Source organism: Canis aureus, chromosome 16 (assembly GCF_053574225.1).
Source record: "Canis aureus isolate CA01 chromosome 16, VMU_Caureus_v.1.0, whole genome shotgun sequence".
Lineage (NCBI taxonomy): Eukaryota > Metazoa > Chordata > Mammalia > Carnivora > Canidae > Canis > Canis aureus.
Window position 1 is genome coordinate 39,763,360 of NC_135626.1, and position 142,313 is coordinate 39,905,672.

The 142,313-nt window shown below is 42.8% G+C and overlaps 10 protein-coding genes across 10 annotated transcripts in view; all 10 read right to left on the reverse strand.

Moving 5' to 3' along the window:
- Window positions 1-13,214: 13,214 nt before the first annotated feature.
- Window positions 13,215-14,198, reverse strand: KRTAP29-1 (keratin associated like protein 29-1). The gene has a single exon (XM_077852382.1). It carries the CDS (start codon window positions 14,196-14,198, stop codon window positions 13,215-13,217), a length of 984 nt encoding a protein of 327 aa, XP_077708508.1.
- A 4,370-nt stretch (window positions 14,199-18,568) lies between these two features.
- KRTAP16-1 (keratin associated protein 16-1) lies at window positions 18,569-20,674 on the reverse strand. Its single transcript, XM_077850465.1, has one exon. The coding sequence runs from the start codon at window positions 20,636-20,638 to the stop codon at window positions 18,968-18,970; it is 1,671 nt and encodes a 556-aa protein (XP_077706591.1). The 5' UTR covers window positions 20,639-20,674; the 3' UTR covers window positions 18,569-18,967.
- A 5,589-nt stretch (window positions 20,675-26,263) lies between these two features.
- Window positions 26,264-27,588, reverse strand: KRTAP17-1 (keratin associated protein 17-1). Its single transcript, XM_077850466.1, has one exon. The coding sequence runs from the start codon at window positions 27,051-27,053 to the stop codon at window positions 26,715-26,717; it is 339 nt and encodes a 112-aa protein (XP_077706592.1). The 5' UTR covers window positions 27,054-27,588; the 3' UTR covers window positions 26,264-26,714.
- Window positions 27,589-49,586: 21,998 nt separating this feature from the next.
- LOC144285351 (keratin, type I cuticular Ha3-I) lies at window positions 49,587-54,611 on the reverse strand. Its single transcript, XM_077850467.1, has 7 exons — window positions 54,222-54,611; window positions 53,026-53,108; window positions 52,335-52,491; window positions 50,948-51,109; window positions 50,728-50,853; window positions 50,383-50,603; window positions 49,587-50,170 (listed from the first exon to the last, which is right to left on the reverse strand). Exons 1-7 carry the CDS (start codon window positions 54,567-54,569, stop codon window positions 50,053-50,055), a joined length of 1,215 nt encoding a protein of 404 aa, XP_077706593.1. The 5' UTR covers window positions 54,570-54,611; the 3' UTR covers window positions 49,587-50,052.
- A 13,111-nt stretch (window positions 54,612-67,722) lies between these two features.
- LOC144285352 (keratin, type I cuticular Ha3-II) lies at window positions 67,723-74,116 on the reverse strand. Its single transcript, XM_077850469.1, has 7 exons — window positions 73,717-74,116; window positions 72,217-72,299; window positions 70,622-70,778; window positions 69,544-69,705; window positions 69,324-69,449; window positions 68,979-69,199; window positions 67,723-68,194 (listed from the first exon to the last, which is right to left on the reverse strand). The coding sequence occupies exons 1-7, from the start codon at window positions 74,062-74,064 to the stop codon at window positions 68,068-68,070; spliced, it is 1,224 nt and encodes a 407-aa protein (XP_077706595.1). The 5' UTR covers window positions 74,065-74,116; the 3' UTR covers window positions 67,723-68,067.
- Window positions 74,117-86,754: 12,638 nt separating this feature from the next.
- Window positions 86,755-90,541, reverse strand: KRT34 (keratin 34). The gene is made up of 7 exons (XM_077850470.1): window positions 90,163-90,541; window positions 89,979-90,061; window positions 89,292-89,448; window positions 88,255-88,416; window positions 88,035-88,160; window positions 87,690-87,910; window positions 86,755-87,236 (listed from the first exon to the last, which is right to left on the reverse strand). Exons 1-7 carry the CDS (start codon window positions 90,508-90,510, stop codon window positions 87,152-87,154), a joined length of 1,182 nt encoding a protein of 393 aa, XP_077706596.1. The 5' UTR covers window positions 90,511-90,541; the 3' UTR covers window positions 86,755-87,151.
- An 8,487-nt stretch (window positions 90,542-99,028) lies between these two features.
- On the reverse strand, window positions 99,029-102,717 carry LOC144285354 (keratin, type I cuticular Ha3-I-like). Its single transcript, XM_077850471.1, has 7 exons — window positions 102,332-102,717; window positions 102,046-102,128; window positions 101,548-101,704; window positions 100,608-100,769; window positions 100,388-100,513; window positions 100,062-100,282; window positions 99,029-99,441 (listed from the first exon to the last, which is right to left on the reverse strand). Exons 1-7 carry the CDS (start codon window positions 102,677-102,679, stop codon window positions 99,309-99,311), a joined length of 1,230 nt encoding a protein of 409 aa, XP_077706597.1. The 5' UTR covers window positions 102,680-102,717; the 3' UTR covers window positions 99,029-99,308.
- A 7,297-nt stretch (window positions 102,718-110,014) lies between these two features.
- On the reverse strand, window positions 110,015-115,699 carry LOC144286209 (keratin, type I cuticular Ha7-like). The gene is made up of 7 exons (XM_077852383.1): window positions 115,271-115,699; window positions 114,130-114,212; window positions 112,942-113,098; window positions 112,453-112,614; window positions 112,241-112,366; window positions 111,644-111,864; window positions 110,015-110,150 (listed from the first exon to the last, which is right to left on the reverse strand). Exons 1-7 carry the CDS (start codon window positions 115,697-115,699, stop codon window positions 110,015-110,017), a joined length of 1,314 nt encoding a protein of 437 aa, XP_077708509.1.
- A 7,333-nt stretch (window positions 115,700-123,032) lies between these two features.
- Window positions 123,033-126,711, reverse strand: LOC144285355 (keratin, type I cuticular Ha8-like). The gene is made up of 7 exons (XM_077850472.1): window positions 126,220-126,711; window positions 125,946-126,028; window positions 124,931-125,087; window positions 124,400-124,561; window positions 124,188-124,313; window positions 123,590-123,810; window positions 123,033-123,202 (listed from the first exon to the last, which is right to left on the reverse strand). The coding sequence occupies exons 1-7, from the start codon at window positions 126,709-126,711 to the stop codon at window positions 123,121-123,123; spliced, it is 1,323 nt and encodes a 440-aa protein (XP_077706598.1). The 3' UTR covers window positions 123,033-123,120.
- Window positions 126,712-139,360: 12,649 nt separating this feature from the next.
- The window catches only part of LOC144285356 (keratin, type I cuticular Ha7-like), a 5,547-nt gene continuing 2,594 nt past the window's right edge, over window positions 139,361-142,313 (reverse strand). The window contains exons 6-7 of the mRNA XM_077850473.1: window positions 141,854-142,074; window positions 139,361-141,187 (exon numbers count right to left, since the gene is read on the reverse strand). Of these exons, the coding sequence (XP_077706599.1) occupies window positions 141,055-141,187; window positions 141,854-142,074 (354 nt within the window). The 3' untranslated portion in view covers window positions 139,361-141,054. The remainder of the gene's footprint in view (window positions 141,188-141,853; window positions 142,075-142,313) is intronic.

The following is a 142,313-nucleotide window of genomic DNA, read 5'->3' on the forward strand; positions in this document are numbered from 1 at the left end:
AGAAAGGGAGATGGGCGGCGGTGGGGGTGACTGGGTGACAGGCACTGAGGGGGGCACTTGATGGGATGAGCACTGGGTGTTATTCTGTATGTTGGCAAATTGAACATCAATAAAAAATAAGTTTATTATTAAAATAATAAAATAAAATAAAATAAAATATATATACACTTAATAAATAAATAAATAAATAATAAATAAAGCAGCTCAGCCAATGAAAAACTAACATATTTCAACCTCCCAGTTTGCTCCAATGGCCTCTTTGTTTACAGCAGCCCTCCCAGCTTCACCCTTTCCTCTTAGGACTTGGCTATGGTCTTGCCCTAGCTTGCTTATCTCAAAATGCAATTCTCTGCTATACCAGGATAGATTCATTTTTGTTTGTAAGAAATCTGACAGTTTTATATCTAAGGTTAACATGCCACACTCACTGTGTACTTATACTCCCTCACCACCAGGCTAGGGAAAGAACATGGCTTAGCAAACTTTGAACATAAAAACAAATTAACACTTTCACACATTGTCCTATACCTTTCCTATCCATAGTTGGGGCTTGCATGGGGGAGGGGAGAGAGAACTGAGAATTACATCTGGATATTAAAAGTGTCCTTTATTTCAACAAGAGTTACTGAGTACTTACTGTGTGTTAAGTACTGTGCCAGATGTTGGAACTACAGGAGTGAATGAGACATTCCAGCTCCCTACCCTTATTGTGCTTCTGGTAGAATACAAACAGGAGATGAAATTTATATGCCTTTATATGCCCTAAGTAGGGTTGATGAGCCTTTATCACCAAGGATATAGGAAGAGTGGGCTGAGATGTCTCTATCTATGCGGGATTGTAACTGGCCAACCCAACCAGGGAGGAACAGAGAAAAGTTCAATATGGAACTCACGAATCAACTTGTAATGTAGAACAAAAGGAGTGATGTTGAAAGAAGAATTTGGGTACAGAAGCTCCTCAGCAATGTATATGTAAAAAAAAAAAATGAAGAATGGTTGGAATATATTAAATAACTTCCCCAAAAGCCTGTAGTCTATAGCAGAACATGAATGATGTGAATTTTCATCTATCTGATTTCAATCCCCATGGCTTAGCCTCTCCTGTCTTCTTCTGCTGTTGAGAAAATGTAGATGAACATAGAAGGAGATATGCGTGGATAAGCTCTCATTATGTGGGCATATTATAGCCTTCTGGGCCAGACACAGAAAATTGATGATGCACTGAAAATGCAGCTCACTAAACGACACATATGCAACTGAAACCAGCATCACCTTAATTCCAAAACCAGACAAAGATCCCACCAAAAAGGAGAATTATAGACCAATATCCCTGATGAACCCAGATGCAAACATTCTCAACAAGGTACTAGCAAATAGGATCCAATAAGAAGATTATTCACCATGACCAAGTGGTGAAGATACATCCAAATCTCTAGGTGTTGCATTCAGGATCTCAGTGTAACTAAAACAGAGTAGAAAATTCTTAAGCATCCAGATAAACCACTCTGAACCTGTTTTTATCAGTGAAGAGTATCTGGTGAGCAAAGTTAATGATGGTAAACTTGCTACAGAAGGACTATCTTAAAATATGTGAAAACCAATCAGGGAAATGTATGCTTGATTGAAACTGCATTCGAATAGAGCAAAAAGATCCTACAGAGCAGAAAGATAATCGTGATGTTTGGAAGAAAAAGGATGAGATTTCCTGGCCCAGGGCACTGAAATAGAAAGTAGAGCTAGTTATGGTAGGGAAGTGCTCAGAAATGCTATTCTGGGGGCACCTGGGTGTCTCAGTGGTTAAGCGTCTTCTTTTGGCTCAGATCATGATTCCAGGGTCCTGGGATTGAGTCCCACATCACACTCCCTACAGGGAGCCTGTTTCTCCTATGTCTCTGCCTCTCTGTGTGTGTGTCTCTCATGAATAAATAAATAAAATCTTAAAAGAAAAGAAATGCTATTCTGATTATACAGTCACAGATGCTTCCAATGGAGGAAAAGTTCAGAGAACCAAAATGTGGAGACGCTCTTTATAAGAGCATCCTAAAGATGGGCCGGACCACCCCAGGTACACAAATGTTCTTTTACTAGACATTCCAGCATTAGAACTGACAACCACTTGGCAAGAAGTTTATCAGGATTCCTTCCATGCCTAAGATTCTTTGAGGTCCCTAAACACTCTCTGTCTCACCCTATCATTATCTGATTGATTGCTCACTTAACATGTCTCCATTTTCTGAAGTTCACAATGCTTTAAAGAAAACACATACATTATCATGATAATATGCATTTCCTTGGAGGCTGTTTTCCAAAGGCATTCAGGACAGAATTCATAGCCTTGACAAAGTTAGCTATCACATTAAGGCTTGCAGTCTCAAAGACTTAGTTTACATACTAAGTGGCGAAGCCACCTCTTGGAGCAGACTCATGTTAGCCAAGCCCATAAAACAAGGAGGCCTATGTATGTACTTACAGAGAATTAACTATAACAGGAGCTTCTCAACCACACCATGAGCAAGCAATCAGTTAAGGATTTTAAGTTAAAACCCTTTAAGAAGTTAAAGGAACTAAATGTCAGGTGGCATTTGATGCCCACATCAAATTTTTATAAAATTTTTACGATTTTTACAAAATTCATAGTTCTGTGACTAAACTCTCTGTCTCTCTTTGAGTGGTGCTTGGCTAGTCCCTGCCAACATTTGCTTCAGTGCTTGTCCTGAGTTTCCTTGATTCACCAATACTCTCAGTTAAGCTACATATTTCTTACATATTCAATCAGATCTGAATCAATTGCTCAGACTTTGAAGATATCCTTCTTTTTAAGGTGACTTCACATCATTTAGTTTGGGTCCTTCTTAATGTAGATTCTGAGGCTCAGCAGTATGGCTCTGTAGTCCTAACTTGTCATGAATCTTTGTTCACACCACTGCACTATGAACATTCATGATGACATTTATGTTTTCATTCACTTCTACCATAATATCTGTTGCTACTTATGACATTTCTAATTGTATTTCAGAATGACTTTGAATTTATTTACTTTTATTTTCTCTACCAATAAAAAAAAAAAAAGAATCTTCAGTGACGTAGTTATCATCAAAATGTTGCATTGACCCTATCTTTTTGTGTCTTTGTTCACCGGTTATAATCTAACATCAGCAGCTTGTTATCAATAACACACCCATCATAGTCCTTCCTTCCCTCCCATGAGTTGCACTAGAGCACATAACCTATGGATTGACTTTCATGTTCTATCCAAATCAGAAGAATAAATAAACTACAGTGTGAGCATAAATTTCCACATAACAAGGGTTTCCTCAATTGCTTTATTTTTGTTTCCTTTTTCCTTTCTTTTGTCATAACTTTGAGTGGTCTTCCTAGCTACAATAGCACTTTCCTGGTTAATTTCCTAATAATCTCTACTCATCTTAAAAACGCCAATTGATATGAGCCTTGAGTTCTTTTTTTTTTTATTTATTTGAATTTCAGTGTAGTTAACATACAGTGTTATATTAGTTTAAGGTGCACAATATAGTGATTCAACAGTTCCATATATTACTTAGTGCTCATCACAATAAATATACTCTTAATCCCCTCCACCTAGTTCACCCATCCGCCACCTACCTTCCCTCTGGCAACCATCAGCTTGTTCTCTAATCTCTTTATTCTGTAGACTATTTTTTGGTTTATCTCTTTTTAAGCCCTGAATCCTTTAAATAGTTCCCTCAAGAAAAAATTTTAAGTGTTTACAAAGCACTTCCAATATCTCCCCATACCTTGTAACTGGAGGCCACACTGACAATCTTATTCGGATAAATAGAGTTATCTGAGGGTATCTGAAAATAAGAGAAAATAACTGAGCTGATTTATGTGCTAATGTCTGATCAATAAGAGGTCTTAAAAACCATTTTTTTAATTGAGTATTTCCACCCACCCACACCCTTAAATTCAAAGCATCACTGAGGGCCTGAGGTTTGGAAGGCTAATCCGAGGTTCTTGCTTCCTTGGTTATAAAGCTGAGCTCTTAATAATTCATTCATATGGAGAGACTAAATTAAGTGCATTTAAAAAGGCTTAATTTAATAGTGATTTAAAGGGGCATATGCACCCCCAGTGTTTATAGCAGCAATACCCACAGTAGCCAAAATATGGAAAAAGTCCATATGTCCATTGACAGATAAATAGATAAAGATGTGATATACATACAATGAAATATTTCTCAACCATCAGTAAGGATGAATACTTCTCCCAGGAGGAGTGGTGCGGCAGCACGCATAACCCGATGACTGCTCTCCATGTGAGGATCCTCAAAGGACAGAAATGCAGTAACTCTCTGCCTTCTCCCAGGAGGATCAGTTCTGGTGTCCACCACAGGAGTCTGCAGGGTTTGGCACACACAAAAGTGAAGACCACTTAGTGTGGAGGCCGAGAAAAATCAAGGCCATTCCACCTCAAGTTTAGCATTAGCACAAGTACAGCCATCTTAGGCCCCTGTGAATAAGAGCTGAACTTTATAGGAAAAACTGCAGAATGTCCTCAATGTCCTTGCAGGGAATCCCGTATCAGAAAGACAACAGAGCTCAGAATTTCCCTGGGCAGAGAATCCCATATCGGAAAGACAACAGATCCCACGCCCATGGTAGAAAGTCTCATATTAGAATGAGAACAGAGCTCAATGCCCCTAAACCCCATATCAAAATGTAAACAGAACTTGAGAAATTCCTCCATGCCTTCTGAAAATCCCCTAGACCAGCCTATAAAAAACCCAGCTGTAACCCGCTTCGGGGTCCAAGTCCCTGCTCCGCTGTGTCGGGTATACTTGGACCCAAGCTCGAGCTTGCTAATAAACCCTCGGGCACTTGCATTGGTGTTGGCTCCTTGGTGGTTTCTCGGATTCGCAATCTTGGGCACAACACTTAGTTCTGAGAGTTTACTGAAGAAAGGAGTCCATGATCTTTCAGCTCTGAGGCTGGAGATTGGAGCACAGCCATTTTTGTTTTCTTTTTTTTTTTTTTTTTTTCCATTTTTGTTTTCATCCTCTAAACAGGCACAGAAAGCCTTCAGGGTACAAAAACCACATACAACAACCAGAAGCAGCTTACACTGATCCCAGCCCCCTGGCAGGGGCAGTACCCCCAGACAGAGACACCTGAGAATCTATGCACAGGCCCTTTCTCCAGAACACTACCTGGAAGAACAGGGAACACCAAGTTTATGGAGCACACAGGACTTCAAAACTCCAGCATTAAGGGAAAATAGTACATTGAATTAAAGGTTTTTTTCTCATGATTTGTTTATCTTTCAGTTTAAAATTTTCCTTTTTATTTTTTTCTCCTTTTCAACTAGTTTCTTATTTCATCAATTATTGTTTTTAAGTCCTTTTTTAACTTTCATTTTTTACATTTTCATTAAGTAGATATGTTCTTCATTTTTGGCTTCTTTTCACTACACTCAATTTTATTTTTTGAAAATATCTAGGTTTTCCTTTCTTTACATTTTTCAGATATGGTGATATAGTGTATTCTAACACAGAGACCAAAATACATTCAGGATCAAGTGGAACATCCTGTTTTGTCCACCTGGGAGATTATATTCTTGCTCCCTCCCTCTTTTTTAATTTTTATTATTTTTTTCTTTTTTAGATTCTGACCTTTTCAGATTTGTCTAGTGTTTATTTCTCTTAGGTCATGGTTGATATTATTGATTTTATCCTCTTGTTCATCCATTCTTCTCTGGGCAAAATGACCAACAGCAGGAATTCACAACAAAAGAAATAACCAGAGGTAATATTCTCTGCCACATCTAATCAATATGGATATAAGTAAAATGTTAGAGATGAAAATCCGAAAAACAATTATAAAGTTACTAGCTGAGCTTGAAAAAAAAACATACAAGACACTAGAGAATTTCTTAGAGCAAAATAAAATCTAATCAGGCTAAAATTAAAAAATTTTAACTGAGATGCAGTCTAAATTGGGTACTGTAAAAGTTAGGGTAAATGAGACAGAAGAAAGGGTAAGTGACATAGAAGACAAGTTGATGGAAAAGAAGGAAGCTGAGAAAAAGAGAAAAACAACTAATGGACCATGAGGGAAGGCTTTGAAAAATCAGCAATACCATAAAATGAAACAATATTAGAATTACTGGGGTCTCTGAGGAAGAAGAGACAGAAAGTATATTTGAGCAAAGTATAGCTGAGAATGTCCCTAATCTGGGGAAGGAAACAGGCATTCAAGTCCAAGAGGTAGAGAGGACACATCTCAAAAATCAATAAAAATATAACAGCACCCCCAACATATAATAGTGAAGCTTCCAAATCTCAGCAATAAAAAGAAAATTCTAAAAGCAGCTTGAGACAGGTTCTTAAACTACAGGGGTAGAAACACTAGGCTAGCAACAGACCTATCTATGGAAAGCTGACTGGCCAGAAAGGGTTGGCATGATATATTCAGGGTACTAAATGAGAAAAACATGCAGCCAAAAATACTTTATCCAGCAAGGCTGTCATTCAGAATGGAAGGAGAGATAAAGAGTTTCCATGACAAACAAGAACTAAAAGAATATGTAACCACTAAACCAGCCATGCAATAAATATTAAAGGGGATCCTTTAAATAAAGACAGAGCCCAAAAGTAACATGGACAAGAAAGAAAGAGAGAGAGACAATCTACAGAAACAGGAACTTTGTAGGTAATCCAGTGGCACTAAATTCATCTTTCAATACTCTTAATTTAAATGGACTAAATGCTCTAATCAAAAGATACAGGGTATCTTATTGGATAAAAAAGCAAGACCCATCCATACACTGTCTACAAGAGACTCATTTTAGATGGAAAGACACCTCCAGACTGAAAGTGAGGGGGGTGGAGAACCGTTTATCATACTAATGGACATCAAAAGAAAGCTAGGATACCAATCTTCATATCATAAAAATTAGATTTTAAACCAAAGATTGTAGTAAGAGAGGAAGAGGGACACTATACCATACCTAAAGAGTCTTTCCAACAAGATCTAACAATTATAAATATTTATGCTCCTAATTTGGGAGCATCCAATTATATCAACCAATTAATAACAAAATTAAAGAAACACATAGATAATAATACAATAATAGTAGGGGACTTCAACACCCTACTCATAGCAATAGACAGATAATCTAAATAGAAGATCAACAAAGAAACAAGGGCTTTGAATGAATGACACACTAGACCAGATGGACTCCACAGTTATATACAGAGCATTTCATCCTAAAGCAACAAAATACACATTCTTCCTGAGTTAAATGGAACATTCCTAGAGTAGAGCACATGCTGGGTCACAAATTCAGTCTCAATTGATACCAAAAGATTGGGATTTTAAAACTCTTCAAAACCTAGGGATAGAGGGTACATTCCTCAATATCATAAAAGCCATCTACAAAAAGCCCACAGCACATATCATTCTCAATGGGGAAAAACTGAGAGCTTTTCCCCTAAGGTCAGGAACATGACAGGGATATTCACGCTCACCACTGTTGCTCAACATAGTGCTAGAAATCCTAGCCTCAGCAATCAGGCAACAAATAGAAATAAGAGGTATTCAAATTCGCAAAGAAGTCAAACTCTCACTCTTTGCAGATGACATACTATATGTGGAAAACCCAAAAAGACTCCTCCTCAAAATTGATAGACCTCAAACAACAAAATAGCAAAGTGGCAGTATGTAAAATCCATGCACAGAAATCTGTTGCTTTTCTACATACTAACAATGAGACTGAAGACAGAGAAACTAAGGAATCAATCCCATTTACAATTGCACCAAACACTATAAGATGCCTAGTAATAAATCTAACCAAATAGGTAAAGGACCTATAGTCTAAAAACTAAGGAATTTACAAAATAAATTGAGGAAGACACAAAGAAATGGAAAAACATTCCATGCTCATGGGTGGGAAGAACAAATATTGTTAAAATGTCTATGCTACCTGAAATCTGGCATTGTGATGCCCCCAGATATGGTTTTCTTTTTTAAAATTCCCCTGGCTATTCGGGGTCTTTTCTGATTCCACACAAATCTTAAAATAATTTGTTCTAACTCTCTGAAGAAACTCCATGGTATTTTGATAAGGATTGCATTAAACATGTAAATTGCCCTGGGTAACATTGACATTTTCACAATATTAATTCTGCCAATCCATGAGCATGGAATATTTTTCCATCTCTTTGTGTCTTCCTCAATTTCTTTCAGAAGTGTTCCATAGTTTTTAGGGTATAGATCCTTTACCTCTTTGGTTAGGTTTATTCCTAGGTATCTTATGCTTTTGGGTGCAATTGTAAATGGGATTGACTCCTTAATTTCTCTTTCTTCAGTGTGGTACTGGCACAAAAACAGACACATAGATCAATGGAACAGAATAGAGAACCCAGAAGTGGACCCTGAACTTTATGGTCAACTAATATTCGATAAAGGAGGAAAGACTATCCATTGGAAGAAAGACAGTCTCTTCAATAAATGGTGCTGGGAAAATTGGACATCCACATGCAGAAGAATGAAACTAGGCCACTCTCTTTCACCATACACAAAGATAAACTCAAAATGGATGAAAGATCTAAATGTGAGACAAGATTCCATCAAAATCCTAGAGGAGCACACAGGCAACACCCTTTTTGAACTCGGCCACAGTAACTTCTTGCAAGATACATCCATGAAGGCAAAAGAAACAAAAGCAAAAATGAACTACTGGGACTTCATCTAGATAAGAAGCTTTTGCACAGCAAAGGATACAGTCAACAAAACTAAAAGACAACCTACAGAATGGGAGAAGATATTTGCAAATGATGTATCAGATAAAGGGCTAGTTTCCAAGATCTATAAAGAACTTATTAAACTCAACACCAAAGAAACAAACAATCCAATCATGAAATGGGCAAAAGACATGAAGAGAAATCTCACAGAGGAAGACATAGACATGGCCAACAAGCACATGAGAAAATGCTCTGCATCACTTGCCATCAGGGAAATACAAATCAAAACCACAATGAGATACCACCTCACACCAGTGAGAATGGGGAAAATTAACAAGGCAGGAAACAACAAATGTTGGAGAGGATGCGGAGAAAAGGGAACCCTCTTGCACTATTGGTGGGAATGTGAACTGGTGCAGCCACTCTGGAAAACTGTGTGGAGGTTCCTCAAAGAGTTAAAAATAGACCTGCCCTACGACCCAGCAATTGCACTGTTGGGGATTTACCCCAAAGATTCAGATGCAATGAAACGCCGGGACACCTGCACCCTGATGTTTCTAGCAGCAATGTCCACAACAGCCAAACTGTGGAAGGAGCCTCAGTGTCCATCGAAAGATGAATGGATATAGAAGATGTGGTTTATGTATACAATGGAATATTACTCAGCCATTAGAAACGACAAATACCCACCATTTGCTTCAACGTGGATGGAACTGGAGGGTATTATGCTGAGTGAAGTAAGTCAATTGGAGAAGGACAAACAGTGTATGTTCTCATTCATTTGGGGAATATAAATAACAGTGAAAGGGAATATAAGGGAAGGGAGAAGAAATGTGTGGGAAATATCAGAAAGGGAGACAGAACATAAAGACTCCTAACTCTGGGAAATGAACTAGGGGTGGTGGAAGGGGAGGGGGGCGGGGGGTGGGAGAGAGTGGGTGACGGGCACTGAGGGGGACACTTGACGGGATGAGCACTGGGTGTTATTCTGTATGTTGGTAAATTGAACACCAATAAAAAGTTATTTTATTAAAAAAAAGTCTATGCTACCCAGAACAATCTACATATTCAATGCAATCCCTATCAAAATACCATCAACATTTTTCACAGAGCTGGAACAAATAATCCTAACATTTGTATGGAACCAGAAAAGATCCTGAATAGCCAAAGGAATGTTGAAAAAAAAAAACCAGAGCTAGTGGCATCATAATGTCTGATTTGAAGCTATATTACAAAGCTGTAATCATCAAGACAATTTGCTCCCCTATTTGGGATGTAAGTGTAAATAAGAAATGTGTGGGAAATATCAGAAAGGGAGACAGAACGTAAAGACTGCTAACTCTGGGAAATGAACTAGGGGTGGTAGAAGGGGAGGAGGGCGGGGGGTGGGAGTGAATGGGTGACGGGCACTGGGGGTTATTCTGTATGTTAGTAAATTGAACACCAATAAAAAATAAATAAATAAATAAATAAATAAAGATTTAGTTATAAGCATGTTCAGGCTTGGCAGAACATTGTTTATAATAGGAGGTTCTGATGTTTTATGAACAAGTCCTAGCAAACCTAAAAGGAGCTAATAAATGCTCTGTTATTTAAGCTGTTGCCAAGTATGAAGAAATACAGTTTCCCAAAACACCTTTTACACTTGCCATGTTTAAAATATGCAGTTTGCATGTTAGCAGGTGGCCAGTGCAAAACATTTTCCAGTACAACAGAGAAATCTACAATTGGAAAGGAAATGATAGATAGATAGATAGATAGATAGATAGATAGATGATAGATAGATGATAGATAAATTACATATAAGTGGGTCAAAAACTATTGTAAAATGAAATTTGAAATTCCAGCTATATCAAGAATTCTGGTATTAGTAAGCAAATGATTTAAAGAGATATACTTAAATGTATAATATATGAAACATTGTTGACAATTCTGTCCAGGACTGAGGTCAAATGCATCACCGTTTCCAGAGCCTCACCCTTCCTCTGACATGACTCAAGTCTCCATGCAAATTGTGGGAGAGGGAATTTAAATGGGGTATCCATCAAAATGTCATTTCTAAAATATATTCCAACTATTGTCATTCTTTTGCAATATCAAGGTCCCTCTCTTCTTTTCCTCCTGTGTTTTGGATTTTTCTTTTTGGATTTTAGTTGCAAATAATTGAGTTAATTATATTCCTGATGGCACATTACCATGTTTTGTCCTTGCAAGAACTCTGTCGTATTTTTAACTTATGTACTTATATACCAATTAAATTAATTCCTGTTCTCCTTATGCCCCCTTATCTATAGGCAGCTATTTTATTCTGTTTACAGTATATTCTCCAGTAGACAGCCTTCAGACTTCATCTTCAGTGCTGGCTCTCCTTGATAACTGGCCTGTTGGCCTGCACTACAGATTTGGACATACCAGCCTCCAAAAATACATGAGAAAATTCCTTTTATTACACCTCTTTATATATATATATCCTATTGTTTCTCTCTGGAGAACCATACCAAGATAGTACCTCATGGAAAGAATAACCCCTTGCTGCCTACCCACTCTTCTAGTGGTGGACATAGATTTCCTTTAAAATCTATATCATCATAGAAATCTCACAGTGAGCATCCTCAAATGTGTCCCATTAGGACCTGTTGTAAGAATGTTCTGCGAAAGGAGAGAAAATTAGTGGGAAATATCAGAGAGGGTGACAGAACATGAGGGACTCCTAACTCTGAGAAACGAACAAGGGGTAGTGGAAGGGGAGGTGGGCGGGGGGATGGGGTGACTGGGTGACAGGCACTGAGGGGGCCAACTTGACAGGGATGAGCACTGGGTGTTATACTATATGTTGGCAAATCAAACCCCAATAAAAAAAATACAAAAAAAAAAAAAAAAGAGCGTTCTGAATTTCAGACCTAAATCATTTCACAGACTCAGAGCCTTTGATTAAAGGGAAGGCCAGAACCCCTTGAGGAAGGACTCTGCATATTTGCTACACGTGGATTCTGCAAACCTCCCTCTAATCTTTCTCCCCCAAAAAAACCACTCCAACTATTTCTTAAATGTTAGATTTGATAATTTCATAGTAGGAATACTAGTTCAGATTCAGAATACTAGTTTCCTAAGACTAATTATTTTTAAAGGGGAAAGGAGAAAAAAATGAGTGGGAAATATCAGAGAGGGAGACAGAACATGAGAGACTCCTAACTCTGGGAAACGAACAAGGGGTGGTGGAAAGGGAGGTGGGCAGGGGGTGGGGGTGACTGGGTGACGGGCACTGAGGGGGGCGCTTGATGGGATGAGCACTGGATGTTATGCTATATGTTGGCAAATTGAACTCCAATAAAATTAAATAAATAAATAAATAAATAAATAAATAAATAAATAAATAAAACTTCCTCTTAAAATGTCAAAAATGTAAACAATAGTTGAAATCTTCTAATTTTACATTTTATTTAAATCGTCCGTTAGATGAACTGATCATTAAAACCAGTGTTAAGGGGTGCCTAGATGGTGCAGTCGGTTGGGTATCCAGCTCTTGGTTTTGGCTCAAGTCGTGATATCAGGGTTGTGAGATCAGGCTCTGCACTCAGCGCAGAGTCTGTTTAGGATTCCTTCTCCCTCTACCCCAGCCACCTGCTCTCTCTCTCTCAATCTCTCTCTCATAAAATTAAAAATCTTTTAAAAAACAGTGTTAAGTTCATAAACCCTTAGCTATTATTGATGGTCAAACCTTTGTTTATTTTAGTCTGTGGCTTCCCTAGACCATTTCTGTCTTTGGCTTTCCAAGTCTGTTCACTGTGGGGAGATGGAATCCACCCAATTCAAAAAGCTTTTGATGGTATAAAGATTGGAAGCCAGGGGATTTTTTGTCCTTTCTTTCTCCCTTCCAACTTGAGAATCGATAAATGCAGATACCAACCACCCTTTCAGACCACGGCGGACCCACTAATTTAGAGAGGCCAAGGTCATCATGTTCAAATGTGATCTGAAGGAAATCTATGTGGGGGTATATTGAAAGGAATGAAAGCATTCTGAGAGTTTTATTCATGATGTTTAACCACTCACAGTTTTATTGGCAATTGACATCAGAGAAGTCTTTTTAAAGACTGGGCAACATCAAATGAAAGAAAAGCCGGAGAGGAGGTTTTGCGGAGGTGAAATGAAATGATAACATGAGCAAATGCAAGCTGTAGCGTGGACCGTGCTTGCTGAAACTTTCTCCTTGATAAAGAAAGATCTCTTTCTTAGTGCCTGGGCAAATTCCCTCGTCAGCCCCTGGATAGAATGTGGGGCTGGACTGAGAATGAAGTTAGCATGCAGATAGCATTTGCACTCAGTCGGAAAAGGACACCACAGGGTAGCAATGCATTTGCAGATAGTGGCAGACCTCAGAAATGTGGAGAGTGCTGCATCAGTGAAGCGTTGCCTTACAGCAGCTGGACTTATGCCTGAGTTGTCAGGAAGTTAGCGAGCAGGTGCTGGCTTTGCAGAGACTTGGGGCAGTTGGTCAAAAGCAATTGCAGCCACCGCTGGATGGTTTGCCTAAACCTGTCACACAGCAAGCTGGTTGACAGGAAGGGGATTTGCAGACATCTCGGTTGCAGGAAGTGGATCCATCACAAGTTGGTTGGCCAGAAAGCATGGTGCCACAGGAAACTAGTTTGCAAGCGTTCTTTACAAAACATGGGGGCTGGCAGTTAGCCACTGGCTGGCAGATGAAGGATATCGAAGGAGATGGTTGGCAGTAAAGTGGCTGGCAAAGGGAGGACACACAGCATGTAGGATTGCAAGAACTGAACACACAAGTTGACGGCTGGCAGGGAACAGGCATAAAGGGAACCAATTGGCAAGTCTTAAAAATGTAACAGATGGGTTGGTAATAAGTTGATTTGCAGAGCTGATCTTTGCCATTAGTGGGTTGACATGAACCTTGTTGGCAGCAAGTTGACTGGCATGGACTAGCTGCACAGATGGTTGGTGGGCAAGAATTTTCAGCACAGGAAGTTACTTCAGAGCAGGATGGCTGGCAGGACCTAGTGTCACAGCAGACCGATTGGCCACAAGCTGCCTGGCATGATCCAGACACAAAGACAGGTTCTTGGCAGGAGGTTTGCTGGTTGAGGCTGGCTTCACAGCAATTTACCTGACAACTGGTAGATTCTGAGCAGGAGGGTTGGCATGAGCTAACCAGACATGGAGACTGACCAGTGCCAGATTCATAGCAGGCCGTACAGGAGCAAATGGGTTGGCAGACAAAACCAACAGAAGAAGTTGTTGGAAGGCAGGTAGGTTGGCAAGAAGCAGGTTCACAGCCACTTGGGGCACTGCTGGATGGCTGACAGCTTTCTTGGCATGTGACCAGTTGCCACGTTCTGCTCCGGCAGGAACTAGGCAAACAGATACCATTTCGGAAGCTACCGCCATTTGAGCATATGAAAGTGGGCACAGCTGGAACGGTCATGGTGGTTCTGGGGCAACAGCTGTCCACCATGGTGCTGGCGTTAACCTTGCTAGGAAGTTGCAAACTCAGTATACCCGAGTGTGAAAGACATCTAATACATGGGGGCTTTTATAGTCCTTCACTAGGGGTGTTGGTACAGCTTAGAGCATCTTTCCGTGTTATTGTTTCCACCCATTTGCATACAAACATCTGATTAGCAGGCTTCAGGAGCCTGGAAGATATTATCCCCAGTTTAAAAACTTGTCTGTTGAGTTGAGAGTTATCTTTCCTGGGTTTAGATTCATCGATGCTATTCCTGCTCTGGGATGAGCTGTCTCTTTTACAGGTTGTTCTCCAGCCGCCTTGATGCAGGCTTTTCCCTAAACTAACCTCTCATCAGGAGGCCTCAGCTCAGCCAAAGCAGTCTGCTCTTTCTCCAGGAATGCAGTTCTGCACCATTTAGAGAATCAGGAAACGAAGCCTTGACCCAGTTGAAAGAGGGTGATGTGCGAGATGGCAAACAGAAAATCAGGCAGTGCATCCTAAGGGCACTCCAATGTCTCCACCTCTTTTAGAATCTTCCCATTTGGTTTTCCTGAAACTCAATTTTATTATTAACACTAAGAATAATAGTAATTGAAGTAGTAATGGCTTCCATTCCATTTATAGTAACTTACTATACATCAAGTCCTTGACTGCATTTTTCATTAAATCTTGCAACGACCTTAGGTAGCAGGTATAATTCTTGGTACTGTGTTAAAGGTAACAAAACCAAGTCAGAGAGTTTAAATCCTGTTCCCAGAATTATGCAAGTAATAAATGGTTGAAATAAGATCCAAACCTAGTTTGGGCTGACCCCAAAGCTTCTGGTCTTAATTATCTCTTAGACCTCCTGACTTAGGAGTGGAGGGAAAAAAAAACAGTAATATAGTGATAGAGGATTGACATTTATACAGCAGTGCACTGATTCATGGGCCTATGGTCCAGGCCTCATGATGGGGACCATTTGTCCACTCCCATAACTGGAATCATCAGCTAGATTAAACTGGAAACCTCCTCTACTTAGCCATATACACAAATACAATCTTTTAATTTGGAACTTTTAATAACTGCAAAATATTTTGCCAAGGATTAAATTCATGCTATGGAGTTCACAGTGTATGAGTTCTATAAATATAAAACTGCAACAACTGAAAGTGATATAAGGACATCACTGCAAAGTAATTTCAAGGTTAAATCACCCTCTTCCAAGAGGGATTTATGAGGCACTGGTTTTCCGAATTCTTCCCCCCTTTTCTGGGCTCATCCTGGCTCTGCATCACCGCCAACTTCAGCATCTCACACCCGACCCTGTCCTAACCTGGTTCACACCAAAGATTCACAGCAAAACAGAAAAATCTTGGCCTTGGGATCACAACAGGGCTGGTGTCATTTTCTGGCTCTGCTACTAACTCACTCTGTGGGACTTGTTAGCTCATTACCCAAGTATGCAAAGTACTGAGAGTTTACCAACTCACTGCATTGCTGTTGCTCAGGTTATTTTTATTTTTATTAGCTGCCTCAAAATTACTGAAAATGCTGGAAATTCTGGAAGGTACATTTCAAAGTACCAGCTAAAGAATACCTGCTCCTTGGCACCCTCCTCCTCACCCTCATTTTAAAAGGAAAAGAAGTGATCAGAATGATGCCTGGGAAATCCTAACCCTTGTCATTAAAGTACCTTTTTTTTTCTACCATTGCCGTTTGTGTTACAGCACCAATCACTCCTTTTGCCATCCAACTTATCACTAATAATTTCGCACCTTGCAAACAGCAGGGACCACTGCAGTCTGTTCTGTTCTTGACTGTCTATAACCCAAAGCTTTCATCTTTCAAAAGAAATACTTTTGGTCTTGCCATATAAGTCAATCATACTGGGAATATGGATATATTTGAGAAACCTTTTCAACTTCAACCTGAAAAGGGTGTCAATGTCCTGTATTCATACATACCACTTTTATTGTTTTAAAACAATCCATTTTTAGATCCATTTTTCTCTGATTCTGTTCTTGTCTTTCTTCCTCCTAAAGAAACTTCTCTTTAGGAAGTGGTTGGTACCAGCCAAGTGGTTGGTAGAGGGTACAAACTTTCAGCTATAAGTTGAGTATGGCCTAAGGATCTAATATATAACATAGTCACTCTAGTTAATAACATGATATTGCATAATTGAAATTTGCTAAAAGAACTTAAATGTTCTCACACTCCTCCCTCCCCAAAGTATGAGGCAATTGATGTGTTAATTAATTAGATAGGAGGAATCTTTTCATGGTACATATGTATATCAAATCATCACAGTGTATATTACAAATATATTACAATTTTGTCAATTATACCTCAATAAAGGTGAAAAACAGAAACCTCTAAATAGTGACACCTTTCATTTTGCTGTGGTTCACGGCACTAAACACATCTAGTGTATCACCAAGGGCTGTTGTGATCACATCAAAAAACATGATGATCATAAAAAAACACAAACTTTGGACAGAAACCACTATTCTATATGCCATTTGTATATTATATATATTTACATTGTATGTTATTTTTGTATGTTACTTACTCCCTGTGGCTATCTTAAATTCTGTGTTTAGCATTCCCTTGTGAACATACATAAGGTATATATTTGTATGTACATATATATTATGCATATATGTGTGTATCCTCATACATATGTGTATGCATGTATTATGGGTGTTGTTTTTGAGCTATAAACATGTGATCTTGAGGCTTGTTTATATCAACTCTACACTCGTTAGGTTCATCCCCATTTTGCATATGGCCATTGTCCAGTTATTTTCACTGTAGCATAGTATTTATTGTGTGAATATACCACAATTTTCTTGTCTCTATTTATTGGTCCTTGGATTATTTGTCACTCATACTCCTAAAGTAGAGGGAAAGAAATCTTACTTCACAGAATTGCTATGATTTACATTAAACACTGGGTCTGTGCTTGGGACAGAGATTTAAAACTCTGACCAGCTCCTCTTGACTCTGGAAGGAAATGGAGATAAATCTCAATGGCCTGATGAGATAGTAACCCTGACACCATGTACTGGTTAAGTTCCACCTTTGAATTTCTCCTTTGGCCACTATATAACCCAGTTATTCTCAAATAGGGGCAATTTTTGCCCCTCATCCCCAGGGATGTTTGCCAATGTCTGGAGACATTTTTTGATCATCACACTTAGGGTATGCTACCAGCATTTAGTTGGTAAAGGGCAGGGATTCTGCTTAATATACAACAATGTGAAAGATGGTCCCCACAGCAATGAATTTTTCAGCCCAAAATATCAACAACACTAAAGTTGAGAAGCTCTGGGTCACCTCCTCTTGTGCTCAGGATAGCCCAAGCTGCATCTTGAGGACAAGGAATAGTCCTTCATGCCATGCACTAAGCGACTACTTTGAAGACACTCTGTCCTTAGGATTGCAAGAGTATATAGCGTTTACACAAGGAGTGTTCATGGCAGATACTAGGAGAACATAAAGTACAAGGCTCTTTGCAAGGGCTGTAGAAAGTCTGAGAGCAAGTTGGTTGGCAGATGGCAGAGGCAGAAGACCCCAGGTGGCAGCAGAGAGGTTGGTAGGAGTTGGATGCGCAGGAAATGGGCTCATAGCACAAGAAATACAGTGTGACCCCCCGTTGTTTTCATCCCACTGTGAACCCCAAAGCCATGGGCTTGCTCCCCAGTCTCCCTATATCCAAGTTCATGCTCCTTCATTCAGTTCTCCACACCAAGGCCAGATGACCATTCCAAAACCCATTGCTCTTCTTGTAACTGCCCTGCATTTGGCCCCTCGATACCTTCATGTCAGCCCTGTACCATTAAAATGCTTCTGTCTAGCTTATAAACCCCGCCAAGGGCAGATCACTGTCTATTTAACTGACCCCAGAGCTCACCTCCCTCTAAGCACACTTCCACCCAAGCCTCACTAATGAATGGTCTGCTCACAAGCCCCATTCATTTGTATGTTTCCTCTGCCTGGAAATCTCTTCCTTTCTGGTTTGAACTGGTTAGTTCTTGTTTGTGCTGAAAGACTCAGCTTCAGTATCACATTCCCCAAGAATTCTTCCCCATTTCTCCACATGCCCTGCTCAGTTCAAACTGCCCTATGCTTGCCTCTGTCCCAGTACTTAACACAAGGCAATGTAGTTACTGTCTCTCTGCCTATCTGTCTCCTCCCACCCCCATCCCAACAGTGAGCTCTCTGAGAACAAGGACCGAGACTTTAGTTTTCTCATTCCTACAGCCAAACACAGTCCCTACCTAACAGCTGTCTAATAAAGCTTATTGGATAGATGAATGAATGATGCTGCTCTCAAAAACAAAACAAGTTAGCTCAAGAGAATATGACATTAACAGAGCAATGAAAACAGCATGTCACTTCAACTTAGCCACTTTATTGGACAGGTAAATATCTTTTTTTATGGAAGAGGTCCCCAAGGAATGTGAGCACACCCAGCAAGGGAGCACATGCATGAGGAAAGAAAAAACTTAATGCTGGGAAAGAGACTCAAAATGATGTGGTAAAGCAGCTCTTCTCAGCTTAATGGCAGCAGCAGGCAGGAATCCAGAATGTCTCCACTCTAGGTGTCCAGGGCGCCTTCATTTGGACCATTAGGACACGGATATTTCTGGTGAGTTCTTTGAAGTATAAGAAGATGGTGAGTGATGATGCAGAAAAATTCTAACTAAGTCATTGTGAGCTTTGGGGAGGGCAGTTAAGATTTCTCTCTAGCTGGAGGTTTGCTTTGCAGGAATCAACAGGCTGAGGCCAGATTAGTGGTCAGCAGGCTTGGCAGCAGTAGGCGGGCTGGCTGCGGCCTCACGGGTGGTTGGGCTGGTGGGTTTGGCTTCAGTGGTCTGGCAGGGACTGGCATTTGAGACCTCAGCCTTGCAGGATGTTGAGTCGGTGCAATCTTGTTGACTGGAAGTAGATTTCTTGCAATCCTTTTTACAGAAGTCAGCACAAGGCAGGCGAGAGCAGACCGGACGGTAAGAGAGCGAAGTGACACAGGCTGGGCGGCGCAGGATGGAGTAGCATGGGCGGTAGCAGGCAGGGCGATAGGAGATGGAGGTCACATAAGGCTGCCTATAAGTGATGGGTCCAGAGCAGATTGGGCGACAGATTGGGCGGTAAGAAACTGAAGGAGTGCAAGGCTGTTTGCAGGAGCTGGGTATGTAGAAGGTCCGAGAGCAAGTAGGTTGGCAGATGGCAGAGGCAGAAGACCCAGGGCGGCCGCAAAGAGGTTGGCAGGAGGTAGATGGGCAGGAAACAGGCTCACAGGAGATGGACCGGCAGCGCTTGACTACATAGCAGGGAGGTTGACATGGCCTGGGCACACAGATACTTGCTGAACAAGGGCTGGGCTCAGAGCAGATGGGTTGGCAGAGGCTGGAGATGCAACAAGAGGTCTCTTGGCAAGTGTTAGAGACACAAGGTGGCTCACAAGGGCTTGGAATACAGCAGACTGAACGAAGACAGACAGGCTCACAGACCAGAGCCACACAGGTAGCTGGCTGGCAGCTGCTGGGCTCTGAGCAAGATGGCTCACAAGGACTGGGGTCACAGCAGACAGCCTGGCAGCTATTAGCCACAGAGCGGACAGAGGGACAGCAGCTAGGTGTGGGGCAGACTGGCTGACAGCTAGTGGGTTCACAGACCACTGGTTGGCAGGAACTTGGCACAGTGCAGACAGCTGAACAGCAGCTGGGCTCACAGATGACCGGCTGGCAGCAGCTGGGTTTGCACAGAATGGACTGGCAGGGAGTGGGTACACAGAGGACTGGCTGGCAGGAAGGAGTCTCACAGCACACAGGTTGGCAGCAACTGCTCACTGAGCAAGAAGGCTCACAGATGGTGGCTTCACAGCACACAGGTTGGGCACAGCTGTTCACAGCACAGGAGGGCTCACAGATGGTGGCTTCATAGCACACAGGTTGGGCACAGCTATTCACAGCACAGGAGGGCTCACAGATGGTGGCTTCACAGCACACAGGTTGGGCACAGCTGTTCATAGAACAGGAGGGCTCGCAGATGGTGGCTTCATAGCACACAGGTTGGGCACAGCTGCTCACAGCACAGGAAGGCTCACAGGTGGTGGCTTCACAGCACACAGGTTGGGCACAGCTGTTCACAGCACAGGAAGGTTCACAGATGGTGGCTTCATAGCACACAGGTTGGGCACAGCTGCTCACAGCACAGGAAGGCTCACAGGTGGTGGCTTCACAGCACACAGGTTGGGCACAGCTGCTCACAGCACAGGAGGGCTGACAGCACTGTGGGCCACAGCTAGATGATTCACAGCTGCCTTGGCAAGTCACCAGTTGCCATGTCTGGCTCTGGCAGGAACTGGGCAAACAGACAGGTCCTCCGCAGCTCACCTCAGTGGAGCAGAGAGAGATGCCTGGCACAGACGGGCATTTCCTAGAACAGCAGTTTCCAGACATGGTAGAGATGCCTCTGCTCCCTTGTGAGTGCTAAGAGGGGTGCTACCTGACTGGGACAGCTCTCCAAGTCCCTCACTTTTATACCCCCTCACTGACATGTGCTGTTTGGAGCCCCTGCATCTTTTCCTTATTGCTGCTTGGTCCAGTTTTCAGAGGAACATCTTATTATGCCAAGGTTTGTTGATCTGGAAGTTGTTTATCTACCCATAAAGAAGCTCTTTGTTTATTGACTTACTAAATCTGGAATCCTCGGAGCAACAAGTCATCTTGGAACAAGCATCATTGCCTTCAAATTGAATGATCTGTGTTTCTGAGCGTCATGAACAGAGGAAGAAGAAAGGAACTTATAATTTATCCATCATCTAGTCCTCTGTACCAGGGGGCACACAGGGATGCCTACTTGAATAGGACCTACTCACCCATTCCCACAGATCTCACCCTCCAGCCCAGCAACTGTCAATATTCAGGTAAACTCATTGAAAAGCCATGGTAAAGTCAACAGTAGACTTATAGGGATTAGTAGAGGGGAGCAGTGGTGAGCTCTGTGGGAGAGGGGCTATCTGGGGTGGATTTAAAATGATTGCACTTCACAGCAATGGTCCTATTTAAAACCATCAGCAATCCCTTAAGATAGGAATTCATCTCTCCCCTTTATAGGTAAAGAAGGAAAGAGAAAGTGGAATCAGAAAGTTTAAATCACTTGTTAAAGATCCCACCCAGCTTGCTCCCTATTTTAGGGCTGCTCTCCTTCCTCCTCACCACCCTGTATAGTCTGACCTTTCTTAGGAGACTTGTCAAACCACATGTCATAGGCTCAGTGCACTGCGTTGTCCTGCATCCTGTTCTATGAACAGCCCTGCCCCAGACCACTGGCTCTACCTGTCCCTAGAAAGCACATGACCCTAGCCTCTCTGCTTCGCTTCCATCTTTTCCTTGCACCCACTGACTCTTCAAGCATTCAGTGGCCCTCAAGAATCCCTCTTGAGGGGTGACAAAACATGAGAGACTCCTAACTCTGGGAAATGAACAAGGGGTAGTGGAAGGGGAGGTGGACAGGGGGATGGGATGATTGGGTGACGGGCACTGAGGGGAGCACTTGATGGGATGAGCACTGACGTTATACTATATGTTGGCAAATCGAACTCCAATTAAAAAAATACACTAATAAATAAATAAAATCTTTTAAAAAAAGAATCCCTCTTGATTTTGATGATTTTAATAGCTCTTAAAAGAAAGACACTTCCAAGACCCAAAGGATAGGAAAGACAAGAGATCTTTTGCAAAGACATTGTGAACAAAAACAAAGAACACAAATGCTTTCTCAAAGTATGTCAGTGATACTACTTCAGACAGACCTGAGAGAAGAAACATACTCTAGGTTTCTGAACACCAAGGCCTGATATCCTTACTTAGTAAAGGCCTGCCTCCACTGTGTGCTTTCAACATCAATGCAAAATACAGGCTCTCCCTTAGAAAAGCTAAACCATTGTACCATCCACTCACCATCTCTCTCTTCATTCATCGGTTTATGCAATAACTCACTAGATTTCTCTTTGATTCATCCGTTCAATATAGCCATCATATGTTTCTGTGTGAGGGATACAAAAAAGCACAAACTGCAATTCATGGCTCAAGAAGTCCAAATTTAGGAAAGAGACAGATACATCCATAAGTAATTATGGTACAGTATATGTACAAGTGCTATGACAGATGGAATGGATGCACAGGGTCCTATGGAGGCACCCAGAGAAAGACCAACATGGTTTGTAGGAAATTAGGGAAGGCTCCTCAAAAGCATGATACATTTGGGGGCAGTAAATTGTTCCATAGCCAGGATTAAAGGTACAAGGAGACAGGAAGGAACAGCGATGGGACTAGAAGGGTACTAGGCACGCAGTCTTGAAAAGGCCTTGTGGACCCTGATAAGTAGTTAGATTTTACACTGATTTTACACTGATTTTACACTGGGTGCTTTAAATAGGGGAGTAACTTGACCACATTTTCCCTTTGTAAAGACCTCTCTGGCTGTGGTGAAGGGATTGGAGAAGGGCAAATCTGGAGCCAGGGAGACAATTAGGAGTCTGGAGCAATTACTCAAAACCTTCATAGTGACAACCTGGACTGGGCAGTGACTTGAGCCTGGAGCAATGTGAGAGGTTCTAAAGAGGCAGAATCAATAGATCTAGTGGTTGAAAGTGGAAGATTAGAAACAGAGTGTCATTATTGAGATGTAGCTCTCAGGCAGTTGGAAAAGAAGACTTTTGGACAACTTTGCAAAAGGTAAGGCAGAGAAGGAGCTCCCAAGATCCTAATCTCCACCTTTCTCTTCCTCAGCTAAGCCAGCAATGAAATTCACATGGAGATGGCCTTCCTCCCACAAATCCCTTATAAATTCTCTCAGCAGAGAAATTTAACATGGCATCATCTGTTATGCTGGAATGTCATCTCAAAGAATCCTTCCTTGTTACATGGAATAAGCAGATCTTTTAACAATCGAACCCATTTCTACTTTATTCTTAAAGGTCTCATCTCCCTTAACATTATATAAGTACCATGAGGGCAAGGATTTTGTGTATTCACTGATACATACCCAGTACCCAGAGCAATGTTTGATATATAGGCAGTTCACAATTAATATTTATTGATGAAAGAATGAGGACCCCCTTAAAAAGGGCATCTCTTTATCAGTAATTCAAAGAAATCACTACCCTGCCCTCACCCATCTGGGAAACCATGAAACCATGACCATGAGTAATAGAAGAATCAACTACTCTGAATTACAACTACTCAATGCAGACCTATCAGTCTCTTGGCAATTTTGTCCTATTAGCATGTTCATGTTCTGGCTGTGGTTTTGTCCTGGGAGTTAAAAGAGCTGGTTTTGGTGAAGGTTTTTTAAGATTTTATTTATTTATTTTCTAGAGAGATAGAGAGCACAAGCAGGGGGAGAGATACAGAGAGAGGGAGAACAGACTCCCTGCTGAGTAGGGAGCCTGACCCATGACTCTATCCCAGGACCTGGGGCTCATGACCTGAGCCAAAGGTAGATGCTTAACTGACTGAGCCACCCAGGCACCCCTAAAACGCTAGCTCCTAAGAGGCCAATTCCAACAAGAGCAAAATGACCTAAATAGTAGAGTTTGAAACTGAACCAAAGCAGACTCAAATTTTGAATTGTCTCCCAAGTAAGACATTACAAATATTGCTGGGTTTTTAAATGAAACCAAGAAAAGTAAACACAATAAGCCACCACTATATAGTTGCTAGAAAAGCTGAAAATAAAAAGATTGACAATATCTAGTGTTAGTAAGGACATGGAGCAACTGGGACTCTCAGACATTGCTGGTGGGAACACAAAATGATATGGCAAAACTGTTGCAAAACAGTTGGGTAGGTTTTTTTATATAAAGTTAAATATTCTCACACTACTTATCTTGCAATCCAATACCTAAGTATTTTTTAAGATTTTATTTATTTATTCATAGAGATACAGAGAGAGAGAGAGAGAGAGAGAGAGAGGCAGAGACACAGGCGGAGGGAGAAGCAGGTTCCAGAGAGGGAGCTTGACATGGGACCCAATCCCGGGTCTCCAGGATCACTCCCTTGGTTGCAGATGGTGCTAAACCGCTGCACCACCAGGGCTGCCCCCCAACACCTAAGTATTCATCCAAAATAAATGAAAACATAAGTCCACACATAAATTTATACATGAATGTTTATAGCACCTTTCTTCATAATAGCCAAAAACTGGAGACAACCCAAATTCCCATCAGTATATGAACTTTTTCATGTACTTTATTCATACAATGTAATATTTTTAAAAGGAATGAGCTATTGATATCTGCAAAAAGGATGAATATAAATAATGTTATTCTAAGTAGAAAAGAGTTCACACTGCATGATTTCATTTATATGAGATACTAGAAATGGCAAAATTTATGGTGACAAAAGATTGATGGTTGCCTGAGGCTAGGACCAGAATTGGGGAGGTTTACCTGCAAATGGGGCACTAAATATTTGAAGAATTATGGAAAGTTCTTTAAAATTTATTTATTTATTTATTCACGAGACACACAGAGAGAGGCAGAGACACAGGAAGAGGGAGAAGCGGGCTCCCTGCAGGGAACCTGATGTGGGACTTGATCCCAGGACATCAGGATCATGACCTGAGCTGAAGGCCGATGTTCAACCCCTGAGCCACTCAGGTATCTCATGATGGAAAGTACTATATCTTGAGTGTCATGGTGGTTACTTAAGAATATACAATTGTCAAATCTCATCAAACTACACACTACAATTATGTGTACTTTATTATATATGAAGTATACATTAATAAAGTTGGTTTATAAAAAACAAAAATTTTTAAAGGCAAAAATGTAAAAATAACATAATCCCAGTTTTATTTGTAAATATACTTAGAAAGGAATCTGGAAACATCTATGTCAGTAATAAATGATGAAGGTGAAGTTGAGAATCCAGGTAGCTGTTATTTCTTCTTCATATTTTTCTGGGTTTTTTTTCATATTTTTAGAGATCATTACCATGCTTACAATCAAAAAATATATTTTTGCTTGTTTGTTGAATGAAAAATTGCTTTGCAGAAATAAAAAATAAATATTGTTCTCCTGAGGCAAGAGAAAAATTAATTTTATACGCGTGTAGCTTAAGATCATGTTCAGCAAGAAGTCGAATCAACTGTCTTCTGAATTTTAACCTTCCAGCAGGACTCAAACACGCCTGGCTTAGGCCCCACCTAGAGGATGGACATTCACCCCTCTCATCCCTGGGACTCAAGCAGAAGAGATACAGCTGGTTGTAGAACGAGAAAACATAACCCAGAAGAGGGAAACTTCGTCAAAGCATTTGGCTAGAAGAAAGAACTGGAATCCCCAGAACATTCATAGGCACTGTGTTCACAAAGTTCTGCCACAGGAATCTTTTCCATTCCAAAGCAAGCTTGTTTTACCAAAGCCTCTTCCCAACTTTGCCAGAAAGTTCTGACCAAATCTGAAGCTTCTGCAGAACCATTCTGGAGAGCTATAATGCTGAAGGAAGGCATGCCCCTTGCTCAAGATTAAACCTTGGCCAGCCTCAGCATTTGCCCATTTACTGCATTTTTTAAATGCAGATCCCAGGGCTGCCACCCTGGAGCTAATGGATAGAATCTCTGATAGTGACGCCTAAGAATCTGTATTTTTGAAACCTCCCCAAGTGAATCTCATGCAGTACATGGAAGCTTTAGTCTACATCTGGGTTTCTTGTTTAAAACACAGATTGCCAGGCCACACCCCTGTGGATTCTGATTCTGCCTTTCTCGGGAAGGGCTCCAGAATTTCCATTTTAACTAGCTCCCAGGTGATTCTGATGCAAGTGGTCCACAAACCACATTTTAAAAATCCATTTACAGGGACACCTGGGTGGCTCAGTGATTGAGCATCTGCCTTCAGCTCAGGGCATGATCCCAGCTCTGGGATTGAGTCCCACATGGGGCTCCCTGTGAGGAGCCGGCTTCTCCCTCTGCCTATGTCTCTGCCTCTCTCTATGAATCTCTCATGAATAAATAAAATCTTAAAAAAAAAAAAAGAAACTACTGCAGATGCCAGAGTAAATTTTCCTGGCCCAGTGCCCAAGAGGGAGCCAAGGAAGAGGCGGGAGAACTAATTCAGTTATGCCAGCAAGCTCGAATTTATTAAGAAGTTAACAAAGAGAAAATTTTGCACTCGAAAGCAGCAGAAAGCTGAGGAGGAGGGTCAGTCCCAAAGCCACCTTGAGTAAGATGATGTCTTATAGTGACAAGACATTTAAGTCCATGAAAATAAAGCCATGGGGATTCTCCCTGTGAGCTTCGGGGATCACTTTGGATGGGACCCAGCTTCCATTTCTCACCAGCATATGGCTCTTGTTCTCAGGGCCTTAAAATACCAGGGCAGGCGTTGGGAGAACAAGCCCTCGTCTACAAATAACACGGAGGCAGGACGCTGTCTTGGGAGCCAAGGATGTCCTGGAGACAAGGGGTCTCCACCTGCAGCAAGTGGAGGCTTTGCTTGGGCCACCTCCGCGGAGGGGGCAGAGGGCTTCACTTGGTCTCGCAAACAGGCGTAGGCTGGCAGCAGACGGGCCCGCAGCACCCAGACGAGCCGCAGCAGCTGGACCCGCAGCAGCCGCTCCCGCAGCCCCCACAGCCAGAGCCGCAGCCCCCGCAGCCAGAGCCGCAGCAGGAGGACCCGCAGCAGCCACCTCCGCAGCCTCCGCAGCCAGAGCCCCCGCAGCCAGAGCCCCCGCAGCCGCAGCAGGAACCGCAGCAGCCGCAGCAGGAACCGCAGCAACCGCAGCAGGCGGGCTGGCAGCAGCACACTTCACAGCAGTCTTGGTCTTGAGGGCAGCAGGTGAAGCAGTCCCCTGGGCAGCACCCCATGGTCCCGGCGGTCAGGTGGCAGGTCAGGAGCGCGGCCGGAGCTCCCCACGTCTGACGGTGGCCAGAGGCCAGCAGCTTTTATAGCCCTTCACCAGAGGGTGTTGGCACAGGGGACAGGATGTTTCCTTTGTTATTATTTATGCCAGTTTCCATAAGAACGTCTCATTAGCCGCCTGTTTATTTTCCAGCTCTGAGTACCTCAACTCATAAAAAAGCCCCACTCGGCCCAACTGCTATTTGTCCAGAGGGTAAAAATACATCTTCGAAAAGACCTGTCATCACGGCCAAACATGGGCCAGCCGTCATTAGCCAAGGTTGGAAAGAGCCATGGACTCTGGTTCTGGAATGGGTGCTCCCCTTCCACATCTCCTCTGTTGGCAAGTTGGCAGCCGACCCCTCTGATTATGAATGCTTATTCTGGAAAATCAGAATGGTAAAACCTGGATGCCCGTGCCTCTCGCCGCAGGCAGAAGCTGCTATCTGAGGTCTGGTCCGGTGGCTCCTCCCAGGCGGAAATGGCATCCTCATGCCAGCCCATGTGAGCAAAGCAAACATTTGTGACTGTGTGTGGTATGTGGAGTGTGCCACACAATTGTTTGGGCTTGGTCAGTGAGCATCAGTCATGATTAATAACTGCCTTGTGAAATAAAGACTCATCATAAAACTGCAAGAGGCGGGAGCCACGTTCTCCCTTGGCCTTGTGGTGAACTGAATGAACACTCACACTCCTCTCTAACTAAGTAGGCTGGAAGAGCAGTGGTCTTTTTTTTTTTAAATAATAAATTTATTTTTTATTGGTGTTCAATTTGCCAACATACAGAGTAACACCCAGTGCTCATCCCGTCAAGTGCCCCCTCAGTGCCCGCCACCCAGTCACCCCCACCCCCCGCCCTCCTCCCCTTCCACCACCCCTAGTTTGTTTCCCAGAGTTAGGAGTCTTCCATGTTCTGTCTCCCTTTCTGATATTTCCTACCCATTTCTTCTCCCTTCCCCTCTATTCCTTTTCACTATTTTTTATATTCCCCAAATGAATGAGACCATATAATGTTTGTCCTTCTCCGACTGGCTTACTTCACTCAGCATAATACCCTCCAGTTCCATCCACGTCGAAGCAAATGGTGGGTATTTGTCATTTCTAATGGCTGAGTAATAGTCCATTGTATACATAAACCACATCTTCTTTATCCATTCATCTTTCGATGGACACTGAGGCTCCTTCCACAGTTTGGCTATTGTGGACATTGCTGCTAGAAACATCGAAAAAAAAAAAAGAAAAAAAAAAGAAGAGCAGTGGTCAGAACCCTTTCCTTGATGGAAGGAGATGGAGGAGGGGAGGTGGAGGAGAGGGAAGAAGAAAGGAAGGAAGGAAGAAAGATCATTGACTATTCAAACCATCACATAAAGATGGGAACATTGTACACTTTTTTTTTTAAGACCAACTAGCAGAATAAGAGATTAGCATAGGAAACACCCAGAGTACCATCGCAGGGCACAAAATGACTTTGAAAAGAGGTTAGGATCCACGGAGGATTCAGGTCCGTGTGTAAATTCTGAGACAGGTCAAAATTCCTATCTCCATGTTGGGTTTGGTATCTTGTCATACTCTTGGAATGGCAATGGCAATCCTGTAAACTAGGGCTCAGCCTTTGGAAGGCAGCACCCAGAGAAGAGGGTGGAGTGGGAGGTGGGGATGGAAGATGGCAGTGGGTGTGGAGATCTGGATCAGGAGACACAGTCCTTCCATTTTAATTTGCATTTTCCTTTTATATGGGCCTGGAGGTAAGGCAGCCTCTAAGATAGGTTAGATGGACTGAGAAGGGTGATGGCAGATGATGGGTTGCTTGTATCTGATAGGATGCTCAGTACTTCGTGGGATGTGGAAATTTAAAATTGGGAGGAAGAGATCATGTGGTCCAGGGCAGGGTTTCTAAACCTGATTTTACTCAGAATGGCCTAAGACAGAGGCTTTTGAAAAATGCAAAGCCCCCCAACCTGTACTTCTTCCTGTTAAATCAGTTTATGTGCTGATGGGAGTTTGAGAAGCTATATGTTCTAAAGTTTCCCAGATGACTCAAATTCTCAAATAGGTAACAAAACACTGATAGAATTTAATGCCACCATGACCATCACCCTTAAGCCCTTTTTTTCCCCGCAGAGGTTGATACCATGGCCCAGAGAAAACACATTAATGATAGAGTGGCTTCGTAGCCCAGATGTTCTGTTTCCTGGTCCAGTGTTGCTTCCATCATTCCACATCCACAGATGGACACCTCTGGGTAAGTATAATATAGGGATATCCGCAATAGACACATTCTTTTCATTCTTTTTTTTTTTAAGATTTGTTTATTTATTTTAGAGAGAGAGAAAGAGAGGGTGCAGGAGGAGAAGAGGGAGAGATAATCTCAAGCAGACACCCTCCCTGCTCAGCATGGACCCCGACACAGGTCTCCATCCCACGACCCTGAGATCATGACCTGAGCCAAAATCAAGAGGTAGATGCTTCACTGACTGAGCCACCGCAGGTGCCTCTCATTCTTTTAATGATAGGTGATGCATTCCCATGAGAAAGGCCTGAAAAGTGTGCAGTGAAAATTCTCTCCTCTTTCTGTGTCCACCAGTCAGTTCTCTTGCCTTTTACCCACCCTCTCCTCTGCTCTCAATTTCATTTCGCCCCTCTGTGCCTGAATTTTCTCATCTATAAAATGGTAATTATGATAATAAGAGTGCCACTCTCATGGACTGTTTTCAATATTAAATGAGTTATATAAAGTACTTAGAACAGTATATTGGGCACATGTTATTTGATAAATGTCAGATGTTATTTATATACAAGAAAAACAGATGTATAGATATATTTTTGTTCATCACACATGATAGCAGGTATAATAGTAGCATAATATACACACTGGTTTTAACTCTTTTTTTCCTCTTAACAAAGTATCTTATAGCTCATTCCATATCAGTACATAAAAAAGTTCTTCATAGTCATCTATTAACCAATTCTCTTCAAAAGACATTTGTTTCTATTTCCAATATCTTGCTATTATGAACTTTTAATTTTAAATATTTTGCTATCATGTAACTGTGTACTTACACGTATCTTGCTACATCCCTCCCGTAAACTCTTGGAAGAGAAATTGCAGGTTCATTGATTTTTTCATTTGTAATTTTTTAAAAGATTTTATTTATTTATTCATGAGAGAGGCAGAGACACAGGCAGAGAGAGAAGCAGGCTCCATGCAGGGAGCCCAATGTGGGACTTGATCCCAGGACCCCAAGATCATGCCCTGGGCCAAAGGCAGGGACCAACCCACCAAGCTACCCAGGGATCCCCTTCATTTGTAATTTTGAAGGATATTGCCTATCACCCTTTACAAAAGTTGTAAGACTTACACTCCCATCAGCAATCTGTGAGAGGATCTGTCTCCTCAAACTTCACCAACACAACTTGTAATCATAGTTTGTGGGGGCAGCCTGGATGGCTCAGTCAGTTAAGCATCTGCCTTCTGCTTGGATGGTGATCCCGGGGTCCTGGGATTGAGCCCTGCGTCGGGGTCCCTGTTCAGCAAGGAGTCTGCTTCTCCCTCTGCCTCTTCCTCCCAGCACTCTCCTGCTCATTCTCTCTCTCTCTCTCTCTCTCTATCTCTCATAAATAAATAAATAAATAAATAAATAAATAAATAAATAAATAAATAAATAAAATCTTTAAGAAAAAAGTGTGATCTTGCCAATCTGATAGTAGAAAGATAGGTTCTGACAATCATTTTAAATTGCACTTCTATTATTGTGAGTGAAATTAAGTAATGTTACATGTGCTTAAATTCCATATATGTTCCCTCTTATATAAATTGTCTTCTTGTATCCATTGCCCATTTTTCTGTTGGGTCATTGGTCTTTTTACTTTGGTTGATAGGAATGCTTTGTGAATTAGAAAATAAAAGCTTGAAAATAAAATAAAATAAAAGCTTGGTCTGTATTATGATTTATAAATATTTTTCTCAAACTGTCATTAGCCTTTGATACTATAATTAAATAATAATAATAATAATAATAAAATAATGTTTACATTATGAACTTCATACCTGTTTATTGTGGAATTTCTGGAAAATACAAAAAATTAAAAGCAAGAAAATAAAAATCATCCATAACCCCACAACAAAGATATTCTGCTAATATTCTAGATTCCCTTTTTAGCACTTTTTCTAAAGACTTACATGTAAATATTGACATGGCTGTAGGTAGCTATACATAAACATATACATGTATAAGCATGTATAAGCATATATATATATTTATATATATATATATATATATATATATATATATATATATATATATATCAGGTACAAATTTCTAAATCCATGTTCCAAACTATCTTTCTCTAAGACTGCTTAAAACTATTTCCAACCTTCATTCCAGCTTGTGGGGGAAGAAAAGTCAGTTCTGTATAAACTCAGAAATCTCTCAGAATTTTTCTCTCCCCATCCTTCATCTGGAAATGGCATCTGAGTTTTGTGTGGTTTGGACAATATTGCAGCCTTGAAGAGAGTAATAATTGGCTCCCAGTGGGCATCCACTGAAAAACACATGGTTCTCTCTTATTCTTGGTCACCATTCTCCTTGTGATGGCACCTGAAATATTTTTCTCCATGTTCTCCATAATTCTGCATCCTTCCATCCTCCCTCCAGGAGTCCCAAGGCCCTCTCTGTCTGACCAGCAACTGTCCTCCAGCACAGAGATCTATTTTGAATTGCATGTACTAAGCACTGACTTGGCTCATTCTCTCTACATTTCTAAAGTAATAACCCTACCCTGGGGGCAGTGACTATAGAAATACCCCACTGATGCCCGAGTCATGAGAAAAGAGTAGCAGGGAAAGAAACTCCAGAATAAAGATAAGACTCTTGGATACTCTAGAGTTTCATCTTGACAACTATTTTTACAAAATTGAAATCAGACTGTGTAAATTGATTTCTACACCAAATATTATGCTTCATCTGAGAATATGCTCATGAAGATGTTGATTGTTAAATATAATAAAACTCTGAGAGAAATTATATTTTCAAGTTGTGGTAAACCTTCCTATTGCTGGATATCTAAGTGTTTCCAATTTTTCAATATTAAAAACAAAACACTGAGCCGAGCTTCTTTGATGTGACTCTATGCATCTTTCTTATTATCTCCCTGGAATAAATCCCTAGAAATATAATTACTGAATCTTTAGCATGTCAATAATTTTAAGGCTATATAAATAAATATTGAAAAATCATCCTCCAAAAAAATTCCCATTGGCACCCATTTCACAGGTGCCTTCACCAATACCAATTAGTATTATTTTTTAAATCTCTTTGTCAAGAAATTTGGCATGTTTGGTAGTCCAGTCATGGAATCTCATTGTACTATTTATTTGTATTGACTTCATTATTAGAGCATTTGTTCTGTAGGTCTCTTTTTCTTCTTTTGGGAATTATATGCTCATGGCAATTTTTTTTAAGTTACTCATCTTTCCTAGCTTATTTGTAAGAGCTTACTTTATAGCTAAGTGTAGTAACTTTCCTTTCTCCCACTCACTGCAAAATTTGTTCCACTAGATCATCTCCTTTTAATTATGTCTATGAGTTTTTTCATGCATATAATTTTCTTCTTCTATAGGCACCTCTACCTGCATTTTCCTTTCTGCTGCTTTTGTGCTTCAAAACTTCTTCACCACTTCCAAACCAGACAACTATTAACTTTCTTTTTTCTTTCTTTTTTACTTTCTTTTTTACTTTCTTTCTTTCTTTCTTTCTTTCTTTCTTTTTCTTTCTTGTCTTTCTCTTTCTTTTCTTTCTTCTCTTTCTGTTTCTTTCTTTTATAGTTTTTATAATTGCGTTTTTTTACACTTACTACTGTTATCCATCAGAAATTTATTTTGGTGTGTGGCAGATACTGCTTACAAAAATGACCTGGCTTTCTTAATTAGAGCAGTTGAGTACCTATTAAATGTATGCTTAGTGCTCAAGAAAGAACAGGATGGGGAAATACCGCAGGCAGGAGTCATAATATGGCCTAGTTTCTGTTTTGGCGGCCTCTAGTGTCCGTTAGGGGACATTACATGTGCAGCTTCCGGCGTTTCTTCCCGCAACAAAGGTAGGTCCTGATTCTGGCTTCACCAGAAGCAATTCAATAAAAACTTGATTTGATGTGAGAAGCTTATTACATAGAATTTATTTGATGTATTTTTTAAGAATTTATTTATTCATTTATTTACTCATTTGAGAGAGAGAGAGAGAGAGAGAGCACAGCTGGGGGAGCCCCAGAGGAACAGGGAAAAACGGTCCCCCCAGCTGAGCCGGGAACCCGATGTAGGGCTGATTCCAGGACGCTGGGATCATGACCTGAGCAGAAGGCAGATGCTTAACTGACTAAACCACCCAGGTGCCTCTATGGCAGTGATTTCATATCATGTGTTCAATTAACCGCTTCTTGACCAAGAAAACACATTTGCAGCCCCTCCCATTGTGCCAGGCACTGCACTAAGTACTTTATATGTGTTTTCTTGGTTAATGCTCAAGATAACTATATACAATAAGCATCATGATCCTTTTAGTTTTTACATGAGAAAACTGAGACTAATGAAGATCAATTACTTTATTTACTTTTTTTTTTTTTTAAGATCAATTACTTTAACTAGAAGAGGCAGAGCTTGAACTTAAACCCAGATCTGTCTGCTTCTGGAGCCCATTGCCCTTCCTCTATGTCAGGCTTTCTGGAAGAAATCGTAGAAAATTGCATCTTTGTCTTAGGTAAGTCTTACAGTAAGAATATCTTCTACGAAATTACGTTTCAGAACCACAGAGACCATAGCTGTTTTATTTGTCAATTTACATCCAGTGGATGCTATAAGGGAGACACTCAATAAATATTTGTTAAATAAATGAATTAATAAAATCATAAATAAGATATGACCCCTTGTAATTCAGTACAGCGAAAGTGCCAACTAGAAGAGAGTAGAGTCTCTGCTGCCACTCTTTATTCATCTTTCATTGTTATTAGTCACTGCTTCATTCAATCTCAGGTCTGCAAGCAGCACTGCCAATAAAACTTTCTGTAATAATAGAAATGTTCTATGTCTGTTTTATGGAATATGGAATCCATATGGCCATATCCATAGACATATATGGCCATTAAGCACTTGAAATGTAATTAAGGCAACAGAGACTTTTGTTGATGTTGTTGTCATTTTTACTTTATTTTTTTCCATGTTAATCTTTTTTTTATTGGAGTTTGATTTGCCAACATATAGTATAACACCCAGCGCTCATTCTGAGAAGTGCCCCCCTCAGTACCCTTCACCCAGTCACCCCATCTCCCCGACCACCTCCCCTTCCACTACCACTTGTTTGTTTCCCAGAGTTAGGAGTCTCTCATATTTTGTCACTCTCTCTAATTTTTCCCACTCGTTTTCCCTCCTTTCCCCTATAATTCCTTTCACTATTTCTAATATTACCCATATGAGTGAAACCATATAATGATTGCCTTCTCCAGTTGACTTGCTTCATTCAGCATAATACCCTCCAGTTCCAACCACATCGAAGCAAATGGTGGGTATTAATCGTTTCTAATGGCTGAGTAATATTCCATTGTACATAGACCACATCTTTATCCATTCATCTGTCAATGGACATCGAGGGTCCATCCACAGTTTGGCTATTGTGGACATTGCTGCTATATACATTGGGGCATGGTGTCCCAGCATTTCACTGCATCTGTATCTTTGGGGCAAATCCGCAGTAGTACAATTGCTAGGTCATAGGGTAGCTCTATGTTTAACTCTTTGAGGAACCTCCACACAGTTTTCCAGAGTGGCTGCACCAGTTCACATTCCCACCAACAGTGCAAGAGGGTTCCCCTTTCTCCACATCTTCTCCAACATTTGCTGTTTCCTGACTTGTTAATTTTCCCCATTCTCACTGAGAATGGTGAGGTGGTATCTCATTGTGGTTTTGATTTGTATTTCCCTGATGGCAAGTGATGCTGAGCATTTTTCTCATGTGCTTGTTGGCCATGTCTATGTCTTCTTTGGTGAAATTTCTGTTCATGTCTTTTGCCCATTTCATGATTGGATTGCTTGTTTCTTGGGTGTTGAGTATAATAAGTTCTTTATAGATCTTGGATACTAGCCCTTTATCTGATATGTCATTTGCAAATATCTTCTCCCATTCTGTAGGTTGTCTTTTAGTTTTGTTGACTATTTCTTTTGCTGTGCAGAAGCTTTTTATCTTAAGTCCCACTAGCTCATTTTTGCTTTTGTTTCTTTTGCTTTCATAGATGTATCTTGCAAGAAGTTGCTATGGCCCACCATTTGCTTTAACGTGGATGGAACTGGAGGGTATTATGCTGAGTGAAGTAAGTCAATAGGAGAAGGGCAATCATTATATGGCCACTCGTACGGGGAATATAAAAAATAGTGAAAAGGATTATAGGGGAAAGGAAAGAAAGTGAGTGGGAAAAATTAGAGAGGGCACTTGATTAGGGGGGCTCTTGATGGGATGAGCACTGGGTGTTATACTATATGTTGGCAAATCGAACTCCAATAAAAAATAAACAAACAAATAAAATCTTTTTTTTAAAAAAAGAAGTTGCTATGGCCAAGTTCAAAAAGATGTTGCCTGTATTCTCTTCTAGGATTTTGATTGATTCTTGTCTCACATTTAGATCTTCCATCCATTTTGAGTTTATATTTATGTATGGTGTAAGAGAATGGTCTAGTTTCATTCTTCTGCATGTGGCTGTCCAGTTTTCCCAGAACATTTATTGAAGAGACTGTCCTTTTTCCAATGGATATTCTTTCCCGCTTTGTCAAATATTAGGTGACCATAGAGTTGACGGCCCATTTCTGGGTTCTCTATTCTGTTCCATTGATCTATGTGTCTGTTTTTGTGCCAGTACCACACTTTCCATTCAAACACAACTGAATACACAGCCTTCTCAAGTGCACATGGAACTTTCTCCAGAATAGACCACATACTGGGTCACAAATCAGGTCTCAACTGATACCAAAAGATTGGGATTGTCCCCTGCATATTTCCAGACCACAATGCTTTGAAACTATAACTCAATCACAAGAAGAAATTTGGAAGAAACTCAAAGATATGGAGGTTAAAGAGCATCCTACTAAAAGATGAATGGCTCAACCAGGAAATTAGAGAAGAATTAAAAAGATTCATGGAAACTAATGAAAATGAAGATACAACCATTCAAAATCTTTGAGATACAGAAAAAGCAGTCCTAAGAGGGAAATACATCACAATACAAGCATCCCTCTGAAAATTGAAAAAAACTCAAATATACAAGCTAACCTCACACCTAAAGGAACTAGAGAAAGAACAGCAAATAAAACCTACACCAAGTAGAAGAGAGATAAAAAAAAATTTGAGCAGAACTCAATGAAATAGAGACCAGAAGAACTGTGGAACACATCAACAAAACCAGGAGTTGGTTCTTTGAAAGAATTAATAAGATAGATAAACCACTAGCCAGCCTTATTAAAAAGAAAAAAAACTCAAATTAACAAAATCATGAATGAAAGAGGAGAGATCACCACCAATGCCAAGGAAATACAAATGATTTTAAAAACATATTATGAGCAGCTTTATGCCAAAAAATTAGGCAATCTAGAAGAAATGGATGCATTTCTGGAAAACCACAAATTACCAAAACTGGAACAGGAAGAAATAGAAAACCTGAACAGGCCAATAACCAGGGAGGAAACTGAAGCGGTCATCAAAAACCTCCCAAAACACAAAAGTCCAGGGCCAGATGGCTTCCCAGGGCAATTCTATCAAATGTTTAAAGAAGGAACAATACCTATTCTACTAAAGCTGTTCCTGAAGGATAGAAAGGGACAGAATACTTCCAAACTCGTTTTATGAAGCCCTCATCACCTTGTTTCCAAAACCAGACAAAGACCCCACCAAAAAGGAGAATTATAGACCAATATCCCTGATGAACACAGATGCAAACATTCTCAACAAGATACTAGCCAATAGAATCCAACAGTACATTAAGATGATTATTCGCCATGACTAAGTGAGATTTATCCCCAGGATTTAAGGTTGGTTCAACACTCGTAAAACAATCAACGTGATAGATCATATCAGCAAGAGAAAAAACAAGAACCATGTGATCCTCTCAATAGATGCAGAGAAAGCGTTTGACAAAATACAGCATCCATTTCTGATCAAAACTCTTCAGAGTATAGGGATAGAGGAAACATTCCTCAGTATCTTAAAAGCCATCTATGGAAAGTTCACAGCAAATATCGGTCTCAATGGGGAAGCACTGACAGCCTTTCCCCTAAGATCAGGAACATGACAGGGATGTCCTCTCTCACCACTACTATTCAATACAGTGCAAAATCAATGCAGAGAAATCAGTGGTATTTCTATACACTAACAATGAGACTGAAGAAAGAGAAATTAAGGAGTCAATCCCATTTACAATTGCACCAAAAACTTTAAGATACCTAGTAATAAACCTAAACAAAGAGGTAAAGGACATGTAGTCTAAAAACTAAGGAACTTATGAAATAAGTCTATAATTCTCCTTTTTGGTGGGGTCTTTGTCTGGTTTTGGAATCAACGTGATGCTGGCTTCATAAAACGAGTTTGGAAGTATCCCATCCCTTTCTATCCTTCGAACCACTTTAGTAGAATAGGTATTGTTTCTTCTTTAAACGTTTGATAGAACTCCCCTGGGAAGCCATCTGGCCCTGGACTTTTGTGTTTTGGGAGGTTTTTGATGACTGCTTCAATTTCCTCCCTGGTTATTGGCCAGTTCAGGTTTTCTATATTGAAATAGCCACATGTGGCCAGTGGCTTCTGTATTGGACAGGATAGCTCCAGAGTTTCTATTTCAGATGGTATGGTAGGCTAGTTTATTTGGATTAACATACATTATAAAAACAATTAAATATGCTGTATTATTTTCTAAGTTTGAATCTTCTTAAGAGCATCACAGAGCTGACAAGATTTTAAGAATGACCCAAGAATTATCATAGAACTAAGAAAAGTAGCTACTCAAAAGAGGTGAGCTGAGCATTGATACCTCTTCTGCCTTAAGAGATTTTCCTGAATTTGGCAACCTTGAATTGTAGTTTTCATGGCTTTCCTGGGAGATAGAAGCAGAATATAAAATCCAGGACTCAACCAGGGTAGAGACTCCCCCAGAAGATGTTCCGCTCCATAAAGCTGGGACCCGCAAGGGTCATGCCTTTGGTGTAATGGTGACCTAGACATCAATTCAGCCCACCCACTCCTACCGTCAGGAACTTGTAATGAAAGTGGTCATTTGCAACTGACTTGTGTGCCATGAATTGAAAGAGGCCTCTGACTGACAGTGCCCTAGTGCAGTGGCAGGAACAAATGCAAATCCTTTCTGGAGGAACACACCACTATCAACACAGTCCCACAGACAATATTCTGAGGAAAATAAGTGTGACAGTCATTAGTGGCATCACCAAATATTTGTCTCTCTCCCTTTCAGAAACATGGCAGGAATGTACTTCTCTATCCCCTTTGAAGTGAGGCATGATCAATTGACTTGCTTTGGCTAACAACACGTAAATAGAAGTGATGTGTATCACACATCATTTCCAGACCAAGGCTCTATGAGCTGATGAACAATTTGCCACCTTTTCTTTACCCTCGCAAGCAGATTTCTGGAGCTTATATAGAGATGGAGCTACTGTCAGCCTAAATTCCTTAGATATGTATGATTATTAGGCTATGTGGGACACAGAGCATGAGCAAGAAATAAACTCATGTTGTGATAAGATTTGAGAAATTTAGGAGTTGTTTGTTTCTGTAGCAACTGTAGCTTAGCCTACTTTGACTGACACAGTGAACAGTTTACAGTCATACATAACTAAACACACAAGGAAACAAGGTACTGTGAGTGAGAACCAGCAGAAACAAGAGAGCATAAATAGACCACAATCCATATACTGGAATTATCAAATACAGTTGTAATAAAGTATGTTGCTATCTTTAAAGGAATAAAAGACAAGCTGAAAAATATCTAGGGTGTGATCTTTGGAAGTAAATCTGACAAAACAAAGTCATCCCTGTTTAAACTCCCTTAGAGTTTCATGGATGCTGAAAAGTCAAGATGCAAACATCTGATGCTTTCTTTTGGTTCCTACCACAAATTAAGACAAACCAGAGAGTCTTTGTGTCAGTCACTAGTGCTGCATAACAGACAACCCAAATATACTGATATAAATCCTTTTATATGTGATTAAAGCATTTTATTATGCTCATGGATTCTATGGGCCAGAAATTCTGAAAAGGCACAGTAGGATGGCTTATCTCTGCTCTGTGATGTCGAGAGCATCATCTGGAAAGACTCAAAGCCTGCTTGGGCTTCCTCAGCACAGCCCAGGAGAACGAGGTGGAAGCTGCATTGCCTTTTATGATCTATTCTTAGAAGTCACAGAGTGCCACTTCCTCTGTGGTCACAAACTCACTCAGATTTGAGGAGAGGATCTATGTCAACAGAAGGGCTAACATAGTCATGTTGGTAGAAAAAGTGTGGGAATAAGAGACATTATTGCATAGTCCTCTTTTCATAGAGTCTTTCTCTTTTTCCAGGTAATCCTTTCCCAGCTTGTGGGCTGCTCATGGCCTAGAGTCATTGTCCTCTGCCTCTTTCCCCTTCTTTCTCCCCAACAACAAAACCAAGAGATGTCTGGCATCAGCCATTTCCCTCAGGTTTGCTAATAACCCTTTAACTGAACCATACCTTGATGCTCAGTGTATTTCTTCTCTCTCTCTCTCTCTCTCTCTCTCTCTCATTACTCATTAGCAAGAACTTAGGGGAATTATTTGAAGGAAGGAGGACAAGCCCTCTCAGCTGGCCATGAGGGAAAATTTAATGCAATACCTCTGGCTTATTGAAGTCAGAGAAGTGTGAAAGTCAGAAAAGATGGTCCATGCTGAATGCACACTTGTCTCCTATTTCCAGGAAAATCTTCCCAGGCCTGTATTTTATGTTTGAAGCATACATGCCACCACCAGTTCCATTACCTGCCATCTTCAAACTCTCTCTCTCCATGTATCATCAGGGCTTTTCAGAGAAACAAAACCAATAGGATATATATAAATAAATACAGATCTAGATATAGACCATAAGAAGAGATTTATTATAGGAATTAGATCACGTGACTGTGGAGGCTAGGAAGTCCCACCATCTACCGTCTGCAAGCCAGAGAAGAAGATAGCTGCTAGTATGATCCAGTCTGAGTCAAAAGGTCTGAGAACCATGAGCACCAGTATCCAAGGGCAGAAGCGGATGGATGTCCCAGCTCAAACAAAGAGCAAATTCAACCTTTCTCTGCATTTTTGTTCTTACCAGGCCCTCAGTGGATTGGGTCATGCCTACTTACATTAGTCGCTTTTTACTGATTTTATGGTCTTACTGACTCTACAGTATTGATTCAAATGCTAATCTCTTCCAGAAATACTCTCACAGACACACCCAAAAACAATTTTTACCAGCTTATCTGGGCATCCTGTAGCCTACTCAAGTTGACACATACAATTAATCATCATGCTTTACAGCTCCCATTTTTCCTTTCTACTTTAAAATTTTTTTTTTTTATGATAGGCACACAGTGAGAGAGAGAGAGAGAGGCAGAGACACAGGCAGAGGGAGAAGCAGGCTCCATGCACCGGGAGCCTGACGTGGGATTCGATCCCGGGTCTCCAGGATCGCGCCCTGGGCAAAAGGCAGGCACTAAACCGCTGCGCCACCCAGGGATCCCTCCTTTCTACTTTTATTGTAAAATTTCTGACAAAAGATCCAGCCAGAAGATATTCTTAGTTAAAATCAAGGATTTGCATTTGAAAAAAAAAAAACTCCATTTTGAGCAGGAAAGTTTCCTAAGACCATGAATTCATGAGATCAGATATCTTAGACAAACTTGCATACCCACAGGTGGTCCCTCTTGGCAACCATACACTTATCTTATTGATGCTTTTCTGGTTGAGAGCATGTACATATTTGTGTTTGGATATGGTGCTTCCCAGTCCATCAGAGAGAAGGATGTACTCATTATACATAAATCTCATGCAGTGCTTCCATGGAAATGAGTGTACATTCAACATGGTATCTTTTCTGGTCTTCACATTTCCCTAACATCGGTGAACCCTGAGGTATTGAATTGAACTCCTCAGATACTGCAGGTGAAGCTAAGGCAGTTAGATCTTTTATAATAGGCCTCTGACTCACCTGTTCTTTCTCCTTATCATAGGAAGTAAGAAAATCACAAATAACTTTACACAACCACCTTATTGCAAGGAGCCAGACAAATGTCATTCCATCATCTTGTGGCTGTGGATGGCCAGAATCAAATACAAGAATGAATATCCTCCTGGTTATTCAGCCTATCCTTAGCACCAGGTGTTTCCATCAGGTAAGCAGCACCACCAGTAAGACTCCAAGGTCTAATACCCAGGATTACCACAGTCATCATTGGCTGAAATGAAGGGATTAGCTCACTTTTCCATCCAGTTCTCTTGTGTTTTGTTTCATATTTTGATAGCAACAATTTTTTTAAAAAAATCTAAGCATTAAAAAAAAGAACAGAGAAACTATATTGTAAAACCCCTGCTTCTCTACTCAGGATGAGCAGCAGTTAAATTTTTTTTCATATTTTCTCTGTGTTTAAAAATCAAGTAAATATTGTGGCACCTGGGTGGCTCTGTCAGTTAAGTGTCTGCCTTTGGTTCAGATCATGATCCGAGGATGCTGGGCCTCCCTGCTCAGCAGGGAGTCTGCGTCTCCCTCCCCCTCTGCCCCTTCTCCCACTCATGCTCTCTCTCTCTCTCTCTTTCTCTCTCTCTTTCTCTCTCACTTTCTCTCTCTCAAATAAATAAATAAAGTCCTTTTAAAACATCAAGTAAATATAACATGAAAGATCACATAGAGAACTTTGATTTTCATAGCTATCCACATTCCAATCCCTTCTTCCCAGACACAAACACAATAGTGAATTTAATAGGTACATTCTGTTAGCACTTTGTACTTTTATAAATGTCTATACATGTCCAAGATTTTTTTAATGTAGGAGTAAACAGTAACTAGTATTCTTTTAATCTTCTTATGTAATTGGATATGCAATTGGTATGAGTCTAAAAGAACTGATTGGTTCAACCAAGAGATTTACTTTTTTACCAGGTCTTCATTTACTGTTAGTCACAATTTAATGGAAAAAAAAAAAGATTCTTTAAACACAGCCTGATTTTCAATTAAAACTCCAAAACTTTCTAGAATGTGTACCTCGTTTGATCACCTTTGGCCAGCTTTACTTCTAAGCAAGAGATGCCCAGCCCCTCTGTAGAGAGACGAGCCACAGGGGCAAAATTAAAGCTTTCAAATCTTGGCTCAGTTACTGGGCAGTTCTGTGACATGACAGTCACCTTTGGGGTCTCCACTTAAGCACCTCCAAAACAGAACTGGTCAAACTCTTGGCATGAATTCCACCTTTGTGTATTAAAACCACTTTAGCTCTTTACTTAATTTGTATTGTGCTGGGCTTAATTCAAAAGTTGCACTCCATACCCCTGTTCCTGTCACCAACACTATTTCATATGAAGTTCATGTCCAATCCTGTGAGTGTTGTGGTTATTAATGTAGGAACAACACCTGCCTTCAAAGCACACAGCACCAGGGTTAAGAGAAAGGGGAATTACTCCCTTTCATTAGAAACTGCCAATCATGTGCCTACATAGTTTCTCTTCTTCTCTAGTCACCCAAAGGCTTCTGCTCCCAATGAATGAAAAGCACTTTTTGCTGTGTGGCATTCCTCAAGCAACCTTTCTGTGCTTCATTCCTTCATCTGTCCTAAATGAGTTATTAAACTCAGGCAGGCAAGTTATATTTGTTACATGTTACAATCCCTTGTCTCTTCCAGGCCCTGAACAAGCTCCTTTTAGAGGATAGATTATGTGGGTGACGCTGAGAAGACAAAGAGTGCTGGATCCCTCACAGAAGGAGCTATCAAGAGTCCCAAGAAGCATCCTGAAAACACCTGGGTGGACATAATAGATCATGTGCTTCCTACATGTCTGCCATAAAAGGCACATGAGGATCAGTTAAGAAATATGAAAATTCTTCAATATTATATACACTATTTGACTTGAGGACCAATCTAGGAGAGACAGTAACCTGGATGGGGTCCGGGGGCCAGACTGCGAGCAGGCTGCGTGGTTATTCCCAAGGCTGCCATGTGCAGCAATTGCAGATAAAAGAACACCCAGTGGTAGGGTCACATGGAAGCTAAAGGGCAGCGTCTGTGCTCCTTCCTAGACCAGGCACCTGTGGGATGTGTCTAGCCAGAAAGAGGCCTTTCTTCAAGTCACCAACAACACTTGTATCTTCCTGTTGGAAAATTCTGATTGCTATAATCTGCAAAAAGGCCACTAGTTTACTAGTCTCAACTATTTGCCTGCCTCTTAAGTTGACACATGTCATGCACACACATGCAAACGAGCACGTCTGAATTCATTTAACTCTGATTCTCAGGCCTCAAGCTCAGATTCCTCAGCCTCTTGCTTGCATCCAGCCAGTTTTCTACAGCCCTCAACTTGAGGAAACTTGAAACCAGGCACCTAACCTGGATGCCAAAGGACTTGAATCAGCATTGAGTTAAGCACCTTTACCAACGTAATCTCATCCCATCTTTATTTAAAAGCTACAAAGTGGTCATTATTCTCCCCACTTTACAGATTAAGAAACTGAGGCTCAGACAGGCCCCGTGACACACTGAATGGTAAGATTCAGGTAGAGGTTACAATTCAGATTGAAAACTAAAGCAATCTTTTTCAAACCCAAGATTTTTCTGGGGCTTGCTTTGTATTTTCTCTTTTCATCTTTTAACCATTTTTAAAATTTTAAACACACACCCACACCCACACACACACACACACACACCAGTGTGTCACATTCTAAGCTTTAGCTAATTAGGGCCATCACCAACTTCATTTGTGCTGCCTCAGGAAGCCATGTCCTGTAGACACCAATATTTCTCTGCCGTGCTGAGCACGTTTTATAAACATATAAATCTTATAAATCTGTCTTCGACGCAGAAGCTATACATTTTCCCTGATCTTCCTTAAATTTCTGACCTGTGCTTGTCCCTGTATGTGGAAAAATGAGAAAGAATGAGAACACTACCTTGCATACTTGCCATGGGCTCAGATAAGAGCCTGGCCAGGCCAGGGCCAACCTGCTTGGCACCTGTCCATGTAAAGGTGTCAGCACAAGTTTTGCAATAACAAGGGACAGGCCACATCATGATCATATCTTCTTACAGTTTTAGCAGTTCTTGAAACTTTTGGCACTTCTTGTCTGATTTTCCTGTTTCGATGAGGAATGTGAGCAGTTGTGCGTGACGCAGTGACTCTTCTCTAAAGCAAAACAAAACAGAACAAAGCATTTGACTGTAACTGTCCCCCATACTCCCCCAGCTTTAAGTATTATTCTTCACTCAGCCACTGAAGTGCTCCCAGGTGTTTTCAGGACGCTTCTTGAGCCTCTCGATAACTCCATCTGTAAGTGATTCAGCACTCCTTTGTCTCCTCAGAGCCACTCACAAAAAGCTGCCCTCTAAAAGGAGCTTGTATAGGAGCTGGAAGAGATAGGGGCTGCAACATACATCCAGGAGGAAACAGAGAGAGAGTGGCCATGCAGGCCCACATCCCTTTTCCCCACATCCCTTTCATTGTTCTCCTGAGACCTCCCATCACACTCCATTCCCTGTGGTTCCTCCTCTCCTGTCAACCCCATGTTGTACTGGGACCTGGAATTCCATGGATCAGAGAGGAAGAAGGGTTCCTGGAACAATGGAAGAGATTAACCCCTTTTGCCAAACAAAAAGTTGGTCCTTTACTACCCAACAGGACTTTTGGTGGAGCTCTCCAAGCTGGGAAAAACAGGAGCCCAGGTTACATCTGTCAAAGGCAGGAACAAAAGGACTGTAGGAGGCTGAGTGGGATGCTCCACTGAGAACAAATCACCTCAAAATTAGACTCTGAGAGCTCAGGAATCAATATTCAAGGTCAAAGGGATCAATAGCAATAAATAGTAAGGCTTATGTGTGAGCTGTGGCATTTACAAAGTACTTCCATACACAGAGACCGTCACACAGTCTGGAAGCTGGAGAAGCTGACAACTTGTTCAAAATAAGAACTCAAAGATTTTGCCTCCAAAACAATCCATAATTCTTCTATTGTAACTGTCATCCAGTGTGTCACACTGTCATCAGCAGGTGAGACCCATTGCCCAGCCCCATCACTGCTGACTTCACACAGAGGGCAGAGTGGGGTTAGGCGGCAGTCTCTGGGTTCTGATGCTGTTGCTTTCTTGCTATGGGAGCACAGTTTTCTGGGAAGGCCCGGCTCTGGAACGGTTGACCTCAGCAATGGTGGGCTGGGGTCTTATGGGAGGAGAAATTGACCCTAAACCTGGGAGAGCCCAGAGCTGACTGAAAGGAATTCTTAGTAAGAGATCTTGTTCATTTTCTTTCCCTCCTTCTGTGTCACTGCTGAAAGACAATTAAAAAAAAAAAAAAAAAAAGAGTTCCAGACCTATTTCTTTCTCTTCTTATTCTAAGCAAGCAGCAGACATTCATTATTAATAAGTGACTTTCTACATTACTTTAATTGAGATCTGTATTGTAACCATGTTAATCACTTAAAGTTGATAAAACTATTATCTACTAATTCTTCTCTGGCAAAGTCAAAGATGGAGTCTTCTAGGGCATAGACTCTCAGAGCTACAGGAATGTCTATTCTCTGTTCTCTAGGAGTCTGCTCCCTGAGGACAAGTGGATTAGCACGTGACTAGAGCCTTTCAGAGACCTGGCACTACTCAGCACTGTCAGCCCTAACACAGGGAGAGGATGGCCCAGAGATGTCCGGGGTGGGAAGGGAGCTGAGCAAATGTTGAGGGCCTGTCTCCTCAGGTGTCCTCACGTATGCCTAAGTACATGGCCTGTAAGTTTGGGATAAAAGCTCTAGTTCCATTCTACCTCTCGCCTTGCCCTACCTTTTTTCATAGGTTGGTGTTCTAATTTCTACAAGAGTTCTTGTTCCTAATATCTCTCCATTCCAGAAACTGATTTAGAAAAGTAGGAATCAGGAAAGGAAAACAAGAGTCAGTCTCTTTTGTGAGCTGGGCCTTGCGTTCCTTCACTTGATTGTTGTTTGTGTTCTTTTTTAACACTGGTAAGTGTAGACACCACTGAATGCAATAATATGATAGATAGATGATCCCAACTACATACAAATAAAAATGGATGGGGGGTGTACCTGGGTGGCTCAGTTGATTAAGCATCTGACTCTTGATTTCAGGTCAGGTCACAATCTCAGGGTCGTGAGATGCAGCCCTGGCATTTTCAGGCTCTGCAATGGGCATGGAACCTGCTTGAGATTCTCTCTCCCTCTGCCCCTCCCACCCTCTAAAAATTAAAAAAAAAAATAGGTAGAACCAAAGCTCCAGGGCTCACTAAAATACAGAATAAACCAGCCACAGTCCTCCACCAGCTGAAGCACACTGACACCTCAGTCAACTGAGCAGGGAAGGCACAGTCCAGCATAGAGCTCCAGCCCATGTCAGAGGACTAAGGAGCAGTCCCAGGATTCTGGGTGTGGAGGAGGGGATAGAAAGAGGAAGGTGAATCCAAGGCACCTGCCCCCATCCAGCCTAGCCAACCCTGCCACTTCTCATGACCACTAGATCCTCCACCCTCTGCTGTGCTCTCCTGCTTTCTACCTACATATTGTGTGTGTCTAAATTTATAATAGATTAATTAATATATTGTTACATATTTAATTATACTAAATATTTCATATAATGTGTATTAATATGTAATTATATTATATGACATGTATATGTATGCATATGATATATATGTGTGTGTACATGTACAGTATGTACATGTTGTGTATATCTGTGTATAAGATATATTATACTACCTTAGTGCAATTTTTTCTTCAATTTCACCCCAGATATTAGCTGGACTTCTTTCCTCAGAGATACAGGTTTGGACTCTGCCACTTCCATAGCTTTTGAAGATCTGAAGACCTCCCAAGAATTTTTCTTTTTTTTTTCTCCAAAGAGAATTTTTCTTTTTTTAAGATTTTATTTATTTATTCATGAGAGACAGAGAGGCAGAGACATAGGCAGAGGGAGAAGCAGACTCCCTGCGAAGAGCCTGATGTGGGATCCAATCCCAGGACCCTAGGATCACCACCTGAGCCAAAGCCAGACACTCAACAATTGAGCCACCTAGGTGCTTCTCCCAAGAAAGTTTTTAATACCCAGCCACACTTTTTAAAAACATCTGCCTTGGAAGCAATATACAAACCAAAAGATATAAGTGTCTTTGGCATCCAGCACCATGATTCTCTACCTGCTATGTTTCCATGCAGTGTGCAGTTTCTGCTTGAGACCCAAAAGCATCCCTCATGTTCCCTTCCAGCACTGCCTGAAACCACCTCTCCTGTGTGCACCCCAAGTGTGACTACTCTGTGATTCCTATGAACCCTGATTCCTTCTGCTAGGCTCACTCTTGTGTGCTTCTGTATATTTACTCAATTCATCCTCCTCAACATCCTGTAAAACACACTATTATTGTCACCCTACTAAAGATGAGAAAATGGAGAAGTATGGTGTTTGTTATTTGCAAGGTTATACCACTCTTAAAGAGCAGAACCAAGATCCAACCACACACAGACTTGTTCCAGAGTTACTTTCATCAGCTGAATATCATAGCTACTGACCAATAGTCCAAACCAGTGGAGTTGGATGTGTCAAAGAATAACCATTTAAAAAAAAAAAAGAATAACCATTTGCCTCTACATAGCATTTTGCAGATGGTTTTGCATTTGCTCTAAGGGTTTGCATTTTCTAAATTGCATCTGGGAGCCCCATAAGGAGGCATGAAGCTTGGAGAAGGGGAGGGACTTGCCCAAGGGCCAGAGCTGACAAGGAAGAGAGTCAAATTTGAGTACAGCATAGACTAGGAGCCATTACTGATTTCTTCTGGTCACAAAGGACAGGAGAAACCTGAGGCCAAGAGGGTCACATGAGCTCCCTCTGACCAAGTGATGCTGAGCTTAAGTAGAGTCCCAGCCATTCTGCATCTCAAAGACTCATTGCCTCTCTTACTGGGGCCAGGACATTTGCCCAGGACCTAGACAGCCTCTGTAGGGAAAGAAGACAATTAACAAGAAGAATGAGGCCCAGGTGAGCAGGGCTCACGCTGTCTATGAATCCAGGACTCCAGTGGAATGGCTTGTAGGCAACTGCTCTGTCCTGACAGCCCAGAACAACCTTGGGAGAGGGGACCATGGTATCCATTCGGTGCTTCAGACACACAATTTCACACAATGTAGATATCTTTGGTTAATTAATAAGCCAAAAAATTGTACATGTGTAAAGATCATGCTGTTCCCTCAATGCAGAAAGGAAGGGTCTTTTTGATGGAAACAAAATGGTCTTACTTCCAACTCTTTATTCACGCATGAGTCATTCCAAAGAATTTCCAACCCCAGCTTTATGTCAGATTGAAATGACATATCTCAATCTGTACAGAGCGCAGGGGGTTCAGGAGGTTCAGGGCTCACTAATTTGCTGGGTTTCACAATATTTCATCTTATCTTCCTATCAGAAGAAATGTTGAGCATATGTTTATTTATCTTTATGCACTATTATATGCACTTATAATGTGTATATATGCCACCACTGTAAAATTTATGTGATATAAAATATACAGTGTAAGCTACTAATAAAAATTTTTAAAGGAATAAGTAATCTAGGATAAAACTTTTTCAATTATATTTGCTGTTCTTTTTACATAAGCATAAACACTTGCCCTCCCCAAAATATCATGATTGAATGAAATGAAAGGTAATACCAACATTAATAATACTTTAGTGAGAGGAATGTAATTTATAATACACTGACTTGATAGTCTGGACCTGAGTTGATTTAATTCTTTTTTTGCCAAGCTCTGTGATGAAGTATATTATGAAATTTGTAAGCACAAACATCATTACTTGATTTGGATGGTGAAGAAAACCTCTCCAATATACAAAGATAGAAGTCGAGGAAGATAGTTGTTGGCTGAGTGCGTTTTTTCCAGTTCTTGCTAGGTTACAGTATTTTCATGTTGTCAAGAGGTATGGCCTTACTTTCAAGATTCATTTGCCCCTGATGAGGTCCCATTTCTGTAGTTCTCTTGCCTATTCCCTCTGAAGAGCTAGACAGAAAATTTTTGTAGATACTGTCATGTGGATTTGCCATTTGTTTCACTACCAACTTCCCCACGCACAAGAAATCCACATCAACAGGTGGGTGATGTCTGACGGAGACTCCTTTTGAAGGAAGTCACATGATCCCTTCATCTGGTAAAAGAACACCACTTACATTTTATTGATACAAGACATCCAGTTTGGGGATGAATGAACAAAGAAGGACAAATGATATTTGTGCAAGAATAAGAGTTTATTAGGAAGTTAACAAGGGATCCTTACTGTATCTCCAAAGACCAAAAGAGTGACAAGGAAGATTTTTTTTCCCAATTATGTTCAGTTTTATAGCCTGCCTTTTGGCTCCATTACACTTTCATGTGATTATTTTGAAATCACATTTAAATAAGTATTTGTTCAAGCAGAACATGTTATGCAAGTGTGTAATTGTGATAATAGATATTGCCCAATCCTGCTGTAGATTTCTCTATGTGCTCAGAAGACAGAAGAAGCTGATAAGTAGACTTTGCATTCTAAAGGATCCAGCCAGGAAATTCAGTGAAAGGCAGAGTTGACACTTAGAAGCTGGTACTGGTAGAAATTCTTCCTTTGTCCAAAGTGTGGTCACCTTAGGAGATGCTTGTATTAAGTAGAGTTGAGATGTGACTTTGGAACCCTTCTCCTCCTCCTGGCACCAGGGCCACTACCGCACAAAGGTGTTGCAAGGTCCACACCAAGCACGTTGGGCACAAGGATTGGAGACACAAGGCCCTATGGGCTTGTCACATGCATTGGTTGTGGCACATGGGTTGCAGGGAAGCCTGCAGACAGAAGACCATGGGTGCAAGTTAGAGGAAAATGAACTGAACAGATAGGAAAATATTAAGTGTACTTTGTGTAAGAATATAACACTTCCCCAGACTACCTCCGACCAAAAGCTCGAAATTATTGATTTGTTTCCATTGAGATGACTTTTCATTCCCACAGCAACCTCATGCACCCCCAAGGGGAACAGTACTAGCTTCCCACTCACTTGCAGTCCTCACTCTCCAGCAGACCCCGGTATGTGTTGATCTCACACTCCAGCCGGGCCTTGACGTCCAGCAGCACCTGGTACTCCTGGTTCTGCCGCTCCAGGTCACACCTGATCTCAGCAAGCTGGGACTCCACGTTGGTGATCATGCACTGCACCTGGTTCAGCTGAGAGCTGTAGCGTGCCTCAGTCTCTGTCAGCGTGTTCTCCAGGGAGTCCCTCTGTGTGGGGAAGACAAAGAATATCACAGAGTCACTCCCCAGAGGGCTTCCCCATGGGGTTTCAGAGAAGTCACAGGCTTCACGGGTTCAGGAAATCATGGGCGTTACCCTGAACAACACCCACCAGGTTGTGCTGGGCCTGGAGCTCGATCTCCAAGGCGTTGACCGTGCGTCTCAGCTCGATGATCTCTGCCTGGCAGGACTGCAGCTGCTCCGAGCTGGACACCACCTGCTTGTTCAGCTCCTCAGTCTGAAATAGCACAGGGGAGAAGACAGGGTCGGACCTTGCCTCAAGGGTCCCGAGGGGCCAAGGGTCCTGAGTGGCCACGTGCTGAGATGCCCACCTGGGTGGTGAACCATTCCTCCACGTCCCTGCGATTGGTCTCCACCAGGGCCTCATACTGACTCCTGGTCTCGTTGAGCACACGGTTCAGGTCCACTGTGGGGGCAGCATCCACCTCCACATTGAGGCGGTCTCCAATCTGGCAGCGCAAGATGTTGACTTCCTGAGGGAGGAAGGGGAAGATGCGAAGTATCACAGAGTGTTCGGATGCTCTCTTATAAAAGCACAGATCAGCTTGTAATCATTCTTAAGCTTTCAAAGCTCTGTTCCATCAGATCCTCTTATAACTGTGTTCTATAATCAGTGACCAACCTGTGTATTTCACTTTGCAAAGTGCTTTCACACCCATGAACTTCTTTCCACCCCTGTGGAAAAGTACCCCTGGAGTACTCCTCCTCATTTAAGGCAGCGATTTGGCCTCCATGCTGAGATGTGATAGAACACTGTGAGCCCCAAGCACCTAGTTCAGTGTTTTTGCTCATATACCACAGAGGTTCTTAGGTTTGATTCTTAACCACAGTTAATAAAAAGGTTAGAGTCTGGCTAAAGAGGAAATAAAGTATGCTTACTTCGGAACCTACCATCTGGGATGAAATAGACCTAACTGGTGACTTGTCAATTCTATCAACCTAGATTTTGCTGAAGGAAATAAGTATCTGTTCACTTCCCTGCTATTCTCTTAACAGAGCCAGCATAACTTGATACTTGGACTTAGGTAACATCAGGCTTAAATTGAGAACCATCTCTACCACTTACTATATGGCTTCTAGAAGCTTCTAGAAACCTCAAGTTCTTCATCTGTAAAATGAGAACTACCTTTGGAGTTCCAAAGCACTTAGCATAGCGTTTGGCACACAGTAAGCTCTTAACTAATATTAACTATCACTATTTACATTTGGTATTTAAAGTTTGCACAAAATGTCCGTCTTCTTTGTCAACTGACAAAACAGTGACAGTGAACATTTTGCTCAACATTTCCTCTAGGCAACACTGGAGGAGAAGGAAGAGAGTTGATTTTGTTTCCAGCTGAGCCCTCTCTGCTGGGTGGCTGTCCTGGCCTCTCCAGTTGCTAAATGGCGTATTGGGATACAAGATCTCTACAGCCTGGTATGCTCTGACCTGGGAGTGGAAGAAGCTGTGGGCACTGCCTGGTTGCTGGCCTTTCCTCATTGAAATTGGCCATTCCTTGCCAATTTCCTTTACTCTCATTCCTACCTCTGGCAGAAACATCCTAATCTCATATCACAGGCTTTAGATTGCTCATTCTCTACAAATCCCTTTTTGTTTAGAGGACAGATTCCTCAGTTAGTTGAGTCCCTCCCACAGCCCATGGCAGTTGGAAACAGGCCTTGGCGAGTTTGAGCCTGTTGTTCTTTGGGGAACTTCACCTGCTCATGGTTCTGCTTGAGACTCAGCAGCTCCTCCTTCAGGGACTCCACCTGGGCCTCCAGGTCGGACTTGCACAGGGTCAGCTCATCCAGGATCCTGCGCAGGCCATTGATGTCCGACTCCACCAGCTGCCGCAAGCCCACCTCTGTCTCGTACCTGCGATACAGGGGCATCAGGGACCCACCAGACAGGAATGGGCCTGGCCCTGACTCTGGTTTGGTTTGGTTTGTCACATAACTGGAAGTTGGAGCTTGCAGTCTCTACAGCCTTCTCTTACATTTAGATTTTTAACACTGAGCAGTAATTCCTAGAGGAAAATGCTCTGGTAATTATTTTTTGATAAATAAGGAACCAGTAGATTTAGAGAATAAAAGTCCATAAACTGTGAGATTTCCAAAATTAATAAACTTCTCACATTCACCTGACTGCATTATGTGCATAGCAGAGCACGGTGGTGGGGGTGGGAGTGAGGCATGACTTCTACACTAGTTTGGGGATCTCATCTTACAGAGAAGCAGCAGTAGGGGAGGGGTCTGAATCTGGAGAAGAGATCTCTGAGCTCTACTGAGCAGTGACTCTGTGGATCCTGGGGGAAAAATCTAAGGAAAAGCTTTTTCAATGTTTTGTCAGTGTTGAGGACACACTAAAGGGAAAGAAAGAAGAGAGAGGACACCCCACTTGCCCACTCACTTGGTCCTGAAGTCATCTGAGGCCAACTTGGCATTGTCGATCTGCACCACCAGCCTGGCATTCTCTGACTTGTTACACAAGATCTAGAACCCAAAACGATCTGGAATGAGCTTGGTTACTTTTAACCAACAGCAATTCCTACTAATTTTCTTACCTGGAAGGAACAGAATGAGAAATCACAGTGGATCTTATATGAGATTATTAAATGCTATCTATGTGCAAAATGTACTCAATAAATATTTGAAAAATCAAATTTGGATAAAAAGAATACTGAAATGTGCAACCAAAAGTATCAGGAAATACATAATCTTTTTCTTTCCTAATAAGCAATACTAAAAGGCTGATAATAATAACATCTATTTTTAAAAACCTACCATAGCTCCGCACTGAGCATGGACCTTGCTTAAGATTCTCTCTCTCCCTCTCCCTCTGCCTCACCACCGCCCCCCAGCCCTGCTAGCCTACACATGCTCACTCTTTCTCCCTAAAAACAAAACAAAACAGAACTACCATAAATCTGGCCTGGTTCTAGGAGCTGAAGATACAAAAAAATGAGTAAATGCTCCCCTCAAGAAACTTCTAGCCCAGGGAGGAAGATAAATATGTAACTGGCTTTTGGAGGGGCTGGGTCAGGGAAGCAGCCATGCCTTCCCAGCCATCCTGGGTGGCTTGGTACCATTTCCTCCTATGTGGTTTCTACTCTTTCTGATTTTTGTCAACCATTTTTATGCCCTCACTAGACACTGAACACCAAGAGAAGTTCAGAGGTATCCAGGTCAGGTAAATTAGGAACCCAGAAGAAACGACAACAAGAAGTCAGAATAGTCAAAAGTCCAGATGGGAAACAGAGAAATTTGTCCAATTCTTACAAAAGATTCTGCTTCCTCAGCTTCTTTCTGGGGCTCAGTCCTTTTCTCTTACCTCAGGGTAATAAATCTGGAGCTTGGCAATGCATGGAAACATTTGGAGGCAGCTTTTAATTACAGCTTATTTATGCAAAGTGCTGCTACCTGCACATAGACTAGCAGTATGCAAATATTCAGGCGTAACAGTCCTGAGCCTCATACACAATGGGCACTCAAGAAAAATGGAAAAGCCAGGCTCTTTAACTGAGAATTTGTACTGTTTCTTAATCAGATCTCAGATTCTCTCCCTACAACTTCCTGCTGGAGGCAGTGGGGTGCCCACCCCCTCACCTTCTGCTGGAGCTCCTCGATGGTCCGGAAATAGGACTGGTAGCTGGGACACACGAAAGGCACCTGCTGCTGGCACCACTCCCGGATGCGGCTCTCCAGCTCCGCGTTCTCCCGCTCCAGCTGACGCACCTTCTCCAGGTAGCTGGCCAGGCGGTCGTTCAGGAACTGCATGGTCTCCTTCTCGCTGCCATTGAAGGAGCCCTCGCAGAACCAGCCACAGTTGCCCACATTGGCGGGGATGTTGCAGGCCCCCGGCAGGGTGCAGGTATGGCAGCTGGGGGGCACGCAGGGCCGGGAGGAGCAGGTGGAGCGGCAGCTCAGGTTGGGCAGGCAGCAGTTGTAAGGCATGGTGCTGGAGGGAGCAAGGCACCTGGCTGAACACAGAGTTCAAGTTCTACAACCACAGAGCTGTGGGTCTCCTTCTCCTGAGGAGCATTTATACCCCCTCCACAGTGGGTGTGGACATGGAAGGCAACCCTTTTTTTCTTACTCATTTGGTGATTGTCAAAAGCCCTTCCCCTTGGTTTTGTTATGTTTCCTCAGAAGAGTCCCTCACCTCATAAAAGACTTTACTTGGGCTTCTCGCTAACTCAGGACTCCTCTTCCATGCTGTGCATCAATGAAGTAAGAGCTTCATGGAGTGACTTCAAAGAGCTGGACTCATGAACGCCCTGGCCTTCATTAGTGGGGTGTGGCAGGTCCAGGGACACTGTTGCTGCTTTGCCACCTGGCTTGATGGCCCTGACTCCTTGTCTTCTTGCTAAGATGAGAAAGCACAGCTCTTGCCCATGTATCTTTTGCCAGGTCAGATTTCCAAATGCCAAATTCATGGTTCTCAGAAAGAGGAATAGATCCCATCTGGAATACTTAAAACACCCTGGTTCCCAGTGGCCCTGTTTCTTCATGTGGCAGACATCATATCCATGAAAATGTAAATTAACCAAATAACAGATATTCACCAGGATAACAGTATGTACAGGGCATGGTACAAAATGGAAGGTAGGACCAGGGCTATGGTCAAAACCTTTGTTGAGCACTTGCACAGGCTTATCTTGGTACTTGACCTTTTTCACAAACATGATCTCATTAACACCTTACCATGATCCTTCAAGGTACATAATATTATTCCCATTTTATAGATGGGTAGATAGAGGCATAGAAAGTAAGAAGTAATACATTGTGAAGCCAGAATTCCAACACATATCTCTGTTCTTTCCATCATTCCATGCTACTTAAATACAAATGAACCATCTCCTTCCCTAACTTCTTAAGACAGATCATTTCTTCTTCCTCTGTGAGCTTTCATCTCACCTTGAGCATGGCAGTGCACAACTCCTGTGCTCATATATCTCTATATCTCAGTTCCCTGAAGGTAGGGATAGGGTCTAATTCTCTGAATCCTCAGCTCTAAGTGCATGGTATTTAGTAAACCCTCAATAGTGTGTGTCAAGTGGATGAAGGAATGAACATGAGATAATAATCTAAAGTGGGAAATGGTAAGTGGTAAGTGCAAAGTTGAGGTAATGGGGCAAGAGGGCACTGCCAGGATGGGAAGTTCACAGGTACAGATGTGTGCTGGGAGACAAGGCTTCTGAGACTCAAAGGAAGAACATGGGCCCTACAGGTGAAAGAATGGTGTGGACACACAGTGGACAGGAGAGCCCAAGGTCTGGTTGGTGAGACTAGTGCCTAGGAGGGGAGAGCTGTGAAGAGAGGTGGTAGAAAAAAAAAGCGTATGGGAAATGAAGGCCATATGGTAGAAGTTCTCTATGACAAAGATTACCCTGGAGGAAGAAGTTTTAGGAAATGTTTAGCAAACATTTATCTGTTTTAGCAAAATGAAGGTAAGGCTGGAGGCAAAGGGACTAGCAAGGAGGTGATTGTAGTAGTCCAGGCCAGTAGTGAGGAGGGACCAAATTTAGGTGTCTGCAGAGGAACTGTAAGAGAAGAAATGGTATAAGAACCATTTTCAAAGAAGCAATTTGTTTTGAACCAGCAACCATTTAGAAACATGAGATGCGGAAGAGAGTCAAGAATGAAACCAAAATTTGGCAAGCAAAATATTTAGGAGAAAAACTTTATCATTCACAGAAACACAGACTATTTTGCTCATCAAGGATGAGCAGGCCACTTCCTTTAACTGACATTCAATTGAGCCCTTCCCATGTGCCAGGAACAGAGCCGTGTACTAGAGACGCAATGGTGAGCAAGAGAGGCAAACCTACAACCTAGTGAAGAATGTACACCAACCAGGTGCAGGATGCATCTGTGATGAGGCAAGTCCCAACTGCTATAGGAAAATGCACGAGAGGACCTAACCAAATTGAGTGGAGGTCTAGCAAGGCTTTCTGAGGGACACGCACATTGCATTCAGGCATGCTTCCCATTTTTCACACAAAAGCTTATATAGGAAATGATAATACTTTATGGCTCACTGGGGCAAAGTGACTAGGCTGCCTTGGCCACTCCAGGGATTCAGAGCATCAGTACTATGGACCTCTCCAACCCATTCATCTCAGTAAGGTTGGAAAGCTCTGCAATAGAGAAACCAAGAGAAGCTCAGTAAATACTGTTTAAGCCAGAGAGTGACATATGAGGGTGGAGAAGAAGCAAACTCTTCCATCATTTCATTCTGCTTAGATATAAATGACCTATGTCCTCCCTTAACTTCTGACAGATCATTTTTTCCTCCTCTGTGAGCTTTCATCTCACCTTGTGCATGACATCGTCATTACTTACATGCTTATCTATCTATCTATCTATCTATCTATCTATCTATCTATCTATCCATCTATCCATCTATCTATCGTCTATCTATATACTTGAGTTCCCTGAAGCCACACAAGGACTTTTATATGAAAGACTTTGTATACCTCCTTGAGGAGCTTCCCCTCGGAAGGTCAATGGGGAGCCATTAAAGGTTCTAAGAAGAAGAGTGATCTAGTTTCATTCTTGATCAGCTACATTTGAAGGAATAGCAGAATCTATACAGGGAAATGTTCATCAGGTCCTTGTAGTGGCAAGCCTTAGTAATCTTGACAGTAATGTTAAGGACAGGTATGATCCAAGTGCAGATGTGAGAGTTAGAAACATGAGAATGTACATGGAGAAGAGCAACAAGGACCTAAGGACCAAACTTTGGGGAATTTCTCCAACCAGAGAGTAGAGAAGGAAAAGGGTCAGAGAGAAGTGGAGAAACAGTGAGAGAAGAATGAAGAGAGACAGCTCATGGTATCAGAGGCCAAGAAGGAAGTTTCAGAGGGGAGGTGAAGGTCAAAAGTGTCAAGTGCGGCAAAGGGGCCCTGTAAGATCAGAACCATGGAGAGGTTCTTGGATACATTGACCAACAAGTTGCCAGGACCTTTCCAGGGTCATATAGATGTGCTTACTGTATACGGTACCTGTGTTCTTGAAGTAACCCTCACATTGAACTTTAAGCTATCAAGATTTTAAACACCCAGAGTTGAGATTCCATTGTTTAAAGAAGCCTTGCCATAATCAGTTTGTACACCTTATTATAAAGCTTGTGATCTTTGGTCTTACAAATACAGACTTTCTACAATAATTAGAGTGTGCTTTAAGTAGTTTAAAGATGTCTAGCTTGTTCTGATTTGATGATTCATAATAATTGGTGATTTAGGAACATCTACCCAACATACATACGCAGTTGGAAATGCCCATGCACACTTGATGGGTTGAGCACTGGGTGTTATCCTATATGTTGGCAAATTGAATTTAAATAAAAACGAATGTACAAAAAGAAAAAATGCCCATGTATATAACTCAACTTCTACTTTGTTTCAAGGCATAAGATAAGACTTATTTGATATCCTAAAGAGATACTATGAAGAAATAATTCAGTTGTGTGCCTAGATGTGTTGTCTGGGGAGGGGATGGGCTCCTTATTGTTGTTCTAGCAGAGAACAGAGCAGAACTCAGAGAAGGATGCTCACAGCAAAAGTCCAAGACTCAGCTGTAGCTGCATATCCAAACCCAGACTGCCATGCATTTGACTTTTCCTTCTCCCCTTCCACTCCCTAATGTAGATACCAAATGTCAAAATTGTCAGAGACAGGGAAAATCTTAGAACAAGAGTGATATCAGGGATCTTTTCTAAAAAATATTTTATTCATTTATTCATGAGGGACACATAGAGAGAGAGGCAGAGACATAAGTGGAGGAAGAAACAGGTACCTCGCAGGGAGCCCAATGCAGGACTCCATCCCAGGACCCTGGGATCATGCCCTAAGCTGAAGGCAGATGCTCCACCATTGAGCCACCCAGATGTCCCAATATCAGGGATCTTAATGATCATCTTATCCAAGCTTCTCATTCTATAAATGAAGAAACTGAGACTCAGAATGGAGAAATGGCTTACTTCAGATCATATTGTTAGAAGCCGAATCTGCTCATCTCCACTGTATCCCCAGTCCCCATCACCATAGTGCAGAAATATTGAATAATTTCACAACCGATATGATCTGTCCACTGCCCAGGGGCAAAAAATCAAAGACAATAAGAAAAGGGGGGGGGAGAAAAAACCCACTTGTTACCCATAAATATATCATGTTGAAGGAAAATAAAGGGTGAATATGGAAATAATAGAATTCAGTGATACTAAGTTTCCTTATTACCATCCTACTTTCAATCATTGTTTCTTTTTTTTTTTCAATCATTATTTCTAAACTGATGGTATCATTTTGTTCCAATAGTTTGGAAGAACTTAAATATTTAAGTAAAATGTCCCATCAGTCGGAGTGACTTAGAACACAAACAATAATGATCCTACTCAAGAGCAATATATTTACCCAAAATAAAATACACAAATATAGTCATAACAAACCTAAATATTATATGATTTTAACATTGAGGACAAATGAAAGATAAAAAGAACCACATTATAATGACAAAACTGGATGCTTTCATTTTTTAATTTTTTAAAAAAGATTTAAATTAGGACTGCCTGTGTGGTTCAGTCTGTTAAGTATCTTGCCTTCAACTCAGGTCATGATCCCAGGTTCCTGGGATCGAGCTCCACATTGGGCCCCCTGCTTAGCAGAGAGCCTGCTTCCTCCTCTGCCCCTCACCCCTATTCATTCTCTCTCTCACTGTCTCAAATAAATAAATAAAATTATTTAAAATTTATTTATTTATTTATTTATTTATTTATTTTAGAGAGAGCATGGGGAGAAGCAGAAGGGGAGGAAATAAGGAGGGGTAAAGAATCCAAAGCAGACTCCATACTGAGTGTGGAGCCCTATGCAGGGCTTGATCTCACAACTTTGAGATCATGACCTGAGCTGAAACCAAGAGTTGAACACTCAAAAGATTGAGCCACCCAGTTACCCCAACATTGGATGTTTTTAAATGGTACAGTTTTGAAGGCTTTTCCCCCTTCTCTGTACTTTTTTGTTCTCTCCAAATTTTTTGAAAATATATCTATTCCTTCTACACAAGCAAAAGAAATAAAATTTACATTAAAAAATCCAAAAGGAAATTCCTACAAGTCTTCTAAAAAAATGAGAAGTCATAAAGGACATAGTTAAGTCATAAAGGATCCAGGATCCTATTCAAATATAATCACTAAGTTACTTGAGCTTGTTGTTCTAGAAATAAAGGCTTTGTCATGATTGACATTTACACCCTTGTGATAACTGCTGACTTCGCCAATTCTGAAGAGGAGCTATTAGGGAGTGATGAAGGGACACCAAGCTTCCTATGGGATCAAACAACTTGTAGTTCATAAAGTGACTGAGGTTTGGATATGAGCTTCAGGCAAAGAAAATGTCAAGAGGAGAAATCCTTGGAAAAATGTTCTGCCAGTTGGCTGCCAGCCAAATCAAATAGTCCAATTCCAAGATCAAGTATGACCTCACACTGAGTATGTCCTAAGAATCGACTTCCCACACAAATAAAGTATGATAAAATTTCTCCTCTGAAAATTGTGTCTGAGTCAGATGAAGCTTAGAATCTTAGAATGTAGGAGCCACCAGGAGCTCAAGTGGTCATCTCACCCAACTATGTTGCAAATGGGAAAACATTGACCCTCAAGAGGAAATGACTTGCTCTAGGTCACAAAGAGAGTTGGTGAAAAGAGTCTAGGTCAGAAAACAGTAAATGTAAGGGACAGGGGACAAGACCTTCAGTCCATGTAACAGAGCTGGAGCTCAGACTACTGGAAAAACCCATATCTACCAAAAGACTGTACCTTTAGTGGAAAGGTGACTAGAAAAAAGAAAAAAGTATGCTCGTCGTCACAGCAAAAAAATTTTTAGACTGAACTGTCTCTTGTTGGGCTCTAAATTTAAAACATTATGCTATGTAAAAGAAGCCAGTCAAAAAATACCACAGATTTTATGTTTACATTCATAGCAATACCCAAGACAGGCAAATCTATAGACACCATCATGGTTCCCTAGGTCTGAAGTGGGGGATACTAGGGAGCAACTACTGGATAATGGATACAAGATGTCTATTTGAGGTGATAAAATCTTCTAAAATTCTGGTAATGGTTATAAAACTCTATGAATGCCTTAAAAACCATTGAATTGTAAACTTCATATGGGTGAATTTTGTGGTATATGAATTATATTTAAGCTAAATGAATTATATTTCAATAAAGCTATTTTTTAAAAGGAATTCTGAAGTGGAAATAGGACAGAAGTAATATTGAAAAAATACAATGGCTGAGGATTTTCCACTGGTGTTGAAAGGCATGAATCAATTAAAGAAGCACATCAATCCTACTTTGGAAAACAAAACCAGACCCACCCCTAGACATAATATAGTAAAGCTACACAACACTTAAAAAGACAATCTTAGAAACAAAGAAAGGAAAAAAAATAAAAGGATCACCAAAATGGAACCACACTTAGACAGGAAGTATGCTTTTCAGTGCTGATAACAAAACCCAAAAGATGATGGTATAACATTTTCAAAACGCCAAAGGAAAATAGCCAGCCATTGGAATTCCACACCAAATTAAACCATTGTTCAGGAGGGGCCACTAAGGAGACACATTTTCACACAATGAATGAGAGAACTCATCACTTACAGGTTCCATAAGAACTACCAGAGAATGTATTTCAGAAAACAAAAAATTAAAACCAGAAAGCAGGAAGAAAGTACAAGAAGCACTGTGAGCAAACAAACCAGTAAACATGCATGAAAGTCTAAAAACAATAGTAATAATGACGAAATTTTGGAGTATAAAGACAAGGTAGAACTTAAAAAATTAAGAACATAAATCAAAACTCCTTTGCACCTTGTTTTATATGCAAGAAGAGAGATGAGTTAAAATCAGAGTGTTAAGTCTGCATATTTAAAAGTTAAGAATGAATAGTGAAAGGAGAAAGGAGAGAAAATGAGTGGGAAAAATCAGAGAGGGTGACAAAGCATGAGAGACTCCTAACTCTGGGAAACAAACAAGGGGTAGTGAAAAGGGAGTGTGGCAGGGATGGGGTGACAGGGTAACAGGCACTGAGGGGGGCACTGGGTGTTATACTATATGTTGGCAAATCTAATCCAATAAAAAAAATACAAAAATAAATAAATAAATAAATAAATAAATAAATAAATAAATATCAACCAAGAAAACAAGATCAATCCAACAGATGTTAGGAAAGGAGAAAGCAATAAGCAAAGAAAAAATCATGATTAATAGAAAGCACAAAATAAGACTTTTTTAAAATTTTATTCATCTATTCATGAGAGAAACACAGAGAAGGGCAGAAATACAGAGGAAGAAGCAGGCTCCCTGTGGAGATCCCAATACAGAACTCAATCCCAGGACCCCAGGATCACAACCTGAGCCTAAGGCAGACGCTGAACCATTGAGCCACCCCAGCTCCCCGAAATAAGATTTTTTAAATAAATCCAAATGTGTCAGTAGTAAAACTAAATATAGATAGACTAAACCCTATTTTTCTTCATCAGACATTCATTGCCCTGACCAGCCTATCTGAAAGGTTTTATCCACTAACCATCTCTGTCCTATTGCCCAGTGTCTTAGTCCATTCAGGCTGCTGTAGCAGAATACCATAGATTGGGTGGCTTATAAACAATAGAAATCTATTTGTCACAGTCTAGAGGCTGAGAAGTCCAAGATATTAAGGATCCTGCATATTGAGTATTTAGTGAGGGCCCACTTCCTGATTCATAGGCAGCAGTATTCTCACTATGTCTCCACAAAGCAGAAAGGGGGTTTATAATGGCTCTAACCCCATTCATGAAGGTTCCACCCTCAGAACCAATCAGCTCCCAAAGCCCATTTCCCAATACCATCATAATGGGGACTAGGATTTCAACATGAGAATTTGGAGAACACAGTATGGAGCACCCAGCTTTATTTTCTTCTTAGCAACCACCACTTGACACAGTCACATTTGTCTGACTCTTTTTACTGCCTGTCTCCCCACCTGAAGCTCCTTAAGAGTAGATCTTAGTTTCTTTCACTACCCTGGGCCAACACGTAAGACAGTTTTAGGACATTGTAGGCATTCCATGATTGTTGAATTGAATTTACAGAAAAGAAACCTGAATGACCAATAAAAAAAAAAACATTTTTAAATGCTTAATTTCACTAGGAATAAGAAAACTACAAACTAAAACAACAAGATGCCATCATGCCCACATGTATTGACAGTATTTGCTAAGTCTGATGGTTCTTCTCAAATTTGTTTTTTTTTTTTTAATTTTTATTTTATTTTATTTTTTTTATTGGTGTTCAATTTACTAACATACAGAATAACACCTCAAATTTGAAAGTGAAAACAGGATGCTAGGTATACAACTTGATGCTTTTATATGCATATGCATACATTGTGGAAAGATCACCACAATCAAGCTAAGTTACTTATCCATAATCTGTACTTGGTTACCTTTGGGTGTGTGTGCGTGTACATGTGTGCTGAGATTTAAGATTTATCTTCTTAGAAAATTTCCAAAAATACAATACAGTATTATTAACTGTTATTACCATACTGTACATTATATCTCCAAAATGTACTCATCCTCTATAACTGAAACTTTACCCTTTGACCAACATCGTTCCATCTTCCTCACCTCTCTAGTCCCTGACAACTACCATTCTACTCTGCTTTTATGAGTTCAACTTTTTAATTTTTTTAATGAGAGACACAGAGAGATAGAGAGGCAGAGACACAAGCAGAGGGAGAAGCAGGCTCCATGCAGAGAGCCCAATGTGGGACTCGATCCCGGTATTCCAGGATCACACCCTGGGCTGAAGGCAGGCACCAAACTGCTGAACCACCCAGGGATCCCCAAATCCAACTTTTTTAGATTTCACATATAAGAGATCATACAGAAACTAATGTAACACTGTGTGTCAACTATACTCAAAAATTTTTTTAATTAAAAAAATGTCTAAAACATAGAAAGACCACAAAATATTTGTCTGTCTGTGTCTGGCTTATTTCACTTAGTGTAACATCCTCCAAGTTCATCCACGTGGTCACAAATGACAGGTTTGCCTTCTTTTTGGTGAAATACTACCAATTTACATCAACATGGATGGAACTGAAGGGTATTATGCTGAGCAAAATAAGTCAGTCAGAGAAGGATGATTATCATATGGTTTCATATGTGGAATTTAAGAAACAAAACAGAGGATAATAGGGGAAGGGAGGGGAAAATAAAATAAGATGAAATCAGAGAGAAGGATAAACCATAGAGACACTTAACTATAGGAAACAAACTGAGGCTTGCTGGAGGGAGTTGGGGGGGGAGTGGGGTAACTGGGTGATGGGCATTAAGATGGGCACACGATGTAATGAGCACTGGGTGTTTTTTTTTTAATTTTTCTTTATTGGAGTTCAATTTGCCAACATATAGCATAACACTCAGTGCTCATCCCATCAAAGCACTGGGTGTTGTATGCAACTGATAAATAACTGAACACCACGTCTAAAATTAATAATACACTATATGTTAACTAATTGAATTTAAAATAAGTTTTAAAAAGATTGCCTTCTTTTTTTGCCCTTCTATCATACATATATTCTCTTCCTTATTTAGTTATCCATATCAACAGACATTTGTCTCCATATCATGGCTACTGTGAATAATGCTGTATTGAACATGGGAATGCAGATATCTCTTTGAGGCAGTGGTTTCATTTACCCAGAACTTTGGAAATATACCCAGAACTTTTTTACAAAATTGTAAAACAAAACAAAACAACACCAACAAAAAAGATTTGTTGTGCCCACCCCCAGAGTTTTGGAATTAGTAGGTCTAGGGTACGACTAAAGAATTTGCATTTCCAACAGTTTCCCTGGTTCCCAGGACATACTTTGAGAATCACTGCTCTAGAGACTCATTCACACAGGTACATAAAGAGACATTGCTTGGGGCACTTGCGTGGCTCAGTGGTTGAGTGTCTGCCTTCAGCTCAGGATGATCCTGGGGTCCTGGGATCGAGTCCTGCATCAGGACTTCTTCTCCCCTGCCTATGTCTCTGCCTCTCTCTGTATATCTCATGAATAAATAAATAAAATCGTTTAAAAAAGAGAGACATCGACAAGTATGTTCTTGCAACACTGTTTATAATGATTAAAGGAAGAAACACCCTAATTGTTATCCCTCAGCAGTGGAGTAAGTAAATAGAAACAAGATCTGTTTTCATTATGAAATACTGCAAAGAAATTAAAATAAATTACAAGAATAATGTGGGAAATATCAGAAAGGGAGACAGAACGTAAAGACTGCTAACTCTGGGAAACGAACTAGGGGCGGTAGAAGGGGAGGAGGGCGGGGGGTGGGAGTGAATGGGTGACGGCACTGGGGGTTATTCTGTATGTTAGTAAATTGAACACCATTAAAAAATAAATTAAAAAAAAGAATAATGCATATTAACATAGTTAAATCTCAGAAACATAAGGTTGAATGGAAAAAATTAATGGCAAGATTTATTACACTTATATTTTCTAGCTTAAAGTGCTACATTGAAACACACACTATACATGGGTACAAGCATGTATAATTTTTAGAAATGTTTTATTTTATTTTTTTAAAGATTTTATTTATTTATTCATGAAAGACAGAGAGACAGAGAGAGGGGGAGAGACACAGGCAGAGGGAGAAGCAGGCTCCATACAGGGAGCCCGACGCGGGACTCGATCCCGGGTCTCCAGGATCACACCCTGAGCTGAAGGGAGGCGCTAAACCGCTGAGCCACCCAGACATCCCTAGAAATGTTTTAACTGGCGAATGATACGCCAACAACTTCAGAATAGCAATTACCTCTGGGGGGACAGAGGGAGAGAAGATGGATAAATGTGGGGTTTTATGTCAACTCTTAACATTTTATTTCCAGAAACCAAACCAACCAAATAAATGAACAAAAAACCCCACAGCAATAGTGTAGACATAGCACAAGATTAACATCTCTTAACTTGATTGTGGATTTATAAGTGTCTTATTATTTTTCATACTTTCATATGTTTGAAGTATTTCATAGTCATTTAAAATAAGAAATAACAGCAGTGCCTTGTTACACCAAGTCGTGAATCATAGATCATTGGCAGTAGGCTTCAGCCCATGTGTGTCATCCCTTATGTGAGGTGAGTAGTAACACTGAATCCCACGCAGACATCTCAGAAATCAGTTCGGCCTGGTTCTAGGACAAAGTGATTTCCCTGGCACTCCTTTCTCTTCTTCACCAAAGAAAGCACCATGGCAGAGACCAAGACTCAGGACAGCTGCCCCCAGACCCCAATTGTCCCACTGACACAACCTTGTCTAACAGAGAGGCAAAGTTTCATTTGATACTTTACACAATGAACAATAAGAAAAAGTATATTTACTGTGCTGACAAGTTGGAGCTCTCATTTGCAAGGCAAAGAACTGGGTGTTTGGGAGGCACCTGTCCCTGATAAAGGCAGCTGCTGGTTCCTGTGGGTAGACAGTGATCCCAGCACATAGGAAGAATGGATGGCATAGAGTGCATAAGGTACTCATATGACACATGCAGGTGGCTCCTGGGCAGGAAAGGCAAGAGGCCGAACTATACCAACTGGACCTGAGACATTCTGAGCGCAGCACGAAGTGTCACTCTGTCATCTTCTAGGGCTGTGCCTGAGGTCTGGATAAGGGAGCTCCAGCAGCACCACAAATATCAGCAATAGCAAAGCAGATGCTAAGAGAACCACAGTGCATTCAGACAAGGATTTATGACCAACATTGGAGCAACCTTCGTCACAGCAGGGGGACATAGTGCCAGCTTCATCTCCAAGAGAGAAGACATAACTAGCAGTTTGGCCCAAGATAGGACAGTGGCCTTGCACGAGCCACAGAACACACAGCTGCGGAAGCCATCGAGCATGACCAGACATCATTAGGTACCAGCAGGGGCAAGGCACTAGCATAACTGTTGCTTTAATACTGGCAGACACAGAGACTTAATATCCTAGTTTCATTCTAAAGAACTTCTGGGGTAGGGAAGGGAGCTGGTTCCAAAATCCAAATTTAGTCCTTGTGGTTGGTTACAAAAAGTCAAACAAGAATAAAAACACTTTAAAAATCTGCTGTGTACTACCCAGATATAAGAGATGCCCTTTTTACTGTTAAAAGTTCCTCAGTATTTCCCAAGGCAAGTTTTAGAGATGTCTGGGGGTACTAAGAGCATCATCTTCTCCCCTTGTGATAGTGTTGAAGGTTGTATAAGATCCTGGAGCTTGTTAAGGATGGGGTTCATTCCCTCACAGGCATACCTCATGTATAACTGACACTCAGAAAATGACCTCTGAGCTCCTTACTGTGTGAATAGGAAAGAAAATGAGTCAGGCTTCTGGGTGGTTCAGTTGGTTAAGCATCTGCCTTCGGTTCAAGTCATGATTCCACAGTCCTGGGATCGAGTCCCACATCAGGATCCCAGCTAAGCAGGGAGTCTGCTTCTCCCTTTCCCTCTGCCTTCCGCACTGTTCATGCTCTCTCTCGTGCACACACTCTTTCTCTCTCTCTCAAATAAATAAATAAGATCTTTAAAAAGAAAAGAGAAAGAAAGAAAGGAAAAGAAAGAAAAGAAAGAAAGAAAGAAAGAAAGAAGAAAGAAAGAAAGAAAGAAAGAAAGAAAGAAAGAAAGAAAGAAAGAAAGAAAGAAAATAAGTCCTATCCTACAGCTCCTGGTATTTAGTTGGTGTTCAGTAAATATTAGCTCCTGTTCCTCTTCTATCTAGCAGGCACTTAGAAAGAAAAAGTGGAACTTTCTAGAAATTTTAATAGTGTGGTACCAGTCAGCTCCCATAATGAATATTCACCGTATTTGGATGAGGCCTCTTACCTTAGTGGTCCCACCGGTTGCTGGCTGGCCCAAGTAGATGGACGCCAGGCTCACTGCACCTAATGAATGTTAATTAATGGTGATGAAGCCCTCTGGGGAGAGGATTAATGACACAGTCCTCCTGTGCTTTCAAGTGGCTTTATAAGAAGCACATACAGAGTAAACACTTTGGAAAGAATGAATACAAATGAGAACCATCACTGCTTTGCAAGAGGAAAGTTTATTAGATTTACAAAGGGATTTAGGGACCTGTGAGGAAGGTCAAAGCAACAGAGAGAACCACAACACATCTCCTATGACACCTTCTCAGCCCAGACCCATCAGACCATCAGGTCACAGAATAACAGAGAGAGCAGCCTTGAATAAAGGGGATCTGGTGGGCTAGGCTCAGAGCCAGGCCACACCTGGGCATTTGCTCTCCTTCCAGACCATGATTTATGGAGATGCCTGGGGCAGCTTCTGGGGCTGATGCTTGTCAGAGAAGCAGGACTGGTCCATCAATGGCCTTTCTGTTTTCATGCAATCCTCTTGCTGGTCCCGGGATATCTAGCATCCAAAGGTGTTGCAGGGCCCACAGCGGGAGCGTGGGCCACAGGGGGTACAGGGATTGGTGACACAGGGTCCGATGGGCTTGTCACATGCGTTGGTCGTGGCACAGGGGTTGCAAGGCAACCTGGGACACAGAATTAATAGCTTGTCAGCATGAGAGGTACAATTTTTAAAAGGGAAGAGCTCAACCCAAGGAGACAGAAAAAGCAGAAACTGTTCTCTGACATCTTGGGAAGCCAAAGCCTTGTTTGGATTGCTCTTTTTATCAAACTCTGAGATAGTTGGCAGAAAAGAGCAAAAAAGACCGAGGTTGAATTCCAGCCCTGATTCTATAAGCCTGGAGTCATGGGGAAGTCACTTCCCCACCTAAGCCTCAGCCTCTTTGCCTGTAAGATAGGATTGGTAATACCTACCACACAGAACGTGTTCATGAAAATACTGTCAGGTGACAAGTACTGTACTCCATGAGCTAACAAATTGTCTTCTTTATAGATGTTCATCTATAAGATAGTTATACTGTCCCCATTCTGCCTCTATCAGATGATTCCAACAAGGATCAATCCTAAAGCACATCCTAAAGCACTACTCAAATATATGTGATGGTTTTTACAGTTTTGTTTTCCCTCTTGCTATGACAGGCCAACCGCGAAGGTAGGTTTTATTTACCCATCAGCTCCAAAAGCTTATAATTTGGAGAAAACAATCAGGTCTCATGAGTATCTTTTGAGACAGAAAATACCTTCCAGCCAGGTAATGACAAAAAAAATATCTTCCATGGTACACCACTGCAACAGAAAACTCTGGTCTATGCAGACACATTGGCCTCTGAAACTTGACCTTCAAACTCTGTTTTGTCCTTGAGTAAAACTGCATGTGCCTTGCAAGAATGTGGCCTGCTCCCTACTCACTTGCAGTCCTCGCTCTCCAGCAGACCCCGGTACGTGTTGATCTCACACTCCAGCCGGGCCTTGACGTCCAACAGCACCTGGTATTCCTGGTTCTGCCTCTCCAGGTCACACCTGATCTCAGCAAGCTGGGACTCCACGTTGGTGATCATGCACTGCACCTGGTTCAGCTGAGAGCTGTAGCGCGCCTCAGTCTCTGTCAGTGTGTTCTCCAGGGAGTCCCTCTGTGTGGGGAAGACAAAGAATGTCACAGAGCTACTCCCCAGGGGGCTTCTCCATGGGGTTTCAGAGAAGTCACAGGCTTCACGGGTTCAGGAGAGCATGGGCATTACCCTGAACAACACCCACCAGGTTGTGCTGAGCCTGGAGCTCAATCTCCAAGGCGTTGACCGTGCGTCTCAGCTCGATGATCTCTGCCTGGCAGGACTGCAGCTGCTCCGAGCTGGACACCACCTGCTTGTTCAGCTCCTCAGTCTGAAATAGCACAGGGGAGAAGACAGGGTCAGACCCTGCCTCAAGGGCCCCGAGGGGCCAAGGGCCCTCAGTGGCCACGTGCTGAGATGCCCACCTGGGTGGTGAACCATTCCTCCACGTCCCTGCGGTTGGTCTCCACCAGGGCCTCATACTGACTCCTGGTCTCGTTGAGCACACGGTTCAGGTCCACGGTTGGGGCTGCATCCACCTCCACGTTGAGGCGGTCTCCAATCTGGCAGCGCAGGGTGTTGACTTCCTGAGGGAGGAAGGGGGAAGAATGAACCCACAGGGGAAAAAAACAGGCTATAAATAAATTCTTTTTGAATGAGTCCAGTTTGGTGGGGAGAAGATTGCAATGGAACTTAGGAAGTATGAGTTGAAGCCCAGTTGATATAGAACCCTGCTAAATTACCTCTGTGTGATTCACGGTTCCTTTCTAAGTGTCTCCTCCTTCTCATGATGAGGCTGCTTGAATAAGTAATTGCTAATGTCTCTTTCCATTCCAAGATTCTATCATTTCTTTCTGATTTTTCCCTTTGCTCAGTAATGAGTCTGGCATGGTACCTGGTTTATAATTATTGCTACTTAAATATAGAGAAACCAGGTATAACTCCTCCCATTTATTTCATGGTCGTGTACCTTTATATATTGTCTACTTGGGGTAGTTTCATTTGCTTCAAAACATCTAATCTTTGATATGGGTATCTGATGTCCTACTATTACATTCAACCATGAAGTCTGAGTCAACCACTATTTGAATTCCTTCATCTCTCATTTTTCCCATCCATCCCTCCATCCATCCATCCACTGAGTTCTAGTATCTAGGTGACATATAATATGAGGAAGTTTGCTGTCTCCTTCTAGTCTTAGTCCTTAATATGGCACCTACACAAGATAATAGATCTTGTCAAGCATTAGGAAATATTTTAAAGATCTTTGTATGGATTTTTGGCCATATATCTGGCCCCAAATGGAAATAAGTCAGTTGACCATATTCTCTTAAGTAAGAGAAGTAAGCTTATGACCCATTCCCCCAGAATCCCCCAAGTGTGTTTTGAACAAGCAGCAAAATGTTGTGTTAGTTCTAGGGTGCTTAGCAGAGACCAACCTTATGCTGCTCAAGGGAGGTATAGAACTTCCATATGAAATGATGTGGGCTAGAACTTCCTCACCTGCTCATGGTTCTGCTTGAGACTCAGCAACTCCTCCTTCAGGGACTCAACCTGGGCCTCCAGGTCGGACTTGCACAGAGTCAACTCATCCAAGATCCTGCGCAGGCCGTTAATGTCCGACTCTACCAGCTGCCGCAAGCCCAACTCTGTCTGGTACCTGCACACACAGAGAAAGATCAAAGGGAGTGAAAAAAGAAAACTTTTTCAGGGCTTTACTAGGCTGGCCTAGTCAAATGTATTACATTTTTTAAGTTTTTGAACTTTTTTTAAAAAATTCCCTTTTTGGAAGGGGAAAAAAAATACCACCACGCTGAGTAAGAAGATCTATTTCCTGAGATCCCTGAGATCCACAGAGAAGGTTTTGGTAGGGGGGGGGGGGTCTATGTATAGTTTTAATCTGATATTGACTGCATTTGTTCTAAGAATTTGCACAGACTGCTATGGACTAAGCCCTGGCTTGCCTTTTAAGTGAGATGGTGAACTTCATAAGCCTGTTGTATAGATTATCTCACCATCCTTTCCAGCCACCTTGAAAGCAACCTGGTCTTGTAATAAAAGCACTGAAGTAGAAATCAGTTAGCTTCAACCTTGCAATTATGACCATGGATAAATTCCTTCATGTCTCTGAGCCTTCATTTATAAAATGGAAACCAAACTAACACTTCACAGGGCTGATCTGAAGATGAAGAAATAGCATAGTAATTACAAATGTGTTGTAAACTATAAAGTTCCACAAAAATGCAAAGAATTCTTATGATTGCACACAGAAAATGATTACAATCTTATGATTGCACAGAAAAAAGTGATATTCTGGGATCCCTGGGTGGCGCAGCGGTTTGGCGCCTACCTTTGGCCCAGGGCTCGATCCTGGAGACCCGGGATCGAATCCCACATCGGGCTCCCGGTGCATGGAGCCTGCTTCTCCCTCTGCCTGTGTCTCTGCCTCTCTCTCTCTCTCTCACTCTCTCTCTGTGACTATCATAAATAAAATTAAAAAAAAGAAAAAAGTCATATTCTGAAATCGATTTTGCCTCCTATTTTTGTGATTTAATAACTTTTTTTCCGATGGGCTTATAGTGACAAACCTATATTAAGAAACAGGTGTTGGGATGCCTGGGTGCCTCAGAGGTTGAGCGTCTGCCTTTGGCTCAGGTTGTGATCCCGGAAACCTGGATTGAGTCCCACATTGAGCTCCCTACATGGAGCCTGCTTTTCCCTCTGTCTATGTCTCTGCCTCTCTCTCTCTCTCTCTCTCTCTCTCTCTCTCATCTCTATCTCTATCTCTCATGAATAAATAAATAAAATCTTTTAAAAAAAGAAACAGGTGTTAAATTCACTTTTAAACTTGGTCTACATGTTAAGTTGAAAAAAGAGAAAGAATGGGTGATTTCTTTCACTCCTTAAAAAGAAGTTTAAAATGCAGCACTCATGCATACAGTGAGGAAACTGACTTTTAACCCAAATAACTTAACGCAAGAATCTTCCCAATGCCATCCCAGACAACTGCTGCTTGCACGTGCCCAGGACAGAGTTCATCATGTTGCAATCCAGCCTGTCCATTACTAAATTGCTCTGATCATTAGAAAAAATCTTACTTGGTCCTGAAGTCATCTGCAGCCAGTTTGGCATTATCGATCTGCACCACCAGCCTGGCGTTCTCAGACTTGCTGCACAGGATCTGCAGACAGGATTCATTATAAAATGAATTCTATTAAGAAGGAATGCCTTCTGTTTTATAACGAAAGGCCATTTTTTTCAAACACACATTCTTTCCAAATAGCTTTGAGTTTTCTCAGATGTTCAGTTTGGGGACAAAAGGAGAATTCATTAAAAGCACTGTTCATTTCAAAACTAAAACAATCAGGGAAATGTGTCCTTTGTCATGAATTCTTCTCCCCGTGGTCTGCCTCTGGCTTCCTGCAGAAATTGAGCATACTGGGTATTGGGCCTCCCTTAAAGTGACCTGTGTCCCCATTTGCTCAGAAATATGGGGGCTCCTGAGATGCTAAACCCAGAAAAATCCCAGCCAAACCTCGTCCATGCTTTTGCACAGAGCTTCTCCCTCTATCTGGAATGCCCTAGGATGTCCTCACACACCTAACAAGACCCTTCCATGATCCACATTCCCCCTCCAGCCCCTAGCTCCTCCTGCAGGGGGTCACTTCCTCCACACGCCCCCACAGTGCTTTGCACTTAGCCAGTTATGCTTCTCCCCTTCACTCTAGCCATGTGTTCCATGTCTGTCTCCCCTATTAGACTGTGAGCTCCTGAAGGAAAGAGACTGCCTTACTCTGCACTTGATCTCTCACTCAAGCACTGTGCCTTGTATTCAGTAAATGAGGGCAAATGAATGCATGCTCCTCAAATTGCATGTCCCTTTCTGGCATTCACTTTGCCAGCATTACTGAGCAGTGGACAGGTAATCTCCTTGGAGAATCAAAGGTTTGTGCCATTGAATATAAACCCCTCCTCATCCATCAAGCCCTGCTCAGATATTCCTCTTCTGGGAAGTCTTCCCTAATCTACACCATGTATCAAGTCCCACCTCTGTTTTGACTCTTTCCTTATCTTCACCTCTATGCTTGCATTTCTGGCCTTAAATTCTCACCTGCATACTTGCTCTAATGGATGGTACAGGGTCTATGTATATTAGTGAGGCTTATGGGGTCAATAGCTCTTTTGCTTTTCTATGGACACAGTCTCTTGCTCTTTAAATATTTGAGGATCTACTTAGGAAATTCCTAGCTCCAAGAAATAATTCAGGGGCATATTTTTTTAAGGCTTTAGGCCTAAAACCAAGACCAAGATATCATAATAGAACTAAAAAATTAGTTACTCTGTTTTTAGGTAAGAAGCAATGTAGGATTGCTATGACTGATCATAGTCTAATGTCTTATCCTGCCCCAGTCCATAGCCTTCCCTATAGGGTTTTCCAAATAGATTCTCTAAGATGATTTGATGTGTCCTACCTAAGCCAATGAAGTCAGCGTCTTTATTATCACAGCTTTGAATAGTCTTAGATCCATTCAGAAGTCGGTATGTTTCATTTAAATAAATACTTAACTAAATCGGCAATGTGGTGCCCACCCCCTCACCTTCTGCTGGAGCTCCTCAATGGTCCGGAAGTAGGACTGGTAGCTGGGGCACACGAAAGGCACCTGCTGCTGGCACCACTCCCGGATGCGGCTCTCCAGCTCCGCGTTCTCCCGCTCCAGCTGGCGCACCTTCTCCAGGTAGCTGGCCAGGCGGTCGTTCAGGAACTGCATGGTCTCCTTCTCGCTGCCATTGAAGGAGCCCTCGCAGAACCAGCCACAGTTGCCCACGTTGGCAGGGATGTTGCAGGCTCCAGGCAGGGTGCAGGTATGGCAGCTGGGGGGCACGCAGGGCCGGGAGGAGCAGGTGGAGCGGCAGCTCAGGTTGGGCAGGCAGCAGTTGTAAGGCATGGTGCTGGAGGGAGTGGAGCTCTGAAGGGCAGTTTCAAAGGCTGATTCCTCTCTCTGGTGTAAGCCCTGGTCCTTTTCAGGGCTTTATATTCTGTCAGCAGTGGGTGTGGTGACCACATGCAGCATTACCCCCTTTTACCGTATTTGCCAATTTTCCCATTTGTTATTTAGCCACCTCACGCGAGTCCTTTACCTCATAAAATGCTTTATTCTGGCTTCCTGCTAAGTCAGGACTCCTCACCAATTATGCTGGTTAGTTAAGTAAGACCTTCAAAGTGACCAACCCATTACCTTGCCAACAGCATCGATTGTTCACAGGGTGTTGAGTTAGAGTGACAGCTGTACCCTGCCCCCCAGAGAGGGGCATGTCTATGCCTCTTTCTCCTAAAGGAAGAAACATCTGTGTCTTACCCAACTCCTGTTCAGTGAGGATTCTGTGAGAAAAGCCATTTAAGAGAGCCCACCCAGAGACTAGACTGTTTGATAGAGAATCCTGGAAGCTGAGATCAGAGCAACCCACGAGGCCATCCTGTTCAACAGCCTTTTACCCTTCCATCCAAGCAAGATAGAGGCAATTCTCCTCTCTCCTTACAGGGCTGTTGGAAGCCTCCCTGCCCACACCAGGCTCCATTTCTACTCTTACTCAATGTTCATAGAAAATTTAGGAAACTAACAACTTGGGAGAACCCACCCTGCATGAAGACTGTACTGTATGCTTACACACAACATGAATGCTATCAGAATGGCTGATCATTGAGCACCCACTGTTCAAAGCACACAAACCCCCTATAGGGTTTGTAGATGAGAACACCAAGTCTCTGAGAGGCGGCCTGTGGTCCCAGAGCTCCTATGTGGTAATCCAGCATTCAAACCCAAATCTCTCTGATTCCAACAGCCATGCTCTCTCCATCACACCAACTGACTTCCAATCTCCTCACACTGAGATGTGATAGTGCATACATAGATTGAGTTCAATGAAGCTCAATCACTACTAGACAGTATCCCCTCCTAAATTAGAGTGGGCCACAAAACAAAAGCCTGTTCTCTATCCAAAGGTAATTTCTATTCTAATGGAAGGAAGTCTACTGAGTAAGTATAATACTTGCTAAAAGCTTGAAAAAAGGAAACCCCTGATTTGATATAGAAACATCTGAGCCCAGTTCTCCAAAGGATGTAATCCTGAAAAAACACCACATCACAACATGTTTAATAGCATCTTGTGATCATCAATACATCTTGGCAAACAAATGTTCTGCCCTTGTGCTATTCCAGATGAAGATACAAACTATGAGGATTTTATGTTTAATCTATCACTGCTCAAAACAGGACAGACACTCCTTAAAGCAGTTCCTTTTGGAAGCTACTTACTAATTCCTCCTGTATACCCACCACTCAGATCACCCCTTCTACAAAGTTGGCCTCACAGTCTGGGATACTTTTTTTTTTTTTTTTGATTATCCACTTCCACATTGAAAGCAAATCTTCATCTTCTGAAGGTGTGTTTATTTTTGAAACCAGCCAGATATCATTTGGAACCAAGTCTAGTGAGTGGGATAAACAACCAAAGTAGCATCTTTAATGGGTCAGAAACACATTGTGACTATAAAATAATAATGTATATTTTCTTGGGTGATTCTGAAAGTCATTTCCAATGTGGAGCTTCAAATATGCTTCCATAAAATATAGCAGATTTGGAGCAAATGTGTGATCTCCCAGAATGTAATTCTTTGAAGGCACTGCCATCCTTAACCACATTCACAATCCACAACTCTCTGCCCCTTCTTCCTGAATTTCCACCTTTAGAGAGATATGGAATGGGTGTGCTTATTTAAAATTATTCCAAACTGAAGCCCTATTGGATCAGATCAAATAACATAAAGCAAATAGATAGATTCATTAGCTTTTCTGTTTCCACCCCCCCCTTCTTCTATGCCCCAAATTTCAAAAGAGAAAAATCTAGACAATGGTAGTTTTTAAAGAATAAGAAAGGAACGCTATGTTGTAGATTGGCAAAAATGCCCATGGGGATCCCTAAACCATTACAGCAGCTTCCACCTCAGAGCAAAATGATCCAGAGGTAAGTATCCTTGTATCTTCAAAAGTGGAGGTCAGAGTTTAGAAAACATTACTACTCCCACTTCTGGAGTAGAAATAATCATGATTGTTGCATAGCTGCATGGTCATTAGATTAAAATAACTGAGAGGATTTGGATTTATTGAGAAAAGAGCCAAGTTTCAAGTCATTTCCCAGGAATTACAGAAGGCAGTTGCTTTTTATTTATTCCACTTACTGTGGGCCGTGAATCCTTACCTTTACATAAGCAATGCCATTGTCTCTAGTCAATGACCCTTCAATAAAAATGATGAGCAAATCAAATCCTAACAAACAAAAAGATTTTATTATACCTGCCCATGTAATTGTGGCAGACGCCGTGGTAAGGCTTCTGGTCACCAGATGTGAGAAAATTGCAGTTGAGTTTTAAAGATACTATTTATTATGGAAGCCAAGGCTATTTCTGTGGGAGAGATCACATGCAAACTTATCAAGTGACACTTAACCACAGAGTGGAATCAGAGCAGACCTACCAAGACTATCCTCCCCATGGCAGGACTTTAAAGGTATTAGGAAGTCTCCCCATTCTTTTCGAAAACTGTCTTCTTTGATGGCCAGGTACTGGAACTTAAAGTTCTCACCATGAGAAATGTATTTTGCATTCTTTGGAAAATGCAAAGTAACATATTGGGCCACTTACGGATTTATTCTATTTTAATGTAGACGAATGGCAACGGGAGGCCAGGAGTGCTGTCACTGGGCACACACAGACCAAGATACAGATGATTGCCTGAAAGAGATGAAGAGTGTCCCACTGGAGAATTTAAAAAGCAAAAACACTGTTTTATGCCAACACTAGCCTATCCTGCTGGGCCAGCCCTAGTTAGAACTACTTATAAGAATAAGATATAAAGCTTCCATAGACTGTTCCCTAAAGGTGTCTGTTGCAAATTTGTCAATCACTCAGTCTTATCACATTGAGGGGATAAATTATGATAGTGATCCAGGAACTAAAACAACAAGATTGGCTTTGGGAATATGCTCAAACAACATTTCCAGTGAGGGACAAGCAGGGGAGTACATGAAGAATAAGCCAGGTCAGTAGTAATGTTGGCTGGGCAAAGAGAAGTACAGCACCCTAAAATAGAATTCAGAGCCCAGTACGCAAATCCTCTCCAGAGCTGTCATTGTTTCTCTTATATTCGGTCTTCAACTCCCAATAGGAAGCTTGGAAGTCTTTAGGAACCAAGCCAAACCAGAAAAATGCAAAGTGTATCAGTATGTTTTTAACTCTATCCAATCTAGAATAGAGGAGTCAAGAAGAACATGAAACAATCCAAGACAATGTAATTTAATAGTCCTAGTCTTCTGGGAAGACTGGATTTGGGAACCACTCAGAAGAAGGATGAAAACCTGTTTATGCGACTGCTTCACAGATCAAAGGGAAGAACAGATGCCAAAACATTTTAAAGAGTTACACAGAGGATAAAGCAAATTAAGCTTCATGTTTAGTATGAATATGTTGTGTTGAACTGTGCACTAAGTTTACTATCAAGTTGGTTATTTGAAACAGATGTGAAAGAGCCATTGAAATATGGTTTCTTCCCCCAGCATCTCACAGACTCTGCCCTCTCTGTGGTCACCAGGGATCTCCTTATTGCTATGCCCACTGACTTTTCTGAATCCTCAATTTTCCTGGCCCTTCAAGAGAGACAGTATCTTCACCTAATTAAAGCCTAGTGTAAACCATAGAATACTGTAAATGGAATAAATAAGGAACAGTAACACTAATGAGGATTCATGAGAAGGATGCCATTGACTAGCCCTTCATCAAAACCTCAACTTATTTTGACTTCTGTATTGCTTCAGCTGCTTCCCACTCCAACTGCTCGTAACAAGGTATCACCTCTCTCCTTAAGGACTGGGCCAAACCAAGAAGGCACCTCATGTCAGGGACTTTGGAGAGGCTAAGGCTCTGTCATTTCTCCCAGTGGTTCCCAAGGTTATCCCTAGTCTAACATCATCCCTCTTGACAGTCTTAACAACTCCTACAGCTCTAATGGATCATCTCTGCTTAGGTAACTCCCTGACATCTCTCTCAAATCCAGTCATTCTCTTCTAGCTCTCTCCACTGGAGCCCCACTGGTGTTTCACTTCTCAGGCTCAAAAACATCTTTCATGTTGACCTAAAAAGTAGGTATTCAATCAGTACTAGTTTCTTTCCTTCTCTCTCCATTGTTCCTCTATTTCTAATCAGTTTCCACATCCTGGGCTGAAATCTACCCCTCCCTGGGCCCTCCACTCTCCCCCCATCTCAGTCAGTCCTATTGTCTCTCATCAGCCTCCCAACTGTTCTTCCTTCTTTCCCATCCAACCCCACCAATTTCTAGGACCCATCACAACCCAGCCTATACATAGCTGCTCGACAAATCATATGCCAAACTTCCTTACAAGCAAATCTCGCAGATAACCATGAAAAGCACCACCCAGATATGGTCCTCTATGACTACTTTGCAGTTTCATCTTCCACCATTTCTGTGGGAAATGCTTTGCTCCAGCTACAAACTTTTCTGTTAAGCTCTAGTTACACATCCTGCTTCCTCATTTCCTTGCCAGGCAAAGCTCATTTTTGGAGAAACTTTCCCTCTTGTCAGACCTGCACACATTCATCTGTCTAAACACAGCTCATCAAACTTTATTTCAGAATTATGCTAATATCATGTAGTAATCATTGATTGAAGTTGGAACAAGTTTTAATAACCTCATGAATACTTATTAGCATTACTGTTCCTTTATTCCACTTACTGTATTCTATGGTTTACACTAGGCTTTAATTGGATAAAGATACAATCTCTCTTGAAGGATAGGCAGACAATATGTATATGAATGGAATGTTTAGGTTTTCAAAGCCCTGAATGAGGGCTACCTCCTCATAAAGCCTTTTCTTACCACTCTTTCACACTTCAAACTATAGAAATGATCCCTGAAAGTATAGTCTTTCTCTCACACTTCAGAAATTCATCATTCTTCATTTATACCCTTCTTGAGCCACACTGCTGTTTGTCTGTATGAGGGTTGTTTCCTTGTCTTGTTCACTCTAGATTGTGAACATGCTGTTGGCCAGGCCTGGGGCTCACTTATCCATGTGCTCTCAGCATCTACACAGTATTGACACACACAGAAGATGGTTGATTGCAGTTGTGTAGGTTAAATAGTGTCAAATCAAATGAAAAATTGAGATGGTGGCTGATTAAATTGAGAGCTTTAATAATTTAGATATGAGTCAAGTAGGGAATAGGATTAATGTCTGTTGGAGGAGACAATGAACACTGGCCTTTCTTGAAATTATAGAAAATAAAGTGATATAGAAGTTAGTTATAGAAGAACATTATAAATAGGAGCAAAGACCTAAAGGAAAGAGCGAACTTGAAAAGAGGGAGGTGGGGAGAGGTGCTTGCCTTCATTTAAAGGGTCTTTGGATTACAAAGTGTTGGGGATAACAAGCGGGTAACAAGAATGACAAAGATAAGTTGGAGTCCAATTAAATGTAATGTGGCAACCTAATACCAAGTCAAACTGTCTTATGTGCAACTGAAGACCCAGGACTTGAGCTAAAATGAGAACTTCAGGGGTGGTCAGCATAGAGGAGCTAGTCCTCCCTGAACAGGGATGGAGAAAAAGAAACATGGCAGAGGATCTAGGCCTATCCCCCAGTTGGGACAAAAAGGGGAAGTCAGGTTAATTGGGAGCTGGGGAACCTGTAATAGGAGATAAAAAAGAGTTATAACCCATAATGGGGGGGGGGGGCAAGATGGCAGAAGAGTAGGTTCCCCAAGTCACTTGTCCCCACAAACTTACCTAGATAACTTTCAAATCATCCTGAAAACCTACTAATTTGCCCTGAGATTTAAAGAGAGAACAGCTGGAACGCTACAGTGAGAAGAGTTCGGGCTTCTACCAAGGTAAGAAGATGGGAAAAAATTAAATAAAAAATAATCCAGTGGCGGGGGTGGGGGGCGCGAGAAGCCAGGCTAAGGCAGGGGTGAGAGCCTCCAGGACAGGAAAGCCCAGTCCCGGAGATGTAGGAAGATTTAAAAATCTTCCCAGATGGAAAGGCACTCGCAGGGAACTCGGGCAGGATCCCAGGAGGAGCAGTGGAGCCCCCAGGTTCCTGAGGTCATTAACAGAGGAGGTGCGCCCCGGGGAGAGCGAGCCACACACCACGGACCAAACACCGTAAAGGGCTGGAGGGCGCCCGGTGGGACCTCGGGAGCAGCTCTGGCCGCGGCTCAGGCAGAGGCACCGCACAGAGGGGGCTGCGCACCCTGGGAGCGCCATTCCAGCCGCACAGGCCCTCGAGACCAGGGCGCCGGAGGACATAGCCCAGGATCTGTTGCTCCCCTTGGGACAGGCGGAGGTGGGGAAGGCACAGGACAGAGAGGACCCTCTGCTGCTGGGCGGTCCAGCCCCGTGCAGATCAGTGCCCCCAGCCCCCGGAGCATCCAGGCCGGTGAAGACTGGGAGACTGTGGTAGTTACTGTGGGAGCTGACTCCAGGGCTGCAGAACTGGCCGCTGCCAGTTTTGTTGTTCCTCCCCGTGTCACCTTGTGCCCGGGATGGAGCGGGGCCGCCAGGGACCAGGGGCTGCCAGGGACCAGGGGCCTCACAGGATAAAGAGCTTCCACTGAGCCGAGCACCTGGCAGGGGGCAGGGCAGCTCCCCCAGGTGCACACACCTGAGAATCAGCACCCCAGGCCCTCCCGCAGAAGACCAGCTGGAAGGACAGGGGAAAAGCAAATTCTTGACCGAGCAGCTCTGGAAAGCTCCAGGGGAAGTAGAGGGACTTACTGTATATAGAATCAGAGGATACCCCTCCTTGTTTTTCCTTTTGTTTTTGTTTTTGTTTTGTTTTGCTTTTGTTTTTTGTTACTTCCCCCCTTTTTCTTTCTCTTTTTTTCCTTCCTTCTTCCAGCACAACTTGTTTTTAGCCACTCTGCACTGAGCAAAATAACTAGAAATAAGAACTCATCACAAAAGAAAGAATCAGAAATAGTACTCTCTCCCATAGAGTTACAGAATTTGGATTACAATTCGATGTCATAAAGCCAATTCAGAAGCACAATTATAAACCTACTGGTGGCTCTGGAAAAAAGCATAAAGGATTCAAGAGACTTCATGACTGCAGAATTTAGATCTAAGCAGGCTGAAATTAAAAACCAAATAAATGAGATGCAATCCAAACTGGAGGTCCTAATGATGAGAGTTAATGAGGTAGAAAAACTCATGACATAGAAGAAAAGTTGATGGCAAGGAAGGAAGCTGAGGAAAAAAGAGAAAAACAATTAAAAGATCATGAGTAAAGGTTAAGGAAAATAAATGACAGCCTCAGAAGGAAAAATCTATGTTTAATTGGGGTTCCAGAGGATGCCAAAAGGGACAGAAGATCAGAAAGTGTATTTGAACAAATGATAGCTGACAGCTTTCCTAATTTGGGGAGGGAAACAGGCATTCAGATCCAGGAGATAGAGAGATCCCCCCTAAAATCAATAAAAACCATTCAACACCCTGACATTTAACAGTGAAACTTGCAAATTCCAAAGATAAAGAGAAGATCCTTAAAGCAGCAAGAGACAAGAGATCCCTAACTTATATGGGGAAAAATATTAGATTAACAGAAGACCTCTCTACAGAGACCTAGCAGCAAGAAAGGGCTGGCAGGATATATTCCGGGTCCTAAATGAGAAGAACATGCAGCCAGGAATACTCTATCCAGCAAGGCTCTCATTCAGAATAGAAGGAGCGATAAAGATAGGCAGAAACTGATAGAATATGTGACCACCACACCAGCTCTGCAAGAAATATAAAGGGGAACTCTGTAAAAGAAAGAGGAAGTCCAAAGAAACAATCCACAAAAACAGGGACTGAATAGGTATTATGATGACATTAAATTAATATCTTTCAATAGTAACTCTGAATATAAATAGGCTTAATGATACTGTCAAAAGGTGCAGGGTTTCAGACTGGATAAAAAAGCAAGACCCATCTATTTTCTATCTACAAGACTCATTTTAGACCTAAGAACACCTACAGCCTTAAAATAAGAGGTTGGAGAACCATTTACCATTCACATGGTCCTCAAGGGCAGCCTGGGTGGCTCAGCATTTAATACTGCCTTAGGTCCAGAGCCTGATCCTGGAGACCCGGGATCGAGTCCCATGTCAGGCTCCATGCATGGAGCATGCTTCTCCCTCTGCCTGTGTCTCTGCCTCTCTCTCACTCTCTCTGTGTCTCTCATGAATGAATAAATAAAATCTTTTTTAAAATGGTCCTCGAGAGAAAGCAGGGGTAGCCATCCTCATATCAGATAAATTAAAGTTTATCCCAAAGACTGTTGTAAGAGATGAAGAAAGACATTATATCATACTTAAAGGATCTATCCAACAAGAGGACCTAACAATCGTGAATATTTATGCCCTTAATGTGGGAGCTGCCAAGTATATCAATCTATTAATAATCAAAGTTAAGACATACTTAGATAATAATACACTAATCCTGGGAGACTTCAACACGGCACTTTCTGCAAATGACAGATATTCTAAGCACAATATCTCCAAAGAAACAAGAGCTTTAAATGATACTCTGGACCAGATGTACTTCACAGATATTTACAGAACTTCATGTCCAAGCGCAACTGAATACACATTCTTCTCAAGTGTTCATGGAACTTTCTCTAGAATAACCATATACTAGGTCACAAATCAGGTCTTAACAGATATCAAAAGACTGGGATTGTCCCCTGCATATTTTCAGACCATAATGCTTTGAAACTAGAACTAAATCACAAGAAGAAATTTAGAAGAAATTCAAACACATGGAGTTTAAAGACCACCCTGCTAAAAGATGAAAGGGTCAACCAGGAAATCACAGAAGAATTAAAATGATTCATGGAAAGTAATGAGAATGAAGATACAACCATTCAAAATCCTTGAGATACAGCAAAAGCAGTCTTGAGAGGGAAATACATTGCAATACAAGCATCCCTCAAAAAACTGGAAAGAACTGAAATACAAAACTGAAATACAAGAGCTAACCTTGCACCTAAAGGAACTGGAAAAAGAACAGCAAATAAAATCTACACCCAGCAGAAGAAGAGAGTTAATAAAGATTCGAGCAGAACTCAATGAAATAGAGACCAGAAGAACTGTGGAACAGATCAACAAAACCAGGAGTTGGTTCTTTGAAAGAATTAATAAGATAGATAAACCATTAGGCAGCCTTATTAAAAACAAAAGAGAAAAGACTCAAATTAATAAGATCACGAATGAAAAAGGAGAGGCCACAACCGATACCAAGGAAATACAAACGATTTTAAAACATATTATGAGCAACTATACGCCAATAAAATAGGCAATCTAGAAGAAATGGATGCATTTCTGGAAAACCACAAACGATCAAAACTGGAACAGGAAGAAATAGAAAATCTGAATCTGAACAGGCCAATAACCAGGGAGGAAATTGAAGCAGTCATCAAAAAACGTCCCAAGACACAAAAGTCCAGAGCCAGATGGCTTCCCAAGCAATTCTATCAAATGTTTGAAGAATAAACAATACCTATTCTACTAAAGCTGTTCAGAAAGATAGAGATGGAATACTTCGAAACTCATTCTATGAGGCCAGCATCACCTTAATTCCAAAACCAGAAAAAAACCCCACCAAAAAGGAGAATTAGAGACCAATATCCCTGATGAACATGGATGCAAAAATTCTTAACAAGATACTAGCCAATAGGATCCAACAGTACATTAAGATTATTCACCATGACCAATTAGGATTTATCCCCAGGATGCAAGGCTGGTTCAACACCAGTAAGGCAATCAATGTGATAGATCATATCAACTAGAGAAAAAAACAAGAACCATATGATCCTCTCAATAGATGCAGAGAAAGCATTTGACAAAATACAGCATCCATTCCTGATCAAAACTCTTCAGAGTGTAGGGATAGAGGGAACATTCCTCAGCTTCTTAAAAGCCATGTATGAAAAGCCCACAGCAAATATCATTCTCAATGCGGAAACACTGGGATCCTTTCCCATAAGATCAGGAACAAGACAGGGATGTCCACTCTCACCATTGCTATTCAACATAGTACTAGAAGTCCTAGTCTCAGCAGTCAGGCAACAAAAAGAAATAAAAGGCATTCAAATTGGCAAAGAAGTTAAACTCTCCCTCTTTACAGAGGACATGATACTCTACATAGAAAACCCAAAAGACTCCACCTCAAGATTGCTAGAACTCATACAGCAATTTGGCAGTGTGGCAGGATACAAAATCAATGCCCAGATTTCAGTGGCATTTCTATACACTAACAATGAGACTGAAGAAAGAGAAATTAAGGAGTCAATTCCATTTACAATTGCACCCAAAAGCATAACGTAGCTAGGAATAAACCTAACCAAAGAGGTAAAGGGTCTCTACCCTAAAAACTACAGAACACTTCTGAAAAAAATTGAGGAAGACACAAAGAGATGGAAAAATATTCCATGCTCATGGATTGGAAGAATTAATATTGTGAAAATGTCAATGCTACCCAGGGCAGTTTACACATTTAATGCAATCCCTATCAAAATGCCATGGACTTTCTTCAGAGAGTTAAAACAAATTATCTTAAGATTTGTGTGGAATCAGAAAGACCCCAAATAGCCAGGGGAATATTAAAAAAGAAAACCATAGCTGGGGGCATCACAATGCCAGATTTCAGGTTGTACCCACAAAGCTGTGGTCATCAAGACAGTGTGGTACTGACACAAAAACAGACACATAGATCAATGGAACAGACTAGAGAATCCAGAAGTGGACCCTCAACTTTATGGTCAACTAATATTCAACAAAACAAGAAAGACTATCCCCTGGAAGAAAGACAGTCTCTTCAATAAATGGTGCTGGGAAAATTGGACATCCACATGCTGAAGAATGAAACTAGACCATTCTCACACCATGCACAAAATAAACTCAAAATGGATGAAAGATCTTAATGTGAGACAAGATTCCATCAAAATCCTAGAGGAGAACACAGGCAACACCCTTTTTGAACTCGGCCACAGTAACTTCTTGCAAGATCCATCCATGAAGGCAAGAGAAACAAAAGCAAAAATGAACTAGTGGGACTTCATCAAGATAAGAAGCTTTTGCACAGCAAAGGATACAGTCAACAAAACTAAAAGACAACCTACAGAATGGGAGAAGATATTTGCAAATGACATATCAGATAAAGGGCTAGTATCCAAGATCTATAAAGAATTTATTAAACTCAACAGCAAAGAATCAAACAATCCAATCATGAAATGGGAAAAAGACATGAACAGAAATCTCACAGAGAAAGACATAGACATGGCCAACAAGCACATGAGAAAATGCTCTGCATCACTGGCCCTCAGGGAAGTACAAATGAAAACCACAATGAGATACCACCACACACTAGTGAGAATGGGGAAAATTAACAAAGCAGGAAACCACAAATGTTGGAGAGGATGTGGAGAAAGGGGAACCCTCTTGCACTGTTGGTGGGAATGTGAACTGGTGCAGCCATTCTGGAAAACTGTGTGGAGGTTCCTCAAAGAGTTAAAAATAGATCTGCCCTACGACCCAGCAATTGCACTGCTGGAGATTTACCCCAAAGATACAGATGCAGTGAAACACCGGGACACCTGCACCCCAATGTTTATAGCAGCAATGTCCACAATAGCCAAACTATGGAAGGAGCCTCAGTGTCTATCGAAAGATGAATGGATAAAGAAGATGTGGTCTATGTATACAATGGAATATTACTCAGCAATTAGAAATGACAAATATCCACCATTTGCTTCAACGTGTATGCACCCGGAGGGTATTATGCTGAGTGAAATAAGTCAATCAGAGAAGGACAAACACTATATGGTCTCATTCATTTGAATAATATAAAATAGTGAGGATGACAGATAATGAGAGACTCCTAACTCTGGGAAATGAACATGGGGTAGTGGAAAGGGAGGTGGGCGGGTGGTTGAGGTGACTGGGTGACAGGCACTGAGGGGGGTACTTGACGGGATGAGCACAACATATGTTATATGTTGGCAAATTGAACTCCAATTTAAAAATAATAATAAATAAATAAATAATAACCCAGAATGTGTGAATTTATGTAAATCATTGAAGGTACATTTTGAGGGAAAGCCAGGCTTCTATACTGGTCATTCAGATATAGAAGACAAGTTGAAAGGGGAGAGGGCAGCTGCTCTTTAGGAGTAGTTTCTACAGAAGTCAGTCTTTAGGCAGTTTGGGAGAAAGGGAAGCAGAGAATCAACCCCTGGTGATGAGGGTCAACATGAGAGGCAGCAGTGAGGTTTGAGGTGACACTTAGTATTGCCAAGGACATTGCAGCCAAGGCAAGATGGGCATGAGTGTTGGAGGCCAGGTTTCTGCATGGTCTCCCCTTGGTAGGAGCCTCCTAGGATGACAGGCTCCCTTCCCCATCAGTATTTTCCTGGAACATAATGGCTGGTGTCAATCATTTAACCCATTTCCTCCTAACAAAGGGGTATTTTTAGGAAACAGCCACGGTAGATACTTTACAGTGCATAAATATAAATGAGAAACAAATTTGCTATGCCAGAGAAATAAAGTTTATTGGGAAATATATGAAGTAGCTTCCTTGTATTCCAGAGAATACCAAAGAAGCTAGAAAAGCAGAAAACACAATACATACAGGAAATGCCCTAAAAGTAGACCCTGGAGCTTGGATTACAGGGAGCTGAACATCTTTAGAAACAAAGACACTCACACTTCAACAGGAAGGGATTTTCCAGACATTAGAAGTTGATGATGTGTGTCTTTTCTTGTCGAATCTGGAAAGAATTTCCATGTCTAGAAATATATTTGGCATGTCTAGGTTTCTAATTGACTGCTGAGCTCCAGCAAAGGCAATACCCAAGGACCTTTCCTGTGCTTGATCTGAATGGCTTCATTGTCGTCTTCAAAGAGGATGCAAGTTCTTAATTTAAGAGCAACGTGTTTGAGAGTTGCCACAGGACCCACAGGAATTGCCGCAAGCATTGGTGGTGGCACATGGGTTGCAGGGGAGCCTGGGAGGACACAGAGATTTAGAATGGATTGAGGATGGTTGTGGAGAGAGCCCTATGAATTCCACCCATGAATTTTCAGTGGTTCGTGATAGTTGGAATCAAATTTTATTGTTATCAAATCCTTCTCCCCATCCCAGAATACCATGTGCTAAGGTGGAAAACTGTCCTTTTGAAAAATATGCTCCTTAGATTTCATGGAACCAACACAATCCACCTTACCCAGAAATTATTGTCATAACACTCTCTCCACCACCACTTCTCCATCGTTAGCTCCCTGAGGCAGGGATGTATGCCCTTCATCTTTGACCTTCAATATCTGCTTAACTGTCACCTCGTGGACTCTTCTATAATTGCATGTTGTTTTGTGAGTTGAAAATGTGGACCACCTGTATATGCCCACAATGTCTTGTAGTCCCACCACATGTTTTCCAGAGTTCTTTGTCTCCCACTCACTTGCAGTCCTCGCTCTCCAGCAGACCCCGGTATGTGTTGATCTCACACTCCAGCCGGGCCTTGACGTCCAACAGCACCTGGTACTCCTGGTTCTGCCGCTCCAGGTCACACCTGATCTCAGCAAGCTGGGACTCCACGTTGGTGATCATGTACTGCACCTGGGCCAGCTGGGAGCCGTAGCGGGCCTCGGTCTCTGTCAGCGTGTTCTCCAGGGAGTCCCTCTGTGTGGGGAAGACAAAGAATGTCACAGAGCCACTCCCCAGGGGGCTTCTCCATGGGGTTTCAGAGAAGTCACAGGCTTCATGGGTTCAGGAGAGCCTGGGCACTACCCTGAACAACACCCACCAGGTTGTGCTGGGCCTGGAGCTCAATCTCCAAGGCATTGACCGTGCGTCTCAGCTCGATGATCTCTGCCTGGCAGGACTGCAGCTGCTCCGAGCTGGACACCACCTGCTTGTTCAGCTCCTCAGTCTGAAACAGTACAGGGGAGAGGACAGGGTCAGACCCTGCCTCAAGGGCCCCGAGGGGCCAAAGGTCCTGAGTGGCCACGTGCTGAGATGCCCACCTGGGTGGTGAACCATTCCTCCACGTCCCTGCGGTTGGTCTCCACCAGGGCCTCATACTGACTCCTGGTCTCGTTGAGCACACGGTTCAGGTCCACTGTGGGGGCAGCATCCACCTCCACGTTGAGGCGGTCTCCAATCTGGCAGCGCAGGGTGTTGACTTCCTAATGGACGAAGAGAAATAAATGAGCCACAGAAATGAATTTGCTGTCTATCTTCCTACTGTAGGAAAGTGAGTACAACCCTGACAAAAATGCACTGAAGGGAATATCCTGATCATTCCCCAAGACTGACACAGATATGATGTAGGAATAAACCCAAAAAGGGATCACATCAATTTCTTTCCCCAAAACCTGAAAGAAGCTCACATTTCCAATAAGACTAAGTCCAAACCCCCTGGCAAGTGCAGGTCCTACCTCATTTTCCATCACATCCCTATAGGTAATACATACCCAGCCATATCAACTCATGGGCCAAACCCAGTATACCTGCTCTACCACTTCTGTGTCTTTGCTCAGCATTTTCCCCCAGATTGAAACACACAAATGTGAAATCTTCTTTCTTCCCATGACATGCCTCTGAGAAGAATTCCTTATCTCTTTCCAGGTAGACTGGATTATTCCCTGAATATACTGCTTGTGCATCTTATATAGTACTTCTTTTCCTCTGCCTGTATTATATCATTGTCTTTACGTGGCCATCTCCCCAGGCTAGACTGGGCGCTCATTGAAAAGAGGGTGCATGTCTTATTTCTTTTTTCCTCCACCTCTACCACCAAATTCAGAAATTAATAGTGACAAGAAGAGAGCAGGGCCCAATAAATGAGTGCCCTTCTTCAGCATCTCCAACACCAGCCCACTTGAGAATATGGACCCCACCTCATTCCATGCTATGGCTATACCATGATCATTCTCTGGCTGATCTTGAGTTCTTCAGAGAAGGATCCCAGCCCAAGAAGCTTGATGGTAATTGCCTCCCACTTGCCGATGCTAAAGGCTTGGCTCTAAAGATTACTTTTATTTTCCCCTTTTCCTCTCACCTCCTCGTGGTTCCTCTTGAGGCTCAGCAGCTCCTCCCTCAGGGACTCCACCTGGGCCTCCAGGTCGGACTTGCACAGGGTCAGCTCATCCAGGATCCGGCGCAGGCCATTGATGTCTGACTCCACAAGCTGCCTCAAGCTCAGCTCTGTTTGGTACCTACACACATTAGGTTGGGAGGATGAGGCAGGAAAGAATCCCATCCCCTTGTACTGTGTTTTGTGTGGATAGGTTGGTCTCCATCTCTTTGAGATAATACAGTTTTCTGCTTCTTTTCTTTCCTGTCTCTCTAAAGCTCCACACAGACTGGAGAGGCCCCTGACTCACCCTAACACCAGAAGTTGCCCATAGGGATTCATGAAATGGAGTCTCTCATTCTCCTCTCAATTTTGTTGGTTAATATACCACCATTCCCAAAGAACCAATCCATTCCCCAAGAATAGTTCATGTCAGTCTCTGAATTTGGGAGCTTAGGGGGGCCTTCTGGAAAGACCATATTGACTGAAGAGCATGAAGTATATGAATCTGGATTCTTATTTGAAAATGATTTTATATAAGGCCAGGCTTGAGAAGGAAAATGAAAAGGGTGAAATGGCTGCCTCCTCCCTTCCAGGAAGTATTAGTCACAGGGAACCATGTAAGAGCCATAGGGATCTTAGATGTCACCTAGCCTGAGAGTCTCAACATACTTGGTTCTGAAGTCATCAGAGGCCAACTTGGCATTGTCGATCTGCACCACCAGCCTGGTGTTCTCAGACTTGGCACACAGGATCTGAAAACAAGATTCTACTGTGAGGGCCACTTGAACTTGAGAACATCTTATTGTTCAAGGACAGTAGGCTGCTATTGCAGCCTCACATGGCACCCCCTCACCTTCTGCTGCAGCTCCTCGATGGTCCGGAAGTAGGACTGGTAGCTGGGACACACGAAAGGCACCTGCTGCTGGCACCACTCCCGGATGCGGCTCTCCAGCTCCGCGTTCTCCCGCTCCAGCTGACGCACCTTCTCCAGGTAGCTGGCCAGGCGGTCGTTCAGGAACTGCATGGTCTCCTTCTCGCTGCCATTGAAGGAGCCCTCGCAGAACCAGCCACAGTTGCCCACATTGGCGGGGATGTTGCAGGCCCCAGGCAGGGTGCAGGTGTGGCAGCTGGGGGGCACGCAGGGCCGGGAGGAGCAGGTGGAGCGGCAGCTCAGGTTGGGCAGGCAGCAGTTGTAAGGCATGGTGCAGGGAGAGGTGATGGAGAGCGGGTAAGCTAATATAGCTAGATGTGGTGAGGTTTGAGTCTCTCCATCCTCCGTAGTCCTTTTATACTCTTATTGGTGGGTGGGGGTTGGCATACAGCATAGTTTCCCTTCCCCATGCTTCAGCTAATTTTTTCCTCCAAAATATGCTAGTTAGTTGCTTCCAAAGAGTCCCCTCAACCCATAAAATTATTCCATTCAGGTTGTGTCACACCAGATTCCTCCTGAGTGCTAGTGGTTGGTAAAATCAGAGTTTCATCAGATGGCTTCAAAGAAGACAGGAGCATCACAACCCCAAATGGCTCTTCCCATTACTCAGAGGGGAGGAGAGCGAGGGACATGGGGTGGAGTTGTTTGGGACTCCACACCCATGAGGTTCTGCCACTAGATTCCCTGGAAAGAGTCTGGAGTGAACAGTCTCCCAGGTGGCCCTAGAGGTGTGACTCTGCCCACCTGAGAGGGCACACCAAGTCACAACCCATGAGAATGCACCTTCACTCTGTTGTCCCTAAGAAGTGGGCATCATCTCCGATGAGTGTGCACCTCTCTATCACCTCTGGGATCAGATAGATACTTTTGGACACTTCCAAACTCTTGGGAGTCTTCCTATTGCCCAACAAAGAATCTTAATGAAGTAGCCCTCCTCATTTCATCTCTATTCCTTGTCACTTTATCTGTCCTTTGTTCTACACAGAAACAAAATCATGAGCTTCAGACAGAAGTTCCAAAAAATTATTTGTGCAACACAATATACATCATTTATGAAGGATATGTCTAGATTTCAAAGGAAGTATGAAGGTAACAGAAAAGCACACTTTTGAAGCTAGCCTACCTGAGTTCACATTCTTACTGATGACATGAGCTCAGAGAAGTGAGTTCCCTTTTGACCCATTTTCCTCATCTTTTAAATTAAAAATATGCTGCCCACCTCATCATTTTATTGTAAAATTTAAGTAATATAGTGTGTGAATACGGTTGGGGGTGGGATGATGATTATTTCTATAAACTTCCTCCTTCCTATTCTTGGCCCAGATGGCTCAGATGTAGAATTTTCTGAAAATTCAGTTCTGTTGAGAAGACACTTGAGCACATTGCCCATACCTACCCAATGGTGATAAAAACCTCATTTACCTACTATGCAAATGCTAGGAGCACAGAATTATATTCATGAATTAATCAACAAAAATGCAAATTTTAACATTAAGTTGGTAGCCAGAATAGGAAATTGACAGAAGGCCCATTGTCCCTACGTTCTCTGATAAGTTACTGATCTTATGGATTTGGTTATCTTATTTGGGTTGGTTCTTGAGGACGACAGGTTCTCTACACTGGGTTGTATTGCCACCAAAGCCTTCTTTTTGTACAGGCATTGAAATGGGCTCTACTCACTTTCTGCGCATCTCCCAGCCTTGTGTTTCTGTGCTAACATCCATAATGATAATGGTGGTTTGGGTGATGCTTATGATTTTACTTACCACTTCATGAATAACTTATTCTGTGCCAAACAAGGCACTAAGTGCTATGGAACATTTCTCATTTGACTCTCCCAACAAGCCTGTAAAATTGACCTATTAAAATTATTCCCACTTTACAGATAAATTAACAAATTGAGAAAGGCTCAGAGTTTTCCCATGACACAGCCAATAAGTGGCAGAGCTGGGATTTGAACAATTCATTGTCTAACCCTTAAGCCTGGATACCTAAACATAGTGAAAACATTCGGCACAGAAGTTGCTCTGATTTTGTGAGGGGAAGAAAAATCTTAGATTCCTTTCTTCCCATTGCCCCTCTCTTTATAGTTTTTGCTTCTGATTCTCACTGGAGCCCTGTCCCAGCCCCTCCCAACCCTATCAATGCCCCAAAGTCTTTCTGTCCAAAGGCCTCTCTCATTTAGCTACTCTCTATGGTACCCTCTTGAACCAAATTACACTATTTATTTTCTCCATAGGCAAATGGTTGCCCTCTTGCATAGCTGGTGGTTGATATGTCCAGATTGGAAATTGGATTGCCTTTTTAAAAAATATTTTATTTATCTATTTATTAAAGAGAGATAGAGAGCACAAGTAGGGGGAGGAGCAGAGAGAGAGGGAGAAGCAGAGTCCCCACTGAGTGGGGAGCCCAATGCGGGACTCTATCCCAGGACCCTGGGATCATGACCTAAGCCAAAGCCAGACACTTAACTGACTAAGCCACCCAGGCACCCTATATTGCCTTTTCTTAGCAACTAAAAAAAAAATCAAAATGTACAATGGCACAGCCTAAAGTTATTTAGAATCTGAGAGAAAGCCTACTTGCCTCACCCTGACGTTTTAGTCCTGTAAAATTCACCCCAGAAGTAAGATCTATTTCCTAAGAATCAAAGAACTCTAAAGCTAAAAAAAGACCTGAATTTATGGAGAAGAAAACTGAGGCCCAGATGGTAAGACAGGAAATAAATGAGCAGCAATATGTCACTTTCTCATCAGGTAGTCCACTAGAACCCTTCACATATAGTATTCCATCCTCACCCCAAACTCTGAATGTTTCAATGCCATTATTGTCACCATATATCAGAAATAAAGAATCTGAGAATAAAGTGAACTTGTCCAAAATGACACAAATAAGTAGACTCAAGTCTTCTGGACCCATCCCACCTCATTGTGAAGTAGAGAGATGAGACACTGGCACAGACCAAGGTGTGACAAAACACAAGAACTGGAAGAAAACAGTAGGTAGCTCATGAATTCCAATGCCAACTCTGAGCATGGACAGGAAGACACACCTAGGCTTCCTGCATATTGCTTTGCTCCTCAGCAAAGTGGAGGTTAAAAAGTGACAAATCCCACAAGCTTGTGGTGAGGTGTGCCTCCTGGAAGTAATGAGATGGGCTTTTACAGAAAAAAATGCTGCACATTCCTGGACAGTCCTGCTCTTCCTGTTGATACCGACAGCAGCCTCAGGCCTCAAGGAACTCAAACAATGACTTTAACCCCAGATTTAAGATTGCAAAAAAGTTTCTTAGCTGTACCCATAGCATATACTAATTTTCAAGGAAACAGGGAAAGAATCAGCAAAAATATTCAGGACTTAAGCTTAAGGATAGGTTAAGTATCTGAGAATGATATTGCCAGTGGGCTAAGAGTTCAGACCAAGACAGCCAAGAGGCAATTAAATAGGTCACAAAAGAGCACTGGATGTACCAACTGAGAAGGGCCTAGGGCCCCATCAGAAGATGGGCCTGGAGTCAAAGAGTATCCAATAATACTGAGTAGAGCATATACTCCAGGTGTAGAGCTAAGTGGAGGATTTAAAGAAAGAAGCAGTGGTGTGAGAGACAACAGGACAGTATACAAATTCTACTGTTGGGCATGAAACAGTAACAAAAATGATTATGCTTTTCTACTTTTAAGAAGCTTATCTATATGTTAAGTCATCAACAATCAAAATAATAGTCCTGATAAAAATATCTGGTTTGCAAAGTGTTTCCATAAACACAGTCTTCCCTGATCCTCTTGGTAAGTGTATAAAGCAGGTAAAGAGAGTTACCTCCACTTTGGGGAAATTGAGGCTCAGAGAAGCTACATGTCTTGTCCAAGGACACAGAGGTGATGAGAGGATAAGTGAGAACTAGAACCCTAGCTTTGGCAAGTGGGTCACAACCTGGCTCATTAGAACCACCTGTAGAGATTCTAAAACTCCTAATGGCCAGGCTGCATCCCAGACTAGTTGAATCAGACTCTCAAAGGGCAAACTCCAGCTTCAGCTTTTTTTAAGTTCCCCAGGTGATTCCAAAGTACCACCAACGTGGAGAACAACTACCTTCATGTATGATGATGATGACAGAGTATCTGGAAACAATTTAAGAGCCACATGGAAGTATTTAAGGGGATGTAGAATATATTTATTTACAAAATTGTGGTTCAGCTACAAGGATTGAGATTTCTATTTTGAGAAAAAATCATAACAAAATTTACAGATCCAAAAAGCTTTGCCCCCGGCCAGAATATTCCCTTGTTCTAGTGATGGCCTCTCTGTTCAAAGCATGTTTGGGAGTTTTGTGTTTTGGCAATGTCTGTATCTTTTTAATATCTAGTTTGTTGATAGCAAACCTTTGTCTTTTAAGGATGGATTTGATTTTTTAGAAGCCATTCAACAAGAAATTTTGTGAATAAGATGCACAATCAAGTTAGATAATTTAAATAAAACACCTCCATATGATTGTAACTCATAACTGATTTGAAAGCCAAAATTAAAGAGACTTGCCAAAATTAAGCTGGAATCTGTGTGTAAGGAACAACTCTGAAGAATGTAATTGACTTGGATATATTCATTCTGCCCTGATTTTTAAATCATTCTCCATACCTTATAGTGGTGTCATATGCACCTATAAATAGAACCTGGTTCAAGTCTCATAATTACTAATAACCAACTGTAATTTCAAGCAAGTTTTCAAGGTTCTGTTTCCTCATTTGTTAAAATGGGTTTAATTTGAGGCATTTTATTAACGTAAGTTCCTAGTATTTTGCCTAACTCATAGCTTATATTCAACAGATGTGAACTGTGTTCATTTCCTATTACTATCACCACAAATCACCACAAATCTAGTGGCTTAAACCAACATAAATTTATTATCTTAAAGTTCTATAGGTCAGAAGCTTAACATGGGTCTCAAATCAAAATTTTATTCTCATTGGGCTTAAAATTAAGGAAAAAGTTTACAATAAAATGAAAAAGAATAAAATACCTAGGAATAAATGCAACTAAGGAGGCAAAAGACTTACACACTGAAAACTGCAAAACATTACCAAAAGAAATTAAAGAAATACAAATAAATGGGAAGATTGCTCATGTTTGTGGGAGATTTAGTATGTTTAAGATGGTAACATTGCCCAAAGAAATTCCTATCAAAGAGATGCAATGTGATCCCTATCAAAATTCCAGGGATGTCTTTGGCAGAAATAGAAAAGCCCATCCTAAAATTTATATGAGATTTCAAGGCACCCCAAATAGCCAAAACAATCTTTAAAAAAGAACAAAGTTAGAAAACTCATACTTCCTGATTTCAAAACTTACTACAAAGCTGTAGTATTCAATGTGTCAGACATAGAGACCAATGGAATAGAATAGAGAGTTCAGAAATCAACCTTCACATATATGATCAAATTATTTCAAAAAGGATGCCATTCAGTGAAGGAAATAGAGTCTTTTCAATGAATTGTGCTGGGAAAACTGGATATTCACATGCAAAGAATGAACTTAGACCCTTACCTCACACCATATACAAAACATGAACCCAAAATGGATCATAGACCTAAATGTAAGAGCTAAAACTGCAAAACTTTTAGAAGAAACCATAGAAAAAAACTTCTTGACATTGGAAGTGGCAATGATTTCCTGGCCACAGCACCAAATGCACAGATAACAAAAGAAAAATAGGTAAAACAGAGGCCCAGAAAATGTAAAAAGTTTTGTGAGCCAAAGGACACTATCAAGACAGTGAAAAGGTGACCCACGGAATGGTAGAAAATACTTGCAAATTATATTTCTAATAAGGGATCAATATCCAGAATGTATAAAGAACTCCTATAATTCAACAATAAAACTAAACGACCCAACTGAATACAGAGCCAAAAGACTTGAATAGACATTTCTCCAAAGAAGATATACAAATTGTCAACAGGCACATGAAAAGATGCTTCAATATCACTAATCATCAGGTAAATACACATCAAAACCATAATGAGGTACCACTTCATGCCCCCTAGGATGGCTATTAGGAAAAACAAAAGCGAAAAACCCAAAATTTAAAAAGTGTTGGCGGGGATGTGGAGAAATTGGAACCCTTGTACACGGCTGGTAGGTATGTTAAATGGCACAGCCTCAAACAATTAAACATAGATCTAGTAACCATAAGATCTAGTAACTCCACTTCTAGATACATACACAAAAGAATTGAAAGCAGTTACTTGAATAGATAGATAGATAGATAGATAGATAGATAGATAGATAGATAGATAGATATAGAGATATAGACATAGATACAGATATTGATACCGGTTCACTAGTTCCAAGGGCCAAAATACCTATCCATCTGAATGGACAAACAAAATGTGATATATACAATGGAATATTATTTGCTCTTTAAAAGGAACACAATTTTGATACATAGATACTACAACATACATAAGGCTTGAAAACATTATACCAAGTGAAATAAGCCAGACACACACACACACACACACACACACACACACACACACACACAAATACTGTATGACTCCATGTATGTGAGGTACCTAGGGTGGTCAAATTTATATAGACAAAGTGGAATAGAGTTACCAGGGGCTAAAGGCAGGGGAGTTAGGGGATTTAATGGAGAGTTTCAGTTCAGATGGTGAGAAAGTTCTGGAGATGGATGGTGCTGATGGATGGACAATAATGTGAATGTACTTGATGCCCCTGAATTAAACATTTAAAAAAAGATAAAATGGTAAATTTTATGTTATATATACCGATATATTTTTCCACAATAAAAAGAATAAAATCAAGGTGTTGCCAGGGCTATGCTCCTTTCTGGAGACTCCAACAGAGAATCCATTTCCTTTTCTTCTCCAGCAGCTAGAAGCTACCTCCTTTCTTGGTTTGTGGCCCCCTTCCTCCATCTTCAGATCCTGCAATGAGGGATCCAGTCCTCACATCACATCACTCTGACCTGTGTCCCCAGTCAGATCTCCCTCTCACTGTCCTCTGCCTCCCCTTCCATTTTGAAGGACGCTGGTGATTACATTGGGGCCACTGGATAATCCAGTTTAATCTCCCCATTCTAAAGTCAACAGTTAGCAGCTTTTTTTTTATTTATTTTTTATTGGTGTTCAATTTACTAACATACAGAATAATCCCCAGTGCCCGTCACCCATTCACTCCCACCCCCCGCCCTCCTCCCCTTCTACCACCCCTAGTTCGTTTCCCAGAGTTAGCAGTCTTTACGTTCTGTCTCCCTTTCTGATATTTCCCACACATTTCTTCTCCCTTCCCTTATATTCCCTTTCACTGTTAGCAGCTTTAATTCCATCCGTGCCTCTAATTTCCCTTTGTGGGTAGCCTAACATGGGTTCCAGAAAACAATATGGGCATCTTTGCAGAGAAGGGGAGACAGGTATTCCACTTTCCACAGCAGCCACAAGCATTACTTTTGCATTATTGTAATCTATGCAAGCAGGATATGGAATAAAGGAACAAGGAAAAATTAGGGAGGGCCTCTGACCTGAGATTAACCTTACATTTGGAGGAAATCACAGACACTGTAGTGGACCATATCAGACAAGGGATTCCAGGTCAGAGTCTGCTCACAAACCAAGCAGTAAGATGTGCAAATTTGAATCCACCCTGGAAATTGGGCTTTAAAAATAAGGGTCATGGGGTTAATTATGGTAGAAACAATAAATAGTTGCTTTATCAAATATATATGTAATTTTAAACCATCTGGTTATTTCATTGCACAAGATTATGTTTCACCAAAGCAGGGTCTGATATCTGCCTCAGAACGCCTGGTATGATGGAGAGGTTCATGGGAAAAGGTAGAAACCTGAGTGGTATCTGATCCTTTTATGTCAAAATGGTCCTCTGGGGTCAATGTTTAACATTGCCTTGGCTCTTTTCTGAAGTTAAAGATTCAAGTTCAAGCCTTTCTTGAATCCTGATGTCATTTTCAGTATTTGGTGATCTGTTTGCAGCACAAGCCTGAGTGTTCAGTGTCAGGGACATGCCTTCTAATACCACTATTTAGGGACTAGCTTTATCCCCTTAAGTAAGTTATAAATAACTTGCAGCCAAGACTATGTCTTTCTTGATGTGTCTCTCCCTTCCTCACTATCCAGGGTGTAAACAGAGTAGGGATTCAACAGGTACTGGTTGGAATGGACTGAGAGAGGTGGAAGTATCAGATGAAGAGTTGGGGGGTGAAAGGTGTCTTAAGCCACCAAGTTGAGAGGGGAAGGGAGCAGATGAAGCCCAGGGTGATAACGATCCACCAACACATGAGGAAGGAGGAAGTCCTAGGCATGGCAGGCAGGCCAGAGCATTCCTTTGCTGAGTGTTTCTGAGGCTGGAACACCCGGGCCACCAGGACCCAGATAATACAGCACTGGACCTGAAACTCCTGCTAAGAAAATATGAATTTTCCAGAGCCTCTTTCTAGCCCGTAGGTCATGCCTCCTCACTTCAGATTTAGATGCAATCAGCTCTAGATGTCCAGGTCAAAGAGGGAGAGTGGGAAATATGCAGGAATGGTCAAGGGGAGATGGAGGCTGCAGCATTGCGGCTGCCCAGCCCTCCGTCCTGCCAGCTTGCCTCACCCATGCGTCCAGGGCACCAGGCCAGCCATCTGCCCGCCAGGCATAGAACGGCTCTTGTACCCAAGAGTCAGGCCATTATGTAGCCTGATTTTCAAGTGGCTTTTTTATAGAGTGCTCAGGTGATGGGTGCGGCAGAATGAATGAATACCAATGAGAAAGGCATCTGCTTTGCCAGGGAAATCAAGTTTATTAGCAGGTTACAAGGGAACGCCCTGGCACTTCCGAGAGTTCTCTGGGCAAGTGAAGAAGGAATAGATCCCACTGAAGGAAAGGGTGGGCAAGGAACCGTCTGCAGTACGTTGGGTGAGTTTCATGGCTGCCTTACCAGGGCAGCTTCAGCTACACAATGTGTTTTCTGCCCCTTTTTGTCGAATGAACTAGTGCCGGGTCAAAGTTCTGGAACCTTGGGCCCTGCCTCCTTGCTCCTCTGGCAGCCCATGGGCCTTATCGGACGAAGGAGTTGCAAGGCCCACAGCGTGGGCGGGGGGCACAAGGCGTGCAGGGGGCACAGGAATTAGAGACACAGGACCCGGAAGATCCACATGCATTCGTTGTGGCACAAGGGTTGCAGGGCAGCCTGGAGAAAAAGAATGATGCAGAAAAGGTGAATTGAGGGAGGCTTGTAGAATATATAAGAGAGACCCCAAGAGTGGAATTCCTGTGGGATTTGACCTCACCTGTAACAGAGAAAGCCACAGGCTCACCTACTGTAAAGCTCCCTATCAAACTGCTAATGATCTTCCTTCTACACAGCACCCTAAGTTCTAGACAGAAACTCTAGAACTCTGGTATTGACTCCTAACACTGTCCATTCCTAGCTAGTGATCTTGGGAAAGTCACTTAGCTTCTCCAAGTCCCAGTTTCTTCACCTACAGAATGGAGAGAATACTGATCCAACCTGCTTGGCAGTAACTATAAGGTCAGATAAGGTAATGTACGGAGATGCACCCTCTACGCAATACAGTCTTATAAAATGTAAAAAATATCATTGATCTTATATCTATAGGATCACAGTAGGATGCAAAGGATTGGTTGTACAATTTCCATTTGTGAATCAAACTGAATGTTTAATGATGGCCATATTGTGTTTTCTGAGTTCTATTTGATCATGTCTGGTGTGGAGGCATAATTTCCTTTGAAAGTATGGAGTCCAACTGAGAAGCACACTTCATCAGATACCTCCCGCTGGCTACTCACTTGCAGTCCTCGCTCTCCAGCAGACCCCGGTATGTGTTGATCTCACACTCCAGCCGGGCCCGCACATCCAGCAGCACCTGGTACTCCTGGTTCTGCCGCTCCAGATCACTCCTGATCTCAGCCAGCTGGGACTCCACGTTGGTGATCATGCACTGCAACTGGCCCAGCTGAGAGCTGTAGCGTGCCTCAGTCTCTGTCAGCGTGTTCTCCAGGGAGTCCCTCTGTGTGAGGAAAATAAAGAATGTCACTGAGCCCCTCCCCAGGGGGCTTCTCCATGGGCTTCACGAGGTCAGGAGAGCCTGGACAGTACCCAGAACAACACCCACCAGGTTGTGTTGGGCCTGGAGCTCGATCTCCAGGGCGTTGACCGTACGTCTCAGCTCAATGATCTCCGCCTGGCAGGACTGCAGCTGCTCCGAGCTGGACACTACCTGCTTGTTTAGCTCCTCAGTCTGAAAGAGCATAGGGGAGAAGACAGGGTCAGACCTTGCCTCAAGGGCCCCGAGGGGCCAAGGGTCCTGAGCGGCCACGTGCTGAGATGCCCACCTGGGTGGTGAACCATTCCTCCACATCCCTGCGATTGGTCTCCACCAGGGCCTCATACTGACATCTGGTCTCGTTGAGCACACGGTTCAGGTCCACGGCAGGGGCTGCGTCCACTTCCACATTGAGGCGGTCTCCAATCTGGCAGCGCAGGGTGTTGACTTCCTGTGGATGCAGAAAAGGCAAGAGTAATTCTCCTTAACGAAGAATGGACTTTGCTTGCTGAAGCCCTGTTAGTCTATTTCCTTGAAAAAGAAACTTTGAGTGGAGCAGTCTGTGACAGCTCAAAGCAAAATGCTCTGTGCTCCATGTGGCACAGCTCCCTCCTCACACAACCATGCCATGGCACTTGGATTCAAGAAGAATTCCCAAGGGTTTGCTTGATGCCACCAAAAGATGGACCAATGCCCAACTTTCCCAATTTGCAGATTGGCTGCAGAAGAGCTCATAATACAAAGAATTGACTGTACGATTTCAGATTGTAAAGCAAACAATTTTTGCCATCAAAGGAGATCATGGCATGGCTCCTCCAGGACAGAGAAGGAGGAGCCTCAGATCGTTTTTCACCAAAACTTTGAAAGAGTAGAAACTCAGATTCACCAGGCTTGATTCAGTGGCCTTTGGGGAGAGAGATGACTTTGCATAGCGTGAATACAACAATGCTGAGGCTCATTCTAGAGCTCAGTAACCAATCACAAGCTGATAGAGGGGCTCTAGGAAACTCACACAATATACCAGTTTTGAGTGAAAGATACATGTTAACTGGAAACATGGATAAATTTCATCTCTGTTTTTTCATTCATCATGAAGTTTTGGTGTTTTTAAAGGAAAGTTGTAAAGTCAACCCCAACCTCATATTCCAGTTTCTGACATCCCAAATCATTCAAGTCACCCTCAGCCTGAGGCTGAGCCAGGTTTTATCATTCATCGTTTCTGGTCTCACCTCCTCATGGTTCCTCTTGAGGCAGAGAAGCTCCTCCTTCAGGGACTCCACCTGGGCCTCCAGGTCGGACTTGCACAAGGTCAGCTCATCCAGGATCCGGCGCAGGCCGTTGATGTCTGACTCCACAAGCTGCCGCAAGCCCAGCTCTGTCTCATACCTGCACAAGGACAAGGTCAAAGCAGTGACCAGCAGACCTTCAAGACTCACAGGATTGATCTTTGATAGCCCCATGCACTTAGTCTTTCCACTTTCTGCAATGAGTAGACCCAGGAGACAGAGGGTTCTGGAGGCTCAGTCCAGACCAAATATTGCTCCAAAAATAAACAGATTTGCGTCCTCATCTATTTTTGTGATTCCTTGTTTGGTTCCCCTCAATCTCTACAGAATGCTTCATAACCAATGGATGGAACTGTTGTTCAGTAAAGTTATGGACACCCCTTTCCTTTAACTGGAAACTAAACAAAAGGAGTGGACACCAGTGGATTCTGAACTACTCACTTGGTTCTGAAATCATCAGCAGCCAGCTTGGCATTGTCAACCTGAACCACCAGCTTTGCATTCTCAGACTTGGTGCACAGGATCTGGTGAATGAGAGGGTGCTTAGTGAGAACTGAAAACAAATATGAAATCACCAACTTCTTTAAAATGGCCTAAAAACTCATTTTGAAGGTCAAGGGGGAAGCAAGAATCACGATGGCATAGAAGTAAGAAACACACTTCTCTACTACAGATTGAGAATCACAGCAAACTCCTCTTGCTCAGGGAAAACAACAAAGCCCCTTACCTTCTGCTGGAGCTCCTCAATGGTCCGGAAGTAGGACTGGTAGCTGGGGCACACAAAGGGCTCCTGCTGCTGGCACCGTTCCCGGATGCGGCTCTCCAGCTCCGCGTTCTCCCGCTCCAGCTGACGCACCTTCTCCAGGTAGCTGGCCAGGCGGTCGTTCAGGAACTGCATGGTCTCCTTCTCGCTGCCATTGAAGGAGCCCTCGCAGAACCAGCCACAGTTGCCCACGTTGGCAGGGATGTTGCAGGCCCCAGGCAGGGTGCAGGTATGGCAGCTGGGGGGCACGCAGGGCCGGGAGGAGCAGGTGGAGCGGCAGCTCAGGTTGGGCAGGCAGCAGTTGTAAGGCATGGTGCTGGAGGGAGCAAGGCACCTGGCTAAACACAGAGCCCAAGTTCTCCAAGGAACTTGTGGAATTCCTTTCTCTGGGGAGTATTTATATTTCCTCCACAGAGGGTGTGGACGAGGTATGTAATGTCTTTTTTCTTTCTCTGTCTTCTCTGGTTTTCAAATGCCCGTGCCTCAGTCTGTTATTTGCCTTCCTCAGAAGAGTCCCTTGTCCCATAAAATTCTTTACTTGGGCTTCTTGCTAAGTCAGGACTCCTCTTCAGGCAGTATACCCATAAAATCAGAGTTTTGTGGTAGATCTTAAAAGAGGCCACACAGTCTAGCCCAGGTATCTACCCTTGTTAATTGAGAGTTGGTCCATCCAATGACATTCTTCTGTGTTATGTGATCCTGTAAACCCATACTCAGACTCATTTCCTGGCCCACCTGGCGTTTCTAGGGAGGGACGGGGATTGAGTCAAAGAAGAAGTTTCAGTGAACTCCCTTTCCATCTGCTTTAAGGGAAGAATCCTTCAATGGTACAGCGTCCCAAGCATTGGAAGCCTTGAGGTGAATAAGGACTGAGTTGTACCATGGCTGAGAAGGATGGGCAGCTATTTGTGCCCATCTTTTCATGTGCCTGTTGACAATTTGTATATCATGTACGGGGATTGTAGAGGAGTTTTAAAGGAAGAGGCTCTGATAATTAAAGAACAGTTAAGGCTCTGGAGAAAGAGATCATTTGGAAAGAGGGCTGAGAGATTCATATAAATGTATTTGAAATGTCCAGGAAAACTATTTGGCGCAGATGTGGAAGGGAAAAAGGCTTTGCTAGTCAAACCTTACCACCAAAACATCTATAGCATTAGACCAGCATGAGCAGATAATCAGGGAAGTCTGGAGATTGCCCAAAGGAGCCTCCTCAAGGAGATCAATCTTAAAATTTCATGTGAATTGACTTTATATTCCATCATATGACCATATAAGCTTTAATATAAAAACAAACAAACAAACAAACAAAGCAGGAAACCTAGGTGGCTCTTTGGCTCAGGTTGTGATCCTGGGGTCCTGAGATCGAGTCCCATTTCAGACTTCTCTCAGGAAGCCTGCTTCTTCCTCTGCCTGTGTCTCTGCCTCTCTCTGTTTCTCATGAATGAATAAATAAAATCTTTAAAAAAAAACAGTTTTACGATTTCCAATTAAACTTTCAAAGATTTTGCCCAATCCTCTCAGCGAAATCAACACACCCAGAAGATGCACCACATCCTGTCCTGGGCTCCCATCCCCAGCCTTACTGAGTTACACACAATCTGGCTTAAGAACCAAATGTTAGAAGGTACCACAGACGGCTCTGTAGTGATATTATTTAAGTCCAAGGACTTGGGCACCAGGACAGAAAGTGCTGAGACACAGCAGAAGCATTTTGTAAAGCAAGCTTGGAGTCATTTGGGGTTGATTTGGAAGGTGAGGCAAGGCACCAGAAGGTCTGTGGAAGGGGGTGGCCAAAGCTCTGAGTATATAAAGGTTGCGTAATTATAGGCACCACTGGGATACCCCCTGCATCTTGGGTAGCAACATCTCAACTTCCACTGTGGCTTTGGCTGCCAGCCAGAGTGGCAGTTTTATTGACAACTTATTGGAGTCCTTCTCCCCAGCAAGTTTTCATGATGGTATTCATGCAGCACTCCGCTTGGGTCTCAGATGAAAGGTCCTCCAACTACCTTCTCCAAGGCCATTATCTCGCTGCTTATTATGATGCCATTCAGACGGAAAGCCCCACCACACTACAAAGAAGCCTCAGACTTATAATAAAACCAAAATTTCTTTGTTTTCTTCCCAGGCAATTAAAGAGGCAGAAATAGGTGGGTCCTGAGGCATGCACCCCTGAGACTTTTCAGAGGAAGGACTCAAGGCCAGGCGTAGGGAGCTTCTCTCTCTCTTCAGCTGGGCTTGGGACAGATGGAAAACCTGTCAATCAGACTGATGAGCATTTGTCCATAAGGAACGGCACTGGCCTCCTGCTTCCTGCCTCTTGTCAGCCTGCTCCAGAGCACTGGCTTTCTAGGCTGGAGCTGCTTTTCAACCCTGCCTTCCTCCCTACCCAAAGACAGTGGCTCCTGAGCACAGACCAATGGCAGCAGATCTACAAGCTCTTTGGTTGAACCCACTATTGGCCAGCGCAGCTTCATGGGGGCTTTAGTCCAAGGAGAGTGTTCAGGTCTAAGAACAAGAAGATTCAAGAATTGGGTCAACAAAAAAGCAATACTAGAGTTTGCATACTGTGCCAAGGGACCAGAGAAATGGAAATCAGGAGCCGTGTGTTGAATAAGAGATATGAACAGATGTGAAGAGGCCAGGAAGGAATTCTTAGCAACGAGAGGTGACGTGCTGCTCAGACAAAGCTAGCCCATCTTCGAATGAGTGAACCTGGAGAACACAAAGCCAAGGGGATCCACATCCATGGACAAAAGACTGGCCCACGCTGCTGAGTGTCCTGCATGATGTAAATCCAGATGCTTCTGGAAAGATCTACCGACATGGAACCACAACTTCTCAGGCCTCCAAAAGAAGTGGCATTCCCTGAGGTGCCCAGACCAGAGCATCACCTCCACAATCCAGGCTGAAATTTGTTTGTGGCTGAGAAATACAGTGTTATCTATACCAGGCAGCATAAGATGAGAAGGGAACAATGCCACCTGTTCCTGAATGAGTAAGGTGTGGACAGGAGAAAGGAAGAAAGAAGCAGAAGCAGTCAGAGCTGCACTGGCTTCAGGTCATGCCCAGCCAGCAGCCACATCAACCAGAGATTCCTTTTTCCCTAGCAATTGCCCCCAGTTGAAAAGGCAACAGAATTCAGGAGACGCACAGCAAATGGAGTGACCGGTGAGTGAACATAATGCTGCCATCTCTTGTAAATCTAGCCTCTGTCTTGTGGTGTTTTTAAAATACCAGTAGGCTTGAGTGAATTTGCTTCTTGAATTAGTGGGGAAAAGGAACTCTAGCCCTGTATGGTCCTCAAGATTTCACACAGGCTAGGAGCAGACTATTTGTACACTCTTGATTTCCTAATTGATATTTCAACTAATTTGTAGTAACTCAAAGAGAAACTGAGGTGTCAAGGAACTATCAAGCCCACTTTATTTATTTAGATCAATTTTATTCAAAACATGCTTATTGTGTAGCTTCTCCAAGCTGGGCACAGGAATACATTGAAACAGAAGAATCCTAGTTCTGGTAGAGGATTATATTTTTATGAGCAATTCAGTCCCCACAAATACCTGAGAAACAACAAGAAGTTAAGGAGTTGAGATATTTAAGAGGTGTGAGATGGACATATCTGGAAATATGTTTGTATCAAATGTAATTAGGAAATGACATATACCACGTTAAAGGCAGAAGTCATTTACTGAACATCTGTCAAACACCTGGCACAGCCAGGGCTGGGGACGGGGATGCAGGGATGGTAGGGAGATGACATGCCACGGTCCTCTGTTAGCTCTTGGTCCTACTGAGCAGACAGATGTATCCACAACAAACTCTAATGTAAGGTGATACAGTTGGGCCCTTCCTCCGAAAAATTTCTTCCTTCTTCCTCCACTTCTTCCCACACCTATTCCTATCAGTTCATTTCAAACCGGTTTCTGACTCTGCCCAGAGATGGGGGATGAGACCATTTCAGGTTATTTATCTGTATCCAGAAGGAGACTTGGTAGTGACCCCACTCTCTAGATGACTCAGGAATAGATTTCAAACATGTGGTCTCATCAGGACCCTAATCCCTTTAAGAATCCAGTCTTCCACCTGGCCTGGTAATTAGTTTTTTGATATTTGGTTCTTGTTGCTTTGGAGATCATAACTGAGTGATGTGGCTGCCCCAAGGCACCCCCAGTGGTTCCATGGCATTAGGGTGAGCTTCCAAACAAGTGCAAGAGGTTTTCAGGGATGCAGTATGGGTGGGAGAAGGAGGAGAGGCAATGGTAAATCAAGCAAGTGAAAAAGGATATGCCAAAAGGCCTGAGATTCATGTAGGGAAAGGAGGATGATCTGTGATCCTGCTGGTGAGCAGACACAAGTCTGCCACCCTCCGGATGAGAGAGGTCCACTGCAGGGCAGAGGCATCTCAATGGATGGCCTTGGGGCACATATTTAGTATGTCCGGCAACCCAACGGGGAGAAGGGAGAGGCAAGCAAGGGAGCCTTGGGCACAAAACCCAACATAAAGGGAAAGCCTCAGCTGAAGGAGGCCAGAAGCTCAGTCTGAAATGTGATTGGGGAGGACCTTGCAGGATAGGAGTAAAGACCAAGAAGATTCTCCCTGGGGAGATTCCTAAGCCCTGTAAAATCCATGTGAGCCAGCATCAGACAGTGGGTCTGAATGGACAGTTTTATGCAAATGTACCTCCAGCCTCTAGCAGTTGAGTGCAGGGACAGGGCAATGGACTTGAGAGAGAGATCACTGGGAGAGCTTGGGGGCTCATTTTCCTCCCCTTGCAAAATGAACTTCTCCCCTTGCAAAACGGGAGATTATCGAAGCTGCTCTGCCTATCCCAGGAGTTTGGGGATTTCAAATTGAAGAGCCTGTGTGAAGGCACATTGTAAGTGGTGAAGGGATGGATATGCAAGCAATTCCGACTGTTTCTCTTCTCCTCTTCCTCAGTAGACAAAGTGCTTTTAACAATGTCAGGGGGTGAGTTGACCTCCTTTTGTGATTTCTAGTCATTAAAATTGCCAAGGTTCTCAGGCTATTTTGAAAAAATGAGTGGGAAATATCAGAAAGGGAGACAGAACATGAAAGACTCCTAACTCTGGGAAACGAACTAGGGGTGGTGGAAAGGGAGGTGGGCGGGGGGTGGGGGTGACTGGATGATGGGCACCGAGGTGGGCACTTGACGGGATGAGCACTGGGTGTTATGCTATCTGTTGGCAAATTGAACACCAATAAAAAATAAATTTATGAATAATAAAAAAATAAATATGTATAACCTTGATTTCTTGCACTGCCCTTTGGGGCAGAAATTCTCAGCAGTGATTCCACTAGCATAAACACTCTATCGTTTCCTTCAAGAAAAAGGAATCAAAACAATGGGGTGATTATGGTTCTGTCATCCTGCTGACACATTGGAGACCTGGCCTCTGTGAAGCAGGGTGGTTAGGAGCATAGTTGCTAGAGGTAGACCACCTAGATCTGAATCCTGGTTTCACCACCTACTAGCTGTGCGACCGTGGGCATGTTACATAACCTCTCTGAGCCGTGGTTTCTCACTCCAAAATGGGGATTATATGAGTTTATATACATTAATTTATCTATAACTTAGATGAGTGCCTGATTCGTGGTAAAAGCTCGATGAATGTGAGCTTCAATGGTGGTGATGATGATAATGATGGTGATAATCATCACCAATGATGGTGATGATGGATTGTTTGGTCTCCAGGGAAGCTCTTCACACCTCCCCAAACATAGTGATCCTTCCACCCAGCATTTACTCTCAGGAACCCAAACCACTTCATACACCACACACACACACACACACACACACACACACACATACACACACACACACACAATGTCTCATCAAAGCTCCTCTTTTAATTATAAATGACAGAGCACTGGATGTGAACTTAAGAAACACAGGTCAATTACCCTGAGGCCCCACTGACTCATTTCATGTCACCAGAAGAATCCCTCAACCACTCAATGACTCACCTTCTCTCTTTCTCCTTAAAAGGGAAAAACAATGCTTACCTACTGTCATGGTGCAAGACTAAGTGGGTTTATTTTATTATTAGACTGCTTTGAACTTGTTGGATGAAAGGAGCTTTTTTAAGTACAAAGGAAGAGCCAAAGGTATTTGTGCCAGGTGCTAAATTAAGACTTAACAAGATTGTTCTTTCTTATTGGGACCTACCCTCAGAGATATGTCACCTGTATGCAAACACCTGTACAACTGGGGGAAAAGAGCAGAGGAACATTCCTCCAATGATGGGGAGCTCACTGCTTCTCACCTTTGGCCAGCTCTGACTCTGCTTTCTGGAGATACGCTGTTCTTGGCCATGGCTGCCTAAATATGGAGCTTCTGGTTCATGTGTCTACTGCCTATAAGGTCCAAGCCAAGCAGCTGCCAGGGGGCTTGCTAGTGAGGCCCATGAGGGAGCTTGGGTGGGTCCATTTGGCCTTTTCTAGACTGATAGTCTGACAGGCTCAGCAACCACCATGATTTAATGCATTCAGTACTTCACAGCATGCAGAGGAAAGGCACTTTCTCTTCACACATGGGATCTGTAAGAGACTTCGGTCATCTCCTTCTGCAGTGTATCTCATCTATAAGAGGCTCAATCCCCAAATAAAACCCCTAACCCAGTGACTCTCAAATTTGAGTATGCATAGAATCACCCAGAGGACTAAATAAACCAGATTGCTTACTCAGAAAGGTGAGTGGTGCCCAAGACTTTGCATTTCCTAAAAGTCCCCAAGTAAACCTGGTACTGCTGGTTGGAGAACCACACTTTAAGAACCACTACCCTAACCCTTCTCATGTTTAATTTTTTTCCCTTCAAAGCTTCCAAAGTACAGGCTTTGGACCTAATTCAAAGAGACTGGGATTCGAGTCTTGATTCAGCCATTAGCTGCTCCCTCTTTGCAGGGTTTGGTGGGACGCTGTGTCACAAGATCCATAAAGCCCCAGCACTATGCCTTGCTCACCATGCTTACTTTAAATAGAGTATTCTAGGAGGTGCCAGCAGAACTTCTGACCTGAGCTTTTCCTTTGCACAAGGACCAGAGGCTTCATCCTGATAAGGGGGATTTTATTTGGTGCCTGTATTTTAAAAGTTCTGTGAATCTGGCTCTAAATAGGCTTTAGATACCCAGTTACAGCTGGTTATCTCTGAACTGTGCTATTTTGCTGCAGGCCCATTCTTAACTGCAGTCCTCACTGGCTTTGCCATCTCCCAGAACCCCTCTAAGGTGAGAGATCCCCAACCCCTGCTTCTGTGGAGACAGCTGGCTCAAGGGGCCCTCAGCAACACTCTTGATGCGGGGTGGAGACACCGATCACAGGTCTTGGGCTCTTCATGCTGCCAAAGTGAAGTTTATTAGCAAAATAAAAAAAAAGATATCTACCACAGCTCAGACTGTGAGGCAACAAAAGGAAGCAAAAGGAGCATCCAAGACACCTTAAGGAGAGGAAGCCCAAATCCAGGGGCCAGGGCTGAGCTGCCAGACTGGAAAGCCCAACAGCAGAGAAGCACTACCTATCCAGCTGGCTGGGGGAGCAAGGCCTGGGGTGGCAGGCCTGCAGAGTGGAGCCAGCCGGGCTGCAGATGGTTCCCATTTCCTGATTCCTCAGGCTGAGGAGTGTGTCAGCATCGAGATGATGAACAGGTACCACAGGAGGCCCGAGGGGGCCCAGAACAGCAGGGAGAGCAGGGGGTACAGGCTGCAGGGGCTGGACAGAGGGTGCTGGCTGCTGGGGTTGCACATGGGTTGCAAGGGAGCCTGCGGAGAGAAAAAGGTGGTTGGAACACTGCATCAAAAGTGTATGAAATGCATATGAGAAAATGCTCTGCATCACTTGCCATCAGGGAAATACAAATCAAAACCACAATGAGATACCACCTCACACCAGTGAGAATGGGGGAAATTAACAAGGCAGGAAACAACAAATGTTGGAGGGGATGCGGAGAAAAGGGAACCCTCTTACACTGTTGGTGGGAATGTGAACTGGTGCAGCCACTCTGGAAAACTGTGTGGAGGTTCCTCAAAGAGTTAAAAATAGACCTGCCCTACAACCCAGCAATTGCACTATTGGAGATTTACCCCAAAGATACAGATGCAGTGAAATGCCGGGACACCTGCACCCCGATGTTTATAGCAGCAATGGCCACGATAGCCAAACTGTGGAAGGAGCCTCGGTGTCCAACGAAAGATGAATGGATAAAGAAGATGTGGTTTATGTATACAATGGAATATTACTCAGCCATTAGAAATGACAAATACCCACCATTTGCTTCAACGTGGATGGAACTGGAGGGTATTATGCTGAGTGAAGTAAGTCAGTCGGAGAAGGACAAACATTATATGTTCTCATTCATTTGGGGAATATAAATAATAGTGAAAGGGAATATAAGGGAAGGGAGAAGAAATGTGTGGGAAATACCAGAAAGGGAGACAGAACGTAAAGACTGCTAACTCTGGGAAACGAACTAGGGGTGGTAGAAGGGGAGGAGGGCGGGGGGTGGGAGTGAATGGGTGACGGGCACTGGGGGTTATTCTGTATGTTAGTAAATTGAACACCAATAAAAAATTTTTTAAAAAAGTGTATGAAAGACTAAAGTACACAGACACTTTCCAATTGGGAAAGCAAAGGAGAATGTAAACCTTGGAGGTCCTGCTAGGCCTAGAAAGGGGTAGCTACATGGCCAGAATTACAGCAGAGGTAGGATCAGAGCTCGGGGGACCTCTGTGCGAAAAAACAGCCCTTCCTGCCGCGGACAAAGGAACAAGGGCAAGAAATGCAGAAAGGCTGGCTGGGCAACAGCAGGCCAGATGTCCACTGCCCTCCCAATTGACGCACAGGCCCCAGTCTTGTTCCTTATTGCTTCATGAGGTGTTCTATCCACCTTACCTGTTACACAGGACAAAATGAAAGAATGGCTGCAAATGCCCTTAGCAATTTTTTTTAACACTGAGTATGAAGAATCCCTATTATGAGAATACTTCTTCCAGAGAGAACTTAGTGAAACCTAAATGCACTGAGCTCTCAGTATTTCAGCTCCCCATGACAGTGATTGGCATCTGGGAATGTGACGTAGTCAGCAGAATGGATGGCATGAGCTGAGAAGCTCCCAAATGCCCTCCTCTACATCCAGGCAGCTCATCAAGCTTACTGGATAGCAAATTTGTCCCCTTGACATCCCTCCTTTCAAATCCTCCCCACAAAAGGTCTCTGCTTTTACACATGACATTGGCACAAACATCAGGGTACACACTTGCAGTCCTCGCTCTCCAGAAGTTTCCGGTATGTGTTGATCTCATACTCCAACCGAGCCTTAATGTCCAGCAGCACCTGGTACTCCTGGTTCTGCCGCTCCAGGTCACCCCGGATCTCAGACAGCTGCTCCTCCACGTTGCTGATCAGGATCTGCATCTGCGCCAGCTCCGTGCCAAAACGGGCATCGGCTTCACACAGTGAGTTCTGCAGACAGTCTTTCTGTAATACCAAAGACAGAACCAGATGGAAAATCGTGGACTGCAGCCCCAGTCTCTCCAGTAAGACTGTGACACCCCAAGGTGTTGCCAGGCCTGGAGAACAACCTAGCTCCTGTTAGCACTCCTCAGCTGGAAGAACTAATGACGTGCCATTGCTCATCATTGTAGACCTCAGGATAAATTTGCAGGACCTCGCTCATCTGAAGGAATGTTCATTCCCTCAGCAGCCACATCTATGAGAAAGTTCTTGCAAAGGCAAGGAACTCAAGGTTTGAACTGTGTCCTGGTCTGTACTTAAGGGAGGCAGGGACTGAACCAGGAACTGCTCTTGGGAATGGGAACCAGGCTGAGTCTTCCAGGTGTGCAAAGGAGCTCACCAGCGTGTGCTGGGCCTGAAGCTCCACCTCCAGGGCGTTCACCGTGCGTCTCAGCTCCAGGATCTCCGACTGGCAGCACCGCAACTCCTCAGAGCAGGACATGTCCTGCTGGCTGATGCTCTCAGACTGAAGCACAAGTGCACAGAGACATGATCAGCAGCCTGCCCGTGTGGAAGCCCGGGTCCCTCCCTGCTCCGAGACAGCACCCTCACCTGATCTTGGAACCACTCTTCCACATCATTGCGGCTGGTCTGCACCATGGCCTCATAGTGGCACCTCATGTCCTCCAGCACCCTGCCCAGGTCCACGGTGGGCTCAACATCCAGCTTAATCTGGAGCTTATCTCCCAGCTGGCACTTAAGGATGTGGACTTCCTTTGGGGACAGGAGAAAGACATCCCATTCGTGGAACCCCCACTGCCCTCTACCCAAAGCCTCATCTCCCACTTCCCATTCTCCCCAGTGATTTCTCTGTGCTCCTCCGAGGATGGGGCACCACCTGCATTAGCGTAGCAACTTCCAGAGGTTGCAATGAAGAGCAAGTTCCCACTGAAAGCTGGAGCTTACCTCTATAGCTTGTGAGCCTTAACCATGAGGCAGGGCCTACAGAGCTTCCATCCTGAGCAGGAGGAAGATCTTCATTTCTTCCCCCAAATGAGCCTGAACTTACCCCCAAGAAAATCTTACACAAAGGCCACGCACCTGCTCATGGTTCTTCTTAAGGCAGAGCAGCTCCTCCTTGAGGGACTCCAGCTGGGCCTCCAGGTCGCACTTGGCAAGTGTAAGGTCATCCAACATCCTGCGCAGGCCGCAAATGTCAGCTTCCCCCAGCTGGCAGAGCGAGTGCTCTGTCTGGTACCTTTAGCAGGAAAGATACAGGACTCAGGGTTAGAGGGCAGAGGGGCCCCAGGATATTGGTAGCCACTCCACTGGCCATCTTTCTTTGGTCTAATTGTGAGTTGGCATTTTCTATGTGGCACACTCCCAGCCCAGAAAGCAATGGGGTGTTCCCCACTCATTTGACATTAAGCACCAATGACAAGCCTGACAAAGAAGCCAGTACTGAGGGTGCTGGGTAGACACATGTCCAGCACCTGCCCTCATGGGCTCATGGCCAAAGGGAAGGTGGCAGCAGAGTAACCTGGCAATTGCCACACCAGGTTGTCCCTACAGACCCTCATCTTCCCCCACCCCTACTGAGGCAGACTCTGGGTTCTCTCTCAGATTAGAAGCCAAAGGCCAGAATAGGAGGATGGAAATGGCTTTCTTTAGCTCCAGAGGAGTGAGGCTTCCGCCAAATTTTGAAGAAAGACTATAAAACAAATGCCTCTTCCTGCTCCCAGGATTGACCTTCTCAGGGGGCATAAACTTTTCACACATGGGTGCCTCCATCATAGACCATGAAGCATGACTTTTGTTGTGAGTTACTGGTGATCACAAATTGGGTGGGCTTCAGTATGGAAATATCCTCACAGAGGCAGCTGAATTTGGTAGGAAATGACCTCAGGGTAGGAAATATGAGGTCGGGTCCCAGTTCTTCCACTCAGTAGCCACATGACTTCAGGTAGGTTGCTTCAGGGCCTGGAGCTTTGTATCTTCACAAAGACAAAGACATCACTGCCCTGCCTACCTTGTTCCCAGGTCCTTGGAACAATAGCAGCAAGTGTATGATACATTCTCAATCATGCTGTGAAGCATAAAAGCTACACAACTGAGGGGCAAAGGAATGTTCTTTCAAGATCTTGGGCATAATGCCCTCTGTTTTATCCTGCTATAACTGTCAGTTTGGGAGCTTAGTAAATTATATCTCTGATGCCAACTGTATCACAAGAGAGAAGAAATCAGAGTAGGTACCTGGCTCCTCCCTCTGCCTGTTGTACCCCAACTCACTTGGTCCTGAAGTCATCTGCAGCCAGCTTGGCATTGTCTATTTGCACAACCAGCCTGTTGTTCTCAGATTTGATGCACAGAATCTGGGGGAAAGAAAATAGGCCCGGTAATTCACTATCTCCAGAGCCATCAATGGCCTCGAGTCAAAAGAAGTTCCATTGGCTGAGATTCAAATGACAACATCCCCTTGGACAACACAAACTCCCAAACACATAAGAGATGCTAGTGTGGTATAGGAGAGGGGGTGTGTATGAGGATGCTTGGCAAAGGCAAAAGGCATACAGCCAAAAGAACTGGGAAATGGAAAGGAATAGTGAACTGAACATATAACAGAGACTTAATTTTATTTTGCCAGCCATAATATTTAGCCTGATATGAACAAGATCTGAAATCTAGGCCACAGGACAATGGGCTGGTTATAAAAGGTTTAAATAAAGGCAGATGCCTTCTTAATAAGAAGTCCCTTATGCTGGTTGGTCAACTTCCCCAAAGGTCTTCTGTGAATCTAGCCAGGTTTCTGTGGCCCCTACTTGACATTTTTTGTCTTCCTATCTCCAAAACTAAAATATAGGCCCTTAGGAAGCATTGCATTGATTATTAAAGGGGCCACCAGATATGCAGAAGAGACCAATGCTACTGAATAGCCATATACTGGTTCATGAAAGGCATTAGAAACATGCTGCCTTGTACTGCGCCAGAAATTAGGTTGCGCTGATTTTGCAACTACAATGTTATAATTCTAAATACTGAGACTAAGTAAACATAAATTCAGAATCCTGAATTCTACATCTCATCTTTGACATGGTCCCATTCACCTCCACTCAAGAAATTCTCTTCCCACAATAAAAAAAATTTTTTTCAACTGAGGCTGTGTTCACTCCCAATCCAGGCCCTTAAAATTTTGTGCAAATGTCAGTAATCTTTTTCTGTAAAGAGCAAGACAGTAAATATTTAAGGCTTTGAAGGCCATGAATCTGTTACAACTACTCAACTCTGCCATTAGAGCACAAAAGCAGTCATATGCAATACACTAACAAATGAGCATGGCCATGTACCAATAAAACTTTATTTATAAAATCAATCAGTAGGCCAGATGAGCCATAGTTTGCCAACCCCTCATCTGGAGCACTACAAACCTCACCTTCTGCTGGAGCTCCTCGATGGTCTGAAAGTAGGACTGGTAGTCTGGACACATGCTAGACTCGTGGCATTTGCTTGCCTCTCGGATAGTGGTCTCTAGCTCTTCATTGTCCCTCTCCAGCTGGCGCACCTTCTCCAGGTAGTTGGCCAGGCGATCATTCAGGAACTGCATGGTCACCTTCTCGTGGCCATTGGGAGCGCCTTCCCCATAGTTCTCACAGACTCCAATGTTTCCAGGAATGTTGTGGGTCCCTGGCAAGGGGCAAGCAGTGTGGCAGCTGTGGGGCATACAGAGGCTGGGTTGGCCCAGAGGGGTTGCCCCCACACGCAGTCGGTTGGCATGTGCCACGGTGGCTGACAAGCGCAGGGATGCAGCCTTGGCCTCTGAAACCTGTTTACTGAGGAGAGAACTGCAATGATGAGAAGTCATGGGGCTGAAAGCCAGATGTGTGCTTTGCCCACAGTTGGATTTGCTTGAAGTCGAAGCCTTCCTTCTCTTCCAGACCTTATATATGCCTGTAGTGGGTGTTGGTGCAAGAAAACAGGCATTTTCCTCATTAATATTTATGTTGATTCTTATACAATCACTCTATTAGTCAGTGATTTTTGTCTCATATAAAGAGTTAATGAGCTCATGAAAGAGGCCTTCACCCACACAGGATACTTCTCCTCGTTCTAGGGTCCTAGGACACAGAGAAAATGTGGCCCACATTCTGTGGTTTAAGTCTCTTTACCCTCTGCCAGTTTATATCTGTGAGATAATTGAGAACCAGAGACACGTAAAATTCCCTCAACATCTTTCCAACTCTAGTATTCTTTTCCTGCCTCCAAACATTCCCATCATGGCAAAGTCTAAAATAGTGATCAGTCAGGCACGGCACATTGAGAAAAGCAAAACAAATTATAATTAGTTTGTTTCAGCAGATGTGTATGGAGTCTCTACTGTGAGATATAGCTTAGCCTGCCTGGAGGGAGGGGGTTAGATTTCAGTAAGAGGAATAAGAAAATAAATGACCTTTATTACAAAGGCAATAAGAGAGGGTGCTTAAAAAAAAAAGAAAAAAAAAAGAAAGAAAAGCTACATAGATCTTAAGAAGAGAGCTCACTGAGTGACCAGAGAAAGACTTCATAGAGCAGGGAGCATTTAATATGTGTTTTGAATGATGGTTTCAAGAAGGGACTGGAGGAGACACCATCTCTCATAGAGACCAAAATTAACAGAATCAAATGTGTCTGGAAAATGGAAAATATTATAGCTGTGCTGGCCCTTATAATGAAGACACATGCCAGTGCTGGAAAGTTGCATTTAGTCCAGGTTGTGGGAAGCCTTAAATGCCAGGGCCATCCCATATATAATCTTCAGCTAAAGGCAAATCAAAGGTAGGAATCTGCCTCTGGAAGCTGACTCTCCTCAAATATAAGGAAAAATAAATATTCCAGGTTCCTTATGAAAAGGAGATAAAAGTCTTCTGTATAAACATTAGAGGATAACATCAGGCCAGAACGACAAAAAAGAAACTTAACTTCCAAATTGATTGTGGTGTCTAAAAACTTAATAGACACTTTTTAATTACCCATGGGTCAAAGGAAACATCAGATGAGAAATTAAAGTATTTTAATCTGACTTAAAATGAATATACAAACAGATTTGGGCAATTAAGACTTTCCCTGTGCAAGCGTGAGACAAATAGGCAATTTGGAAAGTGGGGAGGGTGGACACTTAATGACTGAGACAGGATAATCTGTGATTCCCAAGAAATAAAGTTATGTTTTTGTGCATTAGAGCCTAGAGGCTAATTAAGGCAGGCAGTGATTAGCACTTTATGGTGTCTATTCTCAGGCACCTCCCCCTCCTTTCTGGCATCTTGCTTTGTAAGACACTGGTCCTCTCACCCACTGACTCCCTCTTCACCTTGTTTAAGAAGATACATACTCAAGAACTTTGATCTTTCATCTTTTGAAACTTCGTACATTTCTTTGAAATGCACCTACCTTGATTGTCCATTACTTAGCAGACTCTAAATTAAAATTTAAATTTCCTTAATCTTTAGAAACACTCAGAGCATCAGAAGCTTTATGGCCTCCTCTATTTCTAAACAAATAAGCCAGTGGCCAGTTGTTCAGTAAGCCATGGAAAAGGGCAGCCAGCCAGCTTCTAGGCTATGCTAACGAAGACGCTGCTTTGACCCCATTCCTAAGATGAATGAATTCACCAGAAGGGGCCCTTGAGGCAGCAGGTACATGTTTTAGGTGGCTCTAAAACATGGAATCTGAACCAAAAGGGATCTCAAAGTCCTCCAGTCCTTTTTGGCATTAAATCCCTCCTGATAACTTTCCAATTCATTGCCCAGTCCACCACTCTCCAGAAGGCCCATCCCATCATTGGCCATGTGGGCCCCTGTAGGTCACAGTTTCCCAGGCTTTGTGCAAGATGCTTGAGTCAAGAGATAAATAATAGCTAACTCTGTCTTCAGGGGCTTACAATACAGAGGACTGTGTAGAAAGTTTATGCAGAGACATATCTACCTCCATGCTGTTTATGTCTATTGCTTTCATTTGTTCCTGCATTCATTCAATAAACATGGGCCGAGTACCCATTCTCTGCCAGGCAGGCTCTGAGGCTGGATGCTGGTGGTATATGAGCAAGTAAATCAAAGAGTTTGCCTTTCATTAATTTACTTTCTAGTTCTACCCATGGGGTCCCACAGAGGATGAGTCCCTCCCACATGGCAGACCTTCAGTTCTTTGTGGCAGATTGTTCTCATCCCCCTCGCCACCCTGAGTACATTCCTCTGAATACACTCCATGGAGTCTCTACTACTCTTAAGTGAGGGCCCTAGAATGGAATTTCTGATGAACTGAGATTAAGAGGCTGCCAGCAGATGACCAGCAGACCTTCTTGCCAAGGACTGTTATGTGCAGTAGGCTAGTGCCACCAACTCTTCAGCCATGATATCCACTCATCTATCAGTTGGTCCCATATACAATCAGTAAGACCCATGGAAACACTTCCCCTTAACTACTCTATGTACAAATATGGGCAATATTCACCAAGGCAGGGTTTACCACCATCAGTGAACTTGTTCCCATGAGCTACTCCAAGTGATTCAATATTCATATAAGCTCCTCCAATACTCAGAGCCCTCTCAAGGCACCATGAGGGTTGCAATGATGGATCCAAGAAATTCCCATCTCTGAAAAAAAGCTTACAGCTGAAAGAGAAATAGGTCTTGTCATTCAAAAGAAAGAGAAGTCACAGAGAGAGCTGCGGGGGTGGGCGCCAGGACAGCAAAGAAACTTTATCTGGATCTTGAAAGATATATAAGATTTGGACAAGCAGAGGAAAGAGAGAAAGGATTTTCTAGAAAAAAAAATAAATAAGTATAGGCACACACTCAGAAACAGAACCCTATATGGTGGGCTCCAGAGAAGCAGGGGTGCAACCTCAGGAATCTGCCTCAAAAGAAACAACTTTGAATGAAACAAAGATGTAGACCTCAAGAGTCAAATTACATTTTTAAAGCCTATAAAACTGAAATTTATGCTAATTTATGCTAAAAAATGTGGTCTCCTTATATTTTTATAACTTCTACGCAGGTGATTCTCAAACCTCAGGCTGCATCAGAATCACCTGGAGGGCTTGCAAAAAGGCTGATTGCCAGGCCCTGTGCCAGAGTTTCTGACTCAGTAGGCTTGTGGTCAGGCCCAAGAGTCTGCATTTCTATCAAGTTCTCAGGTGATACTGAGTCTGGGGACTGGGAAGCACACTCATGCTCTCTCTCTCTCTCTCTCTCTCACACACACACACACACACACACAAACCTATATATTCAGAGTTGATACACACCATCACGTTTGACTACCTACTATATGCTACCTAGTATTGTACTACATACTTCAATCCTTTCAACCACATTGCAAAGTGGTTGCCAGTATCCCATTGTAGAATAAGAAAAAGCTCAGAGCAGTTAGGTTAGCTCAGACAAGCTCACAAAAGTAGAAAAGGAAGTCTGAGAAACATTAGCTCAGGTTGGCCAGACCTTCAAGCCCAAGCTGAGGTTCCTAGTCAGCAGCCACAGACACCCATTCCCTCCACGCACTTCATTCAACCAACTGGTGCCATGTTTTTCTCTGGGCTGCACATTCGTTCAAAGAACTGGAAGTACAGCAGGAGACAGAATAGAGTCCTCTGGAGGTTCTGAGCAGACAAGAGAGATGACCAAAGCAGCAGTTTAGGAAAAGTAGTGCCCATAATGCACCCCGGGATGGGAACGCTGCATCTCTAACACATACTGCAGTGCCCAGTACATAATTCATACTCAGGAACTGTTAAACGAGCCCATGAAAGGCTGGTGGTGCGTGCAAGATAAACTTGGTACAGAGGAGGTAAGGCAGATGGAAGTGGAGGAGGCTCTTAGAAGCCCCCTGGCAGCACGTGATGAAATCCAGCAGTGCCAAAAGGAAGGAGGGATGAGGGGGCAGAGGCATTAGAAGAGGACTCTACCAAAAGACTCTACAAGGCTGAGTGATTTGCTGTATATGGAGGTCAAAGGAGAGAGAGACATCAAAAGTGTCCTTCTGGTCCCTGGGTTCCTGGGACAATAATATGGTGGAAAAGGAAGTCAAGATGTCAAGGCAAAGAACTGGTTCAAGGGAGAAGATGCTGAATTTGAGTTTCGAGAATGTGAAATGTGACCCAGTGAGACTGCCTTCCAGGAGGTCCAAGGGAAAGTCTGGAGCAAGGCAAGAACAGCCTGAGTTGGTTGGACTCACTGAGATGCTCTCCTGAGTCCCTCAGATTTCACACACCTGACAAACAGGTAGAGCAGTTGAGCGAGCCCAGAGGCTCATACCTGAACAGGACAGCGATTCTCAAAGGGAGGATCCCCTCGCCCTGTTGGAGAGGAGGTGGCAAGGAAGATTTTTTGGTTAGAGGAAGTGTCGTTTAAAAACAAACAACCTATACTTTAAGTGAGTTGTCTTTTAGCCATGACTGGGTTTGGTATTTATATTTTTGAAAGCTAAAACAACATCAAGTGAAAAGTGAGATTTTTTTTTTGTTTTTTTAACATTTGTTAAAGAGAAGGCATGGATGAGAAAAATAGTCGAAAAACACTAAACTAGATGAAAAAAGACCCAAAAAATGATTCAACAAGATGAGCTCATGAAGATTCCTATAAGCGGCCAACAGAAGGGGCAGATTTGATTTTGTTCTTAGTTGGGAAGATGAAGGGAGGATGATGAGGGGATGGTGAGGTGGACCACAACACACAAAAATTTGTATCCAAATAAAAAATGCTCCTGTTTGGGGAAGTTTAGAATTCCATCTCGATATTTTTGGTTTCTGGGTATAAACAGTGGTGGGAGCAGAAGTGTGAGCCCTTCTCCAAAGCTTGCTCAGTGACTGCCAGCATCTGCCCCGGGGCCTGCAGCCAGCCACCCTTATTCCTTCCATTTCCCTGGTATTTGGGAGAAATGGCATTTAGAGTTTAAAAATAAATAAATAAAACAAGCAATGAGTGGAGGAGCCTGCAGAGTCCCACCTAGCATTATAGTGTGAAGTCTTGGAAAAAAATATTACAGAGCAGCACATCGGTAGTGCAGTGTGGTAATCTGAAGACTAGTGGGTTCGGTACTTACTAGGTGGCTCAAAACTGGATCTGGCCCCAAGCCAAAGGAACAAAAGTCTCAGGGGAAAAAAAATAACCACCTGGTTGAAATTATTGTGACCAAAGCAAAACTGGATATTGCACCTAGGGTCCCTATAGTCCAATCCGTGAGGATTGTGGGATGTAGGGAGACCAGAGCACAGAATGTACAGATGAAGGAATCCGTCTGTAAGTGGAGAAGTGCTTGGGTTTTGGCACCAGAGGGCGCCCTGAGCTGTCACTCATAATTATGGGTGCTCGTAAAACCAGTGTCCAGGTGCCCTAGGCCAGGCTGGATAGCCACCTGCCAGCCTCCCTAGGTTGCAGTCCTTGCTGTGTCCAAATAGCCTTTCCTACCACACCCAGTAGCCACCGGGGTCCCATAACTAGAGTGCCTTCACGGTGTGACCTGGCCAGGCAAGTGGGAAACAGGCCAGATTTTCATGGTCCTGTCACATGAAAAGGTTATGGCTACTTTAAGTAAAGTCAAAAACAAAACAAACAAAACCTTCCTTATTTGTTAGAAGGAAGCCCACAAGAGCCTGCTTGCCCTTTGACAGCCCAAGGAATGCTTTTTTTTTTTTTTTTTTTTTTTTTTTTGGTTAAGCCATTTGGAGTGAAACACTAAGCCCCAATAACAGTGATTGGTTTTCCTTATTGCTTATGGAAAAGGAGGGTGGTCAAACTTCCAGGCCACCAACGTGGAAATACATGGCCCCGATACTGTTAATAGGTTCTGCTACCACCTATTTAGTCCCTCATTCCTTCTAAGAGGAAAAGATTATCCCTTCTGGTTCTCAGGGAGCCCCATAAACCAATATCCATTGAACACCTTCTCTCGGCCAAGAGTGCTATATGGATTATCCCTCAACAATAGTGAAGGGGAAATAATATTTTTCTAATTTTACAACTGAAGAATAGGCCTCAAGAGAGCGTAGTAGCCTGGCCAACTTCACTTCTCTAGTGTCACAGAGGGTGGAATTTGAGCCCAGATCGGCCCAATTCCAGAGCAAGTGCTCCTTTCCACCATACTATGCTACTATACAGAACAACCAAATCTGCATTGGTCTTTGGACCAGGGTACACAGGTGAGCCAAAATCAGAGAGTTTCATTCTTGAACATGCTCACCTCATGCCAGGCGCTAAATTGACTAGCATAGCAAAGAAGGTGCATGATCTCTCAGTGCTCTTCCACCATGTCTGACTGTGACCCCTGGGCCTGGGTCAGAGCCATATCCAAGAGGTAGAGAGGCATTTGGAGCATTCATACCAACTGCATTTCTCACCATCAGCACCTCAAAGGGAACAGCAGAGGGGACAAGAACACTTGTCTCTGGAAAAAAATATGTCCATGACCCAAACAGCTGTCCCCAGTGCCCAATCTAAGAGAGCAGGTGGTAATTCCATGCCTCCGTAAAAGGGCCAAATTGAATGAGAGGAAAAAAACTTGGCTACCTGGCCATGGCAGTTCTCAGCATGACCTCCCTTTGGCTAGATTGGAACTCTAAGTTGTGTGATTTTGCTCTTGGACAAAATACCAAGAGGCTGAAGGTGCCAAAAGCATGGTAGGGACATGTTCGTTCTGAGCTGTTCTGAAGGAATTCAAACCGGGCAAACAACACAGCTTCCTTTCACCAGTCTACAGGGATCAATGGGCAAGGTAAGTACACATCCAATGTCAGCAAAGGGCCTTCACCCAGGGGCTAAGACCCTAGGGCCCTAGAGAGATCCTGGCAACAACAAGGCATGTTGGAGCCAATGACCACCCAAGGTCTCGAAGGCCAGAGCTCTTTATCACATCACATACATTGCCAAGCACAAGAAGTATAGCACTTAATGCAGGAAGGAGTTTTATTCACCATTTGGTACAGGAACCCAATTACATCTTAGGAGAGTTTGAAGCACTGGAGTAGAACCAAAATCCCAGAAGAGGTACTGGGAGCAAACAATAGCTTAGGTGAAAGACAATTACAGCATTGGGGGGTGGGGTGGAATGCAGCAAAGGGATACATACACAGGGAGCCACTGCTTAGAAGTTTCTGTCACACTTTTTGACTCATTGAAAATGCCTCCAGTGAGTTTGGTCTCCCTGGAAGGAAAACTAAGCAGGTGAGGACAATCCTAGCTCCAGTGCAACCAGCCTTGACCTCCCACACTGCAACGCAGACCTTCAGAATCGGTTCTCAGTGCTGGTCCCACTGGCTTAGAGAGGGCTGCAGGTGGCAGGGGCACAGCTTGGCCCAAGGACACGGGAAGCAGCCGTAGAGCAGGGATTGATGGGGAGTCTGCCGGGAAAGAGAGGAAGAGTTAGACACAGGGAATAAAAAAGATGTCTCAGTGATGCAAAGGGAGGGCAAGACCAAAGGGTAAAGGACAGGTCTGCCACCAAGTCATATAGCCCAATGATATCTGTATGAACAGTTCCTCCTCCACTCTCATCTATGTCTCTCCACATCCAGGAGTCCTCTGGGGGAGACTACTGCTTATGTAACAGTCCACCCATAGTATAATCTACAGACCCCAGGAAAGCTGGTGTGTCACTAAGCCTGTGTGCACAGGGAGGCTTGTTCTTTATGATGAGATCTCCTTCCACAATGACATCAGTTATTGCTGAAGAATCCCCTGATAGTCAGGTGAATGGCTTGGCCAGAAATTGACCCGATCACACCTACTTGCAATCCTCACTCTCCAGAAGTTTCCGGTACGTGGCAATCTCACACTCCAGCCGAGCCTTGACATCCAGCAGCACCTGGTACTCCTGGTTCTGCCGCTCCAGGTCACCCCGGATCTCAGACAGCTGCTCCTCCACGTTGCTGATCAGGATCTGCATCTGCGCCAGCTCCGTGCCAAAACGGGCATCGGCTTCACACAGAGAGTTCTGCAGACAGTCTTTCTGTAATACCAAAGACAGAACCAGATGGAAAATTGTGGACTGCAGCCCCCAGTCTCTCCAGTAAGTCTGTGACACCCCAAGGTGTTGCCAGGCCTGGAGAACAACCTAGCTCCTGTTAGCACTCCTCAGCTGGAAGAACTAATGACGTGCCATTGCTCATCATTGTAGACCTCAGGATAAATTTGCAGGACCTCGCTCATCTGAAGGAATGTTCATTCCCTCAGCAGCCACATCTATGAGAAAGTTCTTGCAAAGGCAAGGAACTCAAGGTTTGAACTGTGTCCTGGTCTGTACTTAAGGGAGGCAGGGACTGAACCAGGAACTGCTCTTGGGAATGGGAACCAGGCTGAGTCTTCCAGGTGTGCAAAGGAGCTCACCAGTGTGTGCTGGGCCTGAAGCTCCACCTCCAGGGCGTTCACCGTGCGTCTCAGCTCCAGGATCTCCGACTGGCAGCACCGCAACTCCTCAGAGCAGGACATGTCCTGCTGGCTGATGCTCTCAGACTGAAGCACAAGTGCACAGAGACATGATCAGCAGCCTGCCCGTGTGGAAGCCCGGGTCCCTCCCTGCACCGAGGCAGCACCCTCACCTGATCTTGGAACCACTCCTCCACATCATTGCGGCTGGTCTGCACCATGGCCTCATAGTGGCACCTCATGTCCTCCAGCACTCTGCCCAGGTCCACGGTGGGCTCAACATCCAGCTTAATCTGGAGCTTGTCCCCCAGCTGCCCCCTCAGAATGCTCACTTCCTGTAGGAACAGAAAGATCCACACCCTAAGTGAGGAAAGGCTTTTTGACAGAGCAGATGACACCTGAACCCCTCCCCAGACAAGCAGCATGAGAGGCGACCCCACTCATGCACTGACATGAGAGGTCTTGCCCATGGTCCACGGGGAGAATCCATTTGGACACCTTCCTATATAGACAAGGCAAATCTTTACAGACCAGAAACTCCCCCTCTGCCACATCCCACACAATCAGTCTGACTGCCAGACCCGGATCAACCCTTCATCCTGATGCCAAGTGAACCCCAGGTTTAACCCTAGAGCCCCAGGGTGAGCAGTGCTCCCTTTCCTGGCCAGTGCCTTCCCCATAGGTCTGCATCCCCAGGACCACACCTGTTCGTGGTTCCTCTTGAGGCAGAGCAGCTCCTCCTTCAGGGACTCCTGCTGGGCCTCCAGGTCAGCCTTGGCCAGGCTCAGGTCATCCATGAGCTTGTGCATCCCACACATGTCCGCCTCTACCACCTGGCGCAGGGAGAGCTCACTCTCATGTCTTCCAGCACAGGAGATGCAAGGTTAGTAGGATGCCAAAGATAGCCTCTCTCAGCCTTCCCTTGTTCCCACCTACTTGGATCCTCATTTCTTCAATTAATCAACATCCACCATGTTAGATCCTGTACTACAGAGCTCATGGTCAGGACAAATATCATTATGCCCATTGGATGGGACTGAATGGGAAACTGAGGCTCAAAAAGAATAAATGGATTATGCAGGATTGTATACCTTAGTTAATAGTAAATACATGGATTCAACCAAAGTATTCAAACTTCAATGAAGTGTTCATTCTGCTATAAAAGAGTCATTTAGCCAGGAAAAAGAATAGCCTTAAAATAAGCCTTCTGGACCTACAGTTTGTTGGTTTACCCCATGGATTGATTATTTCACATGATTTTTATGCCTTCCTCATTTATTTAATTGCAACTCTACCAAGGACCTACAGTGACAATTCCTCCCACTGATAAATTTGGCCAAGAGTCAGCACATCTGTCAACAATCAATGCACTGAAAGTTTATTCTTGCAATGACTCGATTTTGTTTCTGGCTATCTAACACAAAGCTCTCTTTTCTTCTAGATGTGGGGAGAAAATGACATAGAACCTGACCAATCTAGATGATTCTTCCTCTTTCTGTTTCAATGCTTTTGTTCTCTTTTTCCTATATAAGGACCATTTCTAGTAATAGGTTAAAGTTGGTTTGGAAAGGAAGAAAGTGAACACCTATGTAATGATCTATTCATGCTTCTAGTCAGCAACAATTTTCAAACACCTACTTTGGGCCAGTACCATGATGGGCAGCTAGAAATAGAACAGATAAAAGGAGTCACTTTGAACTCTCTTCCAGCCCGACTTACTTGATTCTAAAGTCATCAGCAGCCAGCTTGGCATTGTCAATTTGGATAACCATTCTGGTATTCTCAGCCTTGCTACACAGGATCTGAGGAAAACCAGGAAGACAGTTCATACACAAAACATCATAACCTGGGCCCCAGCTCTACAGGTGGCAGTACACTCACACTCAAGGGAATCCAAGAACCCAAAGCTCCCTGAACCTTCAGTGGCTTCTTGCCTGCCAGGCCCTACCACCTTGCTCAGCCCCATCACCTCCCAAGCTACTCCAAACCTCACCTTCTGCTGGAGCTCCTTGATGGTCTGAAAGTAGGACTGGTAGTCTGGACACACAGTGGACTCATGGCATTTGCTTGACTCTCGGATCTTGGTCTCCAGCTCCTCATTGTCCCTCTCCAGCTGACGCACCTTCTCCAGGTAGTTGGCCAGGCGATCATTCAGGAACTGCATGGTCACCTTCTCATGGCCATTGGGAGCGCCTTCCCCATAGTTCTCACAGACTCCAATGTTGCCAGGAATGTTGCGGGTCCCTGGCAAGGGGCAAGCAGTTTGGCAGCTGTGGGGCATACAGAGGCTGGGTTGGCCCAGAGGGGTTGCCCCAACACGTGGTCGGTTGGCATGTGCAATGGTGGCCAACAGGCACAGAGATGAAGCGTTGCCCTCTGACCCAGGCTGGCCTCCAATGTCAGTGCAGGGGCCACAGACATTTGTTGCTGTAGGCATCTTGGTGCTGCCCAGACAGTGGGATGAGTTGATGTAGCAGGAAGTCATGGTGTTGGGCTGAGGGTGCACAGAAGGTTCAGAGCAGCTGGGAAGGCCAAGCCACTGAGTGTGACAATCCCCTATCCTCCTGGGCCTTTTATACCCCATCCCAGGTGGGTGTTGGCTCCATGCTTTGACCTCAGGGCCTTGATTCTCTACCTATTGTTGTACCGTCATCCTGTTACTCAGCTGTTGAGTTTACCATTAAGAGTTCCTTGCCTCATTAAAGGAATGTTGATGAAGTTGAGGTGCCCTTTGCTTTTTGATATTAGTTGTCTATTGAGGAAAGGTCAGAGATTTATATTACTACTTAACAATCACTAGCAGTTAATTCAACTGCCAGATGTCCTCTTTCTGGACTGGGCCAGGGTCTCTGTGGATTTGGCCACACTTAAGGATTAAATCTTTTGGTCAGTGATTGTGTAGCAAGAGGGACAATGAATCTATAACCTATGCTTAGACTCACCCAGACTTTCCTTTGTTTTGGGGGGTTTTGTTAAGATTTTATTTATTTGTTCATGAGAGAAACAGAGAGAGAGGCAGAGACACAGGCAGAGGGAGAAGCAGGCTCCCTATAGGGAGCCTGATACAGGACTTGATCCCAGGACCCCGGAATCACAACCTGAGCCAAAGGCAGATGCTCAACCACTGAGCCACACAGGTGCCCCCGCACAGCATTTCCTTTGAACAGAAACACCAGTTTATAAAACTGGTAAGTCTACAGATACTTAATTATTGTCAAGTCCCATTTCTTCTTTCTTCTCTCCTTTATACTGCACACTCCCCTTGAGAAGCTTTAAAGCATCAATGCATCCAGAATCTTTTGCACTAGCTAAGTTTTGGTTGACTAGTCAGAATTCATTTTCAATCATTCACCTGTTCAGCATGTTTCCAGAACATTCCCTAGAACTCAAGGAGTGAGCTGGTTCTTGAATATGCAATGGCCCCTGTTCATCAGGAGAAAACAGTACCCCAGAAATCTCAGGAAGTCTTAAACAAAATTGAATGAGAGCCATAGACTAAAGAGTTGGTGAAAGAGAGGATCCATGGTCCTGACCAAGGATGTATCTAGAGAGAAGCTACTGACAAACAAACAAAAAACTTTATTTGATCTAGAAAAAGGAACTGGGACCAGAGTTCAAGGGATATTTAAAGAAAACTTCAAGAACCAACATTTATGAGGATGTAAGGTGTAACAGCAATTGTATAGTATTCTTTCCTACTTAATCCTTACTACTGGGAGGCAGCTAGACATATCCTGGGCATGCAAATGAAGAAACTAAAGTCCATTTTCTGATTCACAGAGGAATAAATTGGCAAGAGCTTGATTCAGTCTCATGTCTATAGAGTCCATTCATTTTCTTGCCACACCGCCATGACCCCCAGTTAGAACAACCTGTGTGCTGCCTGCCTGTGCTGTTGCTTTGTTACAGGAGACTTAGTTGTTGGCAAGAAGCTGAGTGAAAAGAAATAAAACATCTGGGGGCACCTGGGTGGCTCAGTGGTTGAGCATCTGCTTTTGGCTCAGGTCGTGATCACGCAGTCCTGGAATCGAGTCCCACATGGGGTTCCCGGTAGAGAGCCTGCTTCTCCCTCTGCCTATGTCTGTGTGTGTGTGTGTGTGTGTGTGTGTCTCATGAATTAATAAATAAAATCTTAAAAAAAGAAATAAAATATCTGAAGGTCTTTGCATTCTAGCAAGAGAAGATGTTTAGACACGGAACAGAGAGGACAAAAAAAAAATTGCACATAGAAAAGTCATACTCAAAATCAAGTCCAAAATAGACCTCACATCCCGGAGATTTTTGTTAGGGCCAAGGAACCAAAGCAACCATGTGCTGTGGGGTCAGGAGTTGCCCTTCCAGAGTGCTGGAAGGAAAGTAGAGGGACCCATAGACAGAGGAAAAGCTAATCAGATAACACCGCAGAAGAGTATAATTAGGTGTCTTCTCTAATCTCTAAATTCAAGAACAACTTTCTCCAAGAAAACCAAATGGGAGGCAGTGGATGTGAGTATTGGTAAAATCTGGGCTCTTAGAATTCTCTCAAAAAGAAATAAAGAAATCTGGAATTCTTCCTAAAGAGAAAACCCACTCTGGGGTCAGTGCCAGTTATCCTGAGGTCACCACTGACCCCTTACAAACACTGTAATTAGAAGACATCACCAGACCTGGCCTTCTCATCCTTCAGAGGCCTCTGGGTGCAATCTGCATATGTTGCATCTTCAAACACCCCTTTATTTCTCTCTTGCCTCATCACCATGCATCACTTTAATCCAGAGAATTGGACCATTACAATCATTTCCTTTGATTTGCTAAGTAGGCTCCACCTTTTGGCCCTATCCCCTGGCAGGATTTGTCCTCTTGACTGAAATTATGGTTCCTTCCATCTCAGGACACACACCTCTTTTTACTTCTTAGGCTTCACAACTGGAGTGTTGATGCCCTCACTGACACCCCTCTCTAAAGCCCTGACTTGGGCTCAGCATGATCTGTTCTGCATAATGACACTGATGCCACCTGTTGCTCTTAAAGAAGTGGATTCTTCTGATTTTCTTTTGTCTCAAAGGAACTGGCAGGAAGTGGAAGGCATGAGGCAGGTGTTTGAGACACACTCTGCTGTGCCAGCTGGGAAGGAGCCCATCCTTGACATCCCAGGCTGCCTCCTTTCACCCCCTATTAAGGGTCCCTGGCCCCTGAGAACAACGTACGAGCCAGGTTGCCTTAAAGAAGTCCTGGAGATGAAGCATGAAGAGAGATGAACTCCAGCAGCCCTCCATTCACAGGGGCCATCGCAGATGGAGTCAAAGTTTTGGATTTGCAGTTTGTCTTCAGGGGGAGGTGGGACACTGAGTCCAGAACAGCATCATTCAATGCCATGATATTGGGACCTACTGAGACAACTCTGTGTGAAAAAGAAAGCAGTGAAGTCGGAGTAGCCCATGGGATTCGGGTCTGGTCTGCAGCCATTTTACCTGTTGCAAGGGGGAGATTCTGAGAGTGTCTAAGAAAGCAGGCACTGTCCACACACAGCATTCACTGCGTGTGTTGCACCAGGAAGAGGTTGACAGACCACAACAGGTGATCCCTCCTGGCACAGCTGTGCCTGTATACCCTCAGATGCTCTGGGCAAGGAGACAGGGGTTCCACGACTGACATCCTCAGGGTTCTTTGTGATCTCAAGAGTCCACGTTGAGAAGCTTTGAAAAAGACAGAAAGCTGACATCATCTTCTCTATTAGGTGGGATTTTATGATATGATTTCTTAGAAATCTTTAGTCTGATTTTAAGGGTCTTTATTAGTAGTAGTCTGCTTTATTCTTGACTCAGGTCTCCAGGTCATCAGAGACTAGCTGACAAAAACAATTGTCTGCACTTCCTCATCCCATCATCCTCTGATGCCAGGGTTCCTTTATCCACATTCTAGGGCAGCACATTTGACCTTGTTTATCTCCTACCCGGGCCCATTACAAAGCCTTTAATGCAGGATAGTAGCATGGTGAAAGCCAAGAACTCTGGAGCCAGCCTGCCTGGATTCAGAATCGGGTTCTGTGAAAACTTGGCCTGGTGGCTTGACCTCTCTGTGCTGTGGTTTCCACACATGCAAAATGGAAGCAGTCATAGCATCTAGCTCATAGATTTGTTTTAATTGTTAAAGAATCTGATATTTAATATTTAAATGATCTGTAAATCATTTGAAATAATGTCCAGCACATGGCACAGGAAACACTATAAATAAGTGTTAGCTGGGCTTTTTTCAAGTGGCCTTTAATCATCGGTTTAGATGCACACATCATTTAAAATTCAAAAATGCTTATTAAATTACCCTTTTGTACCTATTTAAATTAGCAAAGATCAAAAAGGTTAATGTCACGATGTTGGCAAAGTATAGAAAAAACAGGTATTGTCAAACACTGTAGAAGGAGTGGGCAGTAAATCATGCAGCCTCTTCGAGGCAGTTTAGCAGTACTTATGCAAATGACAGCTGCCCATACTCGATGACCCAATAATTCCACTTCCAGAAATTATCCCAGATGCACTTACATAGACACATATACAAGGATAATAAAAATGTTTATTGCAATATCTAGGAAGTCATGGCAGACTCAAGAGAAATGGGACACTCACCAAAAGAAGCCTGGTTAAGTGCATTGTAGTACATGCATATAGTGAAAAAGTTTGTAGCCCCTGCACAGAATGAGGTAAGTATAGATAGATATATAGATATACTAACATAGAAATGGCACCTACAGTGTAAGTTTCAGTGAAGAAAGGGCCAAATGCGGAACAAGATGCCCGGTAGGCTACTTTTTATATTTACCCAAAGGGGGGTCTATGTAGGCTTACATTTATGGGGAGAAGGAATCTCAGACCATAAAGTCAGGTGTGAAAAATATGTAACTTTATTTTCTTGTGTTTGAACTAAATTGTATTTTCAATCTTCATCCCACACGACACCGGCTGGCAGAACCTTTTTTGTTTAATAATAAATTTATTTTTCATTGGTCTTCAATTTGCCAACATACAGAATAACACCCAGTGCTCATCCCGTCAAGTGCCCCCCTCAGTGCCCGCCACCCAGTCACCCCCACCCCCACCCTTCTCCCCTTCCATCACCCCTAGTTCGTTTCCCAGAGTTAGGAGTCTTTATGTTCTGTCTCCCTTTCTGATATTTCCCACACATTTCTTCTCCCTTCCCTTATATTCTCTTTCACTATTATTTATATTCCCCAAATGAATGAGTCCATGTAATGTTTGTCCTTCTCCGATTGACTCATTTCACTCAGCATAATACCCTCCAGTTCCATTCACGTTGAAGCAAATGGTGGGTATTTGTCGTTTCTAATGGCTGAGTAATATTCCATTGTATACATAGACCACATCTCCTTTATCCATTCATCTTTCGATGGACACCGAGGCTCCTTCCACACTTTGGCTATTGTGGACATTGCTGCTATAAACATTGGGGTGTAGGTGTCCCGTCGTTTCACTGCATCTGCATCTTTGGGGTAAATCCCCAGCAGTGCAATTGCTGGGTCGTAGGGAAGGTCTATTTTTAACTCTTTGAGGAACCTCCACACAGTTTTCCAGAGTGGCTGCACCATTTCACATTCCCACCAACAGTGTAAGAGGGTTCCCTTTTCTCCGCATCCTCTCCAACATTTGTGGTTTCCTGCCTTGTTAATTTTCCCCATTCTCACTGGTGTGAGGTGGTATCTCATTGTGGTTTTGATTTGTACTTCCCTGAGGGCCAGTGATGCAGAGCGTTTTCGCATGTGCTTGTTGGCCATGTCTATGTCTTACTCTGTGAGATTTCTGTTCATGTCTTTTTCCCATTTCATGATTGGATTGTTTGTTTCTTTGGTGTTGAGTTTAAGAAGTTCTTTATAGATCTTGGATACTAGCCCTTTATCTGATACGTCACTTGAAAATATCTTCTCCCATTCTGTAGGTTGTCTTTGAGTTTTGTTGACTGTATCCTTTGCTGTGCAAAAGCTTCTTATTTTGATGAAGTCCCAATAGTTCATTTTTGCTTTTGTTTCATTTGCCTTCGTGGATGTATCTTGCAAGAAGTTATTGTGGCCGAGTTCAAAAAGGGTGTTGCCTGTGTTCTCCTCTAGGATTTTGATGGAATCTTGTCTCACATTTAGATCTTTCATCCATTTTGAGTTTATCTTTGTGTATGGTGAAAGAGAGTAATCTAGTTTCATTCTTCTGCATGTGGCTGTCCAATTTTCCCAGCACCATTTATTGAAGAGACTTTCTTCCAGTGGATAGTCTTTCCTCCTTTATCGAATATTAGTTAACCATAAAGTTGAGGGTCCACTCCTGGATCCTCTATTCTGTTCCATTGATCTATGTGTCCGTTTTTGTGCCAGTACCACACTGTCTTGATGACCACAGCTTTGTAGTACAACCTGAAATCTGGCATTGTGATGCCCCCAGCTATGGTTTTCTTTTCTAAAATTCCCCTGGCTATTCGGGGTCTTTTCTGATTCCACACAAATCTTAAAATAATTTGTTCTAACTCTCTGAAGAAACTCCATGGTATTTTGATAGGGATTGCATTAAACGTGTAAATTGCCCTGGGTAACATTGACATTTTCACAATATTAATTCCGGCTGGCAGAACCTTAATCTCGTTATCTCAAGGATCCCATTTCAAGAGGCTGCCCCATGTTCCAGAGGCCTGTTTCCCAGAATATTGGGAGACAGGAGGTGGGTAGGGATGGGCCCTTGGATTTTCCTCCATCCACACTGCAGAAGAGACCCATGTGGGTTCTCAGCTACCAGAACACCCAGTGATGCTAGGGCATCATCATCATCACCCACATGGCCCTTGAGCTCTCAGGCTTCCCTTTGCTCTGTCCATGATCCTCTCTGATGCACAGTCTTATTTCAGCTTTGATACCACTCTGGGCCTCAGGATTGTCTATGACATTTTCTTTGGCCCTTCTGTGCAGACTCCCCTGGGGGTCTTGGTACCTCTCCAGCTCTATTTGGGAAAGGAAGAACAGATATCCTCTGATCCTACATCCCTCAACCTATTATCCTCCTGCCCTTGACTCTGTATCCCAGTCTGGGATAAAGGGGTAGGACAAGCAGGGGATCCACCAGCATCTAAATTCTCTTCCCTTCCCCTCCTCTTCATTCCCAGACCCCGGCATGCCTTCCTCTAACCAGAGGGTGAGATGTTTCCCCATACTTGTCTCATCCAAGTCCATTCTCTCATCAACACGGGGATTGGCCTCATGAGACTCAAAACCTGCCTTCTGCTATGCCAACCCTCTCCCTAATCACTGAGTGCTGCTTGGGCTACAGCTACTAGAAGAGCCCCAGAGTACAAGGAAATATATTGAGGACCATCTATTAGAATCTCAAAATATTCCCCCTCCTCCCTTGGATAGATATGGAAACTAATTTGTGGAGGAGGACTATTTGCATGGTGTAGGCTTCACTTATGTTTCAAGTTTTTACAGAATGTATGTTCTATGCATATAATTCTTGTAAGCAATATTTTAAAGAAGCTTTTCTACAAACAAAAAATGCTTGGTATTTTGTGAGTTTGGACACCCTTGGGTTCCATTTCCCCTTTCAGAAGTCTATGACTTTTGTACTCAACTGGTTGGGTTCAGAAGTTGTTCTGGCCCAGTGTTCAGAAGCCCCTTTGCCTTCCACAGCCTCATATTTGAGTGATGACTCTGGATGAGGAGGTCCCTGGGACATTGAACTAGGCACCATCTCCTCCAACCTGTGCCCCCATAAGCTTGTGGATTTCCCCTCAATGTTAGGAGTCTATTCCTCTGAGCTTCCCAGGGGACCATATACTATGGATGTAAAGTTAACAAATCTCTCACTGACCTGGCTGGAGATAGTCCTGGGACAAAGGTACGTTTAATGGAAAGGAGAACAATGCAATATAGAAAATTGTAGAGTGGATGACCAGGAAGTCGGGAAAATATGAAATTCTAAGTCATTGTCAAACCATTTATTTGGCCCACTTGAATTTCTGAATAAACCCTTATAGAATTATTTATTTGGCCTATTTCATAGATTTTATGCAATATAGATAAGGAAATATTGGTGTGCCTGGGTGGCTCTGTCAGTTGAGCGTTCAACTCTTAATTTCAGCTCAGGCCATGATCTCAGGGTTGTGAGATTGAGCCCTGCATCGGGCTCTGTGTTCTGCATGGAATCTCCTTGTCCCTCCTCCCTCTCTCTCTCTCTCCCTCCCTCTGCCCTTCCCCCTGTTCACACACATGTGTGCACTCTCACTCTCTCTCTCTCGAACAAATAAATATTTTTTAATTAGAGAAATATTGACACTGCATTATTTTGCACATTGACAATCTATTATTAAATACCTTAACTCTGAAACATTCTGAAGGTCAAGTATAACCCTGAGGGTTCATGTTCCTCAACTCAAGAATTGCCTTCAAAAAAAAAAAAAAAAAAGAGTTGCCTTCAAGTGGAAGCTTCCTCCCACTTTATAGGGCATTTGATCAGTTCCTCTTCTCCACTCACACTGAATCCTCAGTTTACCTTAAACGTAGCCCTCTTCATAGTGGGCTTTGTTGCTGGCTTATGTGGAAGACGCTCAGACCCAGGGATTTTGCCTTATTATTTTTGTCTTGTTTATCTCTGTAATTCTCAACAGAACATCTGACTCACAGGTAATGCTCAATCAATGAACACGTAAAAGAAAAAACTAAATTAGCTCAGCTATAGAGCAAATCATACTCAGTTTTATCCTCCACAGTGCTTGGTGCATGGTGATGCTTGTTGCTCCAATGATAGAAAATCCTTGACTTCTGGGACACCTGGGTGGCTCAGTGGTTGAGCATTTGCCTTTGGCTCAGGGCATGATCCTGAGGTGCCAGGATCGAATCCCACATCAGGTTCCCCTGAAGGAACCTGCTTCTCCCTCTACCTATGTCTCTACCTGTCTCTCTCTCTGTCTCTCTCTCTCATAAATAAATAAATAAATAAATAAATAAATAAATAAATAAATAAATAAATAAATAAAATCTTTAAAAAAAAAAAGGAAAATCCTTGACTTCTAAACCCTGTAGTCCTAAATCAAATCAGAATTAGGATAACATTTGTTTTCATCTAGGAACACAATTCAATTAAAAGTCCTACAGACCTTTGAAATGTAGATCACACTGAATTATATGTTTAACCCATGTCCTTTTGGGAAAAGCTTAGAATTATTTATGACAGAACCAATTGCTTTGGTTTTACTGGGAATAGTCAGTCCTTTTCTGCTAATGACATACTCTCCCCTCAAAAGCCATCCTTTATCCCTTCCCAGATACTGATTTGATGCATGAAATGTTCAACACAGACAAGGCATTTAGGAGGAGTTAGACAGCAGTAAGCTGGGGGAAGACTAGCTTATTCAGGAACTGACAATACACTGTCCCATAAAGTTTGTACTAAATAAATAAAACAAATTACACAATTTCGATGACCTTTTCCAAATTACATTATGTCAGTGATCTTAAGTATGAAAAACCGGGACACCCAAAGCTCACATTACAAGGTCTCCCTGTGTCTTTTTTTTTATTATTCAAGTATAGTTAACATACAATGTAATATTAGTTCCAGGTTTATAATAGAGTAATTCAACAATTCTATACATTACTCAGCTCCTCATGATAAGTGTACTCCTAATCCCTTTTATCTAGTTTACCTGTCCTCCCATCTATATGTCCTCTGGCAACCACTAGTTTATTCTCTGTATTTAAGGGTCAGGTTTTCTGTTTGTCTTTTTTTTTCCTTTGTTCATTTGTTTTGTTTCTTAACCTCCACATATGAGTAAAATCATACACTATTTGTCTTTCTCAGACTGACATTTCACTTAGCGTTATACCCTCTAGGTCCAACCATTATTGTTGCAATGGCAAGATCTCATTCTTTTTCTGGCTGAGTAATATTCCATTAAATACCACCTATTCTTTATCCATTCATCTATCGATGGACACTTGGATTGCTTCCATATCTTGGCTAGTATAGATAATGCTGCAATAAACGTAAGGGTGCATATATCTTTTCAAATTAGTGTTTTCCCTTTCTTGGGGTAAATACCCAGTAATGGAACTATTGCATCATATGGTGATTCTGTTTTTAATTTTTTGAGGAAAGAAGGTCCCTCTTTATTTTTTTTTATTTTTTATTGGAGTTCAATTTGCCAACATATAGCATAACACCCAGTGCTCATCCTGCCAAGTGCCCCCCTCAGTGCCCATCACCCAGTCACCCCAACCCTCCACCCACTTCCCCTTCCACTACCCCTTTTTCATTTCCCAGAGTTAGGTGTCTCTCATGTTGTCTCACTTTCACTGATATTTACACTCATTTTCTCTTCTTTCCCTTTATTCCTTTACATAATTTTCATATTCCCCAAATGAATGAGACCATATAATGTTTGTCCTTTTCCGATTGACTTATTTCACTCAGCATAATACCCTCCAGGTCCCTCCACGTTGAAACAAATAGTGGGTATTTGTCATTTCTAATGGCTGAGTAATATTCCATTGTATACATAGACCACATCTTCTTTATCCATTCATCTTTCGATGGACACCGAGGCTCCTTCCACACTTTGGCTATTGTGGACATTGCTGCTATAAATATCGGGGTGCAGGTGTCCCGGCGTTTCATTGCATCTGCATCTTTGGGGTAAATCCCCAGCAGTGCAATTGCTGGGTCGTAGGGCAGATCTATTTTTAACTTTTGAGGAACCTCCACACAGTTTTCCAGAGTGGCTGCACCATTTCACATTCCTACCAACAGTGCAAGAGGGTTCCCCTTTCTCCACATCCTCTCCAACATTTGTGGTTTCCTGCCTTGTTAATTTTCCCCATTCTCACTGGTGTGAGGTGGTATCTCATTGTGGTTTTGATTTGTATTTCCCTGATGGCAAGTGATGTGGAGTATTTTCTCATGTGCTTGTTGGCCATGTCTATGTCTTCCTCTGTGAGATTTCTCTTCATGTCTTTCGCCCATTTCATGATTGGATTGTTTGTTTCTTTGGTGTTGAGTTTAATAAGTTCTTTATAGATCTTGGATACTAGCCCTTTATCTGATATGTCATTTGAAAATATCTTCTCCCATTCTGTAGGTTGTCTTTTAGTTTTGATGACTGTTTCTTTTGCTGTGCAGAAGCTTCTTATCTTGATGAAGTCCCAATAATTCATTTTTGCTTTTGTTTCTCTTGCCTTCATGAACATATCTTGCAAGAAGTTGCTGTGGCCAAGTTCAAAAAGGGTGCTGCCTGTGTTCTCCTCTAGGATTTTGATGGAATCTTGTCTCACATTTAGATCTTTCATCCCTTTTGAGTTTTTATTTGTGTATGGTGTGAGAGAATCAGAAAAGACCCTGAATAGCCAGGGGAGTATTAAAAAATAAAACCAAAAAAAATAAAAATAAAAATAAATAAAAAAATAAAAAAATAAAATAAATAAATAAATAAAAAATAAAACCATAGCTGGGGGCATCACGATGCCAGATTTCAGGTTGTACTACAAAGCTGTGGTCATCAAGACAGTGTGGTACTAGCACAAAAACAGACACATAGATTAATGGAACAGAAGAATAGAGACTCCAGAAGTGGACCCTCAACTTTATGGTCAACTAATATTTGACAAAGCAGGAAAGACTATCCACTGGAAAAAAGACAGTCTCTTCAATAAATGCTGGGAAAATTGGACAGCCACATGCAGAAGAATGAAACTAGACCATTCTCTTACGCCATACACAAAGGTCCCTCTTTAAAAAGCATCTCAATCACTCAAAGAAGCAGAGGATAAATACGTTAAGTGATACAATGAGAGTTGCTTTGCAGCCAGTGCAATTTAGGCCTCAGTCCTGGCTCAGCCACTTGCCAAATCATATCTGTAATCAAGCTATTTAACTTCTGGGAGCTTCACTGCTTCGTATTTTAAAAGCAGTTATAATGTCTGACTATAAGAATGCTAGAGCATGACATTCTACTCCCAGGAAGAAGAGATAGCACTTACTATCAGGCAAGGGGAAGCCAGCAATATATAAAACTCCATTTTATTTTTTTATTTTTTTAATTGTTTTATTGGAGTTCAATTTGCCAACATATAGCATAACACCCAGGCTCATCCCACCAAGTGCTCCCCTCAGTGCCCATCACCCAGTCACCCCAAACCCCCACCCACCTCCCTTTCCACTACCCCTTGTTCATTTCCCAGAGTTAGGTGTCTCTCATGTAAAATTCCATTTTAAAACTGAGCAGTTATATTCAAATGTTTAACCATCAAAGAGGGAGAGAGCAAAGCAGATTCTGTGCGATGTAGATGTTGCTGTTCACAGGAAAGAAAGAAACGCACCAGGCACAGCGTCGGGGACTGAAGCTGGTCAAAAGCAGAAGCCCGGGTCTTTCCCAAAAGGCAGTGCTTCAGAGGTGGGCACCAACTCGGCAGGTCCCATCTCATTCATTTCACTTCTCAGAAAAAGTCAAAGCTGCAGAGGAAGCTTTCCAGCTCGGATCATGAGGGAAAAAACCAAGCCAGTTTCTGGCAAGACTCCTGTTTCTGCTTCTGCTCCCAACACAGGTCAGTCAACCCACTTCAGACAAAATGGCAACTTATCATGAGAAGTCCTTCCTGAAGGTCACCTATCGCCATCAGGACCACACTCGGAACTGGAAGCTGTAGTCCCTATATGCCAACAGGCAGTTTGTCCCCATGGAGACTAGGCTGCCTTGAACTATCCCAGTCTTTACTCTGATGTGGGTGGTTTAAGTGACTTCATTTCTCCCTGCTGCTTTTTCTCATATGATGGAACAAGGCCTGAGAAGCAGTGAGGCTGAAGAAGCTATTTTTTTTCAACCAGCTGTTAACCACATTTAGAAATCAGGACTGCAAATGAACATAATCTGCATTCCTGAAAAACAAAACCTCCAAAATGGAGATCTACAAGAATCACAGTGACCTGTAGAATTAATGAATGCCTCTGAGGTCAAGGGCATATTGTCCCATCACTCAACACTGGTGGATCCCAAGGGAGAAAAAGGAAATGAGAGGATCCATAAAATTGGGCCTCCTCTCCATGGGTGGATTCAATATTAGGGAGTTGCTAAGAAGGCTCTGCCCCTTTGAAGCAAAGTTTTCTCATGCTTTGAACTAATGCAAATACTGAAATAAAATTTGCTCTGGAAAGCAAATTATTAAGTGCACCATCTCATTTCTGATTGCATTAAGCTTCTAGAGGAAATTAATTTTAGCTGCCCAGAGGAAAAAGTCTGAAGCCATGGGTGAACTCTGAGCAGTCTGGCTCAGCTCTCACATTCCTAAGTATATGACATTGGCTCTAAATGAGGCTAATATGGTGCTGTCTCCTTTTCGGGCTTTTTAAATTTCTGCCATCTCATTTACCCATAGAATCCATGACAGATCTAGAATGTAAGTAGGAAAAATGACATACCCTTCATTTTATAGCAGGGAAAAATGCTGAATTAAGTGATGATTCTCAAGGCCCATAACAAGTCAGAGATAAAGTCAGGAAGACACATTCATCCTTTTAACAGATGTTTATTAAGCATCTACTCTTTATCAAGCAGTGAGCTAGGCTCTGGGGAAGCAGCAGTGTACAATGCTGATCTTCAAGAAGCATTTTAATGAGAAAACAATGGAGAAGCAGGCAATTTTAGCTGTTGAGGGCTACCATGGTGACAGTAAGCAGGACAGAGAGTGACAAGGCTGTAATCATTGTGGACGGATGGCCAAGCAGGAGCTCTTGGAGGGAGTGACATTTCTTCTGAGCCCTGAGTAGTAAGGAGAAGGAAAGCATTCTAGGGAGGAGGAAAAGCAGGGACCAGTCTCAGGGACACCCAAGGAATGCACTGGCCAATGTGGCGGCATCATGGTGAGGAAGGGAGAGAGTGGTGAGACATAAGGTGGGAGCACAGAAGGTAAGCAAGAAGAAAAATTTTGGAAATATTGTAGATATATTTTCCATTACCCTAAATCATCATGCCCAACAGTGTGGTCTATTGAATCAATAGGTTTTAATATTTCAGGAGAAAGTACTAGAAAATATAAAGTCATTGTTCAAATGTTACTGTCAAATTAGATGAAGAGAGGTGTAGCCAGCCAATAGGTAAGAGAGTCAAGATTTCTAGAGAAGAGAGATTTTTTTAATCTGAAAGTTCCCTTTACAGAGCAAGAGGCAAGACCGGTCCTTTGGTCAGATAGGACTCTGAGTGGAGAGAGCTGAGATCTGATACAAGGGAAGCTCTTAACTTACCCTAGAGAGGAAATGGAGCCACTTCAAAAGCAGGGAGGCAGGATGAAAGGAGAAAGGAAATAGAGGAGGAAGTGGTCAGATATGTAGTATCTAGTTCCTTTGCTCCCTCTCTGGAGCCATTATCTGAGGCTGCAGATGTTAGATGGAATCAGTTGGAGGGAATCCCAAACAGTGAAGTTTGTTCTTCACTTTCCTGGCCACAAACTGGAAATTTTCAAACTAAAATTGGTGTTTTGAAATGCAAATGCAATTTCAGGTCCCACCCCATCCTCTCCCCAAGATACTTTTTCAATCTGATCCTATGCCTGAGTATCTTCAATGTAGATATTCCCAAGCCACCACTGGTGGTTGGGATCCAGCCACTGAGGTCATGAAACTTATCTGGGAAAATCTGGAACTGAGAAGGAAGCCTCCCAACCAAGATTCCACTTCTCCTGATATTCTGTCACCTTTGGAAAGGCCTCTACGTACAAAAAGTCAGCAATAGTTAGAAACCGAGTGCCTGCATATATAAAAAGCATTTCTCCTTGGGCATCCCCTTGCTTTAACTGCCCCTGCTGGTGCGTGGGCATTCAAAACCGGCTCCCGGTGTTGGCTCCACAGGCTGACCCGGACACAAAAGTGGGGCAGGGGGCACAGCTTGGACGAGTTGCACAGGGGGATGTGACACAGGAGGCAGCAGTGGAGCATGGATTGCAGGGGAGTCTGTGGAGAGATAGAGAAGGTGAACAAAGTTAGAGGTGGGAAATGAGTGATATGTGATGGAGCACAAAGAAGAAGTCCCCACTCCAAAACCACAGGACAAACCGGGTGGCAGGCATAAAGGAGGGCACAAGATGAGATGAGCACTGGGTGTTATACTATATGTTGGCATATTGAATTTAAATAAAATAAATAAAACTATAGGACAATGACCCAATGGAACCCCTGGCCATTGATCTCTACTATGCACCCTTATGACTAGACTGAGTGATCTTAAAATGCCTTCCCCAATCATATATTCTATATGAGAATCAGATTCTCTCCTATAGGTATAAAATACAAAGAATGATTGACAAGAGAGCAAAATCAAGTCCAACAAATTTGTTGGGTTCTATATGCAAATCTCCTACTCAAGGAACAGTTATATGTCTTCTCTCCCCAGTCAACAGCTACACCAAGTAGCCCCACTGGAGACCTGGCAATGGTCTGAACGGACAGTCTCTCCCTTAACACTATGTCAATGATGCACAGAGTGAGGAGATTAAAGGGCAATGGGTCATTCAGCAGAAGCATACACCACCTTCCTCTTTGTAGACAGCACAACTATTGCCCTGAGAGTCTCATTTGAACTGACCAAATGACTTGGCCAAGTGCCTAGATCACACCTACTTGCAATCCTCACTCTCCAGAAGTTTCCGGTATGTGTTGATCTCACACTCCAACCGAGCCTTAACGTCCAGCAGCACCTGGTACTCCTGGTTCTGCCGCTCCAGGTCACCCCGGATCTCAGACAGCTGCTCCTCCACGTTGCTAATCAGGATCTGCATCTGCGCCAGCTCCGTGCCAAAACGGGCATCGGCTTCACACAGAGAGTTCTGCAGACAGTCTTTCTGTAATACCAAAGACAGAACCAGATGGAAAATCGTGGACTGCAGCCCCCAGTCTCTCCAGTAAGACTGTGACACCCCAAGGTGTTGCCAGGCCTGGAGAACAACCTAGCTCCTGTTAGCACTCCTCAGCTGGAAGAACTAATGACGTGCCATTGCTCATCATTGTAGACCTCAGGATAAATTTGCAGGACCTCGCTCATCTGAAGGAATGTTCATTCTCTCAGCAACCACATCTATGA

Excerpts from the sequence above, each read along its gene's own strand:
- KRTAP29-1 (XM_077852382.1), bottom strand. The coding sequence starts at position 14,198 with ATGGTGGACAGCTGTTGCCCCAGAACCACCATGACCGTTCCAGCTGTG.
- KRTAP16-1 (XM_077850465.1), bottom strand. The coding sequence starts at position 20,638 with ATGTCTGGAAACTGCTGTTCTAGGAAATGCCCGTCTGTGCCAGGCATC.
- KRTAP17-1 (XM_077850466.1), bottom strand. The coding sequence starts at position 27,053 with ATGGGGTGCTGCCCAGGGGACTGCTTCACCTGCTGCCCTCAAGACCAA.
- LOC144285351 (XM_077850467.1), bottom strand. The coding sequence starts at position 54,569 with ATGCCTTACAACTGCTGCCTGCCCAACCTGAGCTGCCGCTCCACCTGC. Across the intron at positions 51,110-52,334 it reads TCAAGCAGAACCATGAGCAG|GAAGTCAACATCTTGCGCTG; the intron begins GTGAAGTTCCCC and ends TTCCTCCCTCAG. Across the intron at positions 50,854-50,947 it reads AGGAATGGTTCACCACCCAG|ACTGAGGAGCTGAACAAGCA; the intron begins GTGGGCATCTCA and ends GTGCTATTTCAG.
- LOC144285352 (XM_077850469.1), bottom strand. The coding sequence starts at position 74,064 with ATGCCTTACAACTGCTGCCTGCCCAACCTGAGCTGCCGCTCCACCTGC. Across the intron at positions 72,300-73,716 it reads TTGAGGAGCTCCAGCAGAAG|ATCCTGTGCAGCAAGTCTGA; the intron begins GTGAGGGGGTGG and ends TCCTGTCTGCAG. Across the intron at positions 69,200-69,323 it reads TCCAGGCTCAGCACAACCTG|AGGGACTCCCTGGAGAACAC; the intron begins GTGGGTGTTGTT and ends TTCCCCACACAG.
- KRT34 (XM_077850470.1), bottom strand. The coding sequence starts at position 90,510 with ATGCCTTACAACTGCTGCCTGCCCAACCTGAGCTGCCGCTCCACCTGC. Across the intron at positions 90,062-90,162 it reads TCGAGGAGCTGCAGCAGAAG|ATCCTGTGTGCCAAGTCTGA; the intron begins GTGAGGGGGTGC and ends TCTTGTTTTCAG. Across the intron at positions 89,449-89,978 it reads TCTGATGACTTCAGAACCAA|GTACCAAACAGAGCTGAGCT; the intron begins GTATGTTGAGAC and ends TAATGTGTGTAG.
- LOC144285354 (XM_077850471.1), bottom strand. The coding sequence starts at position 102,679 with ATGCCTTACAACTGCTGCCTGCCCAACCTGAGCTGCCGCTCCACCTGC. Across the intron at positions 101,705-102,045 it reads GCTGATGATTTCAGAACCAA|GTATGAGACAGAGCTGGGCT; the intron begins GTGAGTAGTTCA and ends GTCCTTGTGCAG. Across the intron at positions 99,442-100,061 it reads CTGGAGAGCGAGGACTGCAA|GCTGCCCTGCAACCCTTGTG; the intron begins GTGAGTAGCCAG and ends CTTTTTCTCCAG.
- LOC144286209 (XM_077852383.1), bottom strand. The coding sequence starts at position 115,699 with ATGACTTCTCATCATTGCAGTTCTCTCCTCAGTAAACAGGTTTCAGAG. Across the intron at positions 114,213-115,270 it reads TCGAGGAGCTCCAGCAGAAG|ATTCTGTGCATCAAATCTGA; the intron begins GTGAGGTTTGTA and ends TCTTTCCCCCAG. Across the intron at positions 111,865-112,240 it reads TTCAGGCCCAGCACACGCTG|AAAGACTGTCTGCAGAACTC; the intron begins GTGAGCTCCTTT and ends TTGGTATTACAG.
- LOC144285355 (XM_077850472.1), bottom strand. The coding sequence starts at position 126,711 with ATGACTTCCTGCTACATCAACTCATCCCACTGTCTGGGCAGCACCAAG. Across the intron at positions 126,029-126,219 it reads TCAAGGAGCTCCAGCAGAAG|ATCCTGTGTAGCAAGGCTGA; the intron begins GTGAGGTTTGGA and ends GGTTTTCCTCAG. Across the intron at positions 125,088-125,945 it reads GCTGATGACTTTAGAATCAA|ACATGAGAGTGAGCTCTCCC; the intron begins GTAAGTCGGGCT and ends CTGTGCTGGAAG.